This window comes from Pholcus phalangioides, unplaced genomic scaffold (genome assembly GCF_987345545.1).
Source record: "Pholcus phalangioides strain wild (caught in Gottingen) unplaced genomic scaffold, Ppha-v1.0 ptg000015l_1, whole genome shotgun sequence".
Lineage (NCBI taxonomy): Eukaryota > Metazoa > Arthropoda > Arachnida > Araneae > Pholcidae > Pholcus > Pholcus phalangioides.
In genome coordinates, this window is record NW_028301608.1 from 45,955,116 (window position 1) to 46,066,120 (window position 111,005).

Consider the following 111,005-nt stretch of genomic DNA (forward strand, 5'->3'; position numbering starts at 1 on the left):
TTCCTTTTTTCTTAGTGGATAGAAATTGGGGAAGGGAGACCTAGAGACCGGGATCTCATAAAATTTCTGACACAAAATTCAATGCTCACACATATGCACAGTGAATCTACCAAATGTGGCCATAAAACCAACCTCTCAAATATTCTAAAGAAACCTACAATGAATGCTGTTGAAAAAGCATTAAAACCTGTACATGTCATGATTAACAAGCTAAAGTTGTGCTATAATGAAACCTAAGAAGAAATGAAAATGTATCTCAAAAAATTACAACCTGATTTTCTGAATCAGGAGAACTGACACGAAACTATGTATCACCCAAGCAAATATATATATATATATATATATATATATATATAGGTCATGTGTTCAAACAGATAGCCACAAAGCATAAGAACATGAAATTTTGAATTCCTTTCGAAATAAACAGATTACAGAAAACTGGCCATATTACCATCAGACGTTATGAGTGATCTGATATTGAAACAAACACCATTTGTGTATGTTCAGTTATACCATGCATCTTCAACCTGTTTCTTCGGATGTTCACGTTCACTGGGATGCCCAAAACTGCTCAAATGCTCAAGATTACCTGATTTGTTACTCGTGAGGTAAGGGGTACTCCATAATCATGCACTCCATTCACAACTATTGTCATTATTGTTGATTTGAGTTTGAGCTATGCGAAAAATGTTTGCCATATAACAGGGGGGATCAACCTTTCTCCCAGCCGTGCAACTATTAATGTCATATATGATGTGCATGCTCGAAGTTTTTATGCATTAGGTGCCATGGGTTTGCCACCCTTGCCATATAAGCTGTTGTTTTCTCTGCTGATGGGTATTGATAATGCTTACAAGTCAAAAATATTGAAAACATTCAGACTTAAACAGTTTGATATCTTGTTCTTATCTCCTATAACGTAGGAAAAAAATAATTTAGACCTCCGCTGACCCCTTCCTTTTGTAAAATGTGCTACAAATCTCAGGTATTTTCATTAATTTAGGTTTTACAGCTGACAATCTCTGAATATTCTCAAGACCTTTTATTCAAAATAATGTTCTTGGTGCTATAATACCTGCGATATAAATAAAGCAATTCATATTTGTCTTTCATGTATTTTTTAAGGATATTTTCCTTGAATTTGTTCTAAAATATATTGATTTATGAGATTAAATATAAAATATATTGATTTATGAGATTAAATATAAAATATATTGATTTATGAGATTAAATATAAAATATATTGATTTATGAGATTAAATATAAAATATATTGATTTATGAGATTAAATATAAAATATATTGATTTATGAGATTAAATATAAAATATATTGATTATTAGGAGATTCATCATAAAAGTCCATCAGTACATGCTAATATCATATCACATTTTATAAAGGGTCCAAAAAATTCACCTATATTCTCCTTCAAGATGAAATCATGCATAAAAAATCATCTCATACATTTTTTATCATTCAAAATGTTACCTTATGAAAAATATAAATCAATCATAACATTATAAGTTTTTTGAAGATATGTCCAACTCAGAATTGACAAAAAAAAAACAAGCACATTTTATAATACACCATTTACATGGAGCTTTTATGATCATTATTTTAGAGGTTTGTGCTTTCAGTCTCTTAATTCAATTAACTTTCCAAATGTGAAAAATAATTATAAGTACATACGAAAATCCAAAAAACCACACACCTAATATGTATAATAAGAGGCATATATAAATAAGCTGAATATATACTAGGTGGATGTGCATTGTGGAACCACGAAAAAAAGGTCAAATATTTAAACCTTTTTTTACATATTTAAAATGTTTTTATTTATTGGTCTGTGATATCCCTAATTGTCCAATTATGAGTTTTTTGGTGCAGGATTCAAAATTATCAGTTAAGCTGTTTGTGAAGTCCAAAAGTTTGAGGACCTACTGGTTTGGTAACCTCTTTCCCCTTTCCCATAGTTCTTTGTACCCTAGTGCAGTGTTGTAAAACACTGCACTAGGGTACTTTCTTTCTTATGATTAGGTTCATGAATCATTTTCATTTACCACCATTTCATGCATGACACATTTTGTGCTGTGAAATTGTAATTTATTGCACTTTTTGTGGTATGAAAATTGTAAAACACAATATATTTTGGATTTTATGAGAGGGTGGTGTTGAAATTGACCTCCTGACACTACATTGACCTTCCACTACATGGGGTCCAGGATATCAAAAGGTTGGGAAACACTGCCCTAGTGCAGTGTTGTGTTGAAGAATTCTGAAAGAACCCAGAGAAGAATTTAAAAATAAAGTGAATCCATATATTTCTACTAAAAAGTGGGACAAAATTCATAAAATGTTTGATTTTTCATGTTCTTCTGCAGCCTTTCTTTACCATTCAATTTTTTCTTATATTGAAATTCAATGTGTTCTTTTGTACCTCATATCATTTCACAAAGCTTTTGTCACTGATTAAAAGGTTTTATCTTGCACACTGATATTGTTTTACATATCACAGAAAGTCATGATGTACAGTGAATAATAATATCTTGAAATGAAAAAAAAAAACTGTGATAGAGGATTGCTGTGTGTGTGTATATTCACTGTTGTGATTAATCATGTTTTGTTTACGTGAAAACTGTTGGACTCTTTTTGAATGTTTTTATATGTAATTTATATATTTTTTCTTATTATGTGTATACGTTTTGTAATTTTATATTCCAGACGTTGATGTTTTGGATGTTGAGTTTGATAGAATATATTTATGATGTTTTGTACTTTCGATGTAATGTTAATTAATCCTCTATGGTCAAAGAATTCATTTTATTTTATTTATTATTATTTTGAAAGATGTATTAAATTCTGAAATTTCATGTGATTTATGAGTAAAAATTTTTCTTTTATTCGAAAAGCATTTATTTAAAGAAATATATAACATGACGATAAAAAAAATAGTCAGTGTAATTTTAACGCATGCCCCGGGAGCTTCAATTGCAGAGGGGCCTCACAAAAATTCAATCTGGTTAAAATTTTCGCGATTAGGCATGTAAATTGGTGGGCAAGCATTTTCCATGAAGTAGAAACCTCAGAAAAACCACTTTTCCCAGGGTCCCAAAATGTTCTTGAGACGGCCCTGCAAATAGTTTAATACTTCTGACGCTCCATTGAAAGTGTTTTGAACCTATGGGTGCTTATGTTGTGTAATTACGTAAGAAATTTTTATTTCTGAATAAATTCTGGGTGCTCAGACCCTTAGTCACGAATTTCCATGGGTAGTCGAGCCCCCTCCCCGTCCCGGGTTTTGACTCCCCAGTCCCAGGGGAAGAGGGAAGTCTGACATTTTTAGGGAGATATATAAGTATCTTCATGTCTATAATGGAGGGAGGGGGACTGCACTATATGGGATTGGGTACTATAATTTTTTCATATGTAAGCTGTTATTTCCAGCTAAGTATGGAGGGCCGCTAGAGCAACGGTTGATGTGTTGGGAGGGTTGATTTATCGCGCAGGTTCGTTGAATCGTCCCGTATTTTACACTGAGTGTTTTTATCATATAATTTGACTTCTGGGAGGGATGATAATCGACCATTTGAATCCGTGCCTAGCCAGGATTCAAGAGATTGATCTGATTTAGTAAAATTTTATTTATAATAAAAAAAATATAAAGTTTTTTGAATAGTTCACTCTTGAATGAGGGTAGAGGGGACCCTGGATAAAACGGGGGGGGGGCACCAGAAAGAATGTGATCCATAGGGGGGCCATGAGCTGAAAAAGGTTGAGAAACACTGCTTTAGGTGACTGTTTTCGTCCCTTACCAGATCATTATTTTGGTCACTCACATGCTTTCACATTTTTTAGGTTAGTCATCCAAGTGGTCTGGATGTTTTTTAAACGCGAAGCTATCTCGCTATAAACGCTATCTCGTTAAAATTCAAAAACAAAGAACAGCTCTACGAATCAGCAACAAGAAAGTTTTCTTCTTTGAAAGCTCTCCGGGATTTTCAAGGGATACGTGGCGTTTGATAATGAGGAACCCCACACACACACACACACACACACAGTTGGACAACCGTGTACTATCATATATATATACTAGCTATAATACCCGGCGCTGCCCGGGTTTTCTTCAATGAGGCTTTTTTGGATCACGTGATATCTCCCTCTTTCTTTGAGGGACATGCAAACTGTGTCTAAGTTAACCAATATGGCGACTTCCTGCGCGACTTCATGAAATAAACAAATCTAGATTTAAAGGAACATAGAAACGAATATATTTTTTTTTCTTTTTTAAGGGGTGCTAGGTATTTCGATCCCCCCCTCCCGAAATTTAAGTTCTCCATCTGCCTGTTTCAGCTTTCAAAAATGCTTAATTGAAGCTGTGGAATTTCTTCGATGTACTTTACGGGCACATAATTAACTTTAAAACATCCTAAACTATGAATTTATGCAGTTGAATATCAAAAGACAATACGGAGACATTAATTTTTGCTTGAGAAGATATAAATAAAAAGTTGAAATCAATGTTATTGCATGAATGCCCAACTCAAAAGTAGGTCCGGCTAATTACTTCATATTTGATCTCCTGGCCTTCGTATAACCCTAATCGAACTCAATATTTCAAAAATCTAGAATTCAATACAATTTTTAAAATTATGTATGTGACAGAAAACTCCACAAAATTTCAGCATTTCTACAGTAAAATCGGCAATTTTAACACTGATTTCTATGGGGCATCATCCTTTGCCTTACCCTCAAAGTGATGCTGATGATGGTGTCTATTCAAAAAGCTCTCATTACTGGGAGGATTGAATAAAGTGGCAAACCATTATAAAGGCATAAATATTATACATATACGTACAGCATTAAAGAAACGACAAACCATTGTAAAGGCATATACACGTCTTAAACGCATTGCTAGGGAACCACGGTAACCAAAGTAAACGTTCGGAAAGTGATTGTTGAGGCCCAAAAACCATTGTTGCCCTACGGTTTTTTGCCCATTTGGGGCATTTGCCCTGGTCTGACGAAATTTTAAAGTAGCCTATCGTTCAAGTCGGGTCCCATTTGGTATATATGCAAAATTTGGCGACGATCGATCTAAAATTGTAGATTTGTATAGAGAACATACACACACACAGACAGACACACAGAAAATCAATTTTATATATATAGATATATACGTGATATCCTTACATATGTCAATAATTGTCGTTGGTACCGACGACATAAGTCGAGATGAATTTTCCCAATGATAATGAGAAAGGAGGTAAATTTGCACAGATTCTCTTTATCGGTTTTATCTTATTTTATGCCACTTTTTCTAAGAACGCTACGTGGAAAGAATTTAAGATCCCAAAATGCATCTAATTGAAGGAAAGATCATTTTTACGACGAGCTGACGTAAGTCGGGGTACTACTGTACGTGAACGGAGTCGTTTTGAAAGGAAAGTCCTCACAAAACAGAAACAGCTCTGTAACTTCTTAATAGAAAGTTCCATTGTTAGTCAGTATTACGTATATGCTAATTTATTAGATATCCTAAAAGGATAATAAAAGAGAAGCGGTGTATAGAATCCATTATAGAATTCATGTCTTTCGGGTTTAGTATTTTAGCGTTTGCGAAACGGACCTTGGATTTAAACTTATGTACCAAAGATTAGATAAAGGGGAGTAAATCAGTGTGTTCTTATATGTTAAGTTCCGTAATAAAAAAGATATAGAGAAACGCAAGATATACAGAATAGGATGTTCTGGAAGGAAAGATCTTTAAAAATCTTTTAAATTAATTTCTTTTTTTCAGAGAGGCTCCTGCTTTTTAATATTCATAGAAAATATGAAAAAATGCGCAATTCTGATTTCAAAACAAATGGAACCATATCTTATTCGTTGAAGTGATGTAACACACGAACTTATGGTCTTTAATATCAAGACAATGCCTTATAAATAATTCCCTACTTTTTTTTTCTATCTCTATATAATTTTTTGCATAATGAGCATTTTCTCCCCCCCACGATAGTGGAAAATTTCGTAACGACAATTTTATTCATGTGCTTGTCCGAGAGAAAATTTCGAATATGTTAAACGTGCTGAGTTTAAAATGTAGGTTAATTCATATATACAGTATATGCACAAGACAGACACACACACACACACAGAAACATATGCATTTGTTTGATACTGCCTCAATGATATGTGTCAATACAAAATTGGCTCATCGGAATAAAGTTTAGCAAGTTTACGTTGTGGTTCTCAACCTTAATGCTTAAAATATTAAGGTTAACATATAAGTTTAATGCTTCAAATATTCCCTGTGCATGTGTACGTGACTTTCGAAAAGGCGGTTTTAATGCATAGGCCCACCCTAAGCAATACCTCCTAGATAGCTTACTACAGTGGTTCTCGACTTGGGTTCCTGGGACATTCTAAGGCATACATGCTCAAGCCATAGGTTGAACAAATGTGGCCCTCGGAGTCATCAGATGTTACCAGCGACTTCAAACATAATTTCGTAAAAATGAACTGAGCGGCACATTTACAGATCGCTTAAGTCCGCCGCGGTGCTGTTCCACATCACTCAAGTCACCCGCAACAGGCCCGCTACAGTACAATTATTCAATCCTTACATTTCACTCATAGTTAAAAAATTGATGTCAGATGGCAGCACTACACATAAGGGGTCATTGAAGTATTACGTCAGCGTCGAGGGGGGTTTCGGATTTGCTGACTTTTGATGACAAGGGGGACGGGGGTTTGAAGGTTGCTTACTTCATCAACCACCCCTTTTTGAAGATATGAAATACTCTAAGCTACTGACGAAAATTTGCTGACGGGGGGGGGGGGGGGGGGTCAGTATTTTGCTGGCTTTTGCTGACAGGGGGGGGAATCAAAAATGACTGAAAATCTGCTTACGTAATACTTGAATGGCCCCTAACAAGCATTGTACAGAAAGAAACTTCCCGTTAGGTTCAAAACACGTACACGCACATTCCAACATATACCGACTCGTTAGAAGTTCCGCCGTGGAATGTGGACGAGGTACATGCGTGGTTTAGTAGTTGTAGTAGGGCACCTAGGCTGAGATCCTTGGAGGAACCACCCCCCTCCCCGCCAGACTTTTCACGGACCCTTGTATAGTGAATTTATCATGTAAAAAAAAACAAAAAATTATTAGAATCGTTCCGGGTTCCTGGGCACGTCAGCCTCACCCTTGTAGGGATCACGAGATCCACATCAAAGTTCCGCGGCAAAGTTCCAGATTACATAAGTGACCCTCGACAAATTTAAAGATCACTTAAGTCGCTCGCAGCATATTTTCACATCACTCAAGTTGCCTACGGCGCATTCACAAATCACCCGGCGTATTTCCAGATCACTTAAGTGATCCGCGGTAGGGAAACGTTTCAAACCAAGGAAGTGGCCCGCGTTCACTTAACGGTTGAGCCCCCCCATACACGCTCAACCAATGGCCCCCGGGCTAAATGTGGCCTTCGGCCATCTGATGTGACCCGAAACAAACAAACCTAATTTTGCAAAAATTAAAATTTTTTGCCAAAAATGAATCTAGTGGCACATTTAAAGGTTACTTAAGTGACTCGCGTTGCAGTTTGCATCACTTCAGTGGCCCGTAGCATATTTCCAGATCACTTGAATGACCGGCGATATATTTACACATCAATTAAGTGACCTGCAATAAGAAGTTAGAGGACTTGAGTGACCCGCGGCAGAGTCGGACTACGGCAGTTGCGAAGGGTGCGGTGGGCCGCAAAATATTAGGGGACGTTAAACTGGATTTTATATTGCATTGATTACGTTTAATATTTCACGATAACTGCTTTAAAAAGCCAGAACTTGAAATCCTATTTATGAAAAATATGTCGATTTATTATACACATATGGTATTGAATCTGCAGCCCTTCCTGCATCCTTGAATGGAGGGGCCTTGATTTTCAACAGTACTCCGCAGACTAAAATTTTCAGCCGACTTCTTACATTAATCTTCAAGAAAATTTATAGTTTTAAATGATGTTGAGACCGAGAACTAAGTCGCCGCCCACCCCACTACCCCCTCAGAGCCCTGACAAAATTTCCCATCTCACTGGGCCCGTCACCCCATTAGACCCCGATTCAAAGTCTTATTTCAAGTATTAGACATTATTTTCTTTTGCGGTATGCCCATGCGTTAAAACGACCTCCTCGGAAAGGGTGTTTCTTTTTTTTGAACGTATCCGAATTCCAACCCTTTTTGCGCCTCCCCAAAAAAAAACAAATTTCAGTGGATTTATATAGCAAAAATGGGTTAATCTTTGGGAATAAGCTCATCACATCTCTGCTCTCGCAAAACTTTTCTCCCACCGGGCCGCTAAATGACTAAGTCCGGCCCTGACCAGCGGCACAGTTAAGGCGCGTATACACTAGCGCGCGGATCATGCAATGAAAGCATTCGCAATTGGTTGTTCAGTAATTTGTACGGTGTTGTGAAGGATTTTTGAGCTGTTTTCACTGGACCCACCTGGAATCGGTTTTTTTCAACGAACACAAAGGAAAGAAAGGAACACGAAGAGAATCTGTGTACCCACGAGCGGATTAGAACCGCTGCCGGGGGGTCGTGCGTTGCAAGATCAGCTCGCTAGTGTATACGCGCCTTTACAAATCACTTAAGTGTCCCCCGGCACCAGAGCACTTGAATGTGGCGCGCAGCATATTCACACATCACCATGGCACACTTCTAGAGCACGCAAACGACCCGCGGCACAGTCCCAGATCACTCAAGTTGAGGAAGGGGGGCATTAAAACGTGTTTTATCCCCATTTATCCTGTTTTTCCCCGAACTTTCTCCGTTTTTTGTTTTTAATTCAAATATCTCAGCGACTGTTGCACTAAGGCTGAGATTACATTATAAAAGTTTTATAAAAGTCCTTTTATACAACATGAAAAATTCAACCAATAAGCTTATTGGTTGCATTTTCTCGAATGTAACATATGAGCTTTATTCGTTGTTTTTTTTTCAAGATTTATAAAAGGTCTTTTATCAAACTTGCACTACTGGCCACATACATACAGTCACATATCTGAGGTTTACACGTCATTTGGATACTTTTTCTAACCAGAAGTATGCCTCTAGGATCAACGGTTCGCACATTAATCTGCGGTTCGTGTTATTAGATATGCACCCTGTGTATCAAGTGTGCTCAAACTTTAGGAGAACATGGGCCACTTCGTTTATTGAAAAATATGTTACGGGCCTCTTAATTAAGTGATCTGTAAATGTCCCACAGGTCAGTCAAGTGATGTGCCGCGGACAGCTTGAATGATCAAGAACTGAGCCACTTGAGTGATCTGTAACTGTGCCGTGTAGATCTGTTGTTAATATGCCAAGGTTAATTAAGTTACCTGGAAATATGCTGTGAGACGCAAGTGATCTGAAACTTGGTATTTTGAATAACCTGGAACTATTCCGCAGTTATCTGTTGATATGCCACGGTGAGCCAAGTTATCTGGAATGTGCCGCGGGGCATTTAAGTGACCTAAAAATGGACAGCTTGAATAATCTGGAACTGTGCCGCAATGATTTGTTAATATGCCGCCGTCAATTAAATTATGTGGGAGTGTGCCGCGGGACACTTAAGTGATCTGGAATTGTGCCGTGGGTCATTAAAGTGATCTGCGACAGATGAGGGATAGATAACAGGGCTTAGTGACCCTCGGCATATTCATAATAGACTCTCTCTCAATGTGCCGCGGTCTGCTTGAGTAAACTAGAAATTATCTATATCAGTGTTTCCCAAAGTGGGCAATTTCGCCCCCTGATAGGCAATGGAATGATCCGGGGTGATAGAAGCTACGGATTTAACATAGGATCCTATGGGTTCACTTGAATTAGGGGGAGGGGGCGATGACAGAGAAAAAATTGTGAAGAAGTGGGCAAGATGAAATGAAAAGTTTGGGAAACTATGATCTATATAATCACTATTTTCCAATACAGTCGTCCTCTTCCGTATTCTCAGGGGGTTACGTTCCAGAAGTGACCCTGAATAACGCAAACATTAACATTATGTTTTTTAGGCATCTCATTTTGACAGTTTCTGCTTTGAGTGGAATGAGTGGAAGAAGTGGGGGGGGGGCATGATTCAAGGTGATGCTTGTAGAAAGAACAACATCTTGCCTGTTAGTCGTTTCTTCTGAATTCCATCTAATTGTTAGAATATAATGACAAGCAGCTTCTTTTACCAATTTTTCTACTTGTGAAAAACGTACCACAGATGGGTTTATTTCATGGAAACAATCCATTGCCGATTCAAATTTACGAAGCCTTTTCTATGTTGCTCATAATGAGCTCATCTTCTAATTCTCAGGATTTGAAGATTAAACAATGACCGCTATAATGTGCAAGTTAAGCAATGCATAACTTGCATACCTTTTTCATCGCATCCACAGAAAAAAAAAACCACTTTCTACATGCAAGACATGTCGGTCCAGGGCTATATAACTTAGTAGCAGGTGTAACTGCAGCAACGACTGATAATTTTCCGTTCTTATTTCCTGATATATTTGACTGTTGACTTATTGATGCCGTAATAACGGGAAACTGCAGCAATAAAGCTAACCTTTGTCAATATTTCGAATTTTCCATGCAAATTTTTCACTTTTAGAAATATTTAATCAACAGTCTTGTGTAAATATTTTCAGAAGCACCAGAAAAAACTTTGACAGGGTTTCTTTTAAACGTTTATTCAACACGTTCAACTTATATTTTGTTCTGATACGAGAATATATTACCTCAGCACGGTCTTTAAAAAAAAACTAGAAAAGAGACCGTGAATACCAAAACCCCGAATATGAAATCCGCAAATATCAAGGACCGACTGTACTGAACTTTGATGCATACATCTTTTTTGGTACATCCAAGCATGTGTCGGTTTTCTACTAATATTTTTATTATCATCATCATCAAAGGCCCTGATTGAATCAATAGTCTACAAAAAAACTACGTAAAGGTTATCGTGAAAAAAAAATAATGATAGAATCAGCAGTCTGCAAAGAATATACAGAAAAGAAAACATTTGCTGTAAGTTCTAAGCTACTTCACCATTTTTTCCCCCGTTGGCTTCTATTTAAATGTCCATTCTCCATGGGCTTCTATTACATTAACACGTGTTATACCTAACCACTAGGTTTATCGCTTTTTATTTGTAACGTAATCATTTTCGAAATCCCTTTGATAAACATATTGTGAGAGCTTACGTGTCTCTTCTCTACCCGACGAGCCATGCAGAGCTTTATCAACGCATGGAGCTCCGTCCCGACATCAAACGTATTTACGATGTACGAGGTGCGGGTGTCATGTATTCAAAGTGGAGCCATCTATCTTCGAAATCGGAAGCTAAATAATCGGTATATGCCTGAGAGATTTATTGATTATTATTATTTAGTAAGTACTGTATGGTATCATGCTGCTGGTCTGCCTGGCCGCTGTGTGGTCATTCGGTCATCGTACTGGACTCTCATTACGAACCCAGGTATGAGCTCCGTTGGCGACGCAGTGGCTGGAAGCTGAAGTTGGTTTTCTACAATTTTTCCAACTTCGAAGCACGAATGCGAACCGGTCTCCTATTTGAAAAAGCCTCTTTTTCAAAGTCACAGAGGGCAAGTAGACCTTCAACCAAAGTTGTATTAAGAAGCTGTATTCGATACAGCTTTGCCTTCAACACTTACTTAATACTACTTATTAACCTTACTTACCTTCAACACACATTTACGTTACATAACACGAAAATACAGTCATTTGCCGTTTTCACCTACAAACTCAGAAAAAAGATGGCAGCACCACTATAACGCATAATTCTGAAAACATAAATTTGTTTGGGCCACGCATGCACAAAAACAACGCATTCCTGCATTTAACCAAAATTCATTAGAAATGCCCCAGAGGAATGTATAAGAGATGCATGTACTGTTAAGAAGGAGAATAATGCTGGTTGTCTGCTTTCCTGTGGCTGTGGCATTACGGTCACCTTCCAGCACCGTTGAATAGTCTAGTTCAGCGGTTCCCAGTTGGGGGTGCCTGGACCCCAGGGGTCCACAACTTTTTTACTGTGGTCCGGAAGCTCCGTATGGACTGTATGCTTGCTACTATTACTTGACCGTACATGCACTTCGTACACATTCCTCTGCGGAATTTCTAACGAATGGACGCATGTCGGAACTCGGAATGTGTGTTCTGAGTGTATGTGTGGCCTCTAACGTATTTATGTTGTCAGAATGCTTGCTAAGTTCGGGATTACTTTAAAAGTGTATGACGCAATAACTCCCTGTAGTAGCTCCGGATGGCATTTGCGCACCTATGTTCCTATGTGAGTTTGTAGAGTTATCGTATGCCTGAATTGCCTTTTCAGTTCGGCACAGTTTTTCCTGAATCACCCTGTATGAAAATTTGATTTTATGGCCCCCCCCCCTAATATTTTGCGGTCTAATACGGAATCGAAAGAATGCAATCGCACCCTTCGCACCTGCCTAAATCCGGCCCTGTCTATAAGGGTAACGTTTTGTTTTTGATCATTCATCAGATTGTTTTTTGTTTTCATGTTTTAGTTTCATTTTTTTGTTTTCATGTTTTAGTTTCAATAATTAGCTTTTTCTGTATTTGGTTCCACTTTTTTTCTCGCCTTTTCTACCCCTTTTATTTTATTTTTTTCTTTTATCTCGTCATCTAAAAGTTGAGAATCGATGATTTAAAGAACTTTTAAAATTACTATATGTTTTGTGGAATTTTATTTCTTTTTTTTTTTATCTTTGAGGGAAAATTTTTGTTACCCGGAATAATTTAGGTGTGTCCTGCAATAAACAAACCTTCGTGATTCCCTCTTTGTTTCCGTAATCAGATGCATCGGAAACATCAGAAACATGGGCGTCTGCTTTTTGAAACACAATCTGAAATATTCCTCAAGGTAAAGGGGAAAAAAAACGAAATCAGTCCTTTTGTTTTTCTTCTTTGTAAAAAGGAAAGGGAATGTGAGAAAATCCTAATAAGTCACCTGAATAATAGCTTGACAAAAACAGAAGCATTGCGGGAAGGGAAAAAAATAAGAGCAAAAATTAGTAGAAAAGGACAGAATTCACACCTCGGAAAAGACAACGCGAACACGCCCTAAGAAGTTGCGAGCGAGCACGGGGAATCCGAAGGCCTAAGGCCACACCCACCAATATGATCCCATTACGATGTCGGATTTTACTTCTTAGTATAAAAACTGCCATCTTTGACGAATTCAAGCCAGAAACATTTCCAGCTTCACCAACAGCTGTAATATCAGAGCAGCTTTCAGGAAGAAAACTGATCACTGAATGAGCATGACTTTTGTGGGAATCGTTCTAACTTTCATCATCTACACTGTGATGTGTAATGGCCTCGCGACATCTATAAGTAAAAACAGATCATCCGTGAGTGTAGACTCGTTTGAGAGCTCAAGAGTTGGTAGAACTCACTACGGGTATACAAACTACGCAATGCCACATGCATATCAGTATGGAGTTTACCCACCCGTCAAGGAAAACGGATACGCCACATTTCCCGAGCCTGGATGGTATAGTACCTCTTCCTCTTCTTCTACGCAAAAGCCTTCACGGTCAGATCAGCTCCATCCTCATGAACAAGCTTCTACGACAAGTCATTTGGATATCGATGACGCTCGCGAAAGACCTGTCGATGCATCAAACGTGGGCTCCACTTCCTCAGCGAATCTGCAGAGTCAATCTGACATGCCTGCTGCTAGCTCGAAAATCGTCAACCTCATGGACGATATCAGTGACTCATCATCTGATATAGAGATAGTGAAGCCATCGTTCCCGCAGCAAGTTAAGAATTTCCTGAAGCGCCAGCTAAGCAACATCTCCGTCCTGATAGTACCAGCTGTTCTACTTCTGATTACACTGTTACAGTATCTGTCCAAATTCTTCTTTGGAGCCGTTCAAGTTTACGAAATCATGACAGGGATAGCTACCCAGAGAGTTTTCCGTGGTCTCAACGAAAACAATTTCGCCAGAATCCTCGAATCTATAGCATCTTTCGAACAGGAAAATCACCAGAGACTGAGCTGTGTCCAACATCTTTTAGTCTGTGACACAGCAAACTTTGCTGCGGGTGTTCCGGATGAAGAAAGCCAATTCGCAGCCTCCATCCACAAGCAGATCAGAAGTCTCATCAAACGTGTCACGGGAAACCAGGGAATGGTAGGGAGATTCATGAAACCCCTATTCGAAAGGGACTGCGTAAATACCAGGTGCTCCAAATCCGATCTTCAAGACACTATGAAACTTTTCGAGAATACCAGCCGTAGAATCTCAAGTTGGATGGAGAGACTGTAATGCAAAATTACTATTTTGGACTTGCCAATTTCTTGTAACGTATTATTGAAGAAATTAAAAGTCAATGAGCTTTTGAAAGTTTGAGCTTTCACAAGTTTGCTTCTTTAGAATTCTGAATATTTATAATGTCTCAGTTCTGAACTCCTGCATCTTGATGAGCGTCCATTTCAATATTGTTGACATTTTGTTGAAATTTCAACAATTAAGAATATTAAAAGAGATTTTTTCTTAAATACATCAACAGGAAGTATGACACTGGACGACAAATGTCCTCAATTGAGGACAGCAAAACATAACAATACATTTGAAGAAAAAAAAAGTTGAAATTAAACGAAATAGGGTTAGTTATTCAAATTAAACTGTAATCTAAGTAATCAATTGCAAAATGAATCACTTGCATGAAAATAACAATATAATGTTGATAATATAAGGTGGAAAATAAAAGTACCTCTCGAGATAATAAAATACACCGACTTCTATATATCTTTGAATAGGTTTGTCAACTACGCGTGCTATAATATACGACATCTATCTGCTGCAAGGCTAGAATGTTATCCAAATCCTCCCTGTCCTCAAATGAGGACACTTTGCGGAAACGGGTTAAGATTGAAATAGTTTTAGTACAGTGAACTAAATCTTTTTTTAACATGTTAACTGGTGGGGTTTTTGGCTCACCAGTGAAGGAAAAAATTTTCACTTTTAGGCTATGGCCCATACTTTTCTGTCAACAAACACGACTCCCGCAACGCAGTTGGATGCCCTTTTTTCAAAGTAGCCCACCAGTTAAAATTTCTTATAAAATGGCCTGCAGTCAACCCTCGGTATACGAACTTAATTCGTTAATGAAGTCGGTTCGTAAACCGAATTGTTTGTGAACCCAAACAATTTTTCCTATAGGGGAGAATCGATGTAAAATAAATTCATCTGTCCTTGGCACCCCGAAGTTTTTTTAGTGTGAATTTTTGCAGCAGCTCCTGCGCATAACGTGAAACCAGTGAAAATTCTTAAAATACTATACTATTACCCAGTATTACATGCGAGAAACATCAATGAACTAGAACTCATTCTGCCCCCTATCAAATAAAACTATTACAATTCTTCCATGAATATCAGTGAAAAAAAAGCAATATAGTATGATATTAGATAATATTTTAAAAGCAAAATTAAAATATTAGGTTTGTATCGAAGTTTTAACAGTTGTTATTTGTGTGTGGTAAAAAAATGTTAGTAAATTTCGCCGAGTATATATATATTAACGAATATCTAGTCATGCTTTTTTTCATGCGGCACACTGATGAAAATCCGGTCGCTAATTTCAATCGAAAAATTGTAACAGTTTTATTTGATAGATGGCGGAATGGGTTCTGGGGTTCATTGATGTCTTTCTCACATGCAGAGGGCACGAACTTACGAGATGCAGTTCCTGGTTTTGCCGTTGTGGTGGTAGAGTGTTCATAATGAGGGACTCGCATCGGGAGTACCCGAGTTAGGACCCCACCGTCGCCACAGTAGTGGTCGGCTGAAGTTGGTTTTCCCAACTTAGGGGAGCAAATGCGGGCCGATGTCACCCGTTAAAATGTCTCGCCACAGAAAGCAACCGGCCTACAACGATAGAATTACTCGATCATCATGGGCCCCCGTACCAAATGATTTTTCTGAGGCCCTACCAGGCAAATTTTCGAAAATCTCAACCAGATCCCATTTTTGTGAGGCCCCCTTTCCTCTTGATGCCCCCCGGGTCGTGCCCTGGTGGGCATCAAGCCTTGAGACGGCACTGCACATGGGCCCACCAGGGCACGGTCCGGGATGCCTCAAGAGAAGAGGGGCCTCACAAAAATAAGATAAAGCTGAAATTTTCCATAATTTACCTGGTAGGGCCTCAGAAACACCACTTGGCCCGGGGTCCCATGATGCTCTTAAGACGGCCCTGGTTATACCGCCACTCCGCGACGCCTCTGACAAAGATCGACGGCGCACCAGGGTGCCGTGGCACACAGTTTGAGAACCACTGCCGTAAGTAGAAAAGTTCTCAGATGGGGGGGGGGGGGGGTTCATAAGACTGGTTGGGCCACGGTAAGAAAATATGGTTCAAAGTGAGGGGCCACGGGGTGGAAAAAGGTTGAGAAACTGTGCTAACCACTCATCGTCTGCTAATCGGTATTCGAGCCCTTTAAATCAGCGGTTCTCCACCTTTGGAAGCGTGCGGCCCGGTTGATTTCTTTTATGTGAGTGGAAGGCCCGGTCATACGCACGCCTATAATGGGTTATAAATTCACTTAAAACTATTCACGGCCCGGTTTATCGTGCGGCCCGGCGATTCAGAAAAACTCTGCTTCTTAAAAATAATTACACGTGCTGCTGTTTTTGAACGGAAATTCAGAAAGAAGATCAAAACTACGACCGTACGCTTTTTTTCCGGTTTCGTCTGCTCTAGATTTTGGATTTTTCGCTCAGGTGGCAATGTTTTCAATTTTGCAGGGGGAAAAGCTGCCGTATTGATGGGGTCCATTTTTAAATTGTAGCCCTGTTCAGGACAGATCGTGATCGGTCAGCAGCTGTTCTGATCGCCACGTATCGGACTCTTTCTTAATAAGAAACGATCGTCCTTTTCTTTTTCACGATTCAGACGATCACAAGCGGAGTGTGAGGGGAGGGGGGAAAATGTATCTCTTTTCCGTAGCGTTATCAGATCGTGTTTGTTTACTTTAGGGGGGCAGCAACTTCTTCATCCAAAAAAGATTATTCGCTTCTAATTCATCCATCACGAAGATCATCTTTCTCCTTCAATGGTAAGTGATGGAGGATGAGTAAACAAATCCATTCCTTAAAATACGATTGAAGGTCATTGAGGTTTGTAACTATTGTGAGATTCATTCGTATTCGCTTCTTAATTTTTTTTGAGATGATCATTTTTTATGTTTGAAGTTCAATGATGTTTTGAAACGCTGTCTTTAAGTTAATTAGTTTTTAAGAGTTTTGGAATGTTAATCTCGGATTAGCAGCTTCTTAAACTAACCAGATTTTCAAGTTTTTATTATAAATGTGCACAACTAATACTCTCAGTCAGCTCCCCCTTTTCAGGTCAGTGTTTTATAGGAGCCTCTCGAAAGCATGGGCACTAGAGCCTTTGGGGGGAATCAATGACTATTTCACCTTTGCCCCAATCCCGAAAGTAGAATGTTTTGGATTGTTCTGCTATGAGCTCTCGACTGGCTGGAAATGTTCTGTAGTAAAAATTTACCGGCTGTGCCTTCGTGTGAGCATCGTGCTGGACTCTCCTCCTGAGGATCCAGGTTCAAACCCCGTTTACAACACAGTGATGGTCGGCTGAAGTTGATTTTCTACCTTCGAGGCACAAATGTGAGCGGGTCTCCCATTTGAAAAAGTCTCTTCGCAGACAGGCAGGCCTATAACACGATACTGACAAAACATGAAAATTCAAGCATTTCCATCTTTACTTTGGAGAATGGAAGCCAGATAGCAGCATGAACACGAAATAATCACAACACTATAGCATAAATACGTTATGGACAAGCATACACTCAGAACACAGATTCTGGCATGTGCTGATTCGTTAGAAATTCCATAAAGGAATGTGTACGAGGTGAGGTGCATGTCGGTTAAGTAGTAGTACTAAAAAATTTTCCATAATAGTGTTTTGTACATTTTTCTTAAAATCCTTCCAGGGTGTTCTGCAGTAGCACTGTGGTGGTTGAACGGTCATAGTGACGGACTCACATGGCAACGACCCAGGTTTGAAACTCCAGGTTTGAAAACCATCTTCACAGTGATGGTCGGCTGGAATTGATTTCCTGTGGTTCCCAACTCTAAGGCGTGAATGTGAGCTGATCCCTTTATAAATTCTCGCCACAGAGAGCAATGAGCCTACAACAGTACAATTATTCAATCATTGCATTTCACTCATTGTTAGAAAAATTGACAATATAAAATTTAAAAAAAGAGTGTAGCACTACACATAACAAGCAATACACAGTAACAAACTTCAGGTTAGGTTCACAACACACACATTCCAACATGTACCAGTTCATTAGAAATTCCACAGAGGAATGTGGATAAGGTGCATGTGTGGTTTAGTAGTAGTAACACTTTTTTTCCCACCATATTCTGCTTTGGGGCCCTCACCTAATAATTTATGAACATGGCAATGCATTGCACCCTTGTCTCTCCTCCTACAAACAGGCCTAAGTCCCATATACATGGGACAGCTCTTCCATTCTTTCAAACAAACCACATTTCCGGCCCTATTCTCATTTGGAAAATTTACTACTGAGTGAGTTGTGCTGGAAATGTGAGTGTGTGTACCCAACAGTTTAACTTTCTATCTTGTGTTGTGTCTGATTTTTCTCAGACTTTCTTTCTTTCAAACCGAACACAAATCTGTTCTATTGTCATGTGCAATTTAGTACCGAATGAGTTGTGCCGGAAATGTGCATGTACAGTCAGTAGTGTGTGCACTCCGACAAGCTGTACTCAACAGTCTGAGTTAGGACTGCACCCAACAGCTGGTGTTGAAATTAAGAGCCCCCCAAAGCAGAATGTTTTGTATTGTTCTGCAACGAGTCCTCAGCTGACTGAAGTTGTTCTGTGGTAGAAATTCATTTAAAGTGTTTCCCATGCAAAAAAATCTCTTTTCCTAAAATTCTTTCTCAAATTGTTCTGCAGAAGCACTGATTATTATGCAATGTACATCACAGATTTTGGCATATTCTGCTTTGGGGTTAAAAGCTGCCATGTACTTTCAAACTATGAGTAAAGTGCAATGATTTAAATTTGTACCGTTTTAGGCCTGTTGCTCTCTGTGGCAAGACTTTTTGACGGGGAGATTGGTTTGCATTCGCACCTCAAAGTCGAGAACCACCAAATCAGCGCCAACCACCACTGTGGCGCTAGTGGGGGTTCAAACTTGGATCCTTGCGATGCGAGTTCGTCACTATGACCATTCTATCACCACAGCAGCATATGGGACAGCTAGCAACTTTCAGCCCCATTAGATTGGCTTATCTAATAACTTTGACAAAAAATGGTTTTTGACTAGTTTTTTCTTTACCATAAGCGTCTTGCAAATAAGTTCTGTCATTCATGGAAACCGGCTTTACTGCAAAGCTGTAATCCTCACTGTTTAGGTGGGGGAGGAGGCAACAGTCAGTAGGCTATGGGATGGTTGAGGTTGCAGCAAAAGATGAAAAAGGTAACAATAAGTAGTTCACCAAATAACCTTGTGAATGACAAAAATTCTGTTTTCTACACATTCCTACCACTGAGATGAACAGTGGTAGCTCTTAGAGAAGTTTTTTAAAATTCTTATAAGCGTAAATCTGGTTCTTATAACCAATGATTTTCCTACATTAAAATAATGTTTGGTTTTCGTTTTGCCAATTTGATTCTTATAGTCGTGTCGACTATACTTTATGTCTATATATTCCAGCAGTGGCTTATTTACGGAAGGGGGGGGGGCAGCTTAGAGGGGTTATAGCCCAGGTCAGCAAATTCAGATTGGTAGAAAATTAGAGAAATTATTAGTCAGGAAAGTTAGTAGAATGTGAGAAGAGCAGCAAAATTTGTGCACCACACAGGCAGTAAAACCATAAATGCACCTCTGCCTTGAAAGTGAAGAACTAGTTATGACTTTGTTATGGTGAGTGATGAAACAAGTGACTTAAAGAGTGTGAGAGCATGGGAATAACCAAAAGAGTGACCTGGAGCATGGGAATAACCAAAAGAGTGACCTGGAGTATGTGCAAACATCTGATTGACTATAATAAGTCATTCCCATGCTTGCACACACTCTAGGTAACTCTTTTGAACACTGATAAACACTCTAGGTCACCTAGAGTGTTTAAGCATAAGAGTGACCTAAACTTGACCTAGAAAGCAAGTGATCAGTTTAGTCAATGATTTTGAATGTGTGCAAGCATGTGAGTGAGTGCAGCAGTATGCCAGCATATCAAAAGAGTTACCTAGAGTGTGTGCAAGCATGGGAATGATCAAAAGACTGATCTAGAAAACAAGTAGTAGGTCAGTTAGCTACCAAAACAGGGCCTAAAGAGTATTTGATCATGTGTGTGACAGAAAAAGTATGCAAGCATGGGAGTGACTTAGAGAGACTGTCATATTCAAAGGAGTGAGGGTCAAGCGGGTTATTGTACAGGGCAGCATATTTGAGGAATGAGGGGTCAAGAAAAGCAGACTTGAAGGAAGAAAGGCAGCAAAATTTTTGTAGCTCACAGGCTGCAATATCGCAGATTCATTTCTATAATCTGACCACTATTGTAAAATACATGATACAAATTATTAGTCATTGTCCTAATTACATAGCATACTGTTACCCCTATTTCATTATGGTTTTTTAATTACTCAGCCTAAATTGAACTTCCATCACTTTACTGATACACATCTCTAAATGTGATCACATTGGGACTGAGTTTCTAATAACTATATCCGAACGAAAGCGAATATGATGTCCATATGTCCTGTTTGATCGAATGGGACAACTCTGCTTTTCTTCTCCACATAAGTGGTTGCAAAATGTTTAATTGTGCCTTTTCTTTTTTCATATTGTTCTAAAACAATATTTTTGTTTCAAGCATAGGCGGAGATAGACTTGAAAGTCTGGGGGGACGAGGGCTCGGCCATTATTGCTGAGGGCACGATGATGATGATGTCAATTCATATATACACATATACATTAGATCAGTCGACTCCACCTTTAATGCTGGGGGGGGGGAGGCGCAATGCCCCCTCATGCTCCCCCTATCTCTGCCCATGGTTTTTCTGCCATGGAACCTGCTTTTATTATTAATATTTAGCCATTAATGAAAAGTTTGACACATTTTACGAATTATGATAGTATTTTTAATGTACAGTATGTGTCCCATAGATCCCCTGAAAAAATCTTCCAGTCAAGTTATTGTGAAACTGACCAAGAACTGAAGAAATGTGCCTTTTCTGGTCTCCATTATAGGTAAGCCATTGCAGAAGTAGCATTACATCTTTTAACATGGGAAAAGTAAAATAAAGCATTATTTAGGACCATTTTTCTTGAGCAAAATACTGTGCTTGGCTCCTAAGAAATGGAGCTGGTGGCTAAATATTTTCTCGATTTGTCAAGCCCACCTACTATTGCTTGAATAGGGTATTGTGAACCAAATACGGAAATGTTCGTATTTGGTTACGAACTTCAAGGGAAGGGGTGTGTACACCCTCTGACCTCCTACATAGTCTTACAGGCTGATAATGATAACTTTTATGGTGGAAAAAAATAAGTCTTGTTACACCTAAGGTGAAAAATGTGCGAAAAAAAAATGTAGACAAAAAAATTGATAACAGGAACCGAAATCCTGATCAGTATAAATGAATGTTTTCCCATGTTATTATATTAGTCTGTTACATACTTTGCAAAAGTGATAACAATACCCTAGTGATAAAGTTATGCAGTAGACACAATTAAAATCACAGATTAAAAAAGGATTGGCTTTCTAATCAATAAAATGCATTCCATAAATGATGTTCTGTTATGTTATAAAAGAAACACACCCTTGAAAATATTTTGCATTTTATTTATTTATTTTTTTCAAGGAAGATTCATAAATTATAAGTGTAGTAACCATGGAAGAAATCAATGGTGAACCACCTGTGAAGAAAATAAGGAATGGCTACATCTCGGTAATTAAATTACTTTGAGTTTGTGTTTCAATATATTATATCATTGCATCCTAATTAGATATGCTGTAAATTAATTTTGATCATTGTTCATTCTGGTTTCTTGAGAACAGCTCATACCAAAAACATGTAAAGGCTCTTTTGGTAATTGCTAAAGATAGGATTTCTATGACTGCATTGTTTTATTATTATTATTATTATTATTTTTTTTTTTTTTGCATATTTCACTATTTCTACGTGATAGAACATTTGAATGATTTTAAGGCATTATTTTGTATATTTCTCTGCATTTTCAGTGAAAAATAGTTTTCTTCCCCTTGCCATCCCATTTTATGAAGGACAAGATAAAAAAAGGAGAATCTTAGTGTTCAAAAACCTTTGCATTCGTCCTAGTGAAATACTAATTCTTTCTCCCCACTTCAAGTTAGAGACAGGATTTTATGAAGTATACCTGTTGCAAGCTAGTCTTATCCTCAGGGGGTGGCTTAAGCGAGGGTGCAAGGGGTGTGGTAGCTTAGGATTCAGTTGGACACCAAAATTTTTAATAATTTCCATGCGTTTCAGCCATACTATTATGACAAAGATGTTGAGTGAACATACAGGGCCTAGAGCCATAATACCAGAAACAAGAATGTACTCCGTCACAAGGGGGTAAGTGTGCATTTTGCTGCTATCAAATAGTAATATTTCTGGAACGATCAAATAATAGGAAATGGAAAAATTTGACTTCTGACTTGTCTGGCTCTGGAGCACCAGAAACGAATTTGAAATAAATTTCCCAAAAAAGTTGCCCTGTTATACTTCTTTGCAAGATAAGGTTGAGTGATAATCGTGGCGCTCACAAAGGATCCAGTTTGGGACGACTCTCGTCATTTTTGTTTTTCGTGCTATAAACTCACTATACAGAGATTGTGAAAGGTTCCAGCCTAGAGGCTGTGCTGTAGGTTATGGGTGGCCATTGTAATGATGGCTCGTCAATAACAGCTGTGGTGTGTATCATGTTATCTGCATAATCAAGAACAATAAAATTATTTTGGACCGAAATACTGGAAATTTTTTTAAACTGGATGTATGGTTACAAGCATTTCGTCCATTAAACGATTGCGAGTAGCTTTGTATTAACAAAATCAGGTTTATCCCAGAATCACCTAGGCTAAAACCCAGTCAGCCACCAGGGAGGGTCATCTTTAGGAGTGGCACACGAGGCTTGGTACCTAGGAAACAGGTAAGCTTGAGCTGCCCCTGCTTATCCTCAAGGTTTTCTGGTATTCCCTCAAGTTCTCATTTCACTGTCTTTTCCCCCCAAGAATAACATGACAGTAAATAGTTGATTTATCATTTTTGTTGATTAAATTGAATCATAATTTATGTTTTGTATTCAGGGCCTGCGACTTTGAAATTAATTTTACCAGAAATGCAAGAGGAAAGTTTTTAAGTCATTCTTCTTGTTTTACAGAGCATATTTTTAATTTTTTGAGGGCATAAATGCAGCATTTTATGCAGCCCTGGTAAGTTTTTTTTACTCAAAATAAATTGTTCCAAGCTCTTGCCATGAAGCTGGGCTGGAAGAGATCTCAGCAACGGGATAATTTCAGTGGCAAAGTTTTGGAATCATTCATTCAGCCCTAGTAATTGTTATGCTTTCTTCTCATTTAATGTGATGTATATTCAAAACTTGATTTCAGTTTAGTATTTCATCTCTGAACATAATATGAACTTAATGATGAGTTTTTTATGTATATATTTTTATATATAGGACAAAAATAGAGTTAGTAAAATTGAAGTTGGCCAGAAAGAGCTTCCTAAGATCATCAGAATTGGATCTCGCAAGAGCCAGGTACCCAACTGCACACTAAAAGAATATAGTAATCTCTAACTCAAAGGTTCTTAACCTTTTTTTCAGCCACTACTCGAAATCAACAAGATCAGCTTTGGGACCCATGAGACTGTTTTTCTTTGAAATTAGTTAAATCAGTGATGATTAATTGGTGCATTTTTAACAGACTAAGTGCATTTGTATGACCCATCTCAGAACTCAAGACTCAAGTTTGAGTCTCAACCCATACCTGGGAAATAAGTTGAGAACCCCTGCTCTAATTTTATGAATGCTGATAAACTGGAGAAAATGTATATAGTTTTTTGTTAAATTCTGTGACAACTTAAACAGCTTTCTTCTCTAATAAATGTATTATATTACATTTTTATGTAATTCATAAATGTTGGAATATTATATCTCAGTGACACACACCTTCACCATTAATCTATCATTTGCCTTACAATTAATGGTGAACGTGTGTTACCCTTTTAATTCATAAAAGAGTTATAAAATATTATGCCAAGTATCTTGTCTTCATATATTGCAATTTTTTCTTTCAGTTAGCATTGTTCCAGGCCAATTATGTGAAAGATCTCCTGAAGAAAAATCATCCTGAAATCAAATACGAGATCATAACTATGGCAACTACTGGCGATAAAATTTTAAACACTCCTCTATCGAAAGTAAATAATCAGTTGTATTTAATTTCACTCCAAGTTCATACTCGAATATAAGTTATGCTGTAGATTTATGGAAAAGTAATGGACTATAGTTTTGTAAACTTTGGGCTATATAAAATTATTGGTGTGACATCATTGATATTCAAATTTTACATTAAATTTTATTGGAAATTTGATCAATATGGTATCTTAAAAAATGGCTTCTTACATTCAAAGATATGAATTCCAATGAATATGCTATATGTATTCTTTCTATATTTTATTAAAGATATTTCTTTTGAATAGGTTGTGTGTCACGTAAAAGCCCAGAGACAAGAAAATTCTTGAGGTTTTACTGGTAGAACATAGGATTTACATAGCAAACTGGTAAAAGCTTGAAATGGGAATAGTTATAAGCATCGTTACTATTGGTAAATTTTTGAAACACCTGGAATCTGTGATTCAGAAAATTTATCAACTATAAGAAAAATAAAAGAAATATAACTAATTGATTTTTTTTTATGAATAAATATTTGATACTACAGGGTGTTCATAAACTGTGTAGAAGAAATTGGAGGGTTGTTAGTAACCATCAAAATGAAAAATACTTGTAATGGAACCTATGGTCACAATCCACTCAGCATGATTGGGCATGGTGGACCTGCAGCATGGTCTCCACACTCACCATACCTAACTTGTAACAGAAGATACTGAACTTCTTTTTGTGGGGCACATGAAAGTATTGGTGTACAAAACATCTGTATACTCTTTGGAAGATCTCATCATAAAAATCCTTGTGTATCGCAGCAAGCAAGATAAATACAGCACCAGAAATCTATAAACAGGTGCACCAGTCCTTCATTTGCTGATGTGCATGAAATTGTGCAACTTATAATTTTGTTATGACTTTTTTTTTCAGTCAAATTTACTTTGTGCTTTTCTGATACTCTTCAGTTTATTGCGACTACATAGGTTCCATTGCAAATATTGTTAGTCTTGATGGGTACTATCAACCCTCTAGTTTTTTCTAAACCATTTATGAACAACCTGCATTATGTAGTGATGATTAATTAATAGCTGATTCAGAGAAAATAAGTGATGTTTCAATCATTAGTAGAAGAAATTTATTTACTAAATGCCAAAAATAAGAATGTTCACTGGAATTCTTTGGACTTTTACTAGTCGGCTTCGATAAATCCTAGTTTTTACCAGTTCTTGGGCTTCTACCATAACATATGCACTTACAAATATGTACAATTACTAATATGTATAAGTGTTGCCAAGTCGTGAATTATAGTGTGTGCATGTCTTTTAGTCAAATTTCCCTGTTAACTAGCCTTGAAAAATTCCTTTCTTTACTTAATGTCATAAGTTACCTTAATTTACTAAAATATATTCGCACATATAGCATGAAGTCCTTACCTTAAAGCATAATCTTTTCATTTTCAATTGTATTTTATTAGTTTAATCTTCAAATAGTGTTCATGCAGTACAGTATTTCCCTGTAAAATGCCAAAAAGATTCAATATACAATACAGTAGACTCTTACTAATCTGGCACATATCAGACCAGTGTGTGCCATATTACTGAAAGATAACTGAAAAGCTTATTTAAATACAGTTAAACCTCACTACAATGATACTCACTGTAACAATAAATCACTCTTCACTCTACAGAGATATTTATTCAAGGCTTGTTGGAAATGTCTATACTCTAACTGCTGCATCTTGGTTTACTGATAATTCTTCTGTAGTAATATTTTTTCTTTGTCTGCAAACTATCATATTGAAGTTCACTATAATATAAACTTCTGTGCACAGACATGCAGTGAGATGTTTTCCTCTTCTATGCTCAAAGCAAAACACTGAATTATTGAACAGGGCTGGACTAGCTCACAGCCAGATTATCAAGGGTCTACTGTACATAAATTTTGTATTGGGTTTGATCTTCTTAGTTTAATCAGATTTTCTTAAAAATGCCCGATTCTTTTGTCCCAGTTGGGCTGGTTAAGAAAAGTTATACAGTATAAATTTGCACATGTCATGATAACATTTTTTTTATGGCATTGATTAACTGGAATTGTGAACCCTTTTTATGAAATGGTTGATTTTTGTTTTTTTACAGATAGGACAAAAAAGTTTATTCACCAAAGAACTTGAAGTTGCATTAGAAGCAAATGAGGTTGATGTTGTGGTGCATTCACTCAAAGATCTGCCAACAACTCTTCCAGAAGGAATGACCATTGGTGCAGTTTGCAAGTAAATATATATATTTTTTGCTAATTTTCAATAATAACATTTGGGCTCATTCAATTAGTCAATTAATTGAACCAAAATATATTATTTCTACTTGGAACAGCAGTTTTGTCATTCGGGAAGCAATCAACCCCCCCCCCCCCATTGCCAACTGGGAGAGAAACTCCCTCCTAGAAGAATTCAAAAATATGACATTTATGTTCAGCATATTAAATTGCTTCATGTAGGTGGCCAGAGTTTCTTAATCTATTCCTATACATGTATTTGTTCGTATCTGGTAAATAGGTGCATGAAATGAATAAAACATATTTTTGTAACATAAGTTAATTTCAATCAACTACGTTACCAACACTACATTTGTTATGAATGGTTATCATTCAAAAATATTTGATTAAAATTGGATTAATTACTTAATTTATTAAAAAATTTTGATTAACCAGTTAAAAATTTTAATTGATTCCCTGCCATAATTACAGTAATCAATAACTTGTTAAACAGCACTCCTAACACAGTCACAAACTGCATTAGGCAGATCTTGGAGAAGTAAATTAGCTATTTAACTTTTGGCGCAAAGATAATTTCTGAACATTCTCAAGGACCAATATGCCTCCCCATAATGTCTGTTATATGTTTAATATATGTGATATGGATGCTAGCCAGTTAATTTCATTTGCTTTCAAACTGCATTCTGGATTTTTCCTCGAATTTTTAAATTTTTCTTGCCCTAAATAAAATAATCTTGAAGTGGTTTTAATATGTGATGGAAAACTTGTATCTATAGTACATTTCCGAATGTCCAGTGAACATTAAATCTGCCAAACCTTTTTTTTTCCTTTTCAACCATTTTAGAATCATACCCATGAACTTTGTGAGCATGATTCAACAACTCCAGTGCATAGTGATTTTCCATCTAATATCATCCATAGTTGAAAAAATTACCATTGTACAGTAACTATTAAAAAGGTCATTTTGGACATCGGTTCATGTGTATAATGCAATTACCTTTTTAGCAATGTAGAACATATATTTTTAGCTAACATCATTGGATTTTTGGATTCATGTGTGTGTTGCAACAGAGGTGGTCGATTTGTAACACTCAGAAGTTTTCCAAAAAAATTTTGAGGCTAATGAAAAATATTTCAAGATTTTTTTGGTTGTACAATGATAAATTATACTTATGTGATGGTAGTACACAAAAATTTCTTTTAGTCTCAAAAAATATGGGATCATAAAAAAAAGATAATTTTAAAACTAATAAAAAGTTGTTTTTTCTCTAAGCATTTTAATTTTCGATTTTGTAATTTTATTGAAATTTTACAAAAAAAAATTTATAGGACACAGAGATTTTTTGATATAGAAAACTAATATACATGGGACGTCTATCAACTCTAAATAAGAGCAGTGGTAAAAAATGAATGGTACTAAGGTGTCTGGCCTTATTATTGACACAGGTTTGGACAAGATTGGCACAATTATATGATAACTTGGAAATCAATTCCTTATGAAAATGAAATGTTTATAAAATAATTTTATACACAGTTGCCTCTCATTACAACTCCATCATTTCTTCGGAAACAGACGTTATATTGGGTGGATTTTATATCAAAAGGAAATTATATAGGATACTCATTATATGAAAACATTTGGGACTCATCCTACTTGCCATTGTGATGGAACAATCGCAACAATATAGTGTCATTATAAGAAGTGCTGACTGTATTTTGTTTATGTTTTTGTATACGTGTTTGATTAATTTAAATGATAAATTCTGTAACCAATGTACACCTCATTGCTTTGAAATAATCTTGTGATTATGAATATTTTTTATGATTAGAAGAGGGAATCCCTTTGACGCAGTTGTTATGAGTCCGAAAAATTCTGAACAAACACTTGAGTCCCTTCCAGAAGGAAGGTAAATGTTTTATTTACTTCATTTTTGAAATCTTAATTTTTCCATGCATGTTTAGAGATATAGTTTTGATGTATGTATTAAAATGGTGATGTTTTTTTAGTGTTATAGGGACCAGTTCATTAAGAAGGATAGCACAATTAAAATCCAAATATCCCCATTTGACATTTGAGAGTGTTGTATCCTTTGAAACACTTGTGAATATATAATAGTACAGTGGTACCTCAGCTAATAAATATAATTTTAAGAATTTCGTTTGTTAGCCCAAACTGCCATTTCTTAAAGTATTTATAGAAAATTGTTTAATTTGTGCTAGGAGCTGCTCAAAATTTAAAATGATTTTTATAAAACACTGAAAAGTGTAATTTAAAAAACTGTCTGAAGTTTGTGATAAACAACTTCACAGTCCTGACCATTTTTCAACCTCTCCGCTAACAATAGTCTTATATAATATTGATGCTTGTGCTAAAAAAAAAAACAGCCATGTTATGAACATAATTTTCACATTCACCATCATCAGAATTGTCACTTGAGCCCAATTAATTCATATCAGCTTTGGAATAACTGGCAATGTGAACTGGTAACATCACATTGGAGGAGAAGATCTATGAACTTGATGTGGTTTAGTAAAACAGAAAGATCTTCGATTCCCCATCTTTTAAATTCTTCTACATCTAGTAATGGCACTCGGGCTAACAAGGATTTGTTTCAAAGTTTTTCATTTTATCAGGCCATTTTTGTTGCACCATGGCTATTTTCTGCACAAGAGTGCCATTTCTATAAAATAATTGCTCATCTGCATCATTAACATTCTGCATCAATGATCAATGTGCAAAAAAAAAAAATTTAATTTTCACATCATCTTGTATAGTTATTATTTAAATTCTTATGTATTAAATTTTTATTTAATGAACAGGGCCCAGATGTTGACAACATTTGCATTTTTAGCATTGTTTAACACTTTTTTACTTTAAATTTTTTTTGGAATTTTTATGATATTTTTTCACTTTTTAAATTTTTTTTCAAACTAAAAAGTAGGCTAAAAAATTGTTAAACAAAAAAAAAATTTATCAATTTTATCACTTCATTTGTATCTTCTTTTATAGAAGATGGGCAAAGTTTAGTATCAATTCCACGTAAATTTTTATATTAAGAAGTCCAAGAGCTGGCCATTTCACCAAACAATAAATGAAAGTGGTAAATTTAAGGATTTCTGATCCTATATGGGATAGTGAGAAAGAGGACTTCTTTTTTCCTTTGTATAAAAAAGGTTGATTGGAAACCTGGTAGTACTTGGATGAAGGCCTACTACAAGAAAAATGTTTAAATCTGCAAATTCACCCTTAATGATTTTGATTCATAAAAAAGTTGCATGCAGTAAGATTTTACAAGCTTTGGTTTACTTTGAAGGAAAATGGAAGAACTGATTTCATACATAAGATTAGTCCTCAGCAATCTGGTTTCTATCATTTAGTTCTTGCAGGAAAGAACTTATTGATGCTATTGATAAAATCAGTGAGGTTCTTTGGGTGCACTAAAAGTGGAGTAGGCCAGTTTGATATTATAAAATTGAAAAAAAATAATGGGCGTGGCACATTATTGTTTGCAGAAAAAATTTGAATGTCTTCACAAGAAAGTATGAATGTTTTGAAATTGAAGAGAAATTTACTGTGAGTAGATCAGATTTTTCCCTTCAAATATCCCTAATAACACATATTTATGTTAGGAAAAATTTAGCTCAAAACTGTACACTTGCAAAAATTTCTATTTTGTCTTTCAGATTTCCTAACCCACTCATGAATTATGAATTGCTGATTTGAAAAAATCCATTGGCAATTTTTGCTGAAATATAATGTTCAGAATGAATTTAGTTTTCAATAATTTTCAGTGACACCAAATGTGCAGCATATTCAAACTGCACGCTCTCGGTAATAGTGTCTGCATGTGCCAAGAATTTTTTTGTTGTTTAACACTATAAGGACTAGCATTTCATTCTACCTAAATGGAACAGATACTGGTCAAAATGGCCAGAGATTAATTTTCACTATAAACTATTGATTTTCTCAATTATTAAGCAATAAAACATGAATTATAGGGAAGGCAGGGTCCTGTTTCCAGTGATGTAGATGGTAGCATGCTTTCCCGTTTATCAAGAGAGCCTAGGTTTGACTCCCTATGGAGACCCCGGCATAATAACCAGGAAATATGTTTCATTGAATTATGGTTTTTTTTGAATAAAATTACATAATTCAAGTTTATTTTAAAGTCCAAAAACTTCCTCAAAGCATAACTGATAAAAAAATATTTGTATTCTGAACATTTTAACTGCAGCTTCATCGGTACATCACACTTTTTTCATTTTTGAATACTTTTGTCACATTTGAATGCATTTTCCGCTCACAGATTTCTCACTGATTGGAAATGTGTTGTTTGTTTTATTATTGATCTGGCATCACTGTCTTTTTTCTGATACAGGGGTGTTTGTTGTTCCTTTTGGCTAAATTCTGATAAGATTCCCTAAGCTTTCTCACCACATTCAACAAGATGGAAATAACCTTTCTAATTTTGTCCCTATAAACCGACCAAGCATTTATTGATAATAAGTGGATTCATTGTAGAAAATGCACTCTGGCAAATGAGGTATTTGCACAGATTGCTTTCGAGTCATCTCATCAATACCCACTTTGCTAAGTTTTACAACAAAACAGTTTCAGAAAAATTTCCCTCACTTTGATTATATTTCTAAATTTCAATGCACTGAACTTGGTAAAAGAATATTTTCTTTTTCTTACCCTTAAAACACTCAAATTATCTTTATATGTTATCAAATGTGTTTCATAAAAAGGAGTCCTTATTGAGTTTCACATGGAATTTTTTTTCAATATTTTGTTATCATACATATCATGGTAGTAATATTCAGCTTCAGTTTTTTACCCAATATTGGTTAAGTAAAACAGTCATCAAGTGGTCACATTTCTACTAGCTTTCAGATAAGATCCAGTGATTTACATTACTACATTTTTGGCCGTATTTATATTTTATTATTAAATAGTCAGTAAGGATGCTTTCAATTAGATGAAGCGAGAACATCTATATTAGAGGAAATTTATGTTATTATTTGACAAATTATTTGCTGTGCATGTAATGAAAGTGTCTATAACGTTACTAGTCAAAATTGATTAGCTATGGTCTTCCTAGATAAAACTAAAAATATCTCAGCTCAGATATTTTTTTCAAACTGATGATAGTTGAACAGTATAGTGTTCCAGTATTTTTAGGAAAAGTGAAATTTCAACATTCTGAACAATTTTGATCATTATGGAAATCGCACAAGAACTGTCAAAATGACAGGCATGTTCCTTCTAGTGTTAAATTCAAATGTGAAATCTTATTATATCTATGCATTGGCGTGCAAAAGACAAGAGGGAAGTTATATAATGATTTTGTTAAACAATTAACTAATATATTCAGAGAGGTAATTTGAATACAAGATTCAGGAAATTAGATGAGGATGGTACGTATGAAGCACTCATATTGGCTGCTGCAGGACTAGAGAGAATGGATCTGTGTGATCGCATGTCTATGGTAAATAATATTTTTTATATTTCTAATAATGCAAAATAAACTATCATCAGACTTTTTTTCTGATTTAAAAAATAATAGTTTTTGCCTCCTTTCCTTTTTATATTCCCTCTGTTTATTTATTAACTCAATATAGATAGAGATTGTTTTGATATAAGTAAAGAAAAATCAGTACTTGTGTGATTGAAAACAAAAGGAAAAAACAATTTCTTTTTATAAGAGGTCTATTACTATATGTTTTTCAGGTTCTTCCAGCTGATATATGCATGTACGCAGTTGGTCAAGGTGCATTAGCTGTTGAATGTAAAATCCAAGATCTGGCAACTTTAAATTTGCTATCAGAAATCAGTGACAGAAATACAACACTATGCTGTGTTGCAGAAAGAGCTTTCATGAAGAAATTAGAAGGAGGGTGCAGTGTTCCAGTTGCTGTGAACACAATTGTTGATAACGATGAGGTATGCTGATGGTTGCATTTTCTTTTCTTTTGTTTATTTTGTTATTTTTTCACAAAGAAAACATATAATAAGTGTCACTTAATACTGTTGTTCTCAAAGTTTTTCAGCCACCAACCTTTGTCGGGGAACGATGCAGTTAGAAAAAAGTTTGAGAACCCCTGGCCTGACATAATGCATATTTCAAATATGATGAATATTTCAAACAGTTTATTATTATAGAGAGGCTACTAATGTCTCTACTTCAGTGCCTCACGCCACAGTGCGTGAAATAAGAAAGGCAGGGTCATGTCTCCAGTGGTGTAGATGGTAGCATGCTTGCCCGGTAAGCAAGAGGGCCTGCGTTCGAGTCCCAGCGGAGACAAGAGGACTTTTCTTTTCCGAGTTCACCTCAGCATAATATCCAGAAAATAAAATGTCTCCTAGTTTATTATTATATTAATAAATTTGAATGAAACCTCATTTCATACTCATATAGAGTAATTCCGTAATTGCTGTTGCCGCATTTTACTGGTGAATCGTTGATCCTAGAGGTAATTCTTCTTCCAGATAGAAAAAGTATATAAATAACATTTAGAGCTCAGATGTACATCATTCATGTTGCAAAGAGTTGTATAGGTGTTGAAATATAAAAATTAACTTCTTAAAATGGCACCCTGTCCTCTAATTTTCTGTAAGAAAGTTATTGCCCTGTCTCTCAAGGGGTGAAAAAATTCCACGTTTCTAGGTGCAGTATACACGGAGATATTTGTACTCAAAAAGTGGAGGAAAGTTGGAAAGATCAGCATAAACTAATGGGCAACGTTTCTTTTCCTCGTTCATGCTGTTCTTTCCAACTTTTCAACAATTTTTGAATTCAAATATCTCAATGAATGTTAATGTTGCACTTAGATACATGTGGTTTTTTTTTTTTGTTACCAGGAGAAACAACTTTTGACAACTTAATTGGTTTTTGAGGACAGAGTAACCAACCACAAAGTCAATTATTTTATTTATTTCAGTTGTTAATTTTTCTTTATTTTAATAACTGCACAACCCTTGCAATATGAATGACGTATTTGAGTATGGGTTATTGGGATACTTTTCCTAATCAGAAAAGTATCCTCTAAGATCAACGATTAGCTAGTAGCAGCAACAGGAGTTATGCAGCAACAGGAGTTATGAAATCACTCTGTATGTGGAGATCTCAGAAGCCAATCAGTGTGTCAGTTTTTTAAAAATGACTTTCGTATTGAAAGTGCCTCTTCATTCTTGAAACTTTCAAGAAGCCAAAGCATTCAAGTTGCTATTTATGTTGCAGCATCAGATGACACAACTTATACTGGCCATGAAATAAAAAGATCCTTTTGAAGATGCTTTTATTTCATTTTCAATGTTTATTGACTTACACTGTTTTGCATCTGAGCACTCCACATGTTTCTGGCAAAGTATGAAATCAAGCATTCTATAGAAGACTTTATGGTTTCTAGCAAAGTATGAAATGTATATTTGATCTAATTTCAATTAGATAATTAGATCAAACACAATATTGATGTATGCACTGTAAACTATATGCATACAGGGTGGTTATAATTAAACAAACAATCCTCAGACCTAGCTAGGTAGCAGCACCTGTTCTGATGGATGTATTTCATTGAAGCGTTGTATGTAGATTATATAAACCAATGGGGAAAAGAAAACTGCAATAAAAAATATTTCAATTTTACCACCAGGTGAAAAGGGTGAACCCCTTTTTTATTTGTTTTCTTTTCCCCGTGGCTCATATTATGTATGATTACGTATGTTCATATTACCAAGTTTCAATATAATGACCGGTAGCCTAAATATCATTCGATCCATTGCAACAATCGAACTCAACTCAGCCACCCGTTTTTTGTTGGTTTTTTCCAAAGAAATGGACAAACCTGTTGTTGAATAGATTTGACCTTGATCTTTGATGCTTGGAGAAGAAAGGGGTATGAAACAAATGGTTCATAGGTGTTGCCACTTTTCCAGAAAACCTGGTGGTATGCAAGCACCATCACTGGAAACTTTTCTTACCATTCTGTTTTATTTTCTCATATGGTGGCTCTTCCATTACTTTTATTTTATTGCATGATTTCACTTAATTTCGCAATAGAAAAATATTTAGACTGTAGAGGCAAGTGAACTTATTTTGCAGCATGTGTAGTAAAAAATTGATCAAGGTTTTGACCGCAACATTGTGTTTTCCTAAGTGGAATGCACATATTGTATTATGCATTTAAATTGTGTTTTTGTACACATTTTTATTGCAGTATTGTAACAAAAAATGTTTTTTTTAAATTCCATCAGTAAAATACACAATTTTCCAGGGAAGCCAAACTTTATAACTTTTTTAAAATGTTCAGTATAATTGCCTTCTAATATAGTGTCCATTCCCCCATAGAACAAAGGGGGGGGGGGATCATTATAGCGAGTGTTGATTGTACCAAGTTTCAATGAAAATAGTCTTCCAGAACTGGAGCTACATAGGTCTGAGTAGTGTCAGTTTAATTATAACCACTCTGTATAAAACATATGAGTAAAATTATAGTTTATCTGTTATGCAAACCAAACATACCTAAAACCATAAAGTATTTTTTTCCGAGTTCATACTTTGCTAATACCAATCATATAACATTATATGATGTGTGTCTCTCTCTATATGTGTGTGTATATATATATATATATAAAGGGGAAAACTATCTATTCCTGATTGAATAGATATGTGACAAAAAATTATTACCTTCTATATTTGCAGCTTTCTCTACAAGGTGGAGTGTTTAGTTTGGATGGAAGTAGGAAGATTATCGAAAGCATGAAAATCGTATTGAATGGATCAACTGAGAAAACAAAACGCAAGCATGTGGTGAGAATATATTTTCCAATCAACATAGTTTATTATTTTGCTCTTTTGTACCTTGCAAGATATACATTTCAGGCAAAAGTGTTGCTGGAAGACAAATTTTTATATTATATTTATACATTAGTATTACAAGACCATGGACATGCTTATTTAAAATGTTATGTACTTACCTGAATACACTGTGCCCCCCCCCCCCTAATATCTATCTGAGCAAATGTAAACTTCGTAATGTAAACATTTTTTACTTCTATGAGATGATCCCCTTTCCCCTTAATTTTAGAGTCAAAAATTTAGGTAAAACAAATACCTATTGTTTATAGGTGGGTATCATCTGTAGTACAGTCGAATCCCATTTTAACGAATACCGTTATTGCGAAAATCTCATTTTAACGAACACTTTTCTAATCCCCTAAATAAGTTTAATAGAAACAATACTAGGTAACCTGAAATTCCTTTATAACAAAATGATTCTTCCGGTCTCTTGGCATTCATTATAACGGGATTCGACTGTAATATGTGCAAGTGCATATTACTCTATCTATTTCACCCCAACTAGGCATGCAGTAATTTGTGTAAGTGCTGCAATAAACTTGCTACATACCCAGTTATTTTTGGTGGTTCAATTTAAGTACTCAGCATGCTGTATATTCTTAGTTTATATTACCAAAAGAATTTCGTGTGAACTTTAAATAATCATTTTTTTCCTTTTTTTTCACTCCATTCTTTATAATAAAAAAAACTCTGATTTTTATATTTGTTTAGTGATGGTCCACATTTTCGTCTTGTGTACTCATTTCTGTAAAAAATATCTGACACACACACACACACACAAAACCCAAAAGCACAGATTCATGTGGAATGTAATTTTGTTTACTGATGCTTGAAATTAACTGCATATACCATCACTTGACAAATCCTGGATCACTGTGGCAATTAAAATATTGGCATTGCACATGAAATTTTTTATGTGTGATTACTGAATGAATGAATGAACGCCAGGACTTATCCTGTTGCTGAGATCTCTTTCAGCCCATTTCATGGCAGAGTCTGGAACACTTTTTTCTATGTATGTGTGATTACTAAATTGAAGTCTGAGGACACGCCACCAAATTTTCCGAGTTTGTGCATGCTCATCTACTTGAAAAAGTGGGGGGGGGCACCCAAGTTTTGAAAAAGTTTAAAAAAACTGTTCGAAATAATTTTTTTTCAAAGACAGTGTTTTTTACAAAAACGTATGCTTTTACTTTTCTGTTAAATTGGCTCTGGCCTCTAATTTTTTTTCTTTTTGCTTGTAAATCCCTGGTGTACATATGTAAAACTTATCTGAAGCAGCTACACACATATCCGCTAGCTCTATAAGCATGCATGTTCAATCTTTTTGTAGAAGCATACACAATTTCTTCCCTTTTGACACCCCATGTCACACTTTTGCTTCTGCAAGAACCCTTGCATGGACCATGATACACATGCTACTAAGAAGCATGAAAGCACTCTACTTTCGAGCATATTCAACCAATAAGCTGAATTCATATTCAACTTATTAGCACGTGTATTCAAAATAAGCAAGCTTATTGAAGAACATATTACTGAATTGCATGACGTCTATTTTTTCCATGCTTGATAGCTTGCGGTAAGAGAAAAAGAAGCTGACAAAAAACTCTAAGCACATGCGCATATGGGCTTACTATGAACTAATTTTGTTATTACTTTTTAACAATAGTTTGATGGGAGATGAAAAACTTTGAAATGTATTATTTTTTATTGGAACATTGGGTGCTTATGGAATATTGGCTGTAAATAAAAATTGCTCCAGATTTTGTTCATTTTTTTAGAGGAATGATTTATAATGATCAGAAAATTATAGTACACATAATTTTTGTGAAAATTTTAAGAGCCAGAGCATGGCTCCTCCCCTCCCCCCCCCCCTCCCAAAGGAAAATTTTTTTGTTAATTTGTCAACAGCGACAAGTTAATTTCGCAAATAAAAAAAATCCAAATTTAACAAAAAAATGAAATAAAATTCAAAAATTAAATTTTACAATTGTTGACAAAAATATTTTTCAAATCAGGAGTTCTGAATTTATTCGCAAAAGCACACTAAACTAACGACATAATTGTTTTTCAAGTTTAATGACAAGGTTAATCATCAAATTACTGTACTTAGTAAAGAAATCTTGAATTCACAAGTGCTCAGCAAAATTATTAGTTATTTTTTCTTCAAAAAGGACACACCCAAAACAAAGCGTGCATCAAAAATGTGCCTATAACAAGCAAGCCTTTGGCTGTGCTAGGTCCTAGCAAAGTATGTGTGCCGCGATATAAACAGACACACTACCTAGTAGCAAATGATCAAGCTTTTTTAGTAGCATGTGTATCACGGAATATATCAAGCTCAGACAATGATGCATTTGTTTTGGCTGCCTTTGTCCTTGTGTATAGAAGAATAACACCAACAAAAAATACCAACACCCAACAGAACTCACTGAAGAGAGTAGATTGGTTGAAGCTTGTACAAGCTTGGTAGATGCCTTTATTTATGGCTCATGTTAGCATGCATTATCAAAATTCATTCAATCTTCAAGCTGCTTGTACAATCAAAATGTTTGTGTAAAATTCTCTTACAAATGCCCAAGCAGGCTTGTACAGAAATATTGAACATGCATGCTTGCATTTTATAATTTCTGTTATTTTAGGTTGCTACAGGCTGTATTTTAGTTTTTAACATACATATTTTTATGGGCATCTTTCTTTTTTACTCACCTCATTGGGGTGTTTTGCCTGTTTTGGCCTTTATATTTGCATTTGTACAGCTTGAAGTTGCATGTGTAGCTGCCTGAATTCATACTACAGCTATGCAGAATAAATCAAAAATTTAATAAATTTTGACTTTGTTTACAGTTTTTTATACGTTACTTATGTTTACTGAGGTGATCTAAATAGTTTATAATTTAATTTTTTATTTCATCAAAGGATTTCGCTGGCATAACAGCGCAACACATCAAACAACATCTTTTGGCTGCTGCACAAAGACTTGGGAATGATCTTGCAACAAACTTGTTGAAATGCGGAGCTGGTGAAATTCTTGAAGAAGCAAGATCTCAGAATGTAAAAACTTGATTGGCATCAAGTTTAACAAAAATACATAGTAATATATTTATTCTTCCTAAAAAAAATTTCAAATTGTACTTAAGATGAAGTATTTTTTTGTATTTATAGTACAAATGATTGGACAATGAATCATTTATAAATGATGTGATCAAAAAATTTTCTTCATTTATTTAAAATTGAAATGTTATATATATATATGTATATATATTTTTCTTTGTATGATACCCACCATTTACATTTGTTTTATTCTATGCATTTTTATGTGATGCATTTTCTTTGAGAGCATGGTTAAGTTTTGAAATACTATTCTTTCACTTGCAATGTTACTCGCATCCCTGGTATATTTTTTTTATGCATGCCATATGTGCAGGCTTCGCAACAAGAAGTTTAGTTATCTTTAACAAGTTTTTTTTTATACTTTACAATCTTTAAGCTCATTTGCACAATGATTAATATTCTTTAGAAAAATTTGTTAAAATGTTTTCTGAACAAGAAAACAAGTTGATTTCTCTCACCATGGTCCATCATTTTACCTTTCATAATAATATTTTGTCCACGATAATCACTATGGCACATATTGGTTGTTCCCAATTGGATTCATTAGCAATGCTCATCTCACAACAGATGAACCGACAGAGGAGCAATCTTTTACTTAAGTTGACCCAACATCTACGCGATACAATTTACGAAAATCACATCTGGTTAGAAATCATGATAGAAATGTCCAGCAGCAAATGTAAAGTTACATGATATCAATAATTTCACTGTCAAAGTTGTTATATTGTGTATCACAACATTGTGATATTCATTGCACATTAGACAGACCTCAATATATCCAGGTCATGCCTCTGCAATAAGCTCTGAAAGTAAGATTAATGATTATATTTTTAAAATGACACAGACCGGGCAGCAATGGTTGAAGTGCCTCAGCACAATAGTTCAAACAAGTAACTCATTTCAGATGAGGAACTGGATTTATAGTGAGGAAAAGCATTGACTAAACACACCATTTATACAAGAACTGGTTTTGTTTCCAGTCGACAGACTACTCGTGATCTCCAGATAGGATATATATGACATAACAGAAACATGTGAATTAGCATGCAATCACAGTAGTTCAAATTAAAATCAACAGTATCTCAAGGTGGCAACATTCCAATGAAATCGGCCGATTGGTGGCGATTACTAACATGATCATTGGAACCAATCATAAGGAGAACTAAAAAAGTTATTCTTTCACAACAATAGTGACAAAAAATGAGTAGCCTGGACCTTCTTGCCAGGAGGATGGTGTGGGGGAGATTACGTTACATAATACGTTACGTTATAATTTAAATTTCTTTTAAATTATATAAAGCTGAACAAATCAGAAATATAAAAGAATAAAAAAATATTGCTTTATTTTAGATTCATATTTTTTTGCATTAATCATAAGGTTTTTTGCATTTCATTTCATATTTTACTACACTCTGGGCTTTATATTTTACCAAATTATGCATGTATCAATCTTGCTACTATTTTGAAATAGTACAAGGTGTCCCAGCTAAAGGTATCCAAAATTAGTGGCTTTTACTGAGAGTTGCACATGCTTAGTCATGAAAGAGCTGTACTGTCGATAGGAATTGCTCCAAGTTTTCAGCCTGTTTTTTATTCTCAGTCGGCAGCTGCTTAGAGATGCTTTTCATATCACTTATGTTGACTGCCAGCATGAGGATGCTGTCTAAAGCTGGTTTTCTGTCGTTTTCAACCATAGGGGCAAATGCAATTTGATCTCCCTTTAAAAAATGTTTGTCCACAGAGAGCAATCAGGCCTACATTTAAGATTATTGTATAGTACTTGATACAGGCAAAATAAACTGTTGAGTTGTTTGCTTCCGAATCAGAAGTCAGATGGCAACAATTGTGGAACACATGACAAGCATTCCTTGGATACTTGGATATGGATGAGGTGCATGTGTGGTTTAGTAGTAGTTCCTAAAAATGTGAGATTCGTAAATTAGAGGTTTGTAAAAGCGGGCATCGACTGTATTCAAAATTTTATGAATAATGGTTAAATATTGTTGTCAGTGTGAAATAAATATTCTCCAAGAGTTCCACTAAAAATAGTGACACAAATATTCTGTTCATATGTGTTCACATTTATTCGCACACAAAATAAGTTGATTCGCTGAAGTTTTGAAACTGCATTTTTGTAGATTAGAAAAACATACACGTCAAGAACATATAATTTTATTAATATTAATAATTATCAACTATGATACTTTCCTCTGATAAAGTGATCAATAGCACATCTTAAATGAAAAACTAACAAAAGACTATTAGTATTTCTCAAACTTTTTGTCCTTTCAAAACCCATTAAACAATACAGTAAACCCCCCCCCCTTATTTTTACTGCCAAATAATTTCCCATTGTATAATTAAAGTATACAAACCCCTGATTGACAGTCACTCCCCTTTTATGGACAATTTTTTTTTTTTTTGTCCTGCCAGTGTCCATAAAAGAGGTGTGCTACTGTATTACACTGGTTTATTTTATTTTCACACAATCCTGAAAATTCATAACCCAGTCCTAACATGTATTTACAGGCGCAAGGTTGGAAGGCAGGGGTTTCTTCAACACACGACCCACAGAGTTTTATGTAAGCCACACAAGCCAACTGACTATTTTTAGGCAATAGATAAAAAAGGGAAAATATTGAGAGAAAAATGATTAAATGAATAAAAATTTGATAATCCCACTACTATTAATGCTGTGCATCCAAGGCTGTAGAAAGTAATAAAGGGAACCAGGGGGATCTGTTTCTCTTTCCTTTTTGTTTCTTTTGGAAAAAAACTCCTATTGAATTACAAAATCTAAAAATTTGAGCCAGTTTTTACCTTTTTTTAAAGTAATAAGCTCTCTTTGTGAAATTGTTAAAATTTTCTATTTTTGATAATGGCGCTATTCAATTCCCTATGTCGTTTTGTTTTTGAAGTGGTTGTATGGAATTAGAAAGAAAAAAAAAAGAGCTTAAAAATAGTGATTTCATATTAATTTTTATATGATGTTGATCTAGTTAAGTGACAACGAAAACAATTTTTTATGTAAATGGAAGTTTGTCAAATGAGAACTAGTTCAATTATTTTTCAATGACATTGCAATAAATAATTTGTGTATTTTTATAAATTTCAGAGTCGTATGTTTATTTGAATCTATTATTGTGCAGTTTGGTTATAAAATATTGTAAGACAGTTGTGTATACATTCCTTTCAACAAAGTACATGGTGGACACATTTCAAAAATTAATAACAGGAGACCAGATCGGTGAGTTAAAAAAAGTGTTTCAGGGTGGCATGTGGGGGAACGCAAGCCTCCTATGCCCACGTCTTTGTTATAGAGGGGGAATGTGAAATATATTGAGAATTTTTGAAATACAAGGGTGGGCAAAAAGTCCATAGAAATAAAAACCGGTTAGCATCACTAGGTTGCAGAAATTTTTTTAAGACTGGGAAAAAAACGAAAAACAGCCAATAGGTGACGCTGACATACACAAGTCAGAGTATGCAAATAACGAACACAATGCCTCCAAATCGTTTATTACAGCAGTATGTGTTCCACATGAAGGGTATAACACATGGCAGGCGAGTCACAAATCCAGCAACGGCAGAGTGCAGCAGGTTTACAACGGTGAAGTGGTTGTGGATTAGGAGTGCAAGTTCTTATAACCGTCTCATTTGCGTATTTCAACCGAAGTCGTGCGTACCAGCGCCACCTATTGGTTGTTTTTTCCAGTCTTAAAAAAATTCCTGTGACCTAGCGATGCTAACCCTGCAAACAGTTTATTTCGGATATTTTTACTCATTTTTAACGTTTCTACAGACTTTTTGCCCACCCTGTATTAAACAAAATTTCATAAAATTATTTCCCAAAAATTGTTAATTCTTCAAGCGGTTTAAAATATCTCTCAAAAAAAATCTCGCGGGAAAAAAAACACGCTCTCGACCGCTTTGAAAGAATTAAAAATACCTTGTGTTTCATTTCAAAACAGTTGTAGCCAGTCATCCAGTCAAAACGTTCCTGCAACGCTCACCAGTGGTTTTTCACCATAACTTGAACGATCCTGAAGATGGGCAGCCAGTCGTGCCATGGTAATTTGCAGTTAGCTGGAGATGTGTTAAGCTACCTTGGATTGCTACCATGGGGATCCATGGTAACGAATTGTTAGTGCGGTTCTCTCTCGTTACATACCAGATTCCATTTTTCTTTCCCAATATAATAGATAGCAATAAGATAGCAATGATATTACAACTATTTCATTTACTTAACTTATTACAGCGTTAATCTTTAGATTTCACAACAAAACATTTTAAGTCTCCACAACATGCATAGATAAATTTTCTTTAGAGTTTCAAGATTAATATCACACATTCGAAACGTTCTCACCCAATCGGTCTGCCGATTACACCCTTCAGGATATCACTGTCACAAGAACGAACAGTTCACTTCTTGATTGATTCGTCTGATCCCCAGGTGAACTTTCGAAAGAAAGCTCCATAGGAACAGCATCACTTATCCAAGGTAATGACAAACCCTATGAATATCCCATCACAGAGGCTTTAACACAAGCAGAAGGATTTTTGACTAGAAGATGAAGAGATTGATCAATGGATCGAACAGCGCAGAGGCACCCAGCTAAATTATCAACTCATGACTTCCAGAATGAGGCGAGATAAAAACGTCACAGGTGAAATGTAGTATTCAAGGATCAACATGTCTGTTCGCTGCACACTACTAGCATTATAAGGGAAAATTCCCCATCTCACATTATTACTGGAACAAATCCATATCGAGATTCGGCAGCACTAAAATCAACGTAACATTTGACAAATGAATTGCATATTCACATGAACTTAGAATAATATTGTACAACTATGGTAGTCGGCATCTGGCAACACAAAAACCATGAACATCGAAGTCCTGGCCAGGGGCCGCAACATTAGACCTATTTTGGATTGTAAAAACTCATGGAATTATAAACCGTGAGATGGTCCTAGGTTCACCGACAGTGTGAAGGTAAAATATTGTAAAAGCATAATTATGCTTGCAAAACATTGCATGCATCATAATCTGACGACGACCCTGCGTGGTTCCCATCCATGAACCACGGGACACGATTAATGATAATTCACTCCCATTATGTTACACCACCAGCGGACAAGGAGCCGAAGGCCAACAGCGAGGATCCACCAGCACACCAGGAGCCGAAGGTCAACAATGTGGATCACAAGTGGACCAAGCCAATGGAGGGCGGAGTCAGTTCATATTCCACCAAAGTCCTGCTGAACTCAAAGGAGCGGATCCAGAAGGTGCAACAGGTCCAGTGGTCACCGGTCATCTGGTCTCAAGATTGTCGTCATTATGAATATTATGTTAATTTTCCAGCCAAGATATTTTTTACCTTAAACTTGAAAAATTCCGTAAAAAAAAACCCTTTAAAAATGGATGTATGATATAAACTTACTTATTGATGTCTAAATTTAAAAAAATTGGGAAATACCTTTGATACAAAATAAATATGAAATTATTCACTTGTTTAGAGCAGTGGTTCCCAACGTGGGCGGTAGAAGCTACAAGTATAACATAGGATTCTATGTGTTAGATTGCATTGGGGGGCGATGGAAGAAAAAAATTTCTGAAGAAGAGGGCGATGGGACAAAAATGGTTGGGAAACTATGGTTTAGAGTGTTAACTAGCTTGTGATAGTTAAAATAGAAATTGAAGGAACTGTTAACTAGCTTATGGGTTTAAGTCCCTATTGGCTTTAAAATTCATTGAGAATTAATTTAAAGATTGTTGGGCTCGAGAGGAGTGAGTTTATTATTGAAAATTCCTGAATTTTACAGAATTAGGCACATAGATGAACTGATCTAGCTAAAACCAAAGTAAATGTGGTGGAACCAATCTGTGTGCCACGGCAAATTTACAATTTGCATACTCATACTGTACCATTTCCCTTTTTCAGAAACACCTCATGGCACAAATTCAGTATTTATTAACAATTTATAATTTTTTCTTCTTCAAGCATCTTGAATTTCAGTCGTGTGATTCTGTCACTATGTATAGGAATGAAGTTTTATTTTGATCTAAAAATTGTTTCATTCGTGATGAGAAGGTTGAAGTATTTCATTTACACGAATCTTATTTCTTCAATATACACTCAGTGAGCTTATTTTCTGGACTATTGCAGTCTTTTGAATATCATTTTGAAACAAGCTTAGGTTTTAAATATTTCGGTCATTAAAGAAATATTTCAAAAAGCATGGTGCGTCAAATTCAAATGAGAAAAATTAGCTATTGTTCTGCATCATACAGGTGGTTTCCTATAATTCTAATAAATACACTACTGGAAAACAAAAAAATAGACCACAAGCTGTAACTGCAGGTTTTTTAATGCAATTATGCATAGTATACAAATTTGATTTGAAATAAAAAAAAGAAGAGACCTGCTTACCAAAAAAAACAAAGAAAAATTGGAGGAAAAATAAACTACATAATGCATATTTTCAACATTTCAATCAACAGTTCATACAATCTCGTATTTCTCGGTGAAGAACACAACTTCGGCTGAATATTTTGCATCTTCATTTGTATCTACCATGGAAACATTTAGAACCTGCGAAAGTAACAAATACTTGAATCACACACAACAAAGTAACTTGAATATCACACAACTACAAAAGTTTTAGCAGCAAATTCATTCTAATAGGAATGAAAGTGAACATTTTCTCAAATTAGTCCTTTCAGGCACAAATTCATTTTCTCATTATTTAAAATCATTTCCCGAAAGGATGTTCCACATGTTATTCATCATACATGGAGAATTCAAGTATAATCTCTGCTTGTTAATGGTGAGAGAAACTATGTTATGTATGATAGATACCTGTACAAGACTGTTGTATGACCGACTCCTCCAGGTCGAGGTATCGTATCTCACAGTGCAGATTGAGGAGAAAGGGTATGACAGGATCTAACTACGACATATTGGGAATGCCATAAAATAGGCAATCAAAATGAATCACCTTTCTCCAGATAAGGAAAAAAATATGCATACAAGCAGTTATGTTTTTATGCTGAAAATCAGAAATTTCTCGTTTACATTCATTCGACATGGCCTATCTGAAATAAGTGCAACTTCGTATCCTTGGACCTTAAATTGCAAGTGTAAGTGTAACACAATTATCACAATTTTACTATTAATTTCTAAACCGATACATTTTTATCCCAACTGCTTACATAAAAACAAAATGAATAACAATTTTTCATTCTGTCCAAACATAAAATCATCTCAAGAAAATGAATTTTTTTCAAACCTTCGATCTCCAAAGCAGAATGTGCTGAAACATTTGATGAACATTCCAGAACAATTTTGGTAAGAATTTTAAGAGAACTCCACCTTGGTTTGGAAAACACTATTGTGGGAATTTTCACCACAGAACATTTTCAGTCAGTTGAAGGCTCATTGAAGAACGGATTCTGCTTCAAAGCTTTTGATATAAAGGCCATTTTCGATTAAATGATAAAAGCCATTACATGCGTATTGACTGCATGTGATACATATTACAAAAGAAAAATTCAATTAATGGTGAAATTGAAAAAAAATGGTGTGGTATAATTTCTTGACAAACTGCATAAAGACAGGTGCCAACACAAATTAGGTTACTACTATTTAACTGAACATGCACCTCACACATTCCTATGCAGAATTTCTCTAACGAATTGGTACATGCAGCAACCTTTTGTGTGTGCATGTGGCCCCCCCCCCCCCAACGTATTTATGTTGTTGGAGTCATGCTTGTTTTGTGTTATATTGGTAGTTTTGCCTGTCTTTCATATTTTGAAGTAAAAACAACAAATGCTTGAAATTTAATGTTATGTATCATGTCGAGAGTCTTTTTTACTCTCTGCACTGAGACAAATGAAACTACATAAAGTGGTTATTATTAATCACTCAAAGCAATGCAATTACACTGTATGCAGAGTTTTGGTAAGCCACTGTAATGGTTGAGTGGTCATAGTGACGGACTCGCATCGTGAGGACCCGGGTTCAAACCCTACCATTGCTACAGTGGTGGTCGGCTGAAGTTGGTTTTCTGTGGTTCCCAACTTCAAGACTTGAATGCGAGCTGATCTCCCCATCAAAAAGTCTCGCCACAGAAAGCAACAGCCCTACAATGCTACAAATGTTCAACCATTACACTTCACTCACAATTTAAAATATAGATGGCAGCACTATTTCATGCACAACACCATATACACACTCAGACTTTTAGATACACGCACTCACTTCCGGCATAACTCAATCGGTAGTAAATTGCCCATGGCAGTAGACCGGAGTTGTGCTCGGTTTGAAAGAAAAAAAAAAAGACTTTTGGCAAATGGGATAGCAAATAATTATAATTCTGGTAGCAAGAAATACGGCAAGTGATAAGACCCTACTAATTCCTGCCAATGACAAAAAATGTTTTCTTTCATTGGATAGAATTTACAATGCAACAGAAACTGCTATTTACGAGTAATGTTTACTCACTTTCACATTGCAAAACGATGACTTGGACATGAAATTGACAGTGATGGGAAAGAAGTCAGATGGTTTTCCTCCACAACTGAACTCCATGCTGCCAGTTTTGCTTTCTGAATCTATGACCGGTAATTTCCATGCCAGAATATTCTTTCGGCTATCATGCTCATACATACCATCTTCACATTCTGAAATTACTGGACTTCCACCACTGTAACAAATAATAAAATGTGCTTAGTTGACTTCCAACGCAATAGAACATATGGAAATTTATGACTGGAAATTAAAATATTAAATTAGGCTTCGTTAAACAGTTGAACAAGTCAACTTAATGAGTGGGTATGTATTAAATGAAACAGTTCAAATGTGATTATTAAATGTAATAGAAGAGAAACTTGGAATATATATTTATATATATGTTACTGCCAAAGCCCGAAGTGTGGACAATTAGCCAAGAGTTTTGGCCAAAGTCTGAATTGCACAAATGATTCAGACTTTGGCCGGCCATTTCACTAAGTGGCCAGAGATCCCTGGCCAAAGATTGATGTGCTGATGTAAGACGGCCTGGTATAGGAGCCAAAAAAAATTTAAATTGCCAACGTGTGATGCATGTCTATATGTAGCAGCTGTATTGGATTGGATCCATGTGACAAGTGAAAAAATTGAAATTTGAGATAAAAAACTATAAAAATAATTATATAAAGTTTTTCTGCAGAATTTTCGAAGGAAAAAAAGATTACAGCATCGTAACAGCAGTTTGATGGGTTGCCATAACCAACAAGGACATATTTATCACGAAAAAAATATGCCAACTTGACAATCCCAAATCATGTCTTTTGTTTCGAACTTCGGCCAGGGATCACCGGCCACTTCACAAACTGGCCAGCCAATGTCCGAAATTCAGACATTGGCTGGGTCAATATCTAACGAAATTGGTCAATTTCAGGGTTTGGCAGTAACACATACAGTTGAGTACACTTATAACACACCCTGGATATAACATACAATTTCAAAGTTAAGCCCCAGCTCTTTTGTATCATTCTGAAAATCCCATACGCCTTCAAAAAATAAGATATAAAGTAAAAAAAAATATGTAAAATTAACCTGTATTCTATATTTGAAAAAAATCGCAGTTGGCATGATCTTTCGTGAAATGAATTATGAGTTTCCATTATTTCTTATGGGGAAGTTTGATTTAACATGCATTTTGGATTACGAGTGCAATCAAGAAACAAATTAATGCTCATAAATCAAAGTTCCACCATAATATATATGATGGGAAATACAATAAGATTGATTATCCAATATAATTCCAAAAAGTAAATTGAAATTTTTTGGATCATTGAATATGCATCAATTCAATTCAATAGTTCAGCATATGAAGGGCTTGACAAATCCCAGGCGCCATGGTCATGGGTTTTGGCTGTGCAAAGAGTTGGAATCATGTCTTTTTGTAAGGGCGAGAAAAATCACATTTTTTCCATTGTATTGCAAATTGTCAGGGAGCAGACTGCTACACTTATTATCTATAGATGATGGGAGTATTTTAACCTCATCACCAGCATTGATGTCTCGAGATATCTTGTTTTCTCAAAAGCCTTTAATTTTAGTAATAGCAAGCCCAGGCATTTTGTAAAGTTGATTTCTCACAATGGAACACATTTTCCGATCCACTTTACACCTGCTGAAAATTGGAAGAAAGTTTACTTCATAAAAAAAAGATATGACATTTTACAAGGGGTTTAGAGATTTCTGTTATGTGAGTCAAAGTTAAATATCATATTTGGAAAACTAGGTATTACATACATTACCACTTTTAAATTAATACAGCCTAATTTATTTAATTATAATTACCTAATCTTATTAATTATAATTATGACTGAGTGAATCTTAATGTCTTGTGGAATGGGAAAAAAATCAAATTAAAAAAATTTAAATTACTCTGTACTGCGTGCACGCACACACACGAGTTTTTTTTCAAAAAAAACCCCAAAATTACAAATTTAAAAATGTAGCTATACCCTATAGTAGGCATTTTAATTATAAAAAATAATTATTACAAAATATTAAAAAATGGTTAAACCAAAGCACACTGTCAGTAAAAAAATAGACTAATGTCATTCATTAGTTAGGTGCAAATTAAGTTATTAGCTTTGCATCAAATACATGGTGAAGCGATGAAAAAGACAAAACAATAGCCACTCACGGTACAGGGATTAAAATTTCCAGATCATTCAGCTCAAGATGCTCTTGCTCCAAATTATATTCTATATTCACATCGCAGCCTCCACTACCATTTTCCGAAGGCCAGCAGTTAACTGAAAACATTGTAAAAATAACAAATTGCGATTTACTTAAAATATCGCTGCTTATATAAGATAGAAGGCAAACACAAATCTGCAGTTGATATAATTTTTCATACATAAAAATGAGGTAAGGTACACTGGGGTAAGTGCAACTTCTTATTTCATTAGAACAAATTTAACCTTGCATCTATGTTGGAGTAGTCGAGAAAAGTTCTAGAAGATATGACTGCAAGTTTGTTAAATCATGCTATTTTTAGGACTAATGTTTTGAACTTATTTTCTTGAGTATCCCTTTTTAAAATTAATTTTTTCTCCAAATTGGTAAAGGGCATTAGTTCTCAACTGGTGCTCTGTGTGCACTTCCCAGGGGCTCTGTGGCCGCTCTACAAAATAAAACAAGTCAGTAAACCTGATAAATGAAAAATAAAAAATTATTTACTAAAAAAGGCTTCACAAGACAAAAAAGGATGAGAAACGCTGGCCAAAGGATTTCACTTGCCCGGATGAGAGGGGCAAGAAGAATCACTGATTGTGCTTTAAAGTCGTTCATAAAACAATCAGGAATGATTCATAAATGAAAGAAGTGTAAGCAAAGGGAAGAAATTAATTTGAAACACAAAGTTTCCAAACTTTTTATAATTCTAAATGTACAAAGCTAATTAACAACCTTAAAATGTATAAAACTCACAATGCAATAATTTCTTTTTTGTCTAAATGTTAGGAAACATTACATGAGGCAAATGAGAAGGAAATGTGAATTTTTGTGGTCTGTCAAACTTGGGAGATGATTAGGGCTCAGATTTTATGAAAAGTCATATTTTGGGCATTTTTCAGCTATTGGTCATGTTCTAGGAGTTTTTAAGCAATAGATTTTTTTTTTATCACTTTTATCACCCCAAATTTTAATCTCTAGCCATTTTCTTCAAAGATATAGTTTAAACACTTCCAACAAATTTTTGTCTTGCTTTTCTTCCTTTTTTGGATTTTTTTTTCATACCCAGTAGCCACTTTTTTGTTTTCACAGATCCTCTATGTTTCAAAAGAGAAACTTTGAATGGCATGCCAAGCCATTCAAAAAAGGATGAGAAACGCTGGTTTACAAAATAAATCTACAATCTACAAAAGATTTTGTGCATTCAGACACCCGAAATCAATTCATTTTCATCATGCCTAAACAGAGATTTTTGTCAGGACCGGGTAGATGGTTTTGACACTGCTCCCCATCACTGTAAAATACCAAAGCTCTATAACAATGGTTTTCCCATTATGTTTTGGAGTAAGAATCATTTTCTTTCTCATTTTTATCCCTAAAATTGCTACTCTAAAGTTTTTGATAGTTTCTTTCCCCCCCCCCCCTGTTCCTTCCTGTAATTTTGGTGCTCTTCAATACTGAGTGTTCAGAATAAAAAGGTTACATAATTTTTTCCAGGACCTCGCGGAGAGGATATTTTCAGCATCAATGGTAACTGCTGTGCTGTCACATGGGCAATGTGAGGGATTCGCATCACAAGGACCTGGGTTAGAATCCCACCGATGATGCAGTGGTGGGTGGCTAAAGGTGGTTTTCTGTCATTTTCCAGCTTCTGGCACAAAACGGAAATTAAAATAATCTTGCAACAGATCCTACAACCTGTGAAAAATAAAAATTGTCACTATCTCCTGGGGCAAATACCCAATTTGGCACTTCTCGTAATTTTTAATGAACAAAAAACAAACTAGGCGCCCTTCCTGATCCAGCATACAGAGCACCAGACCCATCCCGCTCTCCCTAGTTGCAGCTTTGCTCACAACTGCATAATTCAAGCATTAAACTTCATTCACAATTTTAAATACAGATGACAAGGCACTAATTTCACGCACAACACTAGTTACACATGCAAATAACTAGATATTGGGTATATCACATACATACACTATTTGCGCACAACTCCCTTACCTCTCAATGGGGGAGGGAAACTGTAGTAAATCGCCTAATCCGGTAGACAAGAGTTATGCTCGGTCTAAAAAAGGGTCGATGGTACTACTGTATTTTATTTTGTTCATCATTTGACAATTTTTTTCGCATCAGTCATTTTCTGCTGGCTAGTTTGACTGAGACCTAAAATTTATTGCTGATGTCAAACGGCAGCCTTTTTTTATACTAACCAAGAGGTTGGTGCACTAACCCTTTGGAGTGGGACTCCCTGCAGTAGTAATCTTTTTCAATGGCCATGTCGTCATTTCTGTTGTACCCATCAGGAAAGTTTCTGACAAGGTCAAGCCAGGTATTACACTCACGACACCTCTAAAAATTCTTTGGTACTTAAGGTGAGTATCTCTTATCAACCTGGGCTACCGCACCCTTTTATTTTGTTAAATGTTGAAAGTTCCAGCATAAAATCAATTCAATATGCAGTAAAACTGCAATTCAACTTGAGAAATAATCAGAGATTGCAGAAACTAGACATCTGCTTCATGACAAGCCTCTTCAAATATGTATCATTGGATCCAGCAATTTTTCCAGAATTTTTTTAAAATATCATTGCAAAGTAGTTTTTTTTTTTCCTTCAAATATTTCTTATAGAAGAAACTATACAATAGACTTAATGACACTACCAAGTGACACAATTTTCACACGTATATAATACAAATTTTTTCATGGAATTTTGAAATTGTTTATCTCTTTTGCACCCACCCTGTATAAAAAATTTAACTCACTGGATAATGGAAGAGCATTTTCATCTTGAGTCTGGAAGCGATATTTCAGCACACCAACATCTGTATTCAATGGGAATGATTTGGAAGGATTTTTCAGTCCAATTAGGTTGGAATTCTTGAAAGCCTCTTTGTCTATGTTCGGATGAGTCTATGATTTAAAACAAACAATGTTAAAATTGACTATTTATATCACAAATGTTTTTTCAACTAAAGATATTGTTTCTGTTTTTGAAAATGAGAGGGGGAAAAGCGTAACATACCACCATCTGCACTCTATTATCATCTGGATTATCAATTTTGATCCGAATGCGATCATATTTTTCATCAGATATATTCAGAGTTATCAAACCATGCAACTCCATATTCTCCAATCCACCATCACGCTTTGCAATAATCGTAACCTTTTCTTCACATCGAAGATGCACACTATGATTTTAGATAATATAAAAATAAGTATTAAAAGAAAATTACAATATAGTTAACTGTAATTGTACATATACCAACAAAAAAAAGTGCCCTAGCTCTTTTCTACACCCCCTCTCAACTGAATCCAGTCATTGCTCAATTTCACAAACCTCCAATTTATGAACTAGTCCCTTAAGTCTAATAATAATATACAATTTCTTTGAAAGCCTTTCCCATTCCCAAACCAATTCATGTTTGCTTGAGTTTGTAAATATGAGTGTTGACTGTATATCCTTCTATAGATATGACACTAGAGATGTAAAATTCTCGAGAATAATCTTTCGGAGAATATTCTCTGCTAGGACTACTATTATAAATAACTTGAGAATATTCTTATAAGTTCTTGATGAGAATATTCTCCTCTTATTTATAATATAGTTACATATAATATCCTTGAGAATATTCTCTGGAAGGACTTTCATAAATTACTGGGGAATATTCTTGTAGAAAATGATAAGAATTATTCTGAAGTTATTAATAGTCCTTCCAGAGAATATTCTCCTCGATGAGAATATTCTTCAGTTACCGAAATCTTTCCAGAGATTATTATCCAGAACATATTATATGTATGATTATTATCCAGAACATATTATATGTATGATTATTATCCAGAACATATTATATGTATGATTATTATCTAGAACATGTATTATAATAAATAATCTCGATAAATAACTTGAGAATAATAATTATTATTTTTGATAAGAATATTCTCTAGTAATTTATAATAGTAGTCCTTTGTAGTAGTAGGAGAATATTCTCCAGAGAATGTCCCTGTCTCTCTTCCCGTCAAGACGATGGGTATATTAAAGTTTGTAGACCATAATATTAAAGTTTGAAAGCAAGAAAATCAAACCAACATGGGGCTAAATTGCACAACTTTTAAAGAAATGTGAGTGATGCAGAATTAAGTGTATGTGCATTGAAAAAACAACAGTTCTGTATCTTCTTAGAATGAAGGTGATTGTATAATAATTGCTTCCTTTATCAATCAACTTTGATTTAATTTCTTTTGTGTGTTGTGAACTTATTTTTAAAAATTTAACTCATTTTAAAATAATTTTTTAAGGTTTCAGTCTGAAGGTTTCTAAAATCTTTATAACCAAACTTTTAAAAACCTCTCATCATGACCTGGAGAATATTCTGAGAATATTCTTGAACTAAAGTTGTCATGGGAGGGTGATTATACCAAAAATAGTTTTGTTATAAATGTTTCAGGCAATGAAAACTGATTTATATTTCACAATATAAACAAAATTAGTAAAAAAATTTAAATTATTTAAAAGAAAAATGAATATTCTTGATTATTCTCAAATTTTTACATCCAGGAAATATTCTCAGAATATTCTCGTTCTCCGAGAATATTCTCACCTCACATCTCTATATAACACTCCTAAAATTATAAAGTTTACTTCACCCAGGATAGACTAAGTTACAGAAAAGCAGAAGGATGGCTTCAGGAAAGCAGAGTTTTTAACCCATGTGCATTATGACTTCATAAATCTATACCACTCAACTCACTCCTGATAGTATCAACATTTATTGATAACGAAACAGACATAAAAAAACTATTACAACACAGAATTTAACAAGATGGCGTAAAAAAGGGGAAAACTACAGTATGTACACTCATTTGAATTAGCTGAACCCAACCAAGTAATAAGTTCCAAATATTTTTCTTAACCATTAGTGCGGACTATTTTCATTCTGTTTTCCATGATAAAGAACGATCACAATTTTGCAGACTATATCCCATGTCTAGTGTTGAAGGGACAATCGAAATTTTCTGAATATTCTGCTGGTGAATGGAAATTAATTACAGAGCTCAAGCAAAACCTGACTGCATAAATTGGGTTCAAAGGGTTCCCAAAAATAATTGGGTCCTCTGCCTTTCACACTCTTTTGGACAGTCCTGGAACTGACTCTAGCTACTAACAATTGCTTACTCACAAATACAGAAATTGTGATTGAATAACAATCAATTACCTTTCAATCATGTAACTTTTCTGTACTAGAGAGAATTCAAGTAGAATAGTTACCTTTCAGTATGAACTGGAGCAACTGTTTTTGCAGGAGTTTGCTTGACAGCAGCAGCAGAAGTTGGGACATCTGAAGAATAAAGTAAGTAAAAAGATAGTGATTGATAATATCTGAGTACTTGTATGTGACAATACCTGAAAATACACACATATTTCCTTTCAACTTTTTATTTCACTTACTTGAGTGATTTTTATTTTATAAATCTTGATACAAAATGAAAAGAGGAAAAAAATGATTGGAATTTAGAAAGCACTACAAAAATCTTAATGTATCAAATTTAAAGTAACATTAATCACAAAATTATGTCATGGCACATATTCACAATAGAAACCAATCAATAGCAGTAAACACTTTCCTATAATAGATTAAATTTACTTAGGAAAAATATTTCAAACAGATAAATACAAATCAAAAATTTGAATTAGAAATAGTGTAGTATATAAATTTAACCTTTCTAGTCAATACTACATATTGCACAATCTTCAAAAAATTATGGAAGTTACTTAAAACTATTTTCTTTCTGAGAACTCATAAATATTGCATTGTTTGATTAAGATTCATTTTCAATTATTTGTTTCATTTACAATATACATATACAGTAGTCTCCCTTATTCTGAAGGAAGAAACGAATGGAACTTGAACCATTTCATGGCAAAAAAAAAATTGTTATGAGAGAGACTCTTTCATAATTATATTAGGAGAGAGACATAAAGCAGTGATTTTTAACAAGGAATGAAAAAAAAATATAATTGACCTTGTTCTATGGGGATTGAAAATGTAATATCACTGGAAGTACCAGAATGTGAATTAGAGTCCACTGAAAAGGAGGGAAAGTAAATAAAGGTTGAGAACTCCAGTAATAAAGGGGGTAAACAGTAGAAATTCAGCTGATTCATTCAGTTTTATGTGAACCCAAAAAAATGATTAATGCTCATTAATTATTTGCACTATTTATTTGTTTACTGACTTTGAGTACACTCTCTCAGTCAGCAAAATAATATTTTAAATTGTACAAATTTAAAGTTATAAATAAGATGAATTATTCTACCGAAAAAAATTAAGATGTATGCCGTAGCCAAATTGAAAAATATGTTTTATTGCAAAGAGCATGGTCATTTTACAATGCACCTAACTAATTTGAGAATTATCTATTGCTTTCTAATCAGTTTGATATTTTTTTAGGCTCACTGTAATGAACCCATGCACCTTTAAGCTAGTTATAAAATTTGTAAATGTTTTCTCTAACAACCTAATTTCAGCTGTACTTATTGCAATAAGTCTGATTTTTCAATTAGCTTGCAACATATGTTGTCAAACAGCCTGATTTCATCCATGCTCTTTGAAATAAGCCACATTTTTAAATTAACCCATGACATCTACACTAACAACTATGCAATTGCTAACTTATGAAAACTTGAAAATATATGAAAGGGACTCTAGATACTCACTTTCACCTTCTGATTTTAACATGTCCACAAAGGCATCAATATCTTTGCTTTTGCTTCCCAACTTCAAAGCTTTGTTTGAACCAGCTGGTCTGCTATCAAAGGGGGGAAAAACAATCCGATCAGTATACTGTATCCATATACTGATACCTATATGTACAAAAATTAAATTTACAGAATGCAAAAATACATTGAAAATTCTTTTGAAATACATAAAACCCTATGGTTGAACACATTAATTACCCTATCACTCAGACACAACTCATTACGATATCAGGGATATTTCTGTATTTAACAAGTTACAATAAGCTGCTGAAATAAATCTAGGAGCAGCTTATATATATACACAAAAGGTAATTATTTGAAGAAAAAAGAATACTTCACTCTTGCAATCTTGTGTTCTTTTTTCTTTAAATAATTACCTTTTGTGTATATATATTTTTTTTGAATAAACAAATGAGCAGCACTAGTGCTTTTGTCATTTAAAAAGCTATTTTAGCTATTTCTTCATTCTATCTTCATATCTCTAGATTTTTCACACCACAATTTTTGTTCCTACTATATACAAGATTTGCTTTGAATCAGTCAGGAGATCCCTGGTTCTTCACTTTTTATATATATATCAGTATTAAATCAGGTGAGTACAGAAAATGAAATGAAAGTGAAAGAGATGCGTAAAAATGAAAACAACACATGCTTACAAATTCACCCAATGTAAATGCAATGTTTCTATGCGTGAATATAGAGTTGTATAATTTATTAGAATATTTGTTACATGACTAGAATATTTACATGATGAACATCATACTTGTATATCATACACTGTCCTAATTAGATGCTTTGCATAACAAGTTGAGATCTGTAATACATTCCCAAGTGTACCACAGAATTTTAGCAATAGCACTACATGTGCTGCAAGGTGAAAATGGTTGAAAATTGTCTATATATAGACTAATAGTTATTCTATTTGATATAAAATGGAAACTAAATATAATTTTCAACTAAAATTCATGAACTCGATGTTCAATTAGCACTAAGACAACACATTTTATGATACTTGTCTTTTTTCCCAATATAAAACCTATTTAAAATTTCTATAAGTGGAGCAGTGTTAGATAGATTTATTTTATTTAGGCAACAATCTTAAATTAAAGCTGGAATATAGGGGGAAATCACCTTGGTGGATTATATGCAGGCTTATTTTGCGTTTCTGAAACTGGAGAATTTCCAACACTACCAAGGTTAAGAGAAGGAAAATCACTCCCACCACTGCTAACACCGCTTCCGAAACCAGAAGATCCGAACCCTGGAGATCTTCCTTTCTTGGTAGCTTCTTGTCTAGCTCTTTGAAGTTCCCTGGCTTTTTCCTTCATCTTCTGCCTTGCTTCCTTTTCTTGAGTCTAACAAGAATTAAAACGATCAACACGTAAAGAAAAAATAACACTAAGGACATAAAATTTAATGTTTTTCCCCAGTTATTATACACATATACAAACATGAATTCCTATTAGAAAATAATTAATAGCACATAAGTTAAATTAGAAAAAATAATCCAAGAACCAGATGCAAGAATTAGATAGCCCATATTTTTTAGTTTTAACAGACTTTTTAAACATAGAATATATTCTATTTTATATGGATATATTTTTCAAATTAAAGGCAATTTTTCGTGAAGTACAAAATTTATATGTCATATTATAAAATCATTCTCTAGTATTTTTTTGGAAATGGAATGGTCTGGTTCTTCCTGTGAGCATTTCAATTAGAAAAAGTAGAGACGATAAATTGAATGTCTTCTAAAAACATGAATTTTTTAATATAAGTACATTAATATCTTATGTTAAAAAATATAACTCCAAGAATTTCTTCAAGAATATTAATCCCCTTTTTAAACCCTTCACTAATTGTCATTTAAATAAAAAATATTTTACATTTACTACACAAAAAAATGAACAATTAAAATATGAAACCAGAGATATTTAAAAGTTGAATTTTTATCAAAAAAACAAAAATATAGTACCTGTCTAACAGCTTGGTAAACTTTTTCTTCGTGCGAATCCATTTCAGTGAACGTTCTGATTTGAGCCAAGTTTACATTCTCTCGGTAACCCAGAGCCACAATTTCATCAAACGCAAATATCAGATTGAAGGCATTGCTAATGATGTCTGCCTCATCCATGTTCTTGCAATATTCTGGAATCTAATAATTATGAAATCTGATGATTCTGATAAAGTCAGTACATTATTTGAACACCATATTCATAAAATATGAAAACAAAAACTCTCTCAACTGCAGCTGAACCTGAACAGGAAGCATGTATGTAGTCAATATATTTCATGAGTGTATTTGAACCAATTAACAAAATATATATATATATATATATATATATATATATAATTTTAATGTGACACTTCAAGTTTATGAAAATGTTAATGAGATACTTACTACTCTAGAGAAGAGCCTTAGCGTTTCAAGGTCTTCCAGGATATTACTTGCTTTAGTGGTGATAAGCAGCATATAAAGCTTTTCAAGGGGCTGGTATACATAACGGACACTCTCTGTTTCTACAAAGGTATGCTGTCTTCCTGATCCCAAGAGTTTGGGAAATGCTGCAAGCAAACCTTCGATTCTCGCTCTAGACATTTCTACAAACTGCCTAGATACAAGAGCTGAAAAAAAAAATAATTAAATTTCAGGCGAATCTCATTAGGTAATTGCAATTCATCTGAATAGGTATGGCACAAGTACAGCAGTTTAACAAATTCAGAAATTCTTTCTCTCTTGCATGAAACTTAAGCTACTATTCATGACTGCACACAGTCTGACATACAGTTTGAAAACTTTTGATTTGCATTATTAAAATGCAGCTTTTTTTTTTCCAGGCGCCATAAAACAAAATGTGTTTCCACTATATTAGGCTAGCAGATTGCAAGCTTTTTCCACTTTTTTTTTAGCCAAGATGATGCATGCAGACGTGCCAACTTTTGGAATCCAGAAATCCGGTGATTATCCCCAAGGGAGTAACATCGTTAAAAGTCAATGTATCACCTAATTAAAACTGAGAAACAAGCACTCCAAAAAGTGTTTTCGAGACATCACATCAACTGGCGAAAAATCAGAATGTCCTGGAAAACCAGGCCAGCCTATGTAAGGGTCAGCGATAAATTTTTTTGGAGTGGTTGTGCTTCAAAAAGTTTGGAACCACAGCTGTATTGGGCAGAGATGACCTCAATATATATATATATATATTGTATTAGATAATTGAATTTAAAAATGTTTACCTTTCCCAGACTTGGTACATACTGCAGCTGCTAAGAGCACCTAAATTAAGAAGAAAAATTAAATACCATTATCAATATATACTATTCTCATGATAAATACTGAAAATGAAACCATTATAACTCTACTTATGTTAATGTTTTGTTAGGAAATATTTTCAGAGATATTCAACATTTAAATTCAGATTCGCTTCAAGTTCATTTCTATTTTTTTCTTTTTTTTTTTACAAATACTTCATTGCTTGCAATTATGAAAATTCACTGAAATGTATGCAAATTAAAGTACTATAAGGGAGTGCTGGACAAATCCCAGGTGCCAGGTCGCCATGGCTAAAAAATTGGTATTGGCACCAAAAATTTTCTTTGTGTAGTTATTAAGTTGCAGACTGAGAGCAGCACAAAATGCCTGTAATTTCTAGCAGCATATCTGCCAAAATGAAAGATCACTATGCCCTGAAAAAGTCAAAAGAAGCATTATTTTGGACATTTTTCTTCAGGTTAAAATTTTTTTAGAGCCTAAAAAATTGTTCTGGCACCTAGATTTGTCCAGCCCTTCTGTAAGTATATATACTCAGGGTTTGATTTTGCTCATGAATTTCAATATTTTGTTAACAACTATTATTTAAGAAAATCCAAAACAGAGATAAATATTGTCTATTCCAGTCAAATCTTGATAAGTTAAATAAGCACCGGCCGACAAAAACTTTGATGTAGGCTACAATCATACTATAAAAACTCTTTTATAAAACAAAAAATGCAGCCAATAAGTGTAGTAGGCCGGAATTACACTATAAAAGTTTGACAAAATCCATTTTATAAAATTTGAAAAATCTAACCAATGAGGTTATTGGTTACATTCTAGAAAATGCAACCGTTGATTTTATTGGCTGCATTTTTCAAGTTTTATAATAGGATTTTTATCAAACTTTTATAGTGTAATACCGGCCTTAGTTACATTTGAGTGAATGTAACCAATAGGATTATTGGTTGTATTTTTTTGTTTCGTCAAAGATCTTTCATCAATCTTTTATATTGTAATCCCAGCCTAACACAATTTTGACTCATCAAATTTCCCAAAGCAGCCTGTCCGACCAGACAAGGCCCAGGCTTTGGACCTTCCGGAATATTAGCCCATGTGGGTGGAGCAACCCTCCCCAAAGTAGCCAGGTACCTGTCAAGCATGATTTAGGTCTATAAATAGGAAAGTAGAATTGTATATGCTAATTTTAAAATAATGCAATTACCATTTTTCGAGCTAATTATGCTTCTGCCTGAAACAAAAAAAAGGGATTGTGAATAATTTCAATTATTTTACAAAGTACATTAATTACATAAAAGTTTATTACAAGAATTTTTTTTTTACACTGCATACCTGCATGGTAGAGGTAAAGGGCACAATGTAACAAAAGGGAGGTTTCACACGAGAGCCATTTAAAGATTTATTTTTGCATGTATTTCTATGGAGCTCGCTTGTTTCATGAAGTGAATATATGTGTTATTTATTGAAATATATTGTCCTACATGTAGTGTAACAAAAGTAGTGCAAATCAATAGCGCTATCCCAATATTGATGAAAATTAATGTTCTCCCTTTACCTCCAGCATACAGGTATATAAAACACAATAAATATAGTGACAAATTCATAGTTATTAGGGCATTAGACCAATGTTTAGGGTAGTTAGGTCGATCTGACTAACAATCCAACAGCCTAATAACCCGAAAAAGCTATTTCAATTATTTTTAATTTTTCATCAAGTGATGGCCAATAAAGCCTTGTTTGTTTCATTAGAACAAATAGTTATCTACCGCAAAAGAATGCTACACTCGTGTGCAAAATTAAGAGAATTTGCTCGTTTTTTGTCTATTTTCACAAAAAGTACTGAACCAAAGATACTAATAATGCCACAGAAGAAATATGCAAATATTCAGTGTCAAATACGTAAGCATACACATGCCTGTGGGCGGAGCTGCGACCACAGAGGGGATGATAAGGGCACTAGGCATTTTCCACAATTCGTATGATCGTACTCCTCAGCAACATTTGCAGTGTTTCTCACAAGAGTTTGGTAAATTTTATAAGTTATCAGGTAAAATGAGTAGCCACAAATGTATGGATGACAGGATGAGATGAATCGCCTGTAGATTGGAGGCAGGGAAATCACAAGTGTAGGTGGCTACAGAGCTGAATGTTACGCTCAGTGTCATCTGCAATTTGTGGAAACAATTTCAGGACACTGGATCCATATCAAGATCTGGGATGATGATAAAAGCATGAAGTGTTTTCCAAAATTTGTGTGCTCGTACTCCTCAACAACATTCACAGTGTTTCTCGCAAGAGTTTGGTAAATTTTATAAGCTATCAGGTAAGTTTTATGATCCTCTGCTGTGTTTGGCAGAGGATCCATGACTGCTAGGAGGTATAGAGAGATCTTAGAGCCCTATGTTAGACTTTTCAGGGGCGCAGTTGGGCCTAGGTTCCTGTTCATTGATGACAATGCTCGTATCCATCCGGCTCACCTGGTCAAAGATTATCTGGAAAGTGAGGATATTCTGTGTACGGATTGGTCAGCCAGATCTTCTGACCTAAACCCTACAGAACATGCCTGGGATGCACTTGAGAGGGCAATTTCATCTCGCCATCCCCCTCCGAGAACGGAAAACTGCATTGCTGCGGGAGTGGGACCGATTGCCACAGAGACTCCTCAACTGCCTCGTATCCAGTATGCCGTCATGCTGTGCGACCTGTCTGACTGTGAGACGGGACCATACCTCATATTAGACTCATTTTTGGTTCAACCTCACAACGTTGATTTTGGACATTCCTGCAATGATGATCAGCTTTACTGACAATCATGCGTGCAGACTATGACTTTTGCGTGTGTGTATGGTACATCTCTTTCTCTGTTATATATAACTGTGTATTCGTACCAAATTTCATTAAAATCTGTGCACTAGTTTTTCAGAAATTCGACATAATGTGCTAATTCTCTTAATTTTGCACATGAGTGTAGTTCAGGAGGCCCCCTGCTTTAGGAGGGACACCGAATTCATGTTAAAAGAGTGAAAAAAGCTTTGTCGACTGAAAAAACATGGTTGGAGGCACAAAAACTGCCCTGTTAGTTCTCTTATGAGCAGAATTACAAAGACAAAAACCTAACATTATAGGCATTAAGCGTAACATAGAACTGGGTTGTCAACATAATTACAGTGGTACTTAAACCCCCAAGTGTCTCAACTTATGATTAACCAAAGTTATAAGAAAAGAGGACAGCAACAAAAGATACAGCATTCCAGGTGCCAAATCAAATTTACTATTTTCTGAATTCCAGAATTTGTTAGTCCAGGATAACCTAGTATCTAGTTGTTGCTGTGCAAGCTTCTAATATTATATATACACGAACGGAAAAAAATTTACAACATAACCATAATCTCCAAACATCTCAAATAAAATATATATTCATGAATTTTGTCACATTGAATTGAATATTCAGTGTATATCCTCACATTATTGAAGAAAAAAACTACAATTCAGATCAAGAAATGAAAAAACACAGAAAAATCCTTATACAATGATACTTCGACTAGCAAAGATTTTTGTGTATGATTTTTCTGCCTCAGCTAACGAGCAGTTTTATTCGTACAAACACACATGATACAATTTTTTACTTATTAAATAAGTGAAAAATGACTTGACTAAACATGAAGTTTAAAAAAAAAACTTCATTGACAAGGTCGATCTCTAGACTCCTAGGCAAAATCTCAATGAGCTTCCCTCGTGTAGGGCCGTCTTCGCATCATGTCACTCTCAGGCAAAGTAATGTTCTAGGATTCTGTACTTAGCTGGATAAAACAGCTCACACACTCTCAAAAATCATAATACAGTCAAACCTATCTTTTGTGAAATTTGGCGGGACAAAAGAATTTGCCCGTAAAACTGGGGTAATCAGGAGATTGAAATGCATAACCTTTATTATACAAGGGGAAATTATAATTTGGCTGAAAAATAGAGGTAATGTATCTGAGTGGTGTCCGTTAAGAGAGGTTTTAGGCAAATTGCAAATTGAGCTGCGTGCAGCATTCGCAACATGACGCAAGGCAATGCTCTGTTTTGCGGCCAACAGAAATCAAATGGATGGCGTAAATTGAGACATGACGCTGTGCTAATCTACACTACGCTAATCACGTTTAGGGGCCATTCAAGTATTATGTAAGCAGATTTTCACTCATTTTTACCCCCCCCCCCCCCCATCAGCAGCTTAGAATATTTCATATCTTCAAAAAGAAATAAAATTCCGAAATTAAATTCCATTAATTTCGGAATATTCATTCCTTTTTCTGTTAATTATATAACAACCCTTAATTAAGTTCATTGTGTGATTCATTCTAAAAATTTTGAATTTTCTTAAATTCTATATTTGCATTAATTTTCATAAAAACCCTGAATTTTCATTAAAATTTTTATCCCTCCTAAATTTATGTTAACTTTTATCTATTTTCAATGTCAATTAATATATGTAAATAGTTTTCATCAATTTATGTACCTTTAGTTTTTTTTAAGGAATAATTCGCCAGAAACATCTGAATTTTCACTAGTTTAATTATGCTCTAATTTTGAATTGTCATTATTCCTGATTTTTTATTATTTCTTTGTGTTCACGTTTTTATATACAGTATTTTAATATATATTTTCTTCAGCACATTCCCGTACTTTATATTTTAATTAATGTTATGTCTTCATTAATGTCAATTTTAATAACCAATATAAAATATCCAGGCTCTGGAAGCCTCCCAAATGTGAAGGTTCCGGGCTCCTGAAATTGTTCCCTTTTGAAAACGCTCGTGCACTGGGAACGTGCTCCAATATGCGCATCCCCTTGCTACACGTGGGGTGTGTTGACGTCATTGCACTCAGGTCCCACCCTCCTGCGAACATTACACGCGACTCAATTTGCGCTTCGTCTTACTGTACTGTGCCAGATCTTACCATGTGCAGTGCTGTCTTAAGGCATGGGCCCACCCGGGCGCGGCCCGGGGGCCTCCAGCGAAGAGGGGCCTCACAAAAATGAGATCTGGTTGAAATTTTCGAGAATTTGTTTGTTAGGGCCTCAGCAAAGTCAATTGGCCCGGGGGCCCATGATGCTCTTAAGACGGCCCTGACCATGTGGGCTTCTTATAGACAAGAGGGGTCCCTGTCATGTGTGGGTGGGTCCATGTATGTCAAGATGAAACCAGTTCAATGTAGGGATTTTGAACCTTTACAGCGGCAATCCCAAGATATCATGTCTAACTTGATCTACTTTATTTTAGAAATTATGAAATATCTCTGGTTCTTAAAACGCTTTAATTTTGGCATTAATGAGCCCAGCTAGCTCTATACAACCATCTCCAGGGGAAAGCATTTATCAGCTTACAACTGGGGAAAAAATAGTCTTCTTGAAAACAGGTGGCAATTTCTAGAAAGTTTAGTGATTTCTACTGTGGTAATTTGTAATTACAATGCAAATCAGGAAAAATCTAATTTTTGCCACCATCTAATCCACTATCTTTAAGTGAAAGTGTGATGTCAGTATTGCTACAGCCAATCACTGTTCCCTATTTTTTTAGAAACTCAGATTGGCAAAACAATTTTTTCCATTCAAAAATGAAGGACGATAACTCGACTCTTCTTTCTTACATGAGAGTAAAGTGATCTACCAATAAATTAAATTTTAAGTCATCAAAAGTACTCTAAAATCTGTTCCATTGTAGGCAACCAAGCAGTGGAATTATGATTGGATAATACAATGTAAAACCCACTGTTACATATGCATAGTTACTATTTAATCTAAAATCCTATCCCCCCTCCAAAATTGATCCATTATTGAACGAAGGCAGACATTGTCAGCAGTTGAAGGTGGGCATCTTCAGCAACGAATGAAGCCTAGGGAGATATCCTCAGCTGCAAATGAAAACTGGGGAAGACATCTTCAGCTTCGAATGAAGTGGAGGCAGGAATTCTCAGACGCAAATCAAGCTAAAGCAAATATCTCTAGCTTCGAATGAAACAAAGACAGACATATTCAACAGCCAAATGAAGTGAAGGAGGGCATCTTCAGCTATATAGATGAAGCCTAGGCGGATATCCTCAGCTGCAAATTAAGCTGAGGCAGAAATCTTCAGGTGTGAATGAAGCAAAAGCGGACAGCTCAGCTTCAGACAGACATCTTCAGCTGCGATTGGAGTGGAGGCTAGTGAATCCAGGGCGATGTGCCAGGGAAGTGACGTATTGCATAGGTACATTGGATCATCCCTTATTTTATGTGGGTCAAATTTAATCCATATTATCCAGCTCTTGGGAGAGGCGATTGACCACCCTCCTCCTCTGGGTCCACAGTTGGGGGTCTAGCCCGGTTAGGCCCGTGAGTCAAGATAGTCTTGCTGGGAATTAAACTACACAAATTAGATACCAGTCAATGAATCTAACACCAGAGTGCCGTGGCAATGTCGTGGTCCCAGGTTCAAAACCTAAAGGAGGATATAGATACTTTTTCTAATGAGCTTGAGGCGACCACCGATAGACAGCGCCTTCATTTCCAACGAAACTCATTAACGGCAATAAATTGCAATATAGCGATATGGCCGGAGTTGGCGTAATACTCAATGAATCTGAATTGGATTAATTAGAGAAATCGATTAACCAATGGAGACTGAATATCATATTAAAAAAAAAATGATAGAGTAACGTCAATGATACCAAGTAAAATTTATAAAACCGTGATTTACATCAATAATCAAACCACCGGCTTGAAATAGACGTGGACTTGCATCAAATATCAATGTAAAAAGTAAATAAATATTTAAATAAAACACGGACATATTCATCGAAATTGAAACATAAAGACATTACTTTGATTAACTACGAAATAAATGAGCACCGGATGTCTCAAAATAAACCACCGATGTGAAGTGTTAGTTTCTAAATATTGCTAAAATTAATTTTCACATTAAATATCCAACACCCATTGAGACAACTCATCTGTTGACCATCATCATCAACACTCTTCACGGTTACAGGGTCTGCATACTTAACCGTGACAACTATAAATTTTTCTTGATAATTTCAAGAAATGAAGCTGAAACTTGCCATGGGAAACAACCAAATGCTGAAATGACTATTCTATTCCCTGTTTTTTTCTTTTTATTTATAAAAGGTTCAATTTCTTTGAGTTTCAAAAATAAAAAGTTCATTGACCATATTTTATAAAAACAACCAAGTCGAGGGAACGTGAAGAAAAGGAGAAAAAAACACATCGAACAAAAGGCGAGTAAGTATATATAGACGTATCTTTCAATGAGGGATTGGCTAGCACTCACTCCTTGAAGATGGAAAACCACAGAAAACCAACTTCAGTAGATCACAAGCAAGAAAATTTTTTTTTTTCAGATTGAAGCTACAAATTTAAGGAAGCTGCTATAAAAAAACAGACATCATAAGAAAAAAAGGCATATTTATAAATATTTAAATGAAAAAATTTCACTATTTTCATTTTCCAGAAGGGCTTTCATATATTTAAAAAAAAACAATACTTAAAATTTGTCAAAACGTCTCTCGCGCATGGATTAACGCCAGTCAAGTCCAGTCATATTCCTCTTTGCCTGATTTTTGACTATTGCAGGTAGTGATTAGTATTATTTTATTGATGTGAAATTGTCTTGTGTAAACATCTTGCGATTTTAATCCAAAAGTAAGCTTGTGTTTGTATTTTGTATATATTTCGCTGGAATTTAATTTGTATACATCAGTAATTTCCTAACTTGTTGTATACCCGGTTCAGATGTATTTCGTTTTAGCTGCATGTAGGCCTAAAAGTTGCTACTTGGAAATGAAATACATATCCGTGTCAGTGTTTTGTTTTTTGTAGAGTTAATTTTCAAACATAATTTTACTCTTTTCTTTTTCATCCAGGACAATAATTATGGCCGCTAGTGATGCTAACGCCGATGATTCACTTTATCCCATAGCTGTACTAATTGATGAACTGAGAAATGAAGATGTTCAAGTAAGTTTTAATTTATTAATTTTTTTTTCCCACCCCTTTAATTAGTTCAGCTAAGATTCCGTGAGCGGGGTTGTGTCAAATTTAGTGATAAATTTTTGTCGCCAAATGATTACCTTAACGTTTTGGCTCTTTCTCATTTTTTTTCATTGGTGAATGTTTTGGAACAGCTATTGTATATAATCCAGGGGTTTCTAGAACTTTTTCCACCTGTGGCGCCCTTTATCTGGAAAGATTTCCGTAATTGAGGTATACTCTTAGTTGGTACATAGTATAATCCCTTTTTGGTGATATGTTGGAGATTTTCTTTCTCGAGGAAAACATCTGGAAGTATAAGTTGCCAAAAGGGAAATGGAGTCATGCTTTCGGAGGTCTTTCTTTGCCAAAGAAAACAAACAGTTACCAAAAAAAAGATAGTGCTATGGCTGAGAAGCAATGAAGACAATGTTCGGGACTAAAGTGCAAAATAATCTAGTTCAGTAATAATAAAGCTATTTTTAAATAAAATTTTCTTGACTAAAATATTACTATTAAAATATCAATTATTGAATTGGTCGATTCCCAATATACCGTATCTTTTGTGTCACCTAGTTTTCGACTGAACCAAAACAGTGATGAGTCACCACCATCCTCTCGGGCACATCTTTGCATGTTATTGGGTGTTCCTATCCTATCATCCCGCTGGTAACCCTAGCAAACAGCATTAAGATAGTTGCAAATAGTGATATACTGTGTATTGAGAATTTTTTTGCCATTGAAGCATGGGGATTACCAGTCTTATTTATGGTGTAAAACAATACTTGTAACTTTTAGATCTCGGTGCAATATTGAGTAAAGAATAAATTAATCTAAGAAAATAGTTCAAAATAAAAAGAAGTTGGAGAAAATGATTTTTCAGATGATTAACAAATGACTCCCCCTTCAGTGTCCCTCGTATCTATTGGTAGAGATGACAGGTTTTTTTTTGGTTTTTTTTTGCCACTACAAAGAAAATAGACTTACAAGCAATAGGAGGAAATCAACAATGACAAAGAGACTAGACTGTATCTCTTTTATTTTTATAATTAAAGTTGGTCCCCGAATCACAAGCATAAACAAATTTTGATAAAATGTAAATATCTTTTGAGCACAGTGTAGCAAGATGAAATTCAATGACATTTGCTCGAAATTCAAGAATCAAACACCTGACAGCTGCTTTCAAGGTTATTTCAGTCATTTTGCCAGTGAAAAAGTTTCAAATGCCAATCAAACTCATTCATTATAATTTTGACACCATTCAATGGGGAATAGGGGTTTTACTGATGTAAGGAAACGTAGGATAGTTGTGTATGAAAACATTTTGAACTAATTGAACCTGTCGTTGTGATGAAACGGTCGCTATAGTGAGTGTCAACTATATAATTTTACTGATGCTGCTTGTGTATTGTTACCATATCAGAGGGGGAGGGGAATTACCTCAATAATTTTTTGTGTGTCTAAGGGCAAATTCTTATTGTGATTATGAAGGTGAAAGTGATCTATGTGCCCGATGTGATTAATTAGTATTTTAATTTTTACTTTTGTGTTTATTTACTTTCAAGCTGAGGCTCAACAGCATCAAGAAGCTTTCAACTATCGCTTTGGCTTTAGGAGTTGAACGGACAAGAAGCGAATTGATCCCTTTTTTGACTGGTTAGTGTATTTCTTTTGAGTTCGAATAGTTAGATATGAGTGCATATTGTATTTGTGGCGTATTAGTGATATATGTATCATATTTCCCTGTGCATAATCTATATTTTATAAGTTACTAAGTCTGAATTCTCTTTGTGTGGATTATAGACTTCTGCCTTTAATACTTACTGGTGGTTCTAAGAATGAATATTAAAAAAACGAATTGCAAAAAATGACATTTAAATAAGAGTAGAGGTACTACCATTTTTCTTTAAAAAACATTACTAATATTCCCTTCCATTTTTCAAGATTTCATAATTGTTAAGTGAAATTTTCTCATGCGAGTTATACGCCACTGTGTGTTATGAAATGACATTTTTTCTCAAAGTAGAGAAATCCACATGTGCAGATTATATACAGGAAATTATGCTTTATATATCATTTGTATTGTTTTTGTGATAATTTTTTTTATTTATATTATTTTCTATGGTTTTGGATGGTTTGGACTTTGTAATTCATCAATATGAGGTGTGTGATCATGTATTCATATGTGAAATGTAACGTTTTACAATGCAGAATTTATTGGGGGTTTTTTCCCCTTCTGTTGTCAATTCTTCAACTTTTTGCTCACGTCATCTTTTTTAAAAATATTTTTTTACGAGCTGTTTGGGTTCTAGTGTAAAAAGATTATTCTTTGTAAAAGAATTCAATAATCTTTGAATTACACATTTAACGAGTTTTACATGAATAATGTCATTATTCTGTGTGTATCAAGGTAAATCCCAGACATCATTTTAATTGTTAGAATTGCTATAAACTGGCATTTTTGCAAAAGTGTTTCTTATTTTCACAAAAATTGTTATTGTATTTAACTATTTTATATCACAGATACCATTTATGATGAGGATGAAGTCCTTCTAGCATTAGCAGAACAGCTTGGAACATTCACACAGTTAGTTGGTGGACCCGAGTATGTGCATTGTCTATTGGTGAGTTGTTTTAATTTGACCGTTGAATTCGTTATAACATCGCTATTGACATAGACTCAGTTTCAAGTATCTATTCCAGAGGGCTTGACCAAAATTAGTTTATTACAGAATTGGAGTCTGAGGACAAATGAAGGACAAAGTTTCTGGATTTACATAATTTTTTTGGGCATAGTGTCCCCCATAGTAGGCCCACCTGTTTACATTGCTTTCTATGGGTTTTGGGAAAATGTGTGCTTTGCGGAGAATTAAGCATGACTGTTTACACAGGGAGGGGTCACAGTCTCAGGAAAGTAAAAAAATATATACTTCCAAATTTTTTGTCTATTTGAATATATGTGTGTGTGGCCGACAAAAACTCATCGAAAATTCAGAGTTTGGAGAGTGAAGAGAAGAATTTTAAAATTAACAGTTTTTCACTGCAAATATAGTGAATAATGTGGAATACTGGACAAAGAAATTGCCAATGTTGAATTATTCTAATTCAGACCTACCAACTGTTCAGATTTGGGCTGGAGACTCCAGATTTTTTACCCTTCGTCCGGCTGTCGGGAATTGTTAAAAATTTCTCCAGATTTTAGCAGAAAATTACAATTTGGAACAATTTTTTAGATTTCTTTTTGATTAATATTTTTTCAATTTTCCCTGAGCTTTGACGATGCCGTGGCATCAATGACTACAGTCACTGTTGGGGGAAAACACCTATAGAGGGTAGCTGTAGTTCACAGTGACTTTCGTCGAGTAGCCATCAAAAGTCTTGGTGACCACATTTGAGCAAACTGGCAATGACATGACTTTGTTTACTTCGCATTCATCAGGGGATGGTCTTGGTTCCCAACATCCCTGTATAATTATTATTACTGCATTCTATCAACAAACACAATAAAACAAAGAGATTGATTGTACACCACCTGATGTGTGACACAACTGGAACTTTTTTCTTCAGCAGCCTTATATTTCGAGGTTTTTGTTTTCCTTTGATCAAATGTCTTCAAAAAGAAAATGTGCAACTGCTTTTCAGAGTTTGCATACCTAAGATTATCCATCACTGATAGCATTCACAATGATTATATTGTGCCTGGGGACAACCTGACAACAGGACCTGCCTGGGGGAGGGGGGAACTTTTTCTGAATTGATTGAACAAAAAAATTTTCAAAAGAAAATTTTTGGTGCCCCCCTCTTTTGGGAAAATGGCTGTACTACAGGTTCTTATCATGGCAATAAAATGACATGCTAAAGTATGTTTGCCGTATTTTCAAGTAAATTGCTGGATTTTTGTGAGAATTTTGGGATTTTCACCTTTTGAAGGTTAGCATGCCTGCTAATTATTAAATGCTAGTATTGTAAAAAATCATGGAAGTATACATATTATTCACATATTTATGTATGAATGTTCTTGCATGAATTAACCTTATAAATAAAACAAGCAAAATTCTTCATAAAAGAATTCAGTAATTTTTGCACGAATAATGTGCTTGTACCTTTTTAAGATTGTTGACATGATATTTAGTATTCAGAGGGATACCTTACTTTTCAACTATGAACTTTTTCTAGAGATTTGGATTTCTTCCCATTTCGTCAATATTAATATTTCTTTCAAATCTAAAACTTTCAACTTTCACATGTTTAAAAAAGGTCTACGCGCAATCTATATTTGTTTTAACATTCCAACATTGCATTCACTTGCACCTGAGCAAAAGGGCAACATTGACAAGACGTGCATCAAAAGATTTGCTGACACAGGTGACCTGGTTGATTGTCGTTGGTTAGTTTATCTACAAAACTGGGATGGGAAAGAAAAGATTCTGAGAATTATGTACACCACATCTTTGATTACTAATTTAATTTTTGAAAATCTTGTACCCAAAAACTTTGTCTTAAAGGAAGAAACTTCAAGTTATAGAAATATTGTAACATTAAAATAATATTGAAGGTTCTACAGCCAGAGAAAAAGTCCGACTTAAACAGATATTTGATGTGGAAGAGTAAATAATCCTGTACATGATATAATCACAAAACAAGATCAATGTAAAAAATCAAATGCACAAAAATACAAAATTCCTAATGCATTTCGATATACTATGTGTGCCGTTTATCCTCTTAAGACTACACGCATAGTGCATGAAGATGCATAAGGTATTTCATTTTTTTCAGTGTATTTTATTATTTTGTATCTTGTTGTCATCAGTGTTTAAATTGACTTTGTTTTTAGACATTTTTTCTTGAGAAGGTAGAGCTTTTTTTTGCTCCTGCAAAATTTAGCTTAATTTAGCTCAAGATGTTTTGTGATATTTATCACAACATCAGTGACACTTAGTGTAAGAGAGATAGGGTAAAGAAAAAAAGAAACCACCTTAGATTCTAACATTTTATTGTGATTAGTTTTGTCTTATTTGGTTGATTAGTAAAACGTTTTTCCCGTCTTTAATAAGCCACCTTTGGAAAGTCTTGCGACAGTGGAAGAGACAGTGGTCAGAGATAAAGCTGTAGAATCGCTGCGAAACATATCACAACAGCACAGTGTTTCCGATTTAGAGCAACATTTTGTTCCACTTGTAAAAAGATTAGCGTCTGGTGAGTGTTATGTTTAATAATTTGATGGGGGAATAAATTTTATCTAAGGATTTTAAATTATTTTTTGTTAACTTTTATCCAACTGATTAGATGGTTATTTTTTTTTACAGGTGATTGGTTCACGTCCCGAACCTCAGCTTGTGGTCTTTTTGCAGTTTGCTATTCACGGTTGTCTGTGCCCTTGAAAGCTGAGCTTAGGAAGTGAGTGTTTTTGTTTGTTTTTTTAATTATAGCTTCAAAGTAGTTTACTTGGTTTCTTTTAATCGAATGCTCTTTCTCAAAAATTTTTCACTTGTCATTATCTATAGCCATTTCCGCAATCTTTGCCAAGATGATACACCGATGGTTAGAAGGGCAGCTGCTGGGAAACTTGGAGAATTTGCGAGAGTCGTCGAATTGGAATATGTTAAATCTGACTTGATTCCGATGTGGGCAAATCTTGCTCAAGATGAACAAGTAAGATCTATTTGTTTTTGTTGGGAAAATGATGTTTCTCTCTTTGATATTTGATTTATGATTCCGAGTTGTTTTTTTTAGAATTCTATCTTTCTTTTTATTTTTACGCCTGTTATGTCATAGTTGTTTGTCTTTTTCTATTGCTATTATTAATATTATAATTGTGATATATGAATATATTTTCTGTAATTTAAGGATTCTGTTCGCCTCCTTGCTGTTGAAGCTTGTGTCTCGATTTCAGAGCTGTTGCCTCCTGATGACGTGGAGCAGTTTGTTATGCCAATTCTTCGTCAAGCAGCAGAAGATAAGTCATGGAGAGTGCGATACATGGTTGCTGATAAATTTACTGAGGTAATTTTATTTTTGTTTTCTTCTCCTTATATATGTAAATTCAGTTTTGAATATTTATATAGAATTGAAGAGTGTTTTTCTCACAAGCAACACATTTTACAGGTTTCATACAGCCCAGATAATTTTGTTTTTGCTTTGAAAAAGTAAAATGAAAAATAAATAAAATATTCTCAAAATTTACATATTTAAAATTGAAAAACCAATAAACCTAGAAAAATTATGATAAAATCACCGTGTGTGTGATGACACAAACTTCTCTGAAATTAGAAATAGCCGTATATTTTGGATTGTGATGGCATTATTGATAGAAGTTACAAAGATGATCTGATTGTAAAAAAAGTTTTCTTGTGATTGTTAGCATGACAAGGTTTTTTTTTTATATCCTCACTTGCCATAATGTAATACAGTGGATCTTTTTTTGTTACACTGCTTTATTAATTCAGTATAATGACTGCCTTGTCAATGAATTGTGTGAAAAAAAAATTTATTGAATTTGACAAAAGTGGTAATATAATAGAAGGGTATTTTTTTTCTAATCAGTTCTTCTTTTCTTTTACTTATTTGAGGAGGCTATAGCTGAATGTGTCCAGGTTGGTGTGACATCTTCAACAATTCTGAGGGCCCTTCTAGATCATATTTCTGAACAGAATTGTTGAAAATGTCACCAACCTGGCTATAGCCCCCTCAAATAAGTTAGAGTTTACATCAACGTTTCCCAAAGCGAGCGATATCATTCCCTGGATGTGGGGGAAGTCAGTAGAAGCTTGGTGGTTAGTATAGTATACTATGGATTGAGGGGCGGTGTAATGAGAATTTTTTTTTTTTTGGCAATGGAACAAAAAGTTTAAAAATTTGGGGAACTATGATGATATCATTACATCCATATTGAGGTGAACAACTTTCAACCTAAAAATTATTTGGAAAGTTTTTCTAAATCCGACTGGGCAGGTTATGGGACATTTACTCATGAAAGTGGGTGCGAATCACCCTATTGTAGCAGTTTATAATAAATATTGATACATCTTTAGTTCCTAAGAGAAACGTATGTATGTATTCGTGTTGGTTACTGATTAATTGCTGGTGGTTCATTTCAAATATTACTGAATGTTAGAAATTAATGCATTCAGTAGGTGGTGCTGGAGCACACACATAAATATTGAATATGCTTACACATATTAATGTTTAAAATATGTAGCACTAAAACTGCTCAATAAATTCCCCCTTAATTTTGAAAAATGTACTCGGATCACAAAATCATATTTTTCATAGCTGCATGTGGTCTGTCAAAATATCAGATCATAGCACCAAATACTGTCCTGTGTATCAGAGCACATTGTTCGAAATGAAGGACATATCAAGCAGTTTTAGTACTACAAATCAAATTTATGTAATACAAGCATATTTAATATTTATATGTGTGCTCTAACACCTCCAATCAAATTGATTTTAACACTACAGTAGACTCTTGACTATCTGGCTGGGTTAAAAAATCAATACATAATTTTCTGTGATTCCAAGCTATAAAAAATTTTGTGTGTGTGTCTTCAAAAGACTAAAATCTGTCGTGCTGTGCTAGTCACATCTCAAAGCCAGGCAGGTTTTTGTGCAGGTTAGAGCGTAAGTGGAGGGGCATTTGGTCACGGAAGAGGGCTAAACAAAGAAGCCCCCAGTCATATACATCAAGGACTTTTAAAAAACTAAAAACTGAGTTTGGACTCATCTTAGGCCTATTTTAACATTAGCTTTATCATTTGCCAATGAAGAGTGAAATAAGTTTAAATAATTTTTGTAGAATCAAACTTACATTTCATGTTGATGTTTTGTGTATTTTAAAAGCATACAGTGTGTTCATACTGTGCAGGGTATATGATTTTGTGCTCCTTCAAACAAAATAGACATAAAAGAATTTATCTTAAAAAAGACCTAAAATGTGTCCAATATTTTTATTCTGGAACCATTAATTTTATAATTAAAATTTTGAAATGCAGTTCAGTGTATAACAAACATTTATTAAGTACTCGCCTGTATTTAGAAGTCAGAAAATATGAATAAAAGCAGGCTTTGGTTAAAAAAAAAGGTGCTTTTGATGGTAGGAAGTGAACATTTATAGAACTCTGGCCTACCCAGCTTTTTTGTTATCCGGTTAGCTCTTCTTGCTGCATTAGTCTAGAGTCTACTGTAGTTTTTTTATTTTATAAATAAACACATTATTTGAATTCTCTAGTACAGATCCTGTATTCTTTGGAGCTATAGAACACACTCGAGAAATATTAGTTGTAGAATAAAAAATTAATTGATATGGTTTTTGCTGGCAGTTGTCATTCTAATTTATTATATCCTTTTGAATGCAGATTCAGAAAGCAGTCGGTCCAGAAATAACTAAGACTGACCTGGTTCCAGCTTTCCAGAACCTCTTGAAGGATTGTGAGGCAGAGGTCCGTGCTGCTGCTGCAAATAAAGTGAAAGGTATTTTTTCTCCCCATGTTAGATTTTTGTGATATGACATTTTTATGCATGTTTGCATGTCTGAGTTCCTTAATAGATATGACCTTTGTTTATGTGGACCCAAAAAGGACCAGAGGGCAATTATTTCACATTACCACTGACATAGTTTTTATATTCTTGATCAGCATTTCTCAACCTCTCAAGGACAAGGAAAATATTTGAATAGTTCAAAGAGCTAACTTACGATGGTATAATCTGTTTTGGTCTATATATGTATTGCTATAAAATATTGTATTAGTTTATTGACGTTGGCTGGTTAATTTAGATTTTGTTGCAATTACATTTTGAATGTTTTTTTTTCCAAACCGAGCACAACTCAGGTCTATCGCCATGGGCAATTTACTGCCTAGTGAGTTGTGCCGGAAGTGTACCTAGCAGTCTGAGTGCGTATCTAGTGTTGTGAATGATTTTTCAGTGCTGCTATCTATATCTCAGAAGTGATGTGTAGTGACTGAATATTTGTACTGTTTGTAGGACTGTTGCTCTCTGTGGCGAGACTTTTTAACGGGGAGATCGGCACACATTTGCACCTCAAAGTTCGGAACCACAGAAAACCAACTTCAGCCGACCACCGCTGTGGCGACAGTGGGACTCGACCACCACAGCAAGTGGCTACATTTTAAAGCTGGTAGTTGGACCACCTTTCCCATCTTCTTTGTCTATATTGAGAAATGCTATTCTAGCATACAACATCCTTTAATCAGTCATCTGGCCATGATGTCCTATTCTGTCGTGGCCATACACAACAGTGGTGCCTACTTCACCAAACACCAACTCTGGCCATATCGCTGTATTGCAATTTACTGCCATTAGTGAGATGGGTTGGAAGTGAAGGCGCTGTCTATCGGTGGTCCCCTCGAGTTCATTATGGAAAATATATTATCGATATCCTCCCTTGGGTTCGAACCCGGGACCCTGACAACAACCTTCACGATGGTAGATGAGCATGCCACTCGGGCACCAACAGTGGTGCCTGGAACAGAATAGTGTGTCATGTTGATTTTTGGTCTATTTCACATGGATGAATGTACTAATTCATTATACAGGATCTGCCATCCTTCCACTTTATTATCTTGTCAGTAGATGAGGTTGAACAGTCATATTTGAAGGTCTGGTTACTATCTTTGCCATGCTTTGCAATGTTGAATCCCTTAAATGTTTTTTGTAAAACAAAATTCCCTTTGCATGCTTCTGTTTTACTCACTCATATCTTTTAATAAAGGTTCAGCTGCTATGGATCTATATAGCAGCAATTCTTTTGATCACAGGACATTTTAGAACTCTACTCTTTCTTTTAGAACTTCCACACTTTTGGGAAATCATATTACATTCCACCATATTTCCCACATGTTTAGCTTTTTTGCAAATAACCCTATCCCTAGCATTGCATCACATGGGATTTTTGGCACTTTCTGCCTCCTAAAAACATTTGTTTGGCTTCTTTGTAAATTTTTGGTTCAAGTTGTCCTCAGTTTGCTTTTGCCTATCGTATTTGAAAGCTGTACATATCTTGACACACACATACGAAAACTACAGGTTGCTACACAGAGAAATTAATTGGTCAAATGACTGGTTAAGCCCGACATTTGAGACTATTGTTAATTTATCTGGCCCTTAACCAAATTCAAATTTTTCTTTCATATAATTTTTCTTCAAACATTTTTTTCATTTCTTCGAAAGCATAATTTTGTTTAAACTTCATATAGTCAAAAGGGCCAGATTTGTGGGAATCGTTATTAATTACCTGTGTTTTTTTTTCTCCCTGTTCAATAGATTTCTGTCAGAATTTGCCAGCAGACATCCAAGAGCAGGTGATAATGACCAATGTCTTGCCATGCATCAAGGAATTGGTTTCGGATGCCAACCAACATGTCAAATCTGCACTTGCTTCTGTCATCATGGGACTGTCTCCAATTCTTGGAAAACAAAAGTATTTTATCTCATGCAATTATTCATATTATGATACTGCTCCTAAAGATGTGAACATTATGACCCAAATATTCAAATAAGCATATTTCTAGATTAATGTTTCAAAAAAAAAAAAAAAAATACAAGAGTGGATTTTCTATTTATGAAAGGTTATTTTCTTCATCCAGTATTAATTCACTGTTTCAACTTTGCTAAAAATTATTTTTTATCTTATTTTGTTTAAAATCTTGAATTTTTTTTTGTTAGATTTCAGGCATTTGTAACAAAATGCAATAAACCTGTCAGTTATCGGCAGGTTTCGCAGACAATGTGTGTCTGTACAGTACTTTCTGTTTTCTTTATTTCCCACAATTTCAATACAGAAAGACTATTATTCTTCTTTGTTTTTAAGTTCTATCTATGAGAAGTGGAAAAATGATAATTTTACTTTTAAGTAATTTAAGTTTCTTTATTTAAACATGTAAATTTTTGTATATTTTTTAGTAAAATGTAACTGCAGTGGATTTATAATTTCATACTATTGTTCAGTTTTCATGTGTAAAATCTTTCTTCATATTTTGAGGTATTTTACGCAGTTTATGCAATGTATTTTTATTATTTTTATTTAAAGATAATTCATTTGCATAATTTCAGTACGGTTGAGCATCTTTTGCCGCTATTCTTATCGCAGTTGAAAGATGAATGTCCCGAGGTGAGGTTGAACATAATTTCTAATCTGGATTGTGTGAATGAAGTCATTGGCATAACTCAACTGTCTCAAAGTCTGTTGCCCGCTATTGTTGAACTGGCTGAAGATACAAAGTGGAGGGTCAGATTAGCTATCATTGAATACATGCCCTTACTTGCTGGACAACTGGTAAGTTCTTCTTTTCTCCCCCCCCCCCGAAATCCTGGTAGGAAATATGTTAATGTAAGATATACAGACAACTGACTAGTAATGTCATTGCCAATCCATTAGTTGATTCTTGTCACATCCATTGCATGAGAAGCCATACAGTGTATCAGTATATACCAACTCTAAGGAGGAAGTATTCTATCTGTATCTATAGCTTAGTGGTAGAATGCTCGTCCGGCATATGAGATGCCAGGGATTGGGTCCTGCTGGAGACAGAGATTAATTTTTCTTTCAAAAAAGAAAAAAAATCATCTCTACATATAACCAGTTTTCCATGTATTTTATATACATGTTCTGAAACATCAAATCTATCCAAAGTTGTATCACACTTTATCTTTTATGAGGTTAGCTAAACTATAAGTAACAATTTAAAAATGTTCTTGAATTAATGATTGCTGGTCTAAATGCAATAAAATATTGTTGGGCAGTGTAACCAATAATTCTATCCGCTGCTTCACCTGCAATTTTCTCCTGATTGTATTTGGAAAGTAATAAAAATATGTTGTCACTCATAGTTTTGTTCTATAGCTTGAAGCTTGTTGCATCATACTTCAATGAACATCGGTTTTGGAAGAAAAGTTCTCCATGGAGAGAGCAATTGTCAGCACGAGTTCATTTTACACACTGTATACCCAACATCAGCAGTTGGCATCATCAGGCTGTGTCGTAACTTGATACCTATGCAGGACTCCCACTTTCCCTACTTTTTGGTAAAATGTCTTACAGGATATTGAAATAATGCTACAAAAAAATCTCCCTTTTTTTTTTAAATAAAAACTGTTTTTAGGGGTGTTTTTAAATTATACTATGATTATGGTGTCAAAAGGAAGGGGATACCCTCCCCTATCTTACTTTTAGTCCAACTTTTTCTAATTTTTTGAGTGGGAGCCCTGCTTATGTCAAAGATTTGTTTAGGTGGAAATTTAAGATTTTTCTACAGCTACCTGACCAACGATCGTAGAATATGATCATTCCCGAAAAAAGAGTACATTCCACGTTTTTGAAACAAAAAATTCCAAATTGAATTTTCAAAATAGAATTAATCTTAAGTTATAGTCAATGACTTGAAGTTTAATATTTCATAAATATTTTTCACTTTTGTAATAATATCTTTCGGCTTCTGTGACTGAAAATCATGGATTTTGTCCTTCCGTTGTTTTTATTTTTTAAAATAATGAAATCAGCTTATTTCTTACACATATGTTTAAAAAAACAGTTTAATTTTTTTTTAACTTTTTATATATTTTTTTCTGTTGTTTGATGGTTTTTCATGATTTTTTTCAAAATAGCCCATGGAAAAGTTTATTTTTTACATATATTTAGCTACTTAAAATCGAAACTTTTTATTTCTGATATAGAATGGGTTGGCAATTTATAATTTAACATCTTAGTTTGAAGCGTTCTTAAATTTTTCTGCCTGTGAACTGCAATAATGCTCCCCGTAACAGAGTGGACATCATTGCAACAGAGTGGATACCATGAATAGACACCTTTGTAACAGAATGCACAGAAATGTTTAACTGAGAGGAAGATATCTCAAATATTCTAAATAGACCATGCGAATACACTTTTATTTTCCTAAAAATTATGTACAAAATGTGATAGGTGACCCTGAAACTCCTCTTATAATCTTTGAAACACGTCCACCCCCATGATTAATTCTAAAAACATGCACGCCATCCCTCATAGTTAAAATTTTGGTTTGGTAAAACGTTTAAAATCTGGTCAAAGTGGGCACTGGACTTGTATATTATATCATCAGGATGATTTTACATTTATTTCAAAGTTTTTTGTTGAAATTTGATAGTAATTTGATGTTGGTATAAATCTCATGTTTATGCCTTTCACATTAGTGATCCAGAGTGGACTGTGGAGGGGGAAATAGGGCCTGGAAACAAATATAGGTATATAATGGTTCTGTCCCATAAAATACAGAATGTATTGTCATGTAACGATCTTCACTCCATACTAAAATGCCCATTGTGGCACATCTCCCTGGATCTGTGCCTGGCAGTGATTTTAACTATCTGTACTACTTTACTTTCGTATTTTACTGAAAAAATATGATGGAGAATGTGGTAAAAGGTTTAAATTGAATAGATAACTTATTAAATTCAATTTAAACCTTCAAAAGCTTTTAACTAAGAAAAATTTACTTTAAATCAGTTTATATTCTGTTGCATTGCTTGAGTTTTTTGGAAGATATAACAGAATTAGCCTAAATTATTATTTTTCATTATAAATTTAAATGATTCGTAAAAACTTTTATTATATTTTGAAGCATATCTCCATGTACTATCACATGATGTTGATATGGATGAAAAAAAATCTTAATTATTTATGATGATGTAACAGTGGACATCTGACAGAAAAATCTGGTACTAAAGACAAAACGTGAATATTAAGTCGTGCAAAAGTCAAATCCAAAAAAGTTTATCAAGCATTAAAAGTGAACCTTTCAACTAGCTCAAAAGAGTTATCAGTTTTAATCTGGTATAAAAATATATTTCCCGAATGACCGTAACAGAGTGGACATTTTAAAATGGGAAAAATTTCGGGAGACGAACAAAAAAAGATTTTCATAAGGAAAAAAAATTGTTTTCAAAATTTTATTGTCAGTTTTATTTATCTATGGCACATATATGAAATGTGATTCCAAGTTTTTAAAAAAGAAAAATTCCTAATGCACTGTCTCTTTGTTTAACACTTTTTAAGCTGGGACAGTCTGGTTTTGAGGTTTTGCTACAATGATTTAAAAAAAAAAATTAGATATCATCTGAAACAAATTGAGAAATGCCAGAGAATTAAATGAAGTATTAGAAACAAATTAAAATTACTACCAAAGTGCTCTGAAATTTTGTAAAAAAAATTACAAAGTCTCGGAAATGGTTTGTACATTTATTTTTTATTTTTTTTTGGGAATGACCCATATGCTTGTCTAGCCTGTCAGGCATTGCTGATTGGGATTGGCCGTGGAAAATATTTTAAAAATTTTACGGTTAATTGCATCTTTACCTTTGTGTCCTTCATAAAGAGACAGTGGACAATCTGATTGGTTCTTTCTCTGATTTAGTTCTGATACCTGGAGAGGGGTCTGGTGTACTCCAGAGCCAGGATCCATGTCCTACTGAGCTTTAGCACCTCTTTGGTTAGTATCAAATTAAAACATCTGGTGATGCCAACCACTGGTGCTTAGGAAACATTAAGTGAAACAAATACTGGTAATGACCTTTTGTCCCGAGAACTTTTTCCTGGTTAAAAAGTTTTAAAAACCTTATCAAGTGTAATCTATTTTGTTTTTTGTTGATTAGGGTGTGGAATTCTTTGATGAGAAACTTAACCAATTGTGTATGAAATGGCTATTTGATCATGGTAAGTGTGCATTTACTCCATATTTTCAATGCTTTTTTGATTTATTTATTTTCAAATTGCATATCCAGTTGTATTCAATAATTCTACGTCCATAAATACACAGTCAATTTTCAGTAAGTTGAACTCTGATAACTAAAATATCAAAGTATTCACTCAGCCCCAGAACGTTTCCGTAATTTAGTGTTAAAATTTACTCTTAGCTAGAAGTTTTCTTTAAGTTTTTGGGAATTACAGAAATTTAAAAACAGCATTTAACAATAGAATTCAACATTTAACAGTAGAATTTGACATTAAGCACCAACATATAGCATTTAATGATAGAATTGAACATTTAAAAATAAATTTATTATATTCATTTGTCCGCTTGCAAAAAGTGAATGAACTTTCTAATAAAAGGAGAAAGTGAAGAATCGCTACATTTTTTGACAATCTAGTACGCTATTTATAATTTGTGGCACACGTGATACTCGTATAAATGATACTCTGTTTTTAACATATATATATTTTTTTAGAAACAATGTATGTTCACATATAGGTCTTTCCTATTTTGAGATTTTTTCCCCCTTCGAAATTGATTTTCCTTTTCTTTTTTTTAATCTTATTTCACTAGTGTATGCAATTAGGGAGGCTGCAACTCTGAATCTGAAAAAACTAGTGGAAAAGTTTGGACCAGAGTGGGCCAGTTCTACAGTTATTCCCAAGGTTTTGACTATGTCACAAGATCAGAATTATCTTCATCGCATGACATGCTTATTTTCAGTCAATGTATGTAAGCCAATAGAGTGGTATTTTATTATTGTGCAATTTTTATGCATTTCAATGTATTATGATAATAAACAGTGTTTCTACTACCAACATAGAATCTCATAGGGGAATTTTTGTGTATTTGTATAACAATATATAGTTATCAAACGATTATTTCAAGTTCAATTTTATATTATGGAAACCTGTCTAAAACAAAATAATTCTAGTCTGTCTACATTCTGTTAAAACAGGTTTAATGTAGTTGTAATTTGTAATGCTGTTTCGTAAGCAATGCTTATTCTTACAATGTTGATATGGATTGATTAAAGGTATTTATATCATTGCAGGTCCTTGCTGAAGCCTGCGGAGGAGAAATCACGACTACATTCATGTTGCCCACTGTTCTTGAACTTGCAAATGATAATGTGGCCAATGTGCGCTTCAATGTTGCTAAAACCTTGCAAAGGATAGGACCAGTGTTAGACAATAAGTATGAATACATTTTTATCTTTGATGAAATTAGTTTAGGAACAGAGTTGGCAATCTGTTTCTGTTTCATATTTTCAATTGCAAAGTTTAATTTATTGTCTTTGACGGAACAAAATTTGGGTGTCCATTTGTGTTATTTCTTGAGCTCAATTTGCATTACTTGCATGCGTAGCCAAGAGTCTGGTAAGTCAAAATTATGATCCGATTCCCAGACTTTTCACTAAATTCAAAATCTGTGAAACAGGCCCTTCACTAAATATAAATTAATGAAACCATTAATTTAAATTTCATTGCTTTTGTACAAAATTAATTTGAGTGTTTTGCTTCCCACAAAATTACTTTTCACGAAATTATAGATCATTTTCACAAAAACAGGATTCTATATATGTAATAGTCTGAACAGAACTCTGGTAGGTAAAGGATTTTCATACTCTCATATGTCATATCACACTCACGCTTTTGTCTGAAATTGTATATTGTTTGTTTGAATGTCTTCCAAGATGTCCATTCTTATCAGATTCAAGGAGAAGAATTTCACATATAGATGATGATAATAATATGAGTAATAATTTGATAGATAATTTATTAGAATTCGAGCTAATTTCTAAACATTTAGTGTTGGAGGTAATTTCCAATTATAAGAAATGTTTCAGAAGTTGTCAAAAAAACCCATTCCCAAAAAAATTCCCATCTTAAAAATTTGAGTTAAAAAATATTTCCCTGAAGGATTGTACTTAAAGACATTTTCATACACTGTGAGGCATGTCAAACAAATGAAGTTTATTCTTGTATGACCTGAACTGAAGGAGTTATGAAACTTTGAATTCTTAGTTTGGTCTATGTTCCTCATTTCAAAGCACCTCATTGTGGTGAGGCTTCAAGAAGGCCATATGTGAAATTTATGTCTAATAACCAATATCATTTTCTTCACATATTTCATTGTATGGCAAAATAAGTTGTTTGGGGGGTTCCTTATTATGTATAAATTCAATCACTAAAATTATTTGTCTCCAAAATAATTGTTTGACTGCCGTTTTTTTAGTGATAAAGATGCTTCAATTTCATAAAATTATATTTGGCGGAATTGAGCCATTTATGAATTTTAGAGCATTGAAATGGTTTCATTTTTAATTCATTAAGGAAAGAAATTTTTTTTACATGAATGTTTAAATCATATACAATAGAGTCTCCATATTGCAAAGTCACTTCAATCCACGAAACAAAATTGTTATTACAAAATAGTCTGCGGAGGGGGCATGTAGTGTCTACAACTTTGCACAGTGCTCAGACTTCAGACACTAGCTATTTTGCAAAGTGACCAACCAGTTGGTAGCCATTCTGCAAAGACTTTGTACTTTACAGTCATTATCCAAAATCTATACAGTATCATAGGTGCCAATACTTCAGATTTTTTTGCCCTATCAAATCAAAATTTAAAATCTTCTGGTCGGGAAAACAGATTTTTTCAATTTTTCGTATTTTTATAAAAAATAATCCCTAAACATTCTCAAATTGTGTTTCACAACAGCGAAAAATCTACAGAAACTGAGAGAATAACTGTAAACTATCTATCCAATCATCATTAAAATTTCCAAAAGAATCACCAATGGCCAGAAATGAAGTGCTAAAGTGCTGGAAAAAGCGAAGTTTAAGGACAACTGAAAAATTGCTATATCATGAGAACTTGTGCTTGAGGGTGCACGAAAATTTTAGAGTGACAAGATGTTTTTTAGAGCTTCTTTCTGTTACCATTTGTCAAACGATTATTCACAGTTTTTACGTGCAAGAAAAAAAGTCTCTGCATAATTCAGAAGGAATACAACTTGCCTTGTATAAGTCGAACAGTGCGTAATGTGTTGAAAAACAATGTCCAGTATGCAATAATGAAGTGCAAATATACCTTTATGAAACAGCACTGACTTACTCGAGTTCAATTTGCCAAAAAAGCATGTATCTTTTAGTGCCAAGAGGAATTATGTTGTTTTCTCAATGAGAAGACATTCAATGTAGATGATGGACCTGATGGTGTTTTAAATGTTACTGGCGTGACCTACACTGTGACTGAGCCATATTTTTGAAATGTCTATTCAGAGGTAGAGATGATTGATGGGTTGGGAGGTTTTGCATTCTAAGGAAAAATCCAATTGTGTTCATGAATGTAAAATGAACTCGGAGGCATATCAAGACATTCTGGCAGAAAATGTACTACCAGAGGCATCTCTTATAACTTCTGTACAGTATTTGTTCCAACAGGATAATGCTTCTGTACATGTTTTAAAATCTACAAAATCTTGGTTTGAAGTCAGTTTGGTGAAACTTGTTGACTGGCCAGCCAGAAGTCTTGATCTGAATTCTGAAGAGAACTTGTGGGACATTCTGGCACAAGAAGTGTATAGAAGTGGTACGCAGTATGAAAATTAAACATGACCTTACAGTAGGAACCAAACAGGCTTGGAATAACGTTTCACAGAGTAAGTCATTTATGACTTATCTTAATCTGACATCCGAAATGAAAAGAATAATAGAGAAAAAGGGTGATTTTTTTCTTGGTTATTAACACGATTTCGTGCATAACATTCCATTGTCCTTATACTTTTGTTTAAGGACAATTGAATGTTATGCACGAACATTTCATTTGGAAAATGTTTAATTCTGTTTGTAATTATCACTCTAAAATTTCCATGTATGTACATCAAGTTTTCATGATATGGTAATTATTTGGTTGTCCTTAAACTTTTCCTAGCACCTTATTGCAAATCTGTGGATTAAAACTAATTTGGCAAAAATAATTTTTAACATGTGACAAATATGTGAGATTAATATTCAGTCATAATAATCAGCTTGATTTTGGTGAATAAAAATTCAAGTAAGCTTTGCTGAAAATACTGGAAGAAACTAGACATTTTTATGACAAGAAAAAGTGGGGATGCCCATCACTACAGAAAAATATGATAAATGCCTGGAAAACAGGTTATATAGTCACCCTATGCAGTCCCTCAAAAAATCTTTTTTTTGCCCCTTTTTACTTATGAAATATATTTCATCGTACAACAAACAAGATTTTTTTTAATCGGGGGAATTGGCACCTATGCAGTATATTATGTAGCTCTACCATGTCTATGTATTTCTAAGAAGTGCCTGTTTTTTATATACAGTTTTCTTGAAGATATTTTTCAAAAAATCTGAATATTTTATTTTTCAGTACACTTGAAACACGTGTGAAACCATGTTTAGACAGACTGAACAATGATACTGATATGGATGTCCGTTACTTTGCATCAGAGGCATTAACAGGTGAATAAAAGTAATTTGAGAGTTTTTTTTTCAAAAATACATTGTTTCCGGTTTATTTTGAAAGTGATTTTATAAACATGTTGAATGTATATATATATATTGTGTAATGAGTGTAGGATATTAATAATAGTAATGCCCATTAAAACAAATGCAATGTTGTCATAGCAAGTGTAAAATTCAGTGCACAGTTTTTAAAGAAAATCTTGTTTTATGACACTATTCAGCTTAAGAGAGGCATTCTGGGCGTGCTGATTTTGCGTTGGCATCATCAGGATCAGGAGATATTAGATGAAACTGTCTTCAAAGTATTAAATTACTTTCATTTAATATTTCCTGAGATAAACAATCACTCGTGCTAAAGAAACCTCAAATTGATGCTCAAACTTGAAGTGAATCAGTCCTTAGAAATCATCTTATTCATTGAATGACGGCTGCAAACAGAGTACTCCGATTTAAATCACTTGATTCAAGATTAAGACAAAACCATTGATTTCTAAGTGACAAAATTTGAATTTCATTTTTTCGTTATTTAACTTCAATGATATTGAAGCTTTTACTTCAATATCATTTCAATTGAAGTAAATAATATCTTCAATATTAATCTAGTATAGTTTGCATGTTATTGAAATGCTGTCAAGTTGTTTATTAAAAGAAAAATAGAATATATGGTAGTGTAGTCCCGAGAGAGAGAGAATCTCCAGATTTCTCTGAATTCCAAAAGTTGGCATGTCTGTGGTTCATTGTGTCATACTTTGCAAAACTGATAACAATAACCAAATGGCAACATTATTCGTGATTCTAATAAGCATGTCTGTTGTACTTCTAAGAAATTTGTTCAAAATTTAGTGATAAATTGTTTAAATCGCGATAAATTGCAAAATGTTTTCTTTTACATATTTCCATTTCTTTTTTTCAGCATTAGGAGCATGAAACAAGCTTTGATGAAAGAAGCGACATTCATACAGGATCTGCTGCAAATGCTAGAACTTCTTGCAATGACTTCTTGTGTGTATAAAAAAAAAGAAGGAAAAAATATCCAAGTTTTTTATTTTCTCTGCTAGGACATTTCTCATTGTTTTTGTTTTTTTTAATCGTGGAAAGATCATCAGTGATGTTAGTGGATTTTCTGTTAATTTCTCTTTTTTTGGTAGCAGATATATAAAATGGATGATGCACTTTTCGTTTTAGGTGCTTTAAAAAATTTATGAATATTCTTGGTTTTCTCTTAAATTGTATTTTACTTTCCTACTCTATTCCGGATTTCTATTCAAGATAAATCTGATTTTTTTTTTCCAAACGTGAGTTTTCATGTCTGATTTATTTTTCTGAATAAATTGTTTAATTAAGTTGACTTAATAAATATAAATTTATTGTTCTTGAAAATTCAGTTTTCCGTGTGATATTATCTCATTTAGTTCTCTCCGTTTCTTCACATACTGTTATCTCTAATCTAAGTATAAAAGGCAATCATTAGCAGTGTTGTGTGCTGTTGTAGAAATTTTTGGTTACGCAGGATATGTAGTGGTATAAATGAGCCATTGTAATAACAAATATATATATGCGAGTTTTTTAAACTATTGCTGTCATATGCGAATGTGTGAGTTCTCTCTCCCCTTCTTTCTCTATAATTAATGTCAAGAATACATATTTATACAGAACACTCATCCAGATATTCTCACGGAACCAGTGTTGTTGCTCTTCTGTCTGGCCTGAAGTTTTTTAATTTCTGGAATTTTATTTTTCTTTAGGTTATATATAATTATAATAGAAATGGTTACAGCAGTCTTTGCTGAGAACAAACTCTTAGCCAGTTCATAAGGATTAAAATGAAAAATTTATAATGAAACTTGTGTTGATTTTTTTCTTTTTGATCACTTTTTGTGCTTTGACATGTTTTTTCATTTTAAATCGATGAATAAGATCATATTATGAGGGAGAATGTTGAAATCTTGTTATTAAACATACAAGGTGATAAAGAACCAACTTTGCTGATATATGGTATATGGGTTCCTGAGGTGTCCATTGCAGTTGTGGGCAAAACATCGAGAGAAAAAAATAATCCATGGCCTAACGGCCTGTAAGTCCTTATTCTCAATTAACTCGTTTGTGCATTGCTATACTGTGTCCTGTAAGTGCTAATGCAGCATTTCTCTCATCAACTGTTCGTCATAGAGGTATGATTCCAATTTTAAAAAATGATCAGGAGGTATTCAAAAATTACTCTGCACCAGTTTCAAGATTAAAATAGTGTCACAAAATACAAAAAAATCTAAATTTTTATGCATATATCCCCCCTAACTTCCAATTAGAATGTTGTTGCCCTATATCTCCTGCGCAGTGCCATCTTAACGCATGGGCCCACTGGAGCATGGCCCGGGGGCCTCATACAAATGAGAAGGTTGAAATTTTCAAGAATTTCCCGGGTAGGGCCTCAGAAACCATTTGGTGGGGGGGGGGGGCATGCTGCTCTTAAAATGGCCCTGCTCCTGAGGACAACAGGAAATGTGTCTAAGTGCAATATTCGCTAAGATATTTGAATTAAAAAATTGGAGAAAAGTTGTGAAAGAGAACAGCAAAAACCAACGGACAACGCATCTTTCCCCTCATTTATACTATCCTCTGCCGACTTTTGTTATTGCTCGGTTTGAAAGAATGAATCATTTCACACATACAAATATGCTAGTTTTCGACAAATTAGTAATTTTTTTCGAATAGAGTTGCTAAACAATAAGGCCAACGCGCAAATGAAATTTTTATATAAAGTTCGCCTTACAAGGGGTACTTTTTCCTAGGAAGAAGAGTGCTCATTTTTTTATTACGCATTCCAATACAGTTATCGTAAAACCTGGGGTTATCTTTAGTCTTGGTGCGACAATTCTTTACACGTTGCTCACCAGACAGAATGTTGGAATAGCAGTTCAAGTTGGAAGTTATGGTAAAAAAAAGCATATATATATATTATGTGCCTTAATTCAGAAACATCGGAATGCTTCAACTGTTTAACAAATTGGTCAGCGGCAAATAGCCCTAGGTTATGAATATTGACCGAATTGATCGAGAGAACCAACTATTGCCTGCGTGTGGATTTCCCCCCCCCCCCCGCTTTCTACATTTGCTCACTCTGAAATAGTGTTTCCCCCCCCCCCCCCCACAACTTTCAATTATCCAAAAAAATTCGATTTAAAATTAAATTAGAAAACTAGAGTGGGGATTCGTAAAAGTTTGAATTGTTCAAAATTCAAATTAACCAAGTTCCACAGTATTTACCATCAGTGGTTTTTAAATTTTTTTTTCATACTTGGTCAAAATATGTTTGTGTCTGTCTATGAAAAAGTGGTTGAAAGAGCACGTGTCATCATTCAGACACCTGCAGGGGCGTCGGAAGTGTTTCGAACCTGTGGGTGCCCGTCTTGATATTCATGTAGGAAATTTCGATTTTCGAATCAATTCTGTAGGTGCTCGGACCCGTTCTACATACTTCCGTGGGTGCTCGAGCACCCCCGGCTCCGACGCCACTGGACACCTGGATTGTGATCCACCAAGTCCACTCCATCCAATCGAGAGCTTATTGAACTTATGATAGAGGTGTCTGAGGAGTCAATTTGCTCTTTCAAAGATCCATCAAAGATATTGGTGAAACATAGATGTGTTGAAAATTGCATGACCTCATAAAAACCAATGCTACAACGTATGAATGTTCCAAGAAAGCGTTACAGTGTATGATTTTAATTTTTTGACCAGGCAGTGTATTTGATTGCACTTTAGGAATATTATAACCACTATTCACTGCTAATATAAAAGGGAAAAAAATCTAGAAAAATACCCAGACTATGTGTGTGGAATATCGGGAAATGCACTTCCCCGATATATTTCGGAAAGAAATTTACCATTAGCCAACAAGGACGAAAAAAAATAAGGTTATCTCTCTCACACATATATATACGAAAATACAGAAAGATGGTATAATTAGAGAGAAAATAATATTACAGTTGAACCCCGTTATACCAGATCCTATATACATACCACGGTATCGAATAAATCACTGGTTTGTTATTACAATTTATTAAGTAAAAAGGGAGCTTAATCCTGTATAGAGTAGCCAGATCATGCAATTGAAAAAAACCGGGCCGCCTTGTAAAATATAGTAGAGGGCATTAAAATGGCCCCCACAAGGGGGAGAAGGTCTCATCTGACACGGCTCTAGACTTGGTGCCCGGAACAGCCCTGGGCCCCCATTCACATAATGTTTTGGTTTTTTTCACGCTATAAATTCACTACGCCCGTGAAATGTCGAGTCTATCTCCTGGATGTGGAGGCTATGGGCATTACAGTAATAAATTGTGCGGCAATGGCTAAAATTGCCTGTTGGCGATAAAGCCTGGGCCTTGTGTGCTAACACACACATACTATATATTTATATATATATCTAACCCACACACACAACCTCCGGCCTGCGAAAAGTGTTCCAGTAGAAAAGTGTCAAATATCAATACCCTCGACACAATAAGTGATTTGGCTGACTATATTTGCCTTTATAAAAATATGGGGAGAAACCGGGATTCATGCGGGATATCGCCAATTATATCGCAATAAAATTGTCAAATGCAAGTAGTTTCTAATTACAGCCAAAAAATTGTCATAGACAAGTAAAGTTGTCAATTACAGCCGAAAAAAAATTTCTAAGGCAAGTTTTGCCAATTACAGCCAAAAAAATTTTAAAGGCAAGTGAAGCTGCCAATTAAAGTCAGAAAAATTGTCAAAAACAATTATAATTACCCCTCACAGCCTGAAAAATTGTCAAAGACAAGTGAAGTTCCCATCTATTGCTAAAAATGCTGAAAAATCGCTGATGGCAGGAAATTAGCGCTGCTACAAGTCGCAATCAAAAAACATACGTGTTTGAAAAATATTGTGTGATTAATATACGCGTATTAATCATTGAGAAGAAATATAAGGTACTTCTATGATTAAGCTATTCCCATTTCTCCTCTAAGGTATTAATATGACTAATTATCATAATACAATTTATAAAAGTCATGAAAATAATCTTAATTCTTGATTTCGAAAATTTCAAGTAATCCTTGTTCAATATAAGGTAAAAGCGGGACATTTTATAAAAAAAAAAAGTAGAACGGCCCTCGTTAAAATACAGGTGATATGGCCACTCTCTATATACGTTAAAAGTTTTTGCCCTGCGAGCAGTAGAAATACCCATTGGGTATAACGGGTGTGAAACGTCTCTCCCCCCCCCCCCCACTAATATCCGTGGTATAACGAAGTTCCACTGTATTTTAATTGCCATTTCGACCAGAGACACTACCGTGGTACATAGTCTGTTCCACGTCAGGAGCATGGCCATTCATCTGAAGTGACCCACATGGGAAATACCCGGCGTGGCCGCATGGGAAATTGATCTTGACATAGACCTCACATGGGTCTAAAATTGCAGTCAGGTGACATCCTAAAGCACCAGCTGTATGGTATGCTGTTGGATGGTCGCGACTTCGCGAAGGATCTGGACACACGTGGGACGTGAAGAAATTCTTCAAGCACTCGTCAGGACAGTAGAATTTGTGTCCGCATCTGAATGCGGCGACTTTGTGGCCGCAGCCGAGCTCTGCGTATTTGTGACCGCAGGGCAACTGTATGAAGACCACGACGCGGTACCTCTTGGGATTTTGGCACATGTGGGGCCAGGGATCGACGGAATCATTCGATTCATCCGACTTGGACGAGCTTTTCTCTTCGGTCGCCTCGATTCCGCCTAAGACGAAACTGTTTCCGGGGTCTCTGGTAGCCAGTTCTCTTTCCAGTGGGTGAAGTTGAGCCCTCAAAGTACCAGTCGGTGACTCGCTGGGGCCGGGCTGCCAGCCTCCAGTGGCAGCCGGGATCTGTTCTCGCTCAAGAAAATGGTGTACGAGATCCCTGAGAAGCCTCGGTGTCACCAGGCTGACGGAAAAGCGGCTTCTTCTGCCATCGATAATATCTTGGGTCATCATCCTAAGCGCCTGCAGACTCTGATCCGAGGGCTCCTCGTGAAATTCGAGCATTTGCTCGTAAGTGAAGAACTGGGAAGTGACGTTACTGCTGATCACCGTGTCGATACCCCCATCGATCAGGTGACTGCCGTTTCCTCTCTGATAATTCATGTAGGAGAACCCGTTCCCGAAGTCGGTGCTCGAATAAGGGACTGGAACGGACAACCTGAATCGATGTTCTTGCGGAGAAAGGCTGTACAAATGTGTATTATGGTTCCCAAACCATGACTGTGGTTGTGCTGCTACTACCACGCTCGGTGCAACGATTCCTACTGGGTAAGATTCGTAAGCGACGGTGCTCTGCGTTGAGTTGAACGGATAATTCGGATTCATTTCCATGCCTGTAAAAATATAAAAACCAAAACTTATATACGTATGTGAAAAATCATAACTGGGAGAGAGAGAGATAACAAATGAGATCGAATTTTTTCCTAATACAGTCGGCCCCGCTTAATCGGATAACGGATAAACAGATACCCACTTAAAATGGTTAAAATCCTCCGGCACCAACATTTCTCCCATAGAGACAATGTTAAAGTTCCCCGCTTAATCGAATATTACGCTTCACACGTGAACTGTTAATATACATCACACACACAACCACAATACACATAATGCTTTTATTGAAAGAAACATTTGGAATTAATTCAGGACAAATTAATTAATTATATTAATTTAGGACACATTTGGAATTAATTAAATTAATTAAGAAAATACATTTAGAATAGGTACTGGACTCCGGGTATTCAAATTGTCAATAAAGAGCATTTAATTATTTTATTTTTATTCTCTGTTGAGCCAATAGAGGGCGCTAACTCACTTAATGCAAAGTAAAAAAAATCTTAGGTATTGCGATCGATGTAGTTTTGTTCAATTTGGTTTAGAACCGAGTACGCCCAGGCTCTGTCGCTTTTGCGATATAAGCTCATTGATCGTGAGATCGTGGGCGTGCCGGAGAAAACTCAAACCGGCCGGGAAAGCACACCCGGTTCAGACCAACATCCCGCCAACCCCCCCAAGCAGCATAACCACACACCCAAATCCCTGGGCGGGCACATCACCGCTCGACAAAGTCAGGACAGCACCGCGAGTCCGATTCCCTCTCCGTCGCGACACCCGCTCACAGCGCCCCAACACGCCCCGCGAAGGGAGAACCCCCTGACCACCCCCCCAAGAACGTCTATTGTGGATATGAGAGAACAATTTGTTATATAAGACGGGAACATCGCTTCTCATCATGGAAAACGTGGAACGCCTCGCGACAAGGGCCTCAATCGGCACGTTATTCTTGACTACGTATGAAGTTATTATTGCGATCGATGTAATTAAATATAATTTTTATTTCATTTTTTATGTTTGATTTATTCGAGCAGCTTTATTAACATTGATCCTCCATCAGTTTTCAACATACGAACTATACTTAACGTTGTAAAATTGCAATTGAATTGTTCCCCGTACATATAATCGGATATTTTGTGCTAGAATCGTTGATATCCGATTAAGCGTGAGACAGACTATATATATTAATAACTTTTCAATAAAATTCTTCATAAATTTCATTGAGAATATTATCTTACTGTGCACGATATTCATTGGTTCTGAAGACACCGTTAGATTGCCGTTTTGCCCAGGGTTGAATCCGGCAGCGACTCCCGATGAAGGAGATGGTGCTCTGAAAAATTGGGCGATACTCTGATCTCCGAAATATCCAGGGCTATTCGGAAAAAACTGCCTTAGGCTCGGATATGATGGCCACACATCGATTTCACCTGCGAAATGACAAACCAGAAATAAGCACATCAGGTCATCCCTGAAGGTTGTGAGCGTTCAAAGGTTTTGATCAACGAAAAGATGTCTTAGAGAGACACCAGTGTATTTATTATACTCGATTTTTCCTTAAGCTATTTCCAGTGGCGCCGGAGCCGGGAGTGCTGTGGGTGCTCGAGCACCCACAATATTTTGTATCACGCATTGGAGCAACCCAGAATTGATTCAAAAATCAAAATTTCCGACGTAAAACTCGAGTTGCGAACCCCACCACACCCACAGGTCTGAAAAGCTTCCAACGCCACCTGGATGATTTTAGGGCAATTTCGAAATTTCGACTTTGTTATATTTTTTGGACAAGCTAAATTTATTACACATTTATTTATTTATTATTATTATTTTTTCAATTGGACATTCAATCTGTGTGCAAGTGAAGTGGTTTGCGAAAAAGTTTTTCTTACAGAGGGGGAATGTTGGTAAAGAAAAAGAAAATTAGTTAAAATTTATGTCGACAGAGGGGCACGAAAGTAAATCAGTGGAAATATGCAGATACGCTGGAAATATGCCAAGTCAGTAGTAGTGAAATGTGCGTTTCTGGGCCGTAGAAGCTCCTATGGGCAAACCCTAATTTCTCTACTAGTTTCAGTAGTAGAGAAATTAGGGCTCGCTCATAGGAGCTTCTACGACTCAGAAACGCACATTTCATTACTACTCGAGTCCTAGAAATACAGGACACGAGCATCGAGCACTATGGGTGCTTCAGAGAGCACCGTGGTGTTCGCTAGCAACGAGTTGAAGATGCCTGCTCTATGCCAATCCTTAGGTCACTCACATGCTTGCTCATTGTGTAAGTCACTCTTGTGATTTTTCATTCATATGCTTGATCACTATTTCGGTTTCTCACATGCTTGCACACTATTTCGGTTTCTCACATGCTTGCACACTATTTCGGTTTCTCACATGCTTGCACACTATTTTGATCGATAACGTGCTTGCACACTATTTCGGTTGCTTACATACTCGCACTATGGAGGTTGCTATTTCGGTTGCTTACATACTCGCACGCGCTCGAGGTTACTATTTCGGTCGCTCATACACCTGATCCCTCACTATCCATATCAATTTTTTAGGTCACTCACATGATTGTACACTGTCTAGGTCACTTCCCCCTCCCCCATGCGTACGCACTCTTTAGATCACTCTTCTGATTTTTCATTTACGTGCTTGCACACTATTTTGGTTGATCACGTGTTTGCACACTATTTTGGTCGCTCGCATGCTTGCACACGTTGTAGGTCATTCTTCTTGTCACTAACATGCTCGCACACTTTCTTGGTCACTCACTGAGCTAATCTATAGGCAGAAGAATATCTATGGTTTTACAGCCTGCGACCTGTAAAAATTTTCCGCTCTTTCCCCCATACTCTAATTTTATTGACTACTCACTGCTCCGCCCCTCATTCCGCCCCCCATTCATTCTCATTCCTCATTTGCTGCCCCTCCAAACTTTCCGCCCTGGTCTATATCTCCCTCCTCTGTAAATACGCTTCTGTTCAGGGTACCCCTCATTTGCTTGATATAACCCCTCAAAATTTTTCTCCTCGGGATATTTCAATGCCTACCAGCCGGAACGGCTTAAGTATTTTACGGCCCGGTGCAAAATACTAACCCTCTAAAACAGGTTCTGTCAAAACTCTAAGCCAGAGGGTTCGATGTCTAAATTTTTTAGACTTTAGATGTCTGAATTTCAGGTATTGAATGTCTCGATTTCCGGTCTTAGATGTCTGAATTTTAAATCGTGAATGTGTGTCCGACAATAGATGTCTTGATGTCTTTGACAATATTTTAAGCGATTCCTTTGTTAAGTACTTGGATGTAAATTAAATTAATTTAAAATGCAATCAAATTATTTTTATCCCGCTTTGTGGTCCCTAAAATTTAGCGGCCCGATGCGGCCGCGCCTTTCGCACCTGCCAAAGTCCGGATCTGGTTACCAGTTATAGGGTTAAAATATTCGGTAGAATAATAATAATACGCGTTAGCATAGACATAAGATTAATGGTTATATTATACATGTATGTATATATATGGTCACTCGTACTAAAACCACTCACCCACTAGACGGAGCCTGGTGGTGGCGCGACGTCCGTTATCCAAAGTCGAGCAATTATTATTGCTGCTGATATCAAGCGAATGGATTCTCACTGAAAACAGTGGTCTTCTGTGCAGCGAGTTAGGCATCGTCGCACCTGCGAATGACATCTGAAAGTCCGAATGAGCCGAGAAGCTACGAAACTAATCCCGAGAACATCGTTTTTCATCTGTTTTTTTCTTCCGAAATATTCACAATCGCCATCTAGTAGCTTTCGGTCTTTATTTTTCTCTTCCCCCCCACTACACACACGCACACTGTTTGTGCAGTGGTGAATCATGGCCATCTCATAGGTATGAATGAATCCTCCGCTATTTTATTTTGCACGTTTGAACCGGAAATGCGTTGAGAAATGGGCTGGTTGTTGGTAGTACCAGTCTCGAAACAGTTCGGGATACTCTTCCTCTTTTCTTTTTTTTTCTATGTTTTTGTCCGTAAACGGCACCCTTGGGATTTCCTATCCTTCCGCGGTTGCATTTCGCCTCGATTACGCGCCATACGTATTTTTCTATAAAAATTAAATTTACAACAGACGTCGCTTATTAGTAACACGGATAATGTTATCATTCGGGTACTGTAGTCTCTTTCGCTAATCACGGGTTTACGTGCTCTGAGCGACCAAGGGGAAAGAACCGTGCTATGAGTGACGAAGGTAAAAACGTGCTCTGTGCTACCAAGGTAACTATCGTCGAGCTCTCAGAGCGACCAAATCCTTTTCTACTCTTTACTACGATGTACATTATAATGTCATCTCATAAGGGCCGGTTCTCTATTGTAGTAGCAAGAATAGAAAAAGAATTTGGTCGCTCAGAGCTCGACAATATTTATCTTGGTAGCAAAGAGCACTTTTTTCCCTTGATCGCTCGTAACCAGGGCTTTCGTTCATGTTATTGTCAATGGTGTCGTCTGATAGGCATTTTTAAAACAAATCTAATGATACTAATCCGGTTTTAGTAATTCTTTCGGTCTGGACACCAGGCTCGTGGTCCGCTTTTGTACCAAAATTGTTTTAGCTATATCTCGGGATGCTCACAACGCAAATAAAAAAGAGAATGGTATCGTCTATTTGATATTCCAGAGACGAATCCGATGATGCCCTATGGATTTTAATAGAGTCTGTCGGCCTAGGAGCCCAGGCACGCGGCCCGAATTTGTAACGAAATTGTTTTAATCAAAGTCTCGAGAAGTTCGCAACGCAAATAGACAACATGGTATCGTCTGTTAGGTATTCCAAAGGCAAATCCGATTATACCAATTTCATTATGTCAGTACCTGCCACGCAAAGGTAGGCAAAAACAGGGCCGTAGTGTGCTTTTTCGGGGCCCCGGGGCAGATTTTTCCTTGGGGGCCCTTCTTGAAAGGGTTATTATGCAAAATAAGTGTAAATTTTTTTGTGGGGTTCACAACACGTACACGCACAGCCTCCAGCATGACCCAGGTGTTCTTCGACCGCATGCTGAAATCTCTTCATTGAGTGGCGAGCCATGGTCTGCTTAGGAGGAGGTTAATTATTTCATTGGTGAGAGGGAAAAATAAAATCTCGTGGCGTGTTGAGTGTGTGTCAGTGAAGAACGTCATGCCACCTATTGGCTATAGATGAGGATGACGTTCTTCAGTGACGTCACGAGCTTCGTGCGAAGACCTTCTGCTATAGGCGGTGGTGACTTAACAGTCTGAGTGCGTGGATTACCAGATTTTGTCGGAACCTGATAGAGGAAGACTGAACGTGCTTTTTCGCAATTTTCACAACAGATGGCACCACTGTATTGAAAAATCTAGCCCATAGTTTCCCAACCTTTTTTGCCTCATCGCCCCTTCTTCAGAAATTTTTTTCTCAAATCGCCCCCGTACGCAATCTAACCCATAGGATTCTATGTTATACCCGTAGCTTCTACCGCCCCCTGGAACATTCCATCGCCCTCCAGGGGGCGTTCACGCCCACGTTGGGAATCACTCTGACATAGCCCATCGCAATAATTTTTCCCAACTAAAACAAAGCAAAAACTGAAAAGAAAGAAAAATCTTTCTCCCACCGCTTTCATTCCCTCCGTCTGGCCAGCTGTATGCTTTGCAGCTTTTGTCTGAAGTAGGGTTACCAGATTCCAAAACTGAGAAAAACGGACGCTTGCACGCGCAGCTTTGGTAACGTTACCAAAGACGTCACTTTTTCCAATTTTCGCAACAGATGGTGCCGCTATACTAAAAACCACACACGCGCCAACACAATATTTACTTCCGCCAACTAAATAAAGTAGAACAACTGTTTAAACACCAAAAAATTAACAATATAATTATCTCCCCCCCCCCCCCCGTTTATAATTAATTGTTCACAGTTTGGCCAGTTTTATTACGTTACCTGGAGCAAGGCGGGAGGTTTTCTTTCTCCACCCTCATAAGATTTTTTTCCCCCTTCACGAGCGTTACTTTTTGCCAGAGGCTATTTCACTATCAGCACTGCATTTTGTTTGCATCTTATTTTCTCATTATGAGCAAACAATGGTACTAAAATGAATGTTGCGGTTTTGTTCTTCCTGAGCGGTTTTTCGCACTGCCTTTTTTATATTCTACGGTAAGATCGGCCGTGGTTAAAGTATTATATGTTCTGATTGAAAGGAAACTCGGGTTCTTGTATTCTGTGAATTTTTCGACTGCGATTGGTCAGAAATGCGTGTTCGTGTGTGAGAAAGAGCGCGTGATATGTGTTTCAGAGTGAAAAAAAATAATTCTTCAGAGGAAAAAAACAAATAATTCCGGAAACCTGAATCCTAAAGGTCGATTTTTCGAAAATGTAGGCTGACACTTGAAATGACATCAAAAGGGAGGACGTCTACTGCTACTAAACCACACATATACCTCGTCCATATTCCTCTGCGGAACTTCTAACAAATTGGTACATGTTGGAATGTGCGTGTCCGCTGACGGGAAACTTGTTTCTGTGTAATGCTTGTTATAGTGCTGCCGTCTACCACATATTTTTCGAACTATGAGTGAAGTGCAATGTTTGAAGATTTTACCGTTGTAGGGAGGACGTCTAGTAACCCTAGTGTAGTGTCTGTCTTTTCAGTGCTGCCATCTATACTTCAAATTGTGGTTGAATTATAATGATTGAGTATTTGTACCGTTGTAGGCCTGTTGCTCTCAGGTACAAACAAAAACATGTAATATCATCGATCATTTAAACTTAAAAAAAAAAGCTCGAAATACAGTGAAACCTCGCTACAATGATGAATCCCTCTACAACGATACTTTTTCAAGTCCTGTTTGGAAATGCCTATACTATAATGTTAAGTTGCTGCCTCTCAATGTAACGATAATCTCTCCACAACGATTTCTTTTCTTTGTGCGCAGAGTATTGTTATATCGAGGTTTCACTGTATTTAGCATCCATCACCAAGGACAAAAAAAATTCATTTCAACAATTTCTTTAATCTGGATTTGTTTCTTTGATGAGCCGCCGAGGAAGTTTCCATGCTGGTTCCTTGGATACGGTGTTTGTATGTCCCCCTCAAAACCACCTCTGAAAGTGGGAAATATCAGGTGATCCAAAAAGCCGCCACTGTGGTGGTCGAGTGGTTATAGTGACGGACCCGGATTTGAACCCCACCGTCGCCACAGTGATGGTCGGCTAAAGTTGGTTTTCTGAGGTTCCTAACTTCGATGCGCGATCTTCCAGTTAAAGGTCTCGCCACAGAGAGCAACAAGCCTATAATGGTAAAAATATTCAATCATTACACTTCACTCACTTCACTTCTGAAATATAGATGGCAGCACTGACACAACACTAAAAGCGCTCAAACTGTTAGGTACAGACACTTCTGGTACAACTCACTTGGTAGTAAATTGCCCATGGCGATAGACCAGAATTGTGCTCGGTCTTAAAGAAAAAAAAAGAAAGATCCAAAAAAAAAGCCTCAATTTCCAAATTTGAAATGATGAAAAATAACTATACACAAGGGCAGGGCTGTCTTAAGAGCATCATGGGCCCCCGGGCCAAATGATTTTTCTGAGGCCCTACCAGACAAGTTCTTGAAAATTTACCAGATCTCATTTTTGTGAGGCCCCTTTTCCTCTTGAGGCCCCCAGGTCGTGCCCGGGTGGGCCCATGCCTTTAGACGACACTGCACAAGGGACTTTATAACAATGACGAAAAATTGCGTCGCTCTTAATGAAAGCATATATGCATATACCAGCTTCGTCATTGACTCGCTATAGAAGGGCCAGTGAAAAGTCTGGCTTAAGGGGGCTCGTTGAAGTTCCCGGTATAGGGGCCGTGGATATAGGAGCGATGGTCCAGTATATAGGAGCCATGCAGAAACGGATTAAAGTCAGTTGAGGCTTCCGGGCTAAAAAAAAATGTTGCCCCCACCCTCCCCGCAAATTAGAAAAAAATTTAAAGTTGGGATTTTTTTGGACCCCTCAAAAGTCGGGACCCAGGACGCGTGCGCGTTGCGCTTGCCGTCAAATCCACCTTTAGGGTCATGATCTCATTGAATATTTATACCGTTATAGGCCGTTGCTCTCTTCCGTACCTCGAAGTCGGGAACCACAAAAAACCAACTTCAGCCGACCATCACTGCGACGCCGGTGGGGTTCGAACCCGGTTCTTCGTGATGCGAGTCCGTCACTATAACAACTCGACCCCCACAGCGACAAACAATTAAACCAACAAATCATAATTCTAATTTAAGTTAGAACTTCCCCAGTGATAAAGCGTCAAAAGCCCTTCCCGATTCCAATTTTGTTCTTACTGAAGTTTTATGGCACTTCATCCAAAGACCAATCTTAACAGCACCCTGATAATTCGCTAATAATTAATGTTGTTAATTTTCTCTCTCTACCGATGAAATTTTCAATTGATGTAATTCGAACCCAAACAGATAGAAAATTTATAATCGGCTGGAGGACACGTAGACCAAATGAGTCTTTCTTCACATGTTGCGTGTAACATGACCCCCAAATATTTGAAACCTTTCTTTCTATTTTATAGCGTTGCGAGCTATAATTGGCTGTATGTAATTTATTTCGGTGTTCGAAATAAATTATATAAAATACAAGTTATAGGGTAGCCCATGAAAAACGAAGTACAGTGGAACCTCTCCATAACGGACACCCCCTTGGGACCGAAAATATTCTCTGCTAACGGTGAGAGTGCGTGTTAATTGGTTTATAAAATACGTTGGCATAATTCAAAAAAGTCTCCGTTGTGGGAGGTTCCACGGTAGTGGACTGAGTGGACTGCGATACGCCAGCAACCAGCCAGGAAACATACGAACGAGGGACTTGATGGCCACTTACTTGTGTTACGGGGATATCCTGCTGAATTATCCACCATAAAACCACGCATGTATTCTTCGGTGTCACCAGTAATGACGAAATTGGTATACGGATTGGAAAATACCGATCCAGTGACGAGGCGATCTTCCGCGTCTGAAGAAGAACTTGCATATACCCCATTTCCAGAATCGCTCGTTCCACTAGTACTAACACCACCGACATCATCATCATCAATTCCACCAGCAGCAGCATGACCATCATTGTCTTCTTTGGAATCCATATCCTCCTTCACCAGATTTGACAAACGATGATCCCGTAAAAAAAAAATATGCAACTTCTCGAAGTACCTATTCCAACGATCCAACCCTTTTTTTAGTCTCTCCGGAAGACACCGGAGGCGAAACGAAAAGCAACAGGCCAGTTACAGTAGTAGCTAGACTAATGCCACCAGCCTATTCGGGCGACTGCTTTTATACCAGTCCAAATACTGAATCATAGGCGTACTTTTTTTTCTCTAGGTCTGGAACATTCGATGTGGCAAATGCAACCACGACGCGACGATCATTTTGTACGTATATGAATGTTCCAGACTAGGAATCTTCAACCTAACAGACACGGTGGACAAAACTGAATCTTCCCACGAAGCCCGCGGGCCAACAACTCACGAAATCTAGTGACATCCGAAAAAAAGGGCCAATGCGGCCCGAGTTAAATTATTTATTAAATTATTTATTTATTTATTATTAAATTATTTATTTATTTATTATTAAATTATTTATTTATTTATTATTAAATTATTTATTTATTTATTATTAAATTATTTATTTATTTATTATTAAATTATTTATTTATTTATTATTAAATTATTTATTTATTTATTTATTTATTATTAAATTATTTATTTATTTATTATTTATTTATTATTAAATTATTTATTTATTATTTAAATTATTAAATTATTTATTTATTATTTAAATTATTAAATTATTCATTTATTATTAAATTATTTATTTATTATTAAATTATTTATTTATTATTAAATTATTTATTTATTATTTAAATTATTAAATTATTTATTTATTATTTTTTATTAAAATAATCAATTTTGATTAGTTCTGAAACAATTTTTTTCACTGATTCTCTAAAGGTTTTTGATACCAACTCTGGCCATATCGCTATACTGCAATCTACTGCCATTAGTGAGATGGGTTGGAAGTGAAGGCGCTGTCTATCGGTGGTCGCCTCGAGTTCGTTAGCGAAAATATCTTATCGATATCCTCCCTTGGGTTTGAACCTGGGACCCTGACAACAACCTTCACGATGGTAGACGAGCACCTTCCCACCATGCCACGCGGGCACCTTTTTGAAGAGTTATTGGTTGAATTATTTAATTCTGAGATAAAATTGAATTTGGAAAAATCATTGTTTTAAATAATTTTTTTCATCATCAAGTTATTATTTTTCACTAATTCTGAAATTTACTTATTTCACTTATTCCGGAATTGATTCTTTTATTAATTCTTAATTACGAAGGTTATTAACAACTGTCTGTTGCGGAGATGAATTTTTGGAAAAAGGGAAAATTCAACTGCCCCGGCGGGGAATCGAACCCACGTCCTTTCACTTTCCGGGTGAACGTACTAGACTACAAAGGCAACGAATCCCTCAAGTTGTTAAAAACCTTCGTATGGTAGCGGAGAGTGACGTCATCCTTATATAATTCTTAATTTTCATCAATTCGTTCCGGAACTAATTCTAAATATATCTTTTTTCAATTTTTTCAACCATTTCCTGCAAATGACCGGTGGGCCACAACAAAAAGCTTCGAGGGCCAAATGTTGCCCGTGGGTCATGGGTTGAAGACCCCAGTTCTCTAGATGTTTTGGTCCTGGGGATGAAGAAGAAACCGTATGCATCCGTTCTGGCAGTCCTTGTATGAACTGCATCAGACCGGGAAGCAAGAGAGGATCTCTTTTCGCACAGCTGAAATGTTTTCGGATTGGGTAACCGCCTGTGGGAAAAACGCTCACCGTACGTACATTCGTACTGCCTCTGTGGTACTTCCGTTCGCAGCTCTGAAAATGAAATGCATATCTGCTTTTTCAGTATTACTAAAGTGCGTCATTATCCCTTAGAACGGCAGCACGCTGGAATAACTTCACACAGCTGGCATCCGCGCCTTTTATTCACTGTGACGAAAATTTGCATACTGTTTCTTACTCTTCTTTCCCCAGGCTACATTTGCATGCCTGTGGTGTTCTTTTTCTCCCGATAAATTTCAACAGGAATGCCGTTTCAACCTTTGTCGAGCGTCCATTTCGAAACACGCGACGGCGTTTGCGTTTCATGTTAGATCATGCATTCTTTGATGACAATTGTTTGTATTGGTACTATCACCTTACTTACTTACCGAAACGGCGACCCAGTCCATATTCCGAAGAATTTCTAACCGATAGGTCACCGCCGCGGTAAAAAGAGTATGATAGGGGCAGGAAGAGTCAAGAAGGTGTGAAAAATCAAAGTATCGTATTGAAAAATACACGCGTACAGTTAAAAGCAAGGGCTGCTGGGAAGAAATGTACATTGCTTACAAAATTGGATATGCATGAAATTACATCTGGCACCACCGGAAAGGGTGGAAAAAGTGCGTGACATACTGTACAAAGAAACTACACCGAGATGCAACCTGCGGAAGGAACAGAAAATGTGTACTATCACCTCTTAAAGTCTTTCCCATCTTTTATGAATAACCCTGTACTATATAACTAATTAATTTACACTAGATTCATCATTTATTAGAATTCGGGCAGGTTGGGGAAGGGAGGGTGTTAGGCACAATAAAGTTGCTTGCTGAAGATGATTCTAGAAAATTTTAATTGTACTAAAAATACAAATAGAAAAAAAAATGATGTGAATAAATAATTAAATTAAATTAAAAAACGGGAGGGGGGAATCACGCTTGATTAAATACGCTGTTTGCCAAAGTTGATACTTAAGCGAGGCTATTTAGGAACGAATGGCATTGTCCTCTTCTGGTCTTAAATAAACTTCCTAATTCCCGATTAAAATCAACGCATGGTATTTAGACTGGTTCTGTAATTGGGATCCTGCAATTACAGCACAATCGCTATCTTTAATACTTCCCTCGCGACTGCGCATAGCGAGGCGTCTGTTCGTGTCAGGGGATGCGATTTGTCATAAATAATTGATTCATTTTGAAATCAGGTTCAAACTTCAATTTTGGAATGAATATGCATCATTTTTATTTTTTTCAAATTCGTCACAAGGGATACACAAGTGTTCAAGAAGCACTTCAAACTGGCTTGACTCACGAATAATAACTTGGATAGAACGTACTTGTCGGAATTTCCGAAAGATATTTTTTCACCCGAGTATTTTTTATTTTTTTCAACATTATACAGTTACAGAGTAATTGTTTGCTGCATATCTTTACTATTGCATCCGTCGTGAAGTTGAAGCATCGAGCTTAAACTACTAGGAGGAGAATGACGTCAACAGTCTCCAGCTAGGAAGTTGCATTTGCGCGAATGTAACTGGTACGATTATTGGTTGAATTTTTCAAATTCTAAAAAAGGACGTTTATCAAACTTTTTTATTGTAATCCCTGCCTAAGGCCGGTATTACACTATAAAAGTTTGATAAAAGTCCTATTATAAAACTCAAAAAATCCAGTCAATAAAGCTCATAGGTTACATTTGATTACGGATGATTAAGTATGGATATGTTTGGTTTTTACTGTAACATATTAAAAAAATATTATGTATTTATCATTTCTTCAAAACCGTATTCACATTTGCTGAAATAATCTCCGCCATTTTTTCAGGCTAGCGTCGCTCTAAAATTTCTTTTCCTCCTTATCTTGTCAACAACAAGCTGTTGTTAATTTTTAGCTGGGTGCTGATTGGCCAATGGCGAAATTCCCCAAAAGGGAAATTTATCGGCCTGTCCATCGTCACGTGACCTTAAGAATAACTTTTAACAATCACATCGTGGTTGCATTCGGAGCTCGATTCTTAACGTGATTCTTACGAACCGATTCTTACGTATGGATGATTGGTTATTAAGAATCAGAAGGTGGTACACCCCCAGCTTTGTCTGTGCGCGGAAGGCAATCTGTAAAGCCGCGTCTAAACCCGCCCCCTCTCTACTCGATACCCAAACACACAAAAACCTGGGGGTGTACCACCTTCTGATTCTTAATAACCAATCATCCATACGTAAGAATCGGTTCGTAAGAATCACGTTAAGAATCGAGCTCCGAATGCAACCACGATGTGATTGTTAAAAGTTATTCTTAAGGTCACGTGACGATGGACAGGCCGATAAATTTCCCTTTTGGGGAATTTCGCCATTGGCCAATCAGCACCCAGCTAAAAATTAACAACAGCTTGTTGTTGACAAGATAAGGAGGAAAAGAAATTTTAGAGCGACGCTAGCCTGAAAAAATGGCGGAGATTATTTCAGCAAATGTGAATACGGTTTTGAAGAAATGATAAATACATAATATTTTTTTAATATGTTACAGTAAAAACCAAACATATCCATACTTAATCATCCGATATGATTCGAATCAAAGATTCATCCCACGTTCACTGGGATGGATCGGCCCTGGATGGATCCCTGCCACCCTCCACGAAGAGGGGCTATGCTATATATGTTATGGTGAAAGTGATAAAGAGCTGCGGTTATTATATAAATAATCACCGGCCATTTCGGTAAGTTTGATAAATTTTGCTCATATACCGTGAATCTATCACATTTGTAGGTCATTATGCATAATTGTCAACCCATGGTTAATGCGATAAATGAATCATCGTTGTGTTTACATTATGTATGTAAGTGAAGCTAACATTACAAGACTAACAATAATTTTTATAATATGCTTCATGTTTCTTTAAATTAATTGTCATGGCGAAATGAACGTGGTACTGTACATGTATTGCATAGCTGCTTCGTGGCCAAATAAAAATAATATATAGTGATCAGATAATACACCAATATTAAAAATGGTCATCGCTTCTGTAATGTTTGCTTTTTCACGTACACCAAAGTATGTGAAAAAAACAAACGCAGCAGCAGGTTAATAATGATTTTTAATTTATGTACAATTATATTTCGGCCGATTGAAGCTTTATCTCACATATTTTGTGGGCGAAATTCAATTTTCTCGTAAGTTTTAAACTAATAAAAAATTTCAAATCATATATGATTTGAATTTAATAATTCCATAATATGAGTTATATTAAGTTCCCATAATATGAAAAAAATTGTGTTTACGACTCATCGATCATGATATTTATGGATTGAAAATTTGAGAATTATGCATAATCACTGGTAAATGTGATAAATGTAGCAAAATTTATCAAACTTTATTGAAATAATCCGATATTTTATCACTATTATCAACATATATGTGCTGTATATAGACTCTAACACTGTTTTCAACTCTCCCACACAACCTTCAGATAACTTTTCGATAACTTAAAAAGTCTGACGAATTCCTTATTTTGAAATAAAAATGCATTGTTAATTTTTTTTTCCATTTTTTAAAATATGAATCATAGAAAACTTCTATTAAAGAAAGAATTTAAGTTATCTCGCATAGAAGAAAAAAAATGTTTACTAAGAATCAAGCTAAGAAGTGGGTAGCCTTGGTTCTTAACTCGATTCTTAACTATGGAACAAAAACGATTCTTAGTTAAGAATGTGGTAGTAAAGTTCTCTCTCGATTCTTAACTAAAGATCAAATCCATAGTTAAGAAGCGGATTCTTATTAAGAATCAGAAGGTGGTACATCCCCTGTTTTCCGTAGAAAACCACGCTGTGGGCTAAAAACAGGTTTTTGAATAGTTCAGTGCGGCGGCACATTTCCATAATCCATAGTGCATGGTCGAGAGCTCGTGGAACTTGTGTCGGAAAGAATGTTTCGTCGTAAGAGCTATGACACGAAGAAAACGGGGATAGGGGTGTAGGGTTGCTAGACGTCCGTTCATACGGCCCACAAGGGCTTATGCAGATTGGGATTGCATTGGATATTCATGAATTATTAAGGGACTCGGCGACCTCGGAACGTTGCTTCGAAAGGGGGGGGGGCCTCATGTGGCCTGAGCCTTCTAGGTTCCACTGAGGTGCTGTATTTAATGAACTTTGAATTAAAATTAAAAAAAATAAATAAATTTTTGAGTGATTATTTTTTATTGTACTATGTTGTCCTTGGGGGGTACCCCACCCCCACCCATGGCAAAGCCGAACCTTCGTCACCACCGACGAGATTTAAAAGCCAATGTTGGCATGTCGCATGGAGCTAATCCAATGCAGCTGTTATACAGTATATAACCCTGTATCACACGTTGGTGATTAAAAAAATAATAATTTGGCTCCTACAGGGCCATATCTTACATCTGCACATTGAGCAGAGAGGGATCTGCGGCCACTTCGCGAAATGGCCGGTCAAAGTCCGAACCACAGAAATGATACGGCCTTTAGTCAAAACTCGTGGCCAATTCGTGAAGTGGCCGGCCCCATAGCAAATTGGCAGCACTTTGGGCTTTGGCAGTAACATATACCAGTTACTCCTGCAAAAGTTCTACATAGCTTTTCGACTTCATCCTTGAGGACAGGAACGCTACATCAGTCTTCCCTTGGGCAGAAAATGTTCTCCAATTCTCGCACCACAACCTGTTTGACGGCTCGTATACATATAGCTTTGCAGACCTCAAATCATGCCAACATGCATGGAAACCATCTGAACTATCAAGATTAATTTCTTTTCCATCAAAGGGAATAAAAGAACACTGCTGATGAGTCCAAGAGGCAAGGTACGTTTTGCGAGAGTGAAACGGTACTGTGGGCCCTAACGTAATGCCATCTTGACGCATAAGGCCCGTGGACGGCCCTGCCTTAACCTGGGACGGTTCAAGACAAAGTTCTTAGCCGGCCGGGACATCTTTCCGCGGTGCTCCTACGGTATACAGTAAAATTACCCGTGGCTGCAATATAGAAGTATTTATAATATATCCATGAAATTACCCGGAAAACTTGCAGGAATATTCTGGAAGTGAAACCAAATGAGACCTGTGCAACTGACCCTCGTTCGGGGACATGTTTGAAGCATCCGCGGAGGTAGACTTGAAAATCTGAGGGGGAGATACGACAATGATTATGTCAATACACAGTCGACTCTCGTTAAAACGATCAGTCGTATTTGGGAGTGTTCCAATATAATGAACGATGCTATAAGTTTAAAATGTTTTCTTGTCATTCTGTATCCAATATCCACCTAAAAGATCATTCAATACAAACACAGCGTTCGAACTCAGCTCCGCCAAGCTTATTTTTTAAAAAAAAGAAAAGGACAAAATCTCTTTCCTTAATTGTGTTTAACCTCGACCATTGTTATCGGCGAATTCGTATGTACACTTGCATGCAATTTTTAATTAACATAATTTTATTATTTTCTAACTTGACACTCATTTTCACTTTCAACTGTTTACATTAATTTTTTATTCCGCACAAATATGAAATGCTCTTAAGAAACCGATTTATTTTTTCAAAAATTCGATACAACGACCTCCCAATATAACGTCCGTCTTCCGTGAAACGATGGGGAGTGGTAACGAGCATCAACTGTTTCACATATACGTTTCAGGTCACCCGCATATATTTTTGATGTTTTGGAAGGGGGAGCAATGTTCCTCTTCCTCCCCGTATCCACTACCCATGGTTTGAAAGCATTTGTTAGAAAACTATACATCGAACATCAAAATCTCGGGAACATATTAAATTCAAATGAAAATATTGTGTAACAATAACATTCTTTGTACGATGATCATGTAACAATATGTGGCCAAATATGTATTGTTAGAAGATGTACGGTATTTATTTTCCATTGTTGAAAACGTTTAACGGTGATGGTGAAATCTTTATAAAAAGGTAAAGCGTATATTCGTCGATTCATTCTTATAATTGGTTAATTAACGAATCGTTCATTAGAATTCGGGCAGGTTGGGAAGGGAAGGTGTTCGGCGAATAAGTCTATTTGCTAAAGATGATTCTGGAAACTTGAATTTGAAAATTTCAATCGTACCAAAACAAATAAATAAAAAAAATAATAGGAAAATAATGTTAATAAATTTTAAATTAAATTTAAACCGGGATGGGAGGAGTCACTCTTGAGTAAATACGCTGTTCGCCAAAGGTGATTCTTAAGCGAAAGTTATTTTCGATTGAAAGGTGGAATTGCCAACCACCCTCTTCTAATTTTAAAATAAACTCCCTTCTGCCCGTTGTGCACCAGTTCACGTTTTATAGACTGTAGTCCTGTAATTGGGATCCTGTAATTACAGCACAATCGCAATCTATTAGTACGTGTCGCGAACGCGCGTCGTGGGCGTTTGACTTCGGGTCAGGCGCTGAAATGAATCTGTCATAAATAATGAATTGAATGAATTCTCTCTCCACTTTTTGTTGTTATTATTTTTTCGAATTCGTCAAGGCATAAACAAGTATACAAGAATCATTTCTGTAGCAGCAGGATTAAGGAATGTAGAAACCAAATTGTGATCGTGCAATCCCCCACAATGATATCAATCAGAATCCAAGGCCGGATTAAGACATTTGAAGGCCCTAAGCATTTGAATGGTTCTGGTGTGTGTGTCCCCCCCCTCCCGGTCACAGAAACTATATTTTATTCGATATTGAATCTATAAATTAAAAAAAAAACAATTTTATAATTTTATATTTCAGAAATAACTAATCCCAGGCAGAATTAGTGTGTGAATAATTCTAAGTACGGACACCCCACCCCTTCTTTGATACTCTACGCCTTTTAAATCGCCTGAAGATACTGGGAGCATTCGAAAAAAGTTGGGCGACGAAATTCTTTAAGCACTCATACCTCGAGAAACACCTAATGCATGTCAAAAACAATAGCATCACCAGATGCACATGGCAAAAGGTAAAGATTTTCCTGCAAAATAATACAATAATCTCGGCCTGA

At 35.6% G+C, this 111,005-nt stretch overlaps 3 protein-coding genes across 9 annotated transcripts; 2 read left to right on the forward strand and 1 right to left on the reverse strand.

Annotated features, from left to right (window-relative positions):
- The first annotated feature begins 16,787 nt into the window (after positions 1–16,787).
- On the forward strand, positions 16,788–39,848 carry Hmbs (porphobilinogen deaminase-like protein l(3)02640). 3 transcript variants are annotated; one of them, XM_089243623.1, is made up of 12 exons: positions 16,788–17,142; positions 21,252–21,335; positions 21,954–22,036; positions 23,790–23,870; positions 24,410–24,532; positions 26,633–26,766; positions 28,598–28,675; positions 28,776–28,851; positions 32,144–32,257; positions 32,500–32,712; positions 35,471–35,578; positions 38,546–39,848. In XM_089243623.1, exons 3-12 carry the CDS (start codon positions 21,980–21,982, stop codon positions 38,690–38,692), a joined length of 1,131 nt encoding a protein of 376 aa, XP_089099749.1. In that variant the 5' UTR covers positions 16,788–17,142; positions 21,252–21,335; positions 21,954–21,979; the 3' UTR covers positions 38,693–39,848. The 3 variants fall into 3 exon arrangements, with proteins under 3 accessions (XP_089099749.1, XP_089099748.1, XP_089099750.1); XM_089243622.1 differs by having other exon boundaries at positions 16,794–17,142; positions 21,950–22,036; positions 38,546–38,833; XM_089243624.1 differs by having other exon boundaries at positions 17,132–17,203; positions 21,950–22,036; positions 38,546–38,800.
- Positions 39,849–45,094: 5,246 nt separating this feature from the next.
- Positions 45,095–66,499, reverse strand: deltaCOP (coatomer subunit delta). Of its 2 annotated transcripts, none has more exons than XM_089243625.1 (13): positions 66,360–66,499; positions 60,718–60,744; positions 59,477–59,516; positions 58,641–58,864; positions 58,215–58,394; positions 57,371–57,594; positions 56,198–56,289; positions 54,749–54,818; positions 52,505–52,670; positions 52,245–52,392; positions 49,448–49,559; positions 47,251–47,452; positions 45,095–45,336 (listed from the first exon to the last, which is right to left on the reverse strand). In XM_089243625.1, the coding sequence occupies exons 2-13, from the start codon at positions 60,718–60,720 to the stop codon at positions 45,247–45,249; spliced, it is 1,551 nt and encodes a 516-aa protein (XP_089099751.1). In that variant the 5' UTR covers positions 60,721–60,744; positions 66,360–66,499; the 3' UTR covers positions 45,095–45,246. The 2 variants fall into 2 exon arrangements, with proteins under 2 accessions (XP_089099751.1, XP_089099752.1); XM_089243626.1 differs by having other exon boundaries at positions 56,198–56,286; positions 66,360–66,498.
- A 569-nt stretch (positions 66,500–67,068) lies between these two features.
- Positions 67,069–88,601, forward strand: Pp2A-29B (Protein phosphatase PP2A regulatory subunit A). Of its 4 annotated transcripts, none has more exons than XM_089243631.1 (16): positions 67,069–67,128; positions 67,419–67,512; positions 69,090–69,180; positions 70,048–70,148; positions 72,579–72,720; positions 72,831–72,921; positions 73,029–73,176; positions 73,372–73,527; positions 75,879–75,993; positions 77,806–77,962; positions 78,595–78,817; positions 82,168–82,228; positions 82,839–82,993; positions 83,320–83,462; positions 86,664–86,765; positions 87,672–88,601. In XM_089243631.1, the coding sequence occupies exons 2-15, from the start codon at positions 67,429–67,431 to the stop codon at positions 86,761–86,763; spliced, it is 1,767 nt and encodes a 588-aa protein (XP_089099757.1). In that variant the 5' UTR covers positions 67,069–67,128; positions 67,419–67,428; the 3' UTR covers positions 86,764–86,765; positions 87,672–88,601. The 4 variants fall into 4 exon arrangements, with proteins under 4 accessions (XP_089099757.1, XP_089099755.1, XP_089099756.1 ...); XM_089243629.1 differs by having other exon boundaries at positions 86,664–86,755; XM_089243630.1 differs by having other exon boundaries at positions 67,072–67,197.
- Positions 88,602–111,005: the final 22,404 nt, after the last annotated feature.

Excerpts from the sequence above, each read along its gene's own strand:
- Pp2A-29B (XM_089243629.1), top strand. The coding sequence starts at position 67,429 with ATGGCCGCTAGTGATGCTAACGCCGATGATTCACTTTATCCCATAGCT. Across the intron at positions 70,149-72,578 it reads AGTATGTGCATTGTCTATTG|CCACCTTTGGAAAGTCTTGC; the intron begins GTGAGTTGTTTT and ends GTCTTTAATAAG. Across the intron at positions 73,177-73,371 it reads ATCTTGCTCAAGATGAACAA|GATTCTGTTCGCCTCCTTGC; the intron begins GTAAGATCTATT and ends CTGTAATTTAAG.
- Hmbs (XM_089243623.1), top strand. The coding sequence starts at position 21,980 with ATGGAAGAAATCAATGGTGAACCACCTGTGAAGAAAATAAGGAATGGC. Across the intron at positions 28,676-28,775 it reads GAGTCCCTTCCAGAAGGAAG|TGTTATAGGGACCAGTTCAT; the intron begins GTAAATGTTTTA and ends ATGTTTTTTTAG. Across the intron at positions 35,579-38,545 it reads AAACAAAACGCAAGCATGTG|GATTTCGCTGGCATAACAGC; the intron begins GTGAGAATATAT and ends ATTTCATCAAAG.
- deltaCOP (XM_089243625.1), bottom strand. Across the intron at positions 52,671-54,748 it reads GCTCCAGTTCATACTGAAAG|TGTGCATCTTCGATGTGAAG; the intron begins GTAACTATTCTA and ends CTAAAATCATAG. Across the intron at positions 47,453-49,447 it reads GAAATTTTAATCCCTGTACC|TGGTGGAAGTCCAGTAATTT; the intron begins GTGAGTGGCTAT and ends TATTTGTTACAG.